This window comes from Haliotis asinina, chromosome 3 (genome assembly GCF_037392515.1).
Source record: "Haliotis asinina isolate JCU_RB_2024 chromosome 3, JCU_Hal_asi_v2, whole genome shotgun sequence".
Lineage (NCBI taxonomy): Eukaryota > Metazoa > Mollusca > Gastropoda > Lepetellida > Haliotidae > Haliotis > Haliotis asinina.
In genome coordinates this window covers 73,516,705-73,660,883 of record NC_090282.1, presented here as the reverse complement: position 1 = coordinate 73,660,883, position 144,179 = coordinate 73,516,705, and the positions used below count along the sequence as shown (strand labels likewise).

The 144,179-nt window shown below is 39.2% G+C and overlaps 2 protein-coding genes across 3 annotated transcripts; both read left to right on the top strand.

The window, feature by feature from the left end:
• The first annotated feature begins 18,317 nt into the window (after positions 1-18,317).
• Positions 18,318-55,546, top strand: LOC137278434 (acetylcholine receptor subunit alpha-like 1). Of its 2 annotated transcripts, none has more exons than XM_067810761.1 (5): positions 18,318-18,607; positions 37,585-37,629; positions 41,329-41,438; positions 43,748-44,765; positions 54,691-55,546. In XM_067810761.1, the coding sequence occupies exons 1-5, from the start codon at positions 18,404-18,406 to the stop codon at positions 54,856-54,858; spliced, it is 1,545 nt and encodes a 514-aa protein (XP_067666862.1). In that variant the 5' UTR covers positions 18,318-18,403; the 3' UTR covers positions 54,859-55,546. The 2 variants fall into 2 exon arrangements, with proteins under 2 accessions (XP_067666862.1, XP_067666861.1); XM_067810760.1 differs by lacking the exon at positions 41,329-41,438 and adding an exon at positions 40,525-40,634 and having other exon boundaries at positions 18,342-18,607.
• A 25,835-nt stretch (positions 55,547-81,381) lies between these two features.
• On the top strand, positions 81,382-142,019 carry LOC137278420 (acetylcholine receptor subunit alpha-like 1). Its single transcript, XM_067810735.1, has 5 exons — positions 81,382-82,579; positions 123,310-123,354; positions 128,958-129,067; positions 129,751-130,732; positions 141,093-142,019. Exons 1-5 carry the CDS (start codon positions 82,376-82,378, stop codon positions 141,261-141,263), a joined length of 1,512 nt encoding a protein of 503 aa, XP_067666836.1. The 5' UTR covers positions 81,382-82,375; the 3' UTR covers positions 141,264-142,019.
• Positions 142,020-144,179: the final 2,160 nt, after the last annotated feature.

Sequence of the window (144,179 nt, the reverse complement as noted above, 5' to 3'; positions counted from 1 at the left end):
TTTATTTGCCAATAAATTTCACGATAGGAACTTAATTCTTCCTCTTTTTTTAAAAAAGGATACTCTATCATGGACCTTCTCTTTGAACATTGTTTATGTGATGTGTCCTAGATAAATTGTGCATGTCTTTAGATAAGGTGCATATTTATTGCTTCTAGAGAAGTTGGGTCTGCAATCTTCAATTTCAATCAGACGCATCACTGTGGCTAGTAACAAAGCTTCTCAATTCTCATTTCCTACTTTATTTACATTAGTATCCAGTTTACACTAGAGACCCCCTGTGCCCCTCCTAACTTTACACTGCTAATTTCTGACAGCAACACGTCTCTCCCAAAACACGCATCACTCTCACATCTATTATGCTTGGACTACCCAAATAAATAGCTCCAGTTACCATCGCAGTCGGAAGCCAAATAACGGATGCTTCGTAATGAATGGAATTTAGACACAGCCCCTTTGAACGCGCAGCTGGTGGAGACTGTGTGTATTATTGTATAAATCATTTTACCTTTATCCTGCTGTTTTGTAATATTTGATATTGTTAGTAATTAACGCACTATGTATGCACAAACTGAGTTATTCATTTTATTATAAGATAGTGATGCTGAATACTTCTTGTTTTCGAGATGTGTCCATGGGTTCATATTATCATATCTTATAAGAATAAAGGATCCCCCTCCATAAACCGTTCGCACAGCTACGACATTCGTAAGTATATTATTAACTACAGATTTACGACAGGTCGTAATGTTACGAAAGATTTGTGGATTGTGGCCCAGTATTACAAATGAAGATAAGGGTTAACAGTTCAGTAACCAATTGTATGATCACCGGCGATCTAAGAGATCAAGGCCAAAATTAAAGCTGATAGGGATCGCTGATAAACAAACCTTGAGCAAATATACAACCCGATTTGCTGAGTAACTGTATACCTGACATTACCGAAAATAGCTAAACCACTCACTGACAAGACAATCGACAAGATGCAAAGACACCCTACACGGGGACGTCAGAGGAAGCAGCGAGCGCTGACTAACAAGGTCAATGCACAATGAATAACCTGGATTGTCTTGTTTTTCTAAATGTACGTTAAACAAGTGTGGAAAACAGACCATTAAACCAGCTGTAACGTAAAGAGTTCAGTATAAGCTACCTAAAATGTACCAATAAACACAAAGACATCTGTACAGCTCCTAATTTAAGGTGACTAAATAATAGTCCCGGCAATGTCATGAAAAATATCCACATGGTATTTTATAATCAGTCCGCAAGTCGAAGTTACTGAAACATCTTCAGTGCCCGGATACACATGTGAGATTATCGACGGCAATACGTGGTAAACGTATGCTATCACACAGTGAATGCTGGAAACGTCTGGACAACAATTCCTATTCCTATTAAGCATTAAGATCCCGATGAGTACGGAAGGCACTTCGGTCTCTGGTCCATTAGAAGCCTTGTTTCACGTCCCGGTGACACATATGCCAAACGGATATCGTCATGATGAATCTCATAAGTTTCGCCGTTCATGTGAAATATCACAGTTTGCACTGCTGGTATTTTACTATATTCCACTTGGATTAATCCGAAATTGACATCAAAGGTGACTAAAATTGAAACCTTCGATTGAATGCAAAAGATTCAATTGCTATCATTCCACTCAATATTTATTTATCCACTTACCAAATTCGTTTTATTATTTGTTTCGTAATTTGCAGCTATATTGATTTTGAAATTCTGCCAGGAACAAAATGAACAAAAACCAGGCTGAGGTCCCCAGTATTGTAGAGTTATCTCCCCTGAGACCCTTTCCCTTGCATGGTGAACTTAATCTTCACCACACTGACAGGCACGTCAAAGGTCTTTGACGCAATCGGAACAATATTGACTCTGAAAGTGCTCTTTTTCGCAACAGAAAACTAAGTAGCTTAGCAATTGATACTATCAGATAGAAACACTATTATACTTGTGGAATTTCGTGTAGAAAAGCAATTATTTCCATTTTACGATTACTTTGAGGTTGTGACAATCTGACGTAATCTGGCTCCACTGACAGATTAGGGAGCCACGACATCAGTCCCAGGGAGCCCAATACGCTAATGAATGTTTCTTTTCCTCTCTACACAATTAGGTAGGGGTAGCGTACCGTGAGCTAGATCAGTAGAAATCCAGGATTCAGTAGCATGCCAGTTGTTGTGGGAAGGCATACAGAGCAATGATCAAAGAACAAAACGATCGGAAGACAAAAGACAAATGTTATGGTTACAGCTTATATGTTAGGTCTTTGTCGGTGAATTGGACATGTGATTCCATTGCTTTGAACTGACCGAGGAGACCGCATCTGCTGGGATTGTCATGAGGGGGGTCTTTTTGTACTTTTTGTAAATGACAGCATGAGTGTTCGATGGAAAATGCTTCTACTTTCAGCACAGTGCAAAACTTCTAACGATGATTGTTGTCTTAGAGATTTTTTACACGAATCTTCAGTTATAATTTCAGTTGTGTGGACATAAATAACTACATGAGTATAATTTGTAAGTATGATTAGTGTGTACAGATTATAAAAAATATACAACAAAACGCCATTACACCGTGTATGTAAGTATGGAACCATTTAATCATTCAGCTATCATTCTGAGTGGGATGGCTAGCGGGCTTATTTAAACATGATCATAATTGTTGTCCAGTAAATAAACACGAATTGAAATATGTCTTAACGTTTTCAAAACAGACTGACATTGTAATGTCAAGTTTCATGGGACAGGAGATATATAGCTGGTTCTTACAACACATGCGACAGTAAAATGTAAAAAGAATAGCTTCGAAACCAAGGGGGAAATACGCTAAAATCAATTTAAGATGTGACTTCCTTCGTTCGCGGTGAAGGGACCTTGTAGTACAGCCACATTCTTCAATGGCATTAAGTCTGTGGTTTTCTCAGTAACAAGGTAGGTTCTGCTATTTTAGGATTACAGTGAATCATATTTGCTTGTTTCAAATTCTTCGTCATGTCAGGCTGACGTAGAGAAGTGGTGCCAGAGCCACAGAACGTCATTACCGTAGGTTTGAATCCCAATCCCAATCCGTTTGAATTCCTGGTTTTCATCACGTTACCTGTGTTCGGAATTTTCGTAACATCCGGGGCACACATCACGTCTGACTTTCATCACGATATTGGATATTGTGTGACCGAAGAGAGCATATGGTAATCTGATTGTATGGACTAATGGGAAGTGCATGACTACTGAAGTACTGTCGGAAAAAGAAAAACATACTGTAACACTAGAATGTACACATATGCAAATACAATATGTGAAATAACCCTCGGCCTAACTGGGCATTCAGTGGGATACGTAATAGGATATCTAGAAAAGTATGTTTACTCGTAAAATCGTGCAAATCGCGAAAAAAATGCGGACAGCAGCTGAAAACAATAGATAGACTATAGTTGGCAATAAGGCCGTTTAGCCAGGTTGACGACGGTATGGCATGCACGTGCTGCCCACGGGCGTACGGGCCCATCTCAAAGATATTATATGCCTTTCCTTGAATATGTCTCATCTTTTTTCATAAAGTTTATGTTAAGTTAGATACTTAAAAGTGTACAATACCAATAGTGAAGCTTAATTCAGCCATCTTATTAAATGTCTCAGCGCCATGACAAAACACTGGATATTACTTGTAAATTGTTATGAAATGCCGTTTGCTTCCCTAGTTTAATTCCCTAAAGGATCTTATCTCTGTTGCTATCTTTGTCTCCGAGACCCCTCCTACCTGTTTCCTTTCATGGTGAAAGCGAGACAGCTTGGTAGCTACATCCACAATAGTTTCAGTATAAAAGTTAATTATTTCTTGCGCCAGCTATCGTTTATAATGAACCTAAGTTTAATTTTAGAATGGGCATTTAAAAAGTGCCATTTGTCATACACACTAATTCGCATAAAGTCATGGTCTGTTCCAAATAATCCGCTTTGCCCATATTATGCACTAATCTCTCTCCTCAAACAAGTCCCTTTTCTATCTCTATTTCCTATCTCCCTACCACTCAGACTGTAGTTAGACCGAACTTTGTTTAACTGTTTTTTCACACTTTCACATATTAACTACTTAAATTCTAGATATAAATGCTAAACAGGACAAAATTGTGTCCAAGGACGCGGATGCCCCCGCTGCTGTTGGAAGCGTTCACTGCACTGAGTGTGCTCTGGTGATTAATTTCTTCTGAACAAGTTCAATAAACATCTATGCAACGATGCGATGCACACTTTTCGAGTCCCAGTGAAACACATGTATAATCTTAATCGATTCTGTTGAGCAGTTTTGTGGAGAAGTGGGTAGACTTAATCCCCTAACATCACTATCATCAGAGAGAAATTCCACAAAATGTCTATAAATATATAAAAAATGTCTGTAAATATATATAAAAAATCTATAAAATACAAAAACAAAGTATGAGATGCACACCTTTAGAGTTTCAATAAAAGACACGTGTAAGCTAACTGAGTTTTGTGCAGTGGTTTTTGAGAAGTGGATATTGTACACCCCCTGTTGTATGGGGCGAACAGAATGGACAGAACCAAATTCAACTAAGTTCAAACATCTGTAGAAGTGACAATATCAAGAAACTGGATTAACAAGGTATGAGGAGCACACCTTTGGAGTACCAATGAAACACAAGTAGAAGCTCAGTCAGTTCTGTTCTGCAGCTTTTGTGGAGAAGTGGATAGAATTCATTCCCTATAACACTGAAGTCAAAAAGAAATTCAACAAAATTTATGTAAGCTGAAACGCCATTAAAATTGGGAAAATACATAAAATACAAAATCAAAATATGAGAAAAAATCTAAGTAGGTTTCGATAAGTGGATGAGAGATGCACACCACTAGAGCCCCAAGAAAGCCCTTGTATAACTTCATTGAATTCCACAGAGCGGTTTTTATGGAGAAGTGGATAGAGTTACTGTACATTCCCTGTTTCGTATGGACGAGATTACGTGTGCTTGGTGTTATCTGTACCATCATTGGTCAGCATTCTCATGAGCATCGGCATTGTAAGTCCCCCATGGTGTCTAGTATGGTGATCTACCTTCAGTTGTAGGCGACCTATATCCTATTGTTTTGTATTCGTGAATGATATATTTTGACATTTAAAAACTAGTTTGAGATAACAGTTGTGATACTCTAAATAATTTACAGTCTTCGGTGACTGATTATTTAACAACTAATGTTTATGTAAAACTTTCCTCGTCAGAGTTTGGCTGAAATATTGCGGAGGTTATGTTGAATTTACACTCACCCAGAATTATCACCCTTTCCTCTGTCGATGGAGTCAGGTCGTTGGTGCAAAAACAGGTGTGGTCATTCACTGAGGATGGATCCGGCCGGAGGAACGTTTACAAACTCCACGAAGCATTGGAAAATATTCTTCCAGCAGTCAAACAAACTCATCAGTACCATAAACTAATAACATGGTAAGTGAATGTTATATTTAATATACTGTCCGACCAAGCAATGTGATCTTCATAAATATACTGACCTGCAAAAGAAACGCAAGTTTCGACAAAATGAAATCCCATAGAATTAAGCGTTCATGTGTTTGTCTTCTATTTAAAAACAGAGCAGAGTTGCTTTCCTTTTTTGCTGTTCAATATATATTGTACACATGAAGATGGGATTCCAGTGTTTCACGGAGATCAATCTCACGGGTGATAATAATATGATATCGAGGAAGGGTTACTTTGTATCATAACTGTTCGAGGGTCATGATGGTTATTGTGCAGGGTCGCTGATGGTTTGAAGAGATCGTATAAAGTTAGTTAAAGATTATGCATTTGCTGCTTGTAATTTTCTGTTGCCTGAACTCGAGTGATTTCAATATCTGTCTCAACAGCAAATGTTTACTTGATAAAAGCACCGAAAGTAATTCTGTAAGAAAATGAGCTTATCCAATGAAAGAGGAAGTAATTCCCATGGAAGATGACTGCGTTTATGTCAATAGATCTGTGGTCATGGACAAATTGAAAGAAGAACACTCTACTCTACTCTATTGATACTCTTCCCACTGTTGTAATGATTTGCTTCACTTGTTTTTCATCTTCAGTGAAGGTGGGCCACCTGAACAAAGATATTTTACATGACATGACCTATATTTACTGATCACGTTAACAGAAGTGGAAAGTGCCACTGCGCGTGCAAAAAGGAAGAAGGTGATGGGGTTTGATTTACTCCCGGCGGGGTCTCTTAATACCGCATCTTAAAATGTATCAATGTATACAATATGATATTGACATGAATGCATACAATGTGAAATTGACGTTAATGTATGGATTATGGTATTGACATAAACGTATACAATGTTGTATTGCCATCAATGTATACGATGTGGTATTGATATCAATGTATACCATGTGGTATTGACATCAGTGTATACAATATGATATTGACATGAAGGTGTACAGTGTGATATTGACATTAATATATGCAATTTGGTATTGACATCAACGTATACAATGTTGTATTGACATCAATGTATACAATGTGGTATTGACATCAATATATACTATGTGGTATCGATAACAAAGTATACAATGTGGTATTACATCAATGTATACAATGTGGTATTGATATCAATATATACAATATGATATTGACATGAAGGTGTCCAGTGTGGTATTGACATCAATGTATGCAATGTTGTATTGACATCAACGTATACAATGTTTTATTGACATCAGTGTATATTGTGTGGTATTGACATCAATGTATATTATGTGGTATCGTTAACAATGTATACAATGTAGTATTGACATCAATGGTACGTGACATTCTAATAAATCAATTTTCTTCAATTGTTCTTGTGTTGATCTATTGATGATGGGATATTTACTAATAACTTCAGAAAATCTCAACTCCCATGATCAACACAATCTAGATTAATTTCTGAGCCATTCAAGTTCCTATGTACACGTGCATTACACTTTTCTTTCATTGGATAGAAACTGGCGGCGAACATGTTTATACTAGTGCTCGAAAGCCCAAGTAAATTGAAATATGGCATTAGACTTTAAACTTGAATAAGCGAAAAATCTGTGATTGTACAATGAATCACGTTTAAAATGCATTTGCAGTTATAGTGACTAGCGATAGACATTGCACGTTGCTCGCGATGACACCAACTTCTTCATAGCCTATATGTGACGTTTCAAAGCTAATGCCTGCACCATGCCCACCAAGTGAATGGCCAAGCAGCATTTACCTGGTGAAGGAACAGGAATTAGCTTTTAAACATCATGTAAAGAATAAATAGAAGTTGTTATCCATATAGGAAGGAGCAATAATTCATCTAATGAAGGAGCAAGAATTAGATTTGAAACGCCATTGATGTTATCCATAAAACGTGTCATGTATTCGTGTTTGTCAACTTCTAAATGCCTTTCAAGAACTTAAATCAACCAGTTTGAGTGAAATTAACAGTTACTACTATTTGTGACAGTGGATCGTATTTATCACCATTGAAAAAGGTATAGGTGCTAAATTCTTTAAAGCAGGAGCCATATGTATGAGATTGATGTGTACTTTTCATGGAGTGTAACAGACACGACGATAGCAATTTAGGTGGTCTTTGTAAATCTCAGGCTTGAGGGTAAAATTCAAACACAGGTATCGCCACTTTATGCACGCACTCACGCACGCACGCGTAGAAACATACATACCCTGTGGATCGCTGGAAATTATGGTACTGCTCACGAAAGTCTGGTTTGCAACGGAAAATGTATTCTGCTCTAAAATATATGTATTTGAATAACAAAACAAGTGTTCGTTGTGGTGATGTCACCGATTTTTCCGACTGTCCCATGGGAGTTGGACAAGGGTGTATTTTAAGCCCTATATTGTTTTCTTTCTTCATAAACGAACTGTATTATGATATTTGTATTTCAGGTAAACATGGGGTGCAAATGTTTCCAGATGTGATTGAAATCTTTATCCTCCTTTTTGCCGGTGATGTAATTTTAGTGTCAGATACTATTGCTGGCCTACAAAACCAACTGAATATCTGGGAACGTTATACAAATGAATCGAAATTATTTGGTAATTTTGACAAAACAAACATAGTTATCTTTAGAAGAGGTGGGCTTGTCGCCTGTAAAGAAAAATGGCTTTTGAATGGCAAAAATGAGTCTATTGTTAATCAATATACTTATCTCGGACTTGTGTTTTCTTATACCATGAACTTTACAAAATGTGTTATAGATCTAAAATCTCACGCTAAGAATGCTGTTATTAATGTTATGTCAGTTTCCCAGAACTTTGGAATTTTAACCCCGAAAATATTCTCTAAATTGTTTGATGCACACATCCAACCGATTATGCTCAATGGCTCTGAAATTTGGGGATTCCAACGCTATGAATCTTGGGAAAAATTACACCTTTTAGCGTGTAAAAGATTTTAAAATGTAGCGCAAGCAACGCCAACTTGTATGGTCTATGGAGAATGTGGTAGGTATCCGATATATATAAATTCACAAATCAGATGTCTAAAATATTGGCTAAAGATCCTTGGAATGCACGAACAAAGAATCCCAAAACTAGCTTATAACATGCTTGTATTTTTAGGTGATAGGGGTAAGACAACATGGGCGTTTCATATTAGAAACCTTTTGTTTTCTCATGGGTTTGGATTTGTGTGGCTAAATCAAACAGTTGGTAATATTAATCTATTTCTTAAGCAATTTCAAGAACAATCTGTCAGCATGAATCACCAAGAATGGCATTCCTGTTTAGACAACAGTTCAGGATATCAGCTGTACAGATCGCATAAGAGCTTAATTCATCCTGAACTGTATCAATCTGTATTGACATCTAGAAATATCAGACGCATATTTGTCAATTTTCGATTGGGCTTATTAGACTTTTCAGTAAACAAGGGCAGACAACTTTCAATAGAGAGACGGTTAAGGTTATGTCCACTATGTAGCTCGGCCACAGAGGATGAAATTCACTTCGTTTTTGTATGCTCATATTATGTCGATTTAAGAAAAAAATAAATCCCAGTTAAATACCTATCAAAATATCCCTCAACTGCCTTTGTTTCCATTCTATGGTCCCAAAATGAAAATGTAATACGCAATCTTGCCCTCTATGTAAAACATGCTGTTATCCTTAGAAGCAATATCCTATCTGAACTGTAATTCCTTGCGCGAAATGTCTGTAACATGTGCTGATAATATACCTGTATTACTTGTATATGAGCCGGAGTGCAATAAATATCTTTGACTTTACTTCATACACACACACACAAACACACACACACACACACACACACACACACACACACACACACACACACACACACACACACAAAAACACACACACACACACGCACACGCACACATACATACATACATACATACATACATACATACATACATACATACATACATACATACATATACGCACGTGGTTGATTACAACAATAATAACGAGTGAAATTGCAATTGGATAACGCTGGATAACGCTGGATAACGCTGAATAACGTTTCTAGCAGCTCAAGTTCAAACATTTCGCACCGTAGTTTAAGCCTGAGTGTTACGACTCCAGCCAGAATACTCAACACCGATTGTCACAATCGCTGTAATGTTTATTGTTCTTGGCCTGCCGAGTCCGACCCTGCCCAAACATGCCAAAAGAGCAAACGTCGACAACCTCTACTACCTCAACTGGTTTACTGAACATACCTCAGGCTGAGATAGTGTTTGGTTGTTGCAGTATGCGACAGTGCTTCATCTATACCAGGCGGCAATTAATCAATAGTATTCGCCACATCATACAGTTCGACTTATATATGATGCAGTTTTCATTTACTCAAGTATCCACCTTAGCATTGTTTAACTTTAACATTGTTTAACACGACATTCGGTGCAGTTTCACGAACACCAGGTGTTATCTGTGTTCTAATTCCTTAGTATTTTCTTTTTAGCTTTCACAACGCATAAACAACTTCCATCCTTATATATCCCCGAGAAAAAATACTACACCTTCAAGGTGAAGGTGAAGAAAATAAATTGTGAAGTGTTCTGTAGAAAGAAATTGCAATTAGTTCCCTTGGCAGACCATACAGTCAACTGTAATGTTCTAAAAATACACACATACGTAAGGTCAACGCATGAACTCTAGCAAAATGTTTTTCAAACATTTGACTACTTTTTTTCCGGCTGTCAAGAATAAGCTTATAATTAGAACATATTTCAGGATTATTAGAATGTGTTTAGATCACTGGACAGGAAAATCAATAAACCGTTCCTTTCTGTATGCACTATAGACACCAAAAATGTCATCTTTAATCCGAGCTTTTAATTAAGGCAAGACTTGTCCCATACATTGGAGACCATCTGAAATAAGATGGAATCACTACAGTGTGTTTTTTGCACGGTGTGAGAACACGTTGTTCCTTGTTATGCACCAGAGCCCCACTTACTGCCCGTAATTTATTTGAGGAAGGACAGATAAGATTTTCGATTGCTAAAATGTCTTTCCCTGTTAGCTATTTAGTGTCGAGAGCTTCTTTGATAAAAATCGTTAAGGATTTCTTTGCGCTATCTGAAACGAACATCTAGGTGGTCTTTTATCAAATAGCACTGAGAAATTCAATAAACCCAAATTCAGTGTTCAAATTATTGTATCAATATCGGCTGAAATTCAATGAAAACTTCAAGCTTAACTAAGAACGTTTTTAAGGCTTTTATTTGCTATTTCTTTTACGAGTGTAGAGTCTGAAGGGAGATAACAAAGCCATGATCCACTCGCAAGTCGAAGGGTGGAGATAAAACTAACTCTCGATTGCATTACGGTGGAAAGTTTTCTAACAAACAGTTTCACAGAGGGAGCTGCAGCTATTTTGTGTTGGAAATCAGTGTACACATTCAGTGTTTTCAATTCAATCTTTTCAGCAAAATGACATTTTTAAGAGAGCCAGTTTTCATTAAGTCGTCGTAAATTGTAGATATGTCTGGCATAAAGTTAACTTTATCACAAAGTAATTTAATTGTATGTTGACTAAAGGCTTCCTTCGTTTCAATAAACCTCTACTAAGAATAGCCTACTTGTGGTAGGTATTATTGAATTATATAATTAGATGCAGTGTTTACGGGAGTCGATGATGATTAGGCGAAGGTAGCAATTGATTGTAAATTTATGGGGTAGACATTTTCTTTTCATGTTGATCTTTATTTCAAAAGCGCAACAGTTCTCTTCTTGTTTCGGTATCAGTCATTGATATGAATGTGGTCCATTTAGAACTACGAGAAGCATAAACCGTTTGTAGTATAACCCTCGTGTGTCCATTTTAAGATTATTTGCTTTGACGGCAATGCCATTTGTGCACATTCTATTCTGTTTATCAAAGAGGTAGAGCGATACGTCGTTTCGTATACGAGTTGGTCTGTGGACATGTATGTCACATATTTATACGTGGGGAAGTTTATAAGGATGACGAAATATTCTTTCAAACAATTACGACTGACAGAAACGCATTGCGGGCAAATGTGGACAATTTACCTGGTTTTCACTGATCATACATCTGAACTCACTCTTCGCTTGCCTTCATTTGCCGATCATTCTTTTCTAGTCTTTCCAAAAAGTCGTCCTTTGTGAGAACGAAACTCGTCATATCAAAAAGGAAAGTTGCACAATGCACCTAAAGGGAGCCAGTTTCATGTCAACATGCCTACTCCCAGATTTCATATGGATGTTACGTATCTATAAAGTCTAGAATTTTCCATCATACCATCTTTCAGTAAATGTCAGGCAGAATTTGCTTCGCATCTTCCGAAACTGTCATATATCTGCTGGAGAGGGTGTACATATATACACACAGTCGCCTGTTTTGGGACATATTCCCATGGATCACTGTGCTAAGATTTTTGTAGTGGCTCGTCTTGTCAGATAGTTGTATGCAAATTAAAAATGTTTGGCCTAATTTCCTGAAATTCTAAACTCTAAGCAGATTATTCTATACCTGTAGAATCAACGAAGCGATAATTCTTCTTGACTCAGTAGGTGTAAGTAAAGTCCTTCCTAGCTAATATCACGAAATGTTATTTATCTTTGGACAGTGACTTGGAGGTACGGTTGTTGGAGGAACCAACTGCAACATATTTCTCTTTCTTAGTAAAGTTATATAACATTGGAATCTATCACAACAGAAAAATGGTTTTCGTCAATCAGTGAAATAGATCTTATTAAATGTTTTTTCTTGAATGAACAAACGTCACTGGAACCAAGGATTTTTGTACAATGAATACAACATGGTAATGCTTACAGATAATTGTTATAGAATGCATATGTATTATTTGATACCTTGTCAGTGGAGAAACCAACAAACGTTTAAACTATGCCTCTCATACTTAAAATGACAGAATTTGTGTTTTCTAATTCTAAAGACAGAATTGGTGTTTTCTAATTCTGTTAACTCATTTTAGTTTATTCATTCTGACAACCGCATCAAATACTGACTTAACACACCCTGAAACACTGTCATCCGATTTCTTAGTAGCCCGTTTTATGCATAAAGTTTACCCTTACTTCAGTCTTATTACATATCGGTTGTACTGAATCCCTATTCCCTGCCTCACAGGTTATGAACCCTGGTTTGTCAGCATCATTTCCCCTGAAAGTTACATTTGTGTCGGACATTAGTTTTCCAGGCTTTTGTCACACAGGAGATTGGCTCCGCTGCGATCTAACTCTATGACGAAGCATGAATCGCCATTCGCTCCCTCTCAAAGAACGAGTAAAAATCTACGTACAATTTACGCTTGTACGAATGTGCTGAAACATCTTATAAATTTCTGTTGACATTTTGTTTCCATTAATGTTCAACAACACAATATGAAAATGCAAACTCAAAATAACAACGAAACATCTTCACAGATTAGCCAGTAAGATTGATTGTTTGAACACAGCGTGATTGATTATATTAATACAACGTGTTTCCATCACTGTATTTTTATACTCAGATGATTTTCATATTACGGAATACAGTCATATTTATATTCAGTTTCCAAGGCTACATCATCATCCCTTTGCGAACCGATGGCTTGATATCGAACAAACACGACCTTCAACCCGCGTATGCATCCTATAGGATTTCTATTTTACACGGATGATATCACAATATGGATTGGCTTTTTCATGTTGACCCAAATTCGTGTATCAATAAACCACTGATAATAAACAAATTATCAACTTCTTTTCAAATGAATGAACTCAATATTCATTTTGTCATATTTTCAAAAATACACCCATAAAGTAAGTAGTTTATACCTTTTATTGCGGTGCTGAGACGCGGGGCTCATTTATTTAGTATCTCCACAATGCTACCCGACGGCCTGTTATCATAATTGTATAATTCACGAGAACCAAAATATTCACTTTAGGGGGAGCTGGATACGTCTGTCGTATTAAACTTGATTTAGTACGTGTGAATACAAGCAAAGCAAATATAAACAGTCTCCTTAAACAGGAACAGACATCGGGAAGTCGTACATTTCGGTCTACATTACATTTCATTAACTTACAAGTAATAATAAAATTAAGTCGAGGGCTCCTGGCTGAATTATATTGATAGACACTGTGATCGATAGCAGTGTCCCTAGTTCAACTCTATTTATTCGTTAACAAGAGGACTGCCAAGCTACCCCCAGAGTCTTAATTGCAACTGTAGAAGAAGTGTTCGGATTAGGCTTTCACCTAATTTCACATACGTTGTTGAAAATGAGATTGTGCTTTTGCTAGGCTCTTTTCAATATACATGACAAATCGCATACATCAAACGAATGGAAGAATGCTAATTTCGTTTGCTCTTCGAACCAGTGCCAAAGCTATCCTTTCTTACGTTGTCCTAGAAGTACAGTCATATGTAAAGCAAGTCTAATTCTGTTAGAATCATTGCTTCGTGTTAACGTGTACGTCTCGTAAAACAAGTGCTTTTTGGGAGCATCTTGTGTCACGGATATCGATTGGCTTACATATTCAGCATATGATGTATATATGTAATATGTACATGAAATGGGGTTCAGAGCGGAGCGCACTGTTAACCCATTCCTCTCAGGTCATCCTGTACATTTCAGGCTTATACCTGACTGAATGTCATAATAATATTATGTTTATTTTGTTTATAGGAAGAACTTTTTTTATTTTGGTGAATCCACAAAGTCGCCGTTTTTTGAGACTGTACTTTTACGTTATCAAATATGCTGTTTCATTCATGCAAATAATAAATTAAATACAAATGGCGTTGCTCTTTCTACAGTCATACGTGCATGAAATATTGTTTCCATTTCATAACTGTAGCAGTGATTGAGTGAGGTTTAGCAATATTCCAGTAATAGTACGCGAGAGACAAAAGAATTGTGCTTCACACATAGACCCCATGTGGGGAGTCGAACTCAGGTCTGTGCTCCAGGACTGTAGGTACACTAACGTACGGTTTGGTAGAAAATACTGGATGTTTAATTCGATAGTGTCCTTTTTCTAAAAGTTAATCAAAGTGTTTTAAAATTGTCTTAATCTGCAGGGTCAAAGAATTAGATGAATTGTAATTGTGTTGGTCACATGTGTGTCACTATCGAAAACAGGGAACACATTTTTTTCTTACGTCGAAATATGGTCTGAATTTGCGAATCGATGAGACGTGTTTGTAAATACAGAAAGACAATACTCAAGTTTTAAAGTGGGATTATGTAAAACATTTTAAAACGCTTTGTTGCTTGATGTATGATTCTACTAAAGAACATAATCATCCCATTTGTGCATCTCTACCATAAAAGCAGTTCCTGCAAGCATACTAAAGCATACCGTTGTGTTTTACTACATATGGCACAGAGACGGAAAACAACCCATGTCGTCATTATAATATTTGATAAATTAGTAAATTATAATCATTGTTCTACATGTCTATAGAACTGTTACATTCTCTGTATTAGTAAGCCATTGGTATTACATGTATACACTTGACCAAAAAAGTTAAGAACCACCCCAAGTTTTAATATTAAAGTATTCAATACTTCGTATTATGATCTGTATAATACTTTAACATTGACTACTGGGGTGTTCCTTAACTTCTTGGATGGTGTATATGTAAATGTAATGCGTTCAGGTTGACCGTGAGTAAATATTGAAATATAAATGTGAATATCGCTAAACATATTTCAGTAAATGTATCAATATTTTATTTCAAATAAATATATTTCTCTTTTCATTCCCCTTTATAAATGTAATTGTTTTGTTTTGTTTTGTTTTTGTTTTTGGGGTTATTTTTTTGGGTTTTTTTTTTTTTTTTTTTTTTGGGGGGGGGGGGTTGCGTGATGTAACGGTTGCATTGAGATGTCAAAAACAAGATGTATGTCTCTATTTTAGAACTGTATTTGACCAGCAGTAAAATATCAACATGTTTTTTTATGTTTACTTAGTATTGTTTGCAAACACTTCTCCATCCTCCAAAGACACGTGTTAGCACACTAGACGAGACCCTGAGTCATATAAACAGTCGCCATGATGATGCTCAACGTAGGCGAGCAAACATATCTTTGTCCGCTCTCTTCAGAGCTCCTTTCCAACAATTGATCATACAACGACTGAAATCAAAATGATGAGAGGGATTGAGGAAACACAAATTCAGGGGGCTTATCAATGTAACGCACGTGTGTTGTAGTGCTATGTCTTATTCCCTGAACATATTGGAAACAAAGAACGGCATGGTTCGATATCGTTAGTGATCGATACTGCACAAAACCCTATGTATGGTAATTACCAGTAAGAGCCATATTAACGGTTGCTTAAAATTCCGGCCTCCTTGCAAGTTCTTTATTCCCCTTTGATGCATTTTAAAAGATACAAGAAAAGGGCAGTTTACTTGAAACATACAAGATAAAGGTATTATAAAGGTATCATTTGATTTCACAAGTAAATATTCCATTAAAGCATGAATGTTCCCAGGAGTCTATGCCTATCATAAGGTGGAACTGCATGGGAAAGCCTGGAGACATGGTTGATGGTATATCCTTCTATCACACACAGGAGTAGGTCGATAATTAGCATATCAGTCACTGGACTGGATGATTAAGGCACGAGTATGTCCGCTATACGACAGGACCATTGATTAATGTAATGTTGCGGCGCAAAACAACAAACCAAATATGGGTATAGTTTCTGTTCCGACGATACAAGCACGTGACCACGTTAGTGTAATCTAAGTGTTCATTCTTCAATTTGATTAAATATATTCTATTTTTTACATAACTTTCTACCAAATCCTATTTGCACATCTGCACAATTGTTTATTGTAACACAATGCATTTATTTATCCACTGTATGCAGATGGTTCATTCTGAATAATACAGAAGGTTAGTATTTTTATAATTAATTTTATAGAAAGAAAAACACGGAAACTGAAGCACGTGTCCACTTTACCCACAGCCACGTCGTTCCTGAACAACGTCGCACAACGTCAAACAACGTCAAACAACGTCGAACAACGTCTCATACAGATCTCTTTATCACAAGACCATGAACTTTGTGAAATATATATTGTAAACCTGCACGTCAATGTTATTACAAACTAATAATGTCCATTGTTCCGAACTTCAAAAAAACTAATTACATATAATTGAAAGGTTTTTCATAACACCAACTAAAAATACTTCAGAAATCAGTTTTATCTGACATCTCATAAACGCCATATTCGCATCATAAGATGAGAGTTTCATCACCTCTATTTTAGGATAAATTACTTCTAACACTTTGCCTCATGTTATTACTGATCCTGTTATATACTCTGTGGTAAGACCAATAAGAACCACGAGTATTGGAGAACAGCGTTCGCACAATTTCCCCACCTTGCATTCAGAACATCTAATGAAGCATTTTCAAACGCTTTATCGTCTAATCCGCCTTCAGGAACAAAGGTCCGATCAAAAAGAAGGATTTTGACATAACATGAAAAGCTGTAGTCTGTAATACCGAAAATCTTAGGGTTTATCTGGTCTGTGATCCGATCCGTGGTAATTATAGTTCAAAAAGACAGCTCTCCGGGGCTCATAAGGAAAACATCTTGAAATATAATAGCATATACTAGTACTCAATATCATTTAAATTAAAAGCTATTCAAATAGGCAAAGGAAGTATTTTTACGTGACATGTCAGTGGCATTTATTTATTGCTATTATGACTTCTTTTTAGATGTTACCATCAGGTTGTAATATTGTTGTGCGGATACAAAATGAGCAATGTGCATATAATGTACATGTGTTTTAGAAAAGGATATTTCACATCTAAAATTGATACAAATGTGTTCAGTGTTTTATAAGGAAGACAAAGCAAAAAGAGTTTTGTTTACAAAATATAAACACACAGTCATTGCGTATGAATGAACTATTGCAATACTGTATATACATGAAATTGTACAATCGATATCTTAATAGATACAAAGTGAAACGTGTTTATTCTTTAACTCGAGCGAAATAACGCTTATTTGCCGAATTGCGTTCAGTGCACCTAAACGTATTTTATTCACTAGGAAAAGGATTAGACAAATGTTTTGCTTTTTCATAACATACTTAGCCCAAAATGACACCAGAACACATGTATATGAAAAAAATATTTATCTCAAATAAAATGTGAATTTGAAAAACACATATATCAAATCACGAGACAGGCATTAAGTTTGACAGAAAAAACAAGTATCATCTGGGTCGCAAACTGTCTTTTTTGAAGTGCCCGATAACATAAACACATATGAAAGGTAGGGGCCTATGCCTCTTAAGATTCCGTGATTCTCAAAACACGTGAACGCACGTTGCCATTACATCTGTCGAGGATTCCTTGTGGAGTTATTCACTTAATTATCAACATAATTAAATTCATTTAATCAAATATACGGTTGGTTAGGGTGCTTCTCTATGTGAAAAACAGTCCCCAGGGATTTATGAGTCCCAAAAGTTTAACAACTGTTTCATTTCGTCAACGAATACCCCCCTACGTTGGGTTTGGGAATTGTCGTTGCGGTTTGCCTTGTCAAGGGTCATGAACAGCGGCAGTGCCCCATCAATCACCAAATGTCCAGTGAATTCACGGAAGCTGGTTCTTTATATCACCCATGCTTTAATTCGCTCCACAAAGACTAATCTAGAGGCGAGGAACTCTTAATTCAGGCATCCAACATGAAAACGAAGACGGCTCATTTCCGTCAGAAAGCGTTTGTTGGCCAGGAGGTGGCGCCATCTAACGTAGGGAAAGCAAGATATCGACTGGTATTGCCTAGCGAGTGATCGACTGGGAGCGCGAGCCTCCACGGTCAGAGCAACAACTGGCGAGTGTTATAGGCTACAGTATGCGATTGACAGTATAACATGGGACCCGCTACAGTCGTGGATATGTTAAAGTATATTTCCCTTATACTTCTGACAGTTTGCGATGCAAATGACAATGCTAAAAGACTGTTCGATGACTTGTTGAGAACAAGCGGTTATAACAAGCTTATCAGGCCGGTGGGGAATGAATCGGACAAGTTGTACGTGAAGCTGGGTATGAGGTTGTCCCAGCTCATAGATGTGGTGAGTATACAAGGTGATACACTTCTATGACACCTATTGTATTTCCCTGCCCTTTTAAGCTGTTCAAGTACAATCTATGTTTGTTGTTGAGACGAGAACTCTAGAAGCCCACTCACCTCTTCTGTGTGGCGTGTTTGCGAGAGTGCATATGCGGGCGAGGGTTATATATAGTAAGCATGTTCAGCCTCCCATCTTTCGTTTCTCACCTTACTCTGTCAGCGTTCTCGTTTCTAATTCGGGTGAAAATATCTAATTTTCATTTGTGCGTAATTTTCAGAAATATATTAATAGTTAGGTTAAACAATATTGATTGATTAATTGTAGCTGAAATATTTCATGACATGCGAACATCTGTGCATTCTTGATTTATGAACTTTATCCTATAGCCTATCGTTAATATTCTGTTCAGCAAGAGTGGTTTTTGCAGAATTATGCGAATATTTCAGGTAATTAATATATATATATTAATATATATCTTGATAAATATTAAGTTGTTTTATAAGTGTATGTTGATAAATAATACGAAAAACATCACACATTTTTACGTAAAATTAATTTTGATATGCCCCGTTTAATATCTGTTGGTTTTTTTACTCTCAGTGAATTACGGATGCGCACCTATGATAACGTCCAAAACAAGTTTCATGAACCGTTGAAAAAAGTGTCTGTGTGAGTTCTGTACATTTCGCGAAAAGTCGACGTTTTCACCAGCATGAATGAAATTTGAAGTATATGCAGAAGAATAAAAATGTTTTACTTGTTGTTTACCCTCTCGCGAAGATTTATGACCGCTGCAACACAGCACGTGAATGGGGCTTGTGTACTATGTGTACCAAAGTTTGTTTACATATCCTCGATAAGGGCCCGTGCTCTTTAAGTGTAACGGTATCGTTATTGGACGGTCACGTGACACGCCCCGCACATGTTACAACTTTAAACATTGACACGGTCTTAAGTTATTCGTCCGTTTCCCGCGATCGATCAGCAGATGAGATGCGACTGGGGAACAACGTGTATTCATAACAATAATGACAGTATTAATAATAATTTCCAATACCGTGCAGTAGTACTATATTTTGTGTTTTGTTTTCACACTAAATAGAAGTTGTGTATTTTTCCGATTTAATTTTCACTTGTTCTTCTTTTTGGTGTCTTTAATTTTGTTACATTCAGAGACTTTGTACGGTTTGGAAAGTTAATCCATTGTCACAAACACATACACCTCACTGTAACGAGATTATTGTACGAAGTCGTACTTCTTTCGTAAAATCTAATTTCAGACTACATACCAGGCAATACGATGCATGATGTAATGAACATCATGCCATGATTCCCCAAGTCTTATTACTGAAAGTTGAAAAACGTTTTAAAGAATAATTTTGTTATGTTTTAGAGTAAGTTAAATCTATATTCCCATACAGTCATTAAGGGGCGGGGGTAGCCTCGTGGTTAAAGCGTCGACCGTCGTCACGGGTTCTGTTCCGACATGGGTACAATATGTGAAATCCATTTATGGTGTCCCCCACCGTTGTATTACAGGAATATTGCTAAACTCGGCGTAAAACTAAACTCGCTCACTCACGTAGTCAAGAACTAACCTCTACTTCCAATCGATAATGTTATGATTTAAGGATCATTTGGAAATGTCTAACCCTTTCCAGGAAGTATTGCATTCGTTGGGGTCAAGGTCGTAAAGCCACATGCACCGCATAGAAATACAGCTTTAGTGCTGGCAGTGAAACGTTCCACCCAACGTACAATACCTCACACTTTGAACACGCTGGCCACGGTAATATTTTCTTTGTTATTTCCAACAAATAATCACTCTTGTGACGACGTTGCCTTTAACCTCCACAGCAAGGGCGATTGACCCCTTTCAACTGCAAGGGCATTCAGTAAACAGATCGCTCTCGTTGGTCATAGCCGAACATCACCATCAATCATACCAGAACAAACTCTACCCTGATTCAACGCTAGATTGTCTGCTCGGCTTTCAAGAAAGCATTAACAGGATGAACTTCAGTTTATGAGAATCTCTGGCGCTGAGTTCAGCCAGCAGATATTGTTGGTTTCTTAAAGACCCAAATAATCCGTTTGAAGTATTTGCTAGACGGAAGGCCTTGTAATACACTGTGACCAATGACTGGTTTGCACGCTAACATGAAGACGTTACAGAGAGCATTGTTGGTAAATGTTTGTTTTAGATCCAGAACATATGGCTAGAAACTAGTTCAGATTAGGTTAGGGGTTAGGGTATCTGCGTGTTGGACTGTGGTGTGTGGATGGGCATGGCACAGTAACTGTTTATTGTTAGAAAAAGGGTTCATCAGAATGTAATGTTCAGTGCCAGCAATAAACACTGTAGAAGTATGTGTACGGAGGATCCTCTCTTTTTTTCAATACCGAAAATCCGCTTCAAAACGGAAGTTAATGGCAGTGCCAAGGACCTTTATGGTTTTGCTTTGCAACAAAATGTTTTTGAGCATCATATCGTATTTAATGGCAGGCTACGCTCACCTAAGCGAACACCTGGTGTCATCATTTGATAGTAATTCATAAGAACATGTACATGACATTGTCGAAGTCGTGCAAACTACCTATGCCTTTTCTCGTAGCTATAGAAAGGACTACGGAATAACCGGATGGTTAAAGCGTTCGCATCGAAGACCCGGATGCGATTCCCCTTATGGGTACAATGTGTAGAGCGTACTCTAGTGTCCCATGCGGTTGCTGGAATATTTCTAAAGGCGCCATGAAACCATACTCACTCGTGCACTCAACAACGCCCGCCACTGAGGTCCTTTCAGCAATGTACATAACTATGACTATTTTGGTGTCACTTCATATTTTATCCGTAAAGTGCCATAACAAAATCTGATTAATAACGGAAATCACCTACTTATATCTCTCCTCACCTCTCATCCTGCAGCCGCTATCCCCCATCCCTTAACACGTGGATCAGCTATGTACAAAAATGGATCAGAATTTTTTCCGAAATGTCGCATTATAATAAAGATTGTTTAATTCTTATATAATATTGCCTTCACAAGTTGTAGTCTATACATACAAATTGTACGTTTTCGAGTGCATAGTATAAGTTGTTCACTGGTCGCGAGGGGGCCATGGGCTCATGTGCAATCGAGGTGTGTTTATGTTAAACACAAACATAAACAAACCTCGAGGGTACATGAGCCCATGGACCCCGAAGGACCATTGAACAACGTATTTATCTTACCGAACACCTGAATTGTAATTTTGAACTGTTTGAAGCACTTCTGTTGAATGCGAGGCGAATCGCCATTTTGCAGACGACACAAGGTAAACAGATTTAGAGTTATCTCCCTTCCATCGATTTTCAATCGCAAAACATCGGTAATTTCCGTGCTTGATTCGCGATTCAATGTTATTCGAGATAATATAAAAAAGTACTGCCATGAGGCACCAGAATAGGTCGGAATTCCCAGCGGTGTACATTGAAAATAATGCATCGCCTGTAAGCAGGGTACATTGAAAATAATAGAATAACGCTTAGCCGATCAGAAAACGACATTCATGTGTGAGGTAAGGTAACGAATATACAACTGAAAACCGGATCGTACACACGTGCCTAACCTTAAAACAGTCATCGCAAATCTGCAAAGGTCTCAAACACATCTATGCATATGGCATCCGTGTTAAGTTCGCCATCATCGATTAACCATTTATAGTGTTGGATTAATTTTAAGGCCGCATCGAACATGGCTACTCCCGTTAACAAGGATGACAAAAAGTCAACAAAATAGTTTCCGCATCCGTAAGAAATCTCCTCCAGACGCAGATAAGGATTATTTCATGAGCAGGTGTTTACCAATCACTATCAAATAATGATGATAGCAGGTGGTGGCGATACCTGAGCGTATCCGGCATTAACAATGACATAATGCATAGTCTACTGCATTGTTCACCTGAAAAACACACGGGAACATGTGGTGCAAGCCAGGCTGGGGAATTACACTTGACATGAGACCTGTCACAAATGTGATTTGAAAATGTATCCCTCGTGTCTTCCTGAAGCCTTTTGAAAGCATTACTGAAACCTTGAATGCTGTAACCGCAATGAAACAACCGAAGATGAGTCCTATAACGCTTGTGAATTATTGGTAAGTAGAGCGTGCTCGAATGCACCTCAATAGCAGGAATAATGCTCGACACAAAGGGGAAAGTGTCTGACTTCTTAAATTAAACATTGTCTCTTTCGCTAATTATCAAATGGTCCAAGGACTGTTATTTCCCTTTTGTCTTACACCTTCCTTTCAGTGGAGGACCTTTCCTAAGGATAGATATCATTGGCAATAATGGTGCACACTGCAGGTAGACATGCAATAACTCGCTGACTGGTAGAGACTTGCGACACCGGTAGACTAACAAGTAGTCAAGTACAATGAAATGGAGCCCTGAGACGTTCTTCATTTCCTGAAGCTAAGGGAATCTAGACTTGCCACATTTTTTAGATTTCCGTGGTCTTTCTTATATATATATATATACTTGAGGGTCTGTACGACAGACCAAGACACTGGTTGTGTTCAACATTACCAATATTTTGGTTCTTGTCCTTGCTCCATATCTAGGAATGTAGATCAGAACACAGAATATTTTGTGATCACGACAAGTACACCCTTTGTGGTTGATGTGTATTGTGACGGTATTAATATCGCCCAATTGAATATTAGGATGTAAAGAACTTCACGAACACCGTCCAAATCAGTTGTTATAATATCTTGATGGCTTAAATCTAGTTCCATGCTGTAAGGTTTGTGCGTCATGTCATCAAAATTATTGCATTATTTCAATTTACAGAGAGATATATGGGCATCCAAACAGTCCTTGTGGTCTGGATTCCTGGGTTGGGTTGCTTGTTTGTTGTGTTTATTGTGTAACGCCGCACTCAGCAATATTCCAGGTGTTTAACGGCAGTCTAGACCAGACAATCCCATGATTGAATCAGGAGCTTGATATAAACACTTGGATCATGACGCCTATTACCAGGTAAGTCAGTTAACCTGGCCAATCGACCCCGTTGGTTGACAATTATTAGATGCTAAGGGCCAGTACTGACCCTGACATGAAATGGTCCTTTTGCAGAGTAGGTCCTAAGCATCGTTGTTAGAACCGACTGGAACAATTGCGTCAGTGTGCTCATACTGTCGACCACCATGTCCTGGTTTGCCTGGTTCATACCCAAACAAGTTATAGTGACACAGGTGGATGCCTGCTAACAACGTCGGCAAACACCATTCACTCTTTCACGGGTTTCCCAGAAACTCGCAGATCCCTTCGAGCGCATAAGAGCTAAAACAGCCACCCGATCCCCAGTCGATAACTGTTGGTGATGTTCCCAACAATAATGGGACTGTTAAAGTAAGACAAATGGCGGTGTCATTTATACACAAGTGCCACGAATCAAACTCGGCGAGTCCTGTTAACAAGCATCAGTCATGTTCCTGTAAGGATATGTGTTCTACTGAAAAACGCGCCATGCTGGCAATCACAATAGACCCCCATGACCCGTGCATGGCAGTGAAATTAGTGAACTTTTAAATTCTGTCCACATAGAGCAATTTGTTAGCACCCTCTCGTTTTCTTCGCCCCTGGTGTAAACACGTGCGTCCTTGCTTGTCATAGGTTGTCAATTGCATCGATTAGAGACCAGCTGCTCCCGTGTCACTCAAACCAACCAAAGGGGAACTCACCTGTCAATCACGAGCAAAACGAAAACTACAATGTCTAAATAGGCCATGGATGCTTCGTTCTCCGGGAAACCTCGTTTATAGATTGCCTGTTTGTAGGTGTACTTGAATTACGGGTAAACACGTTACGTGAGCATCAATTTAGTCAGGTGATTAGAAGGTTTTGTACCGGCTGATTGCGTGTGTCGGAATTGCGTCTCGTTACAATGTCACGGGGGTTTCGATCTTATTTTGTTATCAGCTTGGAACAATTGACTTGCCTTCACGTGTATGTATGTGGGGGTGCCAACGGTAAGGTAGGGGACGATCACTGTTTTGCGAATTTCTTTGGTAACCCTTTTTTTAATATTTAACCCGCTATGAAGGTTTCAAGGACATTGCGCGTTTATTTAAACAGGATTCCAACAATAAACACGGGTTAAGTGATTCATTCATAATCGCCTTTTCATATGAAGTATTTTGAAATTGGCATGCAAGTCATTCCTAAGAAATTTCGGGCCCAGCTCTTTGATCCTAATTTCCATAACTGACTGAACGCGATCATATGATCATTAAGTAATGCAAGGGCGTAACTCACGGATAATCACGTACTCTTGCTACATCAAGCAGTAGTCTACTTGTTCTATTCTCCAATGCGGTATGTATGTGATAGTCATTAAACGTATCATAAAAAACGCGTTGGCCTTCACCCTTATGCCCGTTCACTAAATCCCATCCGTCCCCGTTGATATTGCATGCTATGTAATCGTTTTCGCATGACGTCGTCACAGTGCACTTTAATTATGAATCGATCATCATGCAAGAAATATAAAACACCTGAAAAGAAAAGTGCTATTGGAAGTGTAATTTCTGTAGTGAACTAATGGTATCTGAAAAAAAACACACATCGCACATGCATGCACAGCGGAAACTGGGGATCCGAATATGCCCAGATGTTATTTTAAATTGCGTTAATACGCAGTCCTAATTATTAGCTTGATGATACTATTTCCTCAACATCTCCACCTGTGTACGAGAAAGCGTTCACTGGAGACTACATGTAAATAAAGATAAACATGCATGTTTCATTTACGAGACGTACGGTTGGTTAATAACTGTGCGCGCAGTGCGTAAGTCGGTGAGTTATCCCACTTGTAACGGGAGTTCAAACTCGCCAATGTTCATTTAAAGCCCAACCAAGTAAAAGAACTGTTAATCAACCCAGTGCATGTCTACACCCCAGTCATGTTCCGCCAATTTCCATTAATTAACATGAAACATGCACATCACACTTTGATCAGTAAACCCTCATCTAATGACGGATAAAATGAGATTTTCACTAGAATATCGCTACTTCCGTGGAAAAGACGGCATGGCTGAAAATAAGCTTAGGAATCTTGAAAGTGTTATTATGTCATTTTTTCTTTGATGCATCGCACGTGCTCATTTCTCGTAGAAATTCCTGCCGCCTCTAATTTGTATCTTGTGAATGTAAAATCATTTCAGGAAAGTAACATAATTGCATGTAAGCTAGCTAGGAGGCTTGGTTTGAACAACTTAACCAGGATTACTGGGCACGTTGGTACTGTTGAGTCGGACAACTGAATCAGTACGGCTGTTAACGTCAGTCCTCTGGATCGGGCAAACAGTCTGTCTGTGTACGTCAGTCCCATGGATCGGGCGATTACTCTCTGCACGTCAAATCAGTTAAAATATATCAAGGCAATGTTATATATTTTGTTTCGTTCTCAAAACGCATTACACCATTAAATTGCGGTTTCAGAGTAATGAGCGATAAGTGTAGCTCGACGAGATTTTCCCTCCGGTCGAAATAAGATCGTTGGTAAGTTTATGTAGGCGTTATATTCGGTGCCCTTTGCAATGGCTACTTTATGTCCAGACCAGGTTGGGCTCCAGAAATAACATCTTTGTGCATCAGAATGAGTTCGTATGGGAAGCTTTTAGCCACAGAACATTGACTATTATCACAGCAAATATGCAAGAAGGTTTTTGCGTCAGGAGCGCCTGGATATTACCAAAGGAATGTTCGATGCCAAGTTTTTAGAAATGCAATGAATCACTGATAACCTTCTGGAACTCCTATCCTCATTTAGACAGCAGGAAATCGGAAAAGTAAAAACCCATCGCTATCACCATTCTGTCATGACAATCAGCGATGGGATCGCTACCCATAAATTATTCCCGTGCTACAGGCCGTAGCTTCTCTATTAACCCCTGGTGCAGACCCGCTGCCCAACATATCGGTCGAGCAGGCTGGTTCATGGCGCTGCTTAATTCCAATTATCAATTCACAAAAATGTGCTCCAAGAAGAGGATATTTTAATGAATCGTGGGAAATAAACCTTGTACTTATAAATTTAATGATCTCATCAGATATGCCGGTACTTAAACCCCACAGCTGATTAAGAGTGTTTGGGGAATTGAATGTACTGTTGCTCACCTACTAGAATACTACACAAGTATTTCAGTATTGACGTCTTCATGATACTAGTTATTTTCCGGTGACTTGGCCGACACGGGTTGTTTGACCACTTTTCTGGTTGACATGCTCTACGGAAATCAAAAAGAGATATAACTCTCACTTGTAATGTTTAGTTGTAATGCACAATCTAAATACGAGACTGCTGGTATTTTGTATAGTGTTAGGACATTATTTCAACATTTCAACATTAGATTCCGTTCAAATATACTTCCTGGATTGAAGTATTCCGAGGAACCCCAGGAGCGCAACTCGGAACTCGTTTAGCGTTTGTTCAGCGCAGTGTGTTTAATAACGGATGCTAAACATCTCTATATTCAAACATCTGCGGTATGTCTTATGAACATACACCAATGGTCTGTACTGTCACCACATTTCAATAGTCTGTACAGTTACCATATTTCAATAGTCTGTACTGTCACCATATTTCAATAGTCTGTACTGTCAAAATATTTGTATAGTCTGTACTTTCAACTGTAATTTCAATAGTGTGTGTCATGATCAAGTTCCGTAAATCAGTTTTAAAAGCTAAAATAATTCATTTCAGTATGCAATATCAGCATATTTATAGATTTTGGTGGTATCTACCTATTTCAGTTGCCTCTGATAAGAACATATTCACATGTCTCTGGTTCCAACATATCACAGTATCGAAACATGTTAATAGCCTGTTGCTCAGACGGTTTTCATTAGTAAGTTTTATCAACATATATCAGTTGTCCGTGGTGTCTACATGTGTCAACAGTCTTCAGTATCAGCCTATTCTAATAGTCTGCAGTTTCTAAACATTTCAAAAGCCTGCAATATCGACATTGTTCAGATTTTTATGCTGAGACCGAGTACTCCAGCTGGCTAAGCTGTTACGTCATTATTTATCAAATGTAATGGCAGTTTGTAAACTTTCTCCCATTCTTCTGTCAAGACTAGATTTGGTCATGTTCCGGGGATGTCATTGACCTTGAGAACATACGGTAACTCTGGTCGACAGAAATCCGCTAGATCTCAACCAATCAATACTAAGATGTGCTCAAACGGACCAATCAGAAAGTTCAATACCTTGAGTCAGTTTGAAAAGCCAAGATCCAGTTTCAAAGCAAGATGAAGCGGATGTTCTCAATTCAAATGCCTTCGATTTAAGAACTTCCTGCAACTTCTCGTGACATGGAGAAGCTTTTTCTACCACACATTTTTGGAGTATTGGAACATCAAATGAAACCCGAGCCGTGGTTTTCAGCTCCGACACTGACGTGTCCGCCACATTGGCCATGCATTAGCAATGGAGGGCCGTGTGTTCTGTGATACCTTTCATCTGTATGTCCTCACAGTCGGGTAGTTTAATATCACATGTTCAATTGCTATCCACTCCATGCACAAAATCCAAGACCATGGTGTTTGATAGAAATCTTATTCCATTCAGAGTCCTTGAAAAAACAGTCTGAATGTTTGTTCTTTTCCTTTTTCACGAACAGCTTTGATTTAACGAAGATTATGATATTTGAATATCCCCGAGCCGCCCTTTGGGGTTCCAATTGTGTTTAACGAGATTTCCCTAATATTATTCATGTATTCCTTTTTCATGACAGGTCCTTTTAAAATGATTTGATGATTGTCATTATCAAGATGTAGAATTGATTAATTTGCAAGAGCTATTGAGCTCTTCATTTTCGATATGACCACACCGTCAGAAAAAAACGTTAACACGAGCATAAGGTTCAGTCTGAAGCGGCGTGTTTCATTACTGGAATTTGATGGAAGAAATATAGTTTCACCGTTTCCTTCTATGATTCGATAACGGATTTATTCCATCAATTCTTGTGCATCCTCGTCTGGAAACAAATCGTTTGTTTCACCTGATGTCATTAAATCTGTATGACTTTATCGCAGGATCTGTATGTATCACAAAACCGTTAGATCTTGTACTCGCCAACTATGTATTTCCTAAATTAAATAATATATATTGATAAACTTTCATATCGTTCTCGAAATATTGCATTTCAAATGCAAGCATATGTATTTACTATGAATTAAGCACTGATGTACTGATCAGTGCCTCCTTTCACAAAGCATTAAGGTTACAGTAAGTCATTAAGGTAACCTTGGTAGAGTGTTTACGAATGGAAGTTCAGGTTAACCTTAGTAAAGGTTGCTTCTTTAAAGGAGCCACTGGTGTCCTTGCCTGAAATACTGTATTATCACAGTATGGTACTTGATGAATCTGTGTCTGTCAGCATATGCGATCTGCTAGAAATTTAACCGTTCGTACGAGACTAACTTGGTATGTTTCACTGTACGACGTATTTGAAATTGCTGGACCTAAGCATGTTCTTTCTGTTAAAATTAAGTAAATTTCTTATTTGCCGGCACTTTACCTGTCGCAGCAAATTTGGTGCCTCAGAAGAAATGGTATTCATAAAAGCAATTTTTTTCAACGAGATAATCAACAGTTTATCCGTGATGCATTTCGTACAGTTAAAATTACTAAAATGAATTTATTGTGGAAAAATGATAATGGTTGCATATACATTGTATGGAAAAATGATAATGTTATAATAGAAATAATACCCATTGACCTCTGAATCAGTGTATACTCTATTTGGAGATAATCTCACTTAGGCCGGCTAGGGATATACAACGTTAAGAGTTGCCAAAAGTTTTAAGTCTGATCTCATCCTTCAGGGTACCCATGAACTGCCTTCATTGACGTCTGTCCAGCATTGTCTACAGAATAGCTCATTTTTTCGTACAAGTAATGCATGTTCAATATTCTTGTCTACGATAATTCCATTTCGACGGAAACACGCCTAACAATATTGCAAGTGTCATTTACTTGAATGAATTCTATAAACAATGAAAAAATCATATACCACGAATCGTGCCAACTCGGATACATAAAAGCGCTTCATCGCTTTAACTCATCACAAGATGGGAAGCCTCAACTGATCAATTCTTTTTAAGGTTTCCCGAGAGCAATCAATCCCTGATGTTAATTAGATTAAGAGGTTTTAAAAGTAGCACTTGGCATTAGGAGAAGCGGTCTTGCAGTGTGAAATCAATGCTTGTATAAGACAGGAATAATAAGACGTGATGCCAAGCATTGATTAACTACATCAAATCTCGCAATCTGCGATACATCAATCAATTTCTCTACACGATCTGTCCACAAGTGTTAGTCAAATGTTAATATCAGTTCTTGTGTCTATATTGGTTGTTGTCCAGGTACTGTGAGTTGATCAAAGTATTACAATAACGGACAATTCCATGAATACACAGTCCAGTGGGAATATTGAATGTACAAATCGCGAAATGAATACGTGTACATTTGATAACGATGTTATTGATGTTATAAGCAAACATCTATGATGTTAATGTAATGTGTTGAGGTTCTTTTTTTTAATTATGCACATAAGGTCTGTGTTATCCTAGTTCTTTTAATCTCTTTTAATCGCCAATCTCTTTATGATGTGCATCGTTTTATCGTACTTATCATTTGAAGATATGTTATCATAAAGTTGAAATGAAATGTCATAAATGAGTATGTAACTAACTTGCCAAAATACTTAGAAACAAAAATGAGAATCGGTTTTCGTAATGACTCGAATGAATGATATTTATGTACTGTGTTTTCGAGAGGTTTCAAAGTTGTATTTGATAACCATCTCTACTAAGAATAAGGTTTTCCTTTGAGAACATTTATTTCTGTTAACATTTGGATGGGGAACCAACTGTTCACTTATGAAAGAGATGGGTTGTGCAGTCGCCATGTTGTTCCTGTCACGTGATTTCGAGTCTCTGCATTATGTCAAGTTAAAAATAGCATGATAAGTCATGTGACATTACAGGTAGGAACTTTAACAATAATCGTTACATTACCGGTGATTATGATACATTGTTCAGAGTCACTCACTTTACAGTGCCATTGATCAAACCCTTGCCAAGTTCAGTGAACAAACTGCCAACCGTTTTGTCTACTGAATGATTCCCATCCTAGCATGAGGATGTGGTTATGATTCCTGTACCTCAGATAGCACCAACCACAAGACAGTTTCATTTGCATCATCCGTAATCATCTTTAACACGAGGTCCGTATTTACACTTCCCAACTGGCACTGTTAGGAACGTCAGAATATGCAATGTCGAGAGGAGGGCGAAATATACCAAACATTTACTATAACATTGGGGCGATGAAGTACCCTGGTGGTTGTAACGGTGTGTCGTCACGCCCTAATTCTATTCCACATATGCTACAGATGCGAGAAAACCATCTTTGGTATCCCCAGCTGTGATATTCTTAGAATGTTGGTATGACTGTTTTTCACCCACTCGTTGTGAAATATTGAAAACGTTGACCCCAGCACCTTTTATGTCCCTAGGGTAAAAGCTTATTAAGCAGATTTTCTTGCATTTAATAACTTACAATGTGTCGATGTTTTCTTTTGGAACTCACGATTTAAAGACAACGCAAAGTTAATATTAACTTTGATTCAAGTTGGACTGTTTCCGACTGGAAGATTTGCATGTCAAGGAAAGTCGAGTAGTTTGTAATCCGCTATGCAAATATGTACAGCTGATTTGGACCTAATCTTCTTCAATTCATCACCTTTTTTAATGCTGTTGACTCACGCCGACCCTATACGGTGTGATCCCATGTACATCAATGTGGAGTGGGGGAATGGCGTCAAAGGGTTTGCTTTTTGAACCATGCCTTTTTGCCATTTAATATCGCTTGCTTCTCTGACCTAAGCCAATTGAGCAAAAAGTTTGGATTAAATTGAACAGTCGATGGAGGTACAAGTGAAGTAGCCTTGTAATTGAAATGAATGGAGAAGTAGCAGGCTAGATTCCATGACAAATGCAGGCGACAAACAAGGTTTCCCACTTAATCAGTCGGGACAGATTCACCAACACGAACAGCGGACATGACAAGAGAGCAACCAGAAAACACAAGACAGATGCAAGTTCTGGGACGCCTGTCTGTGTAAAGAACACGACCTTAGCGTTGACTTTGTCCAAATATCACCCATAGCATATGTTGCCCTTACCACTAAACCGCAGTTGTATTTAGGATTCTCCAATAACCGTTTTGTGTTGATGATTCAACACATTAGGTTTGCCCGTTGCGCAGTCGTACGACAAAACCTGTCACATATTTGCATTATGGATCATCCTTTTTTATATCTTAGAAAACACCATTGAAATGTTCGTGGTTTTCTGTTGCTCATGTTTTGCAGGTTTTAATCAAACGCTGATACGACGGATTTACGGTCATGTCAACGTGAATGTCTTCTATTGTGGGTTGTTTGCTCTTTGAAAAGCTGAATGTAATCTGCACGCATACACACACACTCAACCTCCTTACACACGTACCTCAAACTCTGCGTAGAAGCACACCACTCACACACCTCAACCTCCACATACAAACACACACGCACCATTCTAACACCTCAGTTTCCACACATAATTATATCTCAAACATCACACATAAATACACCACGCACACACATCAAACTCCACCACAACATACACACACACAAAGCACTCACACATCACACATCACACTCCACCCCCAAACACCACTCCAAACTCCCCACACACAACACACGCGCCTCAGCCTCAACACACAATACTCACACGCCTCAAATTCTACACACTACTCAAACACCTCTCACACACCTTAAACTTCACCCCCATACTACACTCACCTTTCAAACTACACACACACCACTCACCCGTCAAATTCCGCACACACAAGACTCACCCGTCAAGCTCCACACACGCACACGCACACGCACACGCACACGCTACACTCAACACTCACATGCCTCAAACCCTACACCCACACATCATAAACTCCACACACTGGCCACTCTCACCCCTTAACCAACACACACACACACACACACACACACGTCTCACACACTTCCAATTCCACACACGCCATAGACAGTCTTCACACCCAAGTTACACGCCTCAAATACCCCTCACACACACCTGTCACACACCGCAAACTCCACACGAGCACGCACGCACACACTTAGGTTTGCGCGCAGGTATAAAACCCGCCTCAGTCACTGGTTTCCGGCGGCAGTGTATGAAGATATCAACGGCGTGTAATGCGTTAAGTTGACCCATGATATCTGCTCAAATTTATTTCCAATCATGTCAATTGCAGAACGTCAATATGGTGATTTGATTAGTGACTATTTTGACAAACGAAGTCCCGTAATATCCCTCCAGAAAAGGAAAGTATCTCATTTCAATGAACTGTTGTCGCTTTGAGCAGTTCCCTTCTTCAGCTGATTAGCTTGACGAGAGACCGCCATGATCTTGCCTGTTAGCGCTGGAATAACGATGCAGAACTTATGCAAATTACTGGGTTTTGTTCATCCGTTTTGTTCATTGTGTTGACAGACCTGTTGCTTCTGTCACATACACTCAAGCTGCCTCTGTTAAGATCAATAAGCAAGGATTTCGGTCTCCCGTAACTACCCAACACACGGATCTCCTGACATCAAAAGTTGCCGCGTCAATGGATTGATATCGTGTCGAAGTGAGGTGACTTCTACTTGGAATTAATCGTGTAGATTCATTCGATTAAATGTCAGCCTATTTTTTGCCGTATTTGAAGAAGCAACATGGTAATCTGAGAGTCCCCTGTCGGTTCTGTGACTACAGTCTCTTTGATCAAGCACTTGTGGTAATTTGAATACGTAATTTAACACGGGAATTCTTCATCTGAGGCGCCGTTCTTGAACTTCGCACAAGACGTCTCTTGCCGAGATTACTGGATTCGGTGTCTCCAGGAGAAATGCAAAGCATTCCTCTTTGTGGCATACACCACTAATGAAGTCATACCCAAGTTCAAACAAACTTTAAACCGAATTTAAAATTCAGACTTTTCTAACTCTATATAAACGCTTATGAATGTAGAATAAGATACATTAAAGGGTCAAAACCCTTTCCACTTCTCAACAGAGTCTTTTCCGCTACTTTAGCTATTTCAAAAGCATGTGTTAACGAATCTCAATGAAACAATGATACCAGGTGTCCACAAACAACTTACCCTATCCTGCCCCAGCGGTGGTAACCATCACGAACATATATGAGGGCTTGTCAAGTGTACACATGAAAACGAGAAAGTTAATAGGGAACACTGTGAGATAACCATTCGTTGACTTCCTATATTTAATTATATTCAGAACAGTAATAACGGTGGTGGTGTGGACGGTAGCAGCAGCCGAGTTCTTGTAGTAGTAGGAGGAGGAGGAGTAGCAACAGTAGTAGCACTAACAGAAGCAGTAGGCTGCAGGTGAATCATTCTTTTCCTATTACATCTCATGTTTTAAACATTATTCAGAGGGTTAGCCAATGGAGAGTCTGTTGGATGTATTACGTTTTTGTTCAGGCTATGTAAGGGCCATTTGGTGTAGTGATAGCGCATTCACAAGTACACTTTCTGTCGTGATTTTCTAGTAGTGAGAACACATTAAGAAATGAAGTAATTACCTCGTCTTTTCCACACAATCTAATGCTTGTCTAAGGTATATTTATCATTCCATTAAGTCAGTTTGAAGAGACTACTTACGTCTATCGTTGGTAGAAATGTTGGACCATTGTTACAGGAGAGGTCAGCCTTTCGACGCCTGCATGAACAACTCGAATGACCATCAACGTTACCCTTTAAAGCAGATAATTGTCGTTTATTAGGGTCATCACCATCAATTCGAGCTTCATATTAGATTAACCTTCGGACGACCAGCCATTGCATTCATGTACAGACATTAGGCTAATTGAAAGGAGAGGCTACAGGAAGATTCATGTTTAATATGACGTGTTCTATTTCCACACACACTCCAATACTAATTTGTCTTAACGAGAAGCATTTCATGACATATAATTGTCAAGTACCTTGGACGGAAGGTCACTGTCCTAAGTGTGAGGAGTGTGGTCCAGTTATAAATCGCTGATTACGTTAGTGGGCAGTGACCAACATGAGGCCCATCATTTGATTGTCTGGTTTGCTTATAAACTGCCTTCGATGTTATTGAGGAAATGATCCAGGCAACAATAATATGCATTTTATGCAAACTGCATTTTATGCAGGTTAGGCGGAACCTGTTTACGCGTTTAGCGAAAACTTGGTGTAAATGTCGATTTGCAATGAATCTCTAACGATATTTTTACCAGTATTCTACCCCTGGAATTTGAAACAATGAAGCAGGTGTTCCTTAATATACATGTCCCCTATCTCCCATGATTCCAGACAAGAAACACGTAGAACACAAGCAGTAGGTTTCACATATCACACCCAGTCTAGGGATCGAACATAAATGACGTTATTACTGTATATTTTGGGGTACGTGATATCCTTTTGTTCAAGCTGACAAAGCAAGTCTTTTATGAAGCGGCACTGTGTGTAAATGTGTTGACTCAGTGACCCAGGTATAATACGCAACATGTAAAAGTACGCGAAAATATGTTTTATTCTTTATAAGCGTTCTGTATAGGTAAGTAAACAGAAAATTTCTTGAGCACGTATTGTGACTGACAATCGATGTTATTTGTTGTCCTTAGTACTTTACATATCTCCATATTAGATAAAGGATGACATTTTAAGAACAAAACACAAGGAATACAAAATATAAATGGAATTCATTGTCGATATCCGTTTTATTAGAGATAAAGATGGGATGAAGCTGACATTATGTAAATATGTACAGACAAAGTCAACTCTAGAAAATAAAAGTTATCAATTTTCTGCCGTAGCAGAAGAAAAATGAACTTGTTAATTTTAACGATGTATGCAGTGGAAGAACCTACTATAAATAATCAGCAGGTATGTCATATTGACTCTTAGGTTTCCCCAAAACCATTTTTGTTGCAAACGAAATTATTCAAATATTTGAAACAAAAGAGAAACTGTCCCCAACTTTTGCAAATTTGCGTCATCGATATATTGATTATATTCATACCAATATCGAAATTCCGATATGACGGTGTGACGTGAACGGTGACAAGACGATGCATCGCCATGTCGATTTCAGTACCTTTGACTCACAGCAACTTCAGCCCATTATCGTATAGGTTCAAGATGTCGATCCACCGTGTAAAGTTAACAGTATTTATAGCAGACTGTCTGACTTATTCATGCAGTTTGTGTCCTCATAGATTGAGTATTGAACGCCCAGGCCAACAGTCGTGTCACACACTGTCTCTACCACGGTCAATCGCCTCCGGTCAATCTCCTTTACTCTGCCTTGCATACATTTGATTAAGCGTCCATCTCGCAGAGAAATCAGGTGATCAGAACTCATTGAAACTTCCATTCTGTACACTTCACTTGCTGCAGCTTTCTACCAAGTGTCGCGGAATTACATTGATTCTGTAGTAGACAGTTCGGTACTGGTATTCCAAGGCCTTGCTCCACAGCTTGACGTCACAGTTCTCGATATTTAATTAAAGCTTTACCATCTTCAATGTGACCCCATAGTGCGATGTATCACAATCTTTCAATTTTGGAAGAAGTATTGTCTTTGACGACGTACTTTTTAACCTTCAACTAAACTAAAACCTGGGATGACCCATCTTGATCATGGGACTCACCCGAACCATTGTTTAGCACAGTGCAGATTGTTGACCCTGTGCACTCCGTCAAGTTGCGGGTACTGCTTCAACTCTCTCGCATTGTTCACAGTGGTGTGTGTACACTGTCCCATTGTTCACAGTGGTGTGTGTACTCTCTTGCATTGTTGGCAGTGGTGTGTGTACTCTCTCGCATTGTTGACAGTGGTGTGTGTACTCTCTCGTATTGTTCACAGTGGTGTGTGTACACTGTCCCATTGTTGACAGTGGTGTGTGTACTCTCTCGCATTGTTGGCAGTGGTGTGTGTACTCTCTCGCATTGTTGACAGTGGTGTGTGTACTCTCTCGCATTGTTCACAGTGGTGTGTGTACACTGTCCCATTGTTCACAGTGGTGTGTGTACTCTCTCGCATTGTTGGCAGTGGTGTGTGTACTCTCTCGCATTGTTGACAGTGGTGTGTGTACTCTCTCGCATTGTTCACAGTGGTGTGTGTACACTGTCCCATTGTTCACAGTGGTGTGTGTACTCTCTCGCATTGTTGGCAGTGGTGTGTGTACTCTCTCGCATTGTTGACAGTGGTGTGTGTACTCTCTCGCATTGTTGACAGTGGTGTGTGTACTCTCTCGTATTGTTCACAGTGGTGTGTGTACACTGTCCCATTGTTCACAGTGGTGTGTGTACTCTCTCGCATTGTTGGCAGTGGTGTGTGTACTCTCTCGCATTGTTCACAGTGGTGTGTGTACTCTCTCGCATTGTTCACAGTGGTGTGTGTACTCTCTCGCATTGTTGGCAGTGGTGTGTGTACTCTCTCGCATTGTTCACAGTGGTGTGTGTACACTGTCGCATTGATGACAGTGGTGTGTGTACTTTCTCGCATTGTTGACAGTGGTGTGTGTACTCTCTCGCATTGTCGACAGTGGTGTGTGTACTCTTTCGCACTGTTGACAATAGTATGTGTACTCTTTCACTCTGTTAACAATGCGTGATGCGTCACATCCGTCATGTTCTTGACAACGTATTTTTCTGTCCCGACTGTTAGCAGTGATTTGACGTCGCCAAAGCAAACTCTCTAACCATTAGGCTGCCCACCCGCACATGTTGAATAGAAAGTGTCACTGTGACACAATGGTCAAAACTGTTGCTCATATTCCCTTACGCTCATATCATGCTCTTGGCTGTTCCTCTGTTTCAGGATGAGAAGAACCAGGTGATGACGACGAACGTCTGGCTGAGACAGGTGACACCACCTTGTATTTACTCTAAGTAATAGCACAAATACAGCTATGAAGGTTTAACTGATTTTCCTAATTTTCAGAACCTAAATTCACGAGTAAATTTCTCATAATCTTTATCAGTATCTTTATGGACTAATATCATACTGCTTATTTCTTTCATTTAATTATGTGTAGATAGATGTACGATATGACATAAAGTAAATGGAAACAGTGACATAAACACTTATTACATACTTTGAACGAGTACTGATTGTTGCAATATTTCTAGCATGAAACTGCTCTCCTATGTAGTTTGTGATAGTGGGGATCTTCCCGGATAGTGTCTCTCTTGTCTACTGCCTAGCACTGTTCTCTTTGTATCTTTTCATGCACTCAGTCTTCCTTTCAGAACTAGAACAGACGTTCTGGAACTTGACATTTTTCTGTCATCCGTGATGTACTTAAATATACTTGATTTATCTCTAAAACGGAGTAGAAATTACGTTGCAAACCTCCTATCCAATTTCTGTGAAATGTGCCTAATTTTCGTCTTTGTTCCGCTCAACAGCCAGATTAAATAACAACCGCAGCATAAATCCTCATCATCTGACCTAGATGGAGATTTTGCGTTCCACACCTCTTAAATTGATGAGGTCTTTACATAGCATTTGGTCATATACAGCCTCTGAAAATGTCCACTGATCACGATCCAAGCTGATACCCATGTTTCCAGGCTTATCACCACATGTAGTGTTCCTCGGGGTCTTGCAATGCACACACTTTAATACCAGGTATTGACAGGTTGGGGAATTTAACGTGATTGATTTCATCTCAATATTAGTGTTTCCAGATGCCATCCATCTCTTGTTTGAGGTTTGCTCTGAGCACGCTTCCATCGATGTCTTTAGGTTTGGAGCATTACGTGAGAACCATGTTAATACTGTGCTCTTTAGTTCGGTAATATTCAAGGAAGATTAGCACACTAGCACACCATTGCTTCAAGTCAAAACTTGTTGAATGTCAAGATGAATTTGATAAACACACCAATAAGATCGACACATTTAACATTTTCCTATATGGATAGATTTTGAGGTCATGTTCATATTCAAAGACGGAAGTGAATTTCAAGCTTCTTTTGATAAGTCAAGTAATAGTGTCTGTATAACTGTGTGATTATGAATATTAATATACATTTCTGCACAACCCTGCATAATCCCTGCTTCTGCTCACAAACTGCTTTTAATTCTATTCTTGTGTCACAAAGAATTTGCTTACTTTTGCATGGGAATTGTTATTGCCGCATCTCCAAACAGCACAGTAAGAACATCCAGAGATATCACGATTTGTATTACCCTTTCGTCTTGCATTTGCTTGCGACGACTGTTATCAATATTTGCTTAATCTATGAAATATACGTTCAAAATCCCACGTAACATTGGTAGATCCGCGGTGAGCAGCGTCACAGATGACAGTTGACAACCAATATTAACAACTATTATCGTGACGAATTGTGTCGCTTTACTGTTGACATATTTAGTTCACGTTTCTATGGTTATTGTGCATAACACGACATTACTGAACAATACCAGCATGATTATATACACGCTAAACGTATGACTGAATGCGTTGGGACCCATGAAGGTCCCAGGCTAGAATAGGCCTTCAGCAACCCATGCTTGCCATAAAAGGCGACTATGCTTGTCGTAAGAGGCGACTAACGGGATCGGGTAGCCAGACTCGCTGACTTGGTTGACACATGTCATCGGTTCCCAATTGCGCAGATCGATGCTCATGTTGTTGATCACTGGATTGTCTGGTTCAGGCTCTATTATTTACAGACCGCCGCCATATAACTGGAATATTACTGAGTGCGGCGTAAAACTAAACTCACTCACTCACTCACTGAATGCGTTGTTTGAAGTATTTTGTTGCGAGTATATTGTTGTCTGAGGTATCTACACTATTGCAGTGATATGCTTTTGGGAGTGTTCTGTACAATTATTTTCAATTAATTAAGTTTATAGAAAAGGAAATTTCCACTTTACTTTATGCAAATACACGTCCGTTATTCAGATTGTTTATTCAAACTATAGTGCTCAGTATATGTTGGCATAAATGCCGTGTGTATTTGATCAAAGTATGTCTTGATGATAAATATTTCATAAAGTGTTTTATTATTAAAGTCGTATGTTTATGATTACCACAGACACTGAAACAGTACATTCCTAATGTAGCTGTACCCTTTGAATAGTTCTCGTCATCTGTCAAGCCAAAGAGTAGGAAAACACTATAAGAGTGCTGTGACTATAAATTCTTTTAAAGGTTTGTTATCGGACATTTACTAGGGTGTGTGAGACTGTTTATTCCACATAATAAAGCTTTATCACCTGATGTAATGTCGACAGTGCTCGTGGAAGAGAGATAAGGCGAAAGGATGCTTGTTAAAGTACGCGACAGTTCCAAGTCATTCTACTAAAGAACGTTGATGGTGGCTTGATCGAATCTGCCCTGCGTGCATGACCCGCACATTGAAATATATGTCCGCATTAGTACTTCTTTCCCACTCTATACCAACATCACTTGGTGCACTCCTGCTAATGAATGTTGTACTGCCTTATGCCAACAATGAAATTTATGTTTTACTTGTATAACAATTGTTATGATGCATCTTTTCCAGCCAATTTATTTTAAAAAACTGTCTATTGTCTTTTTAATATATGTATTAATATGTCACTATCATTTCCATTGTGATAAATAAAAAGAGTCTCGTGCCATTACTCTGTGCATACAACTTCAGCATGTTTGACGATAGGTTCTTTGATAAGATTTATATACTGTATTGTGTAACGTCATTCGTGCCGTCTTACTGTGCTGTGAGGAGTCTTACATCTGCTTTATTTCCACCTAACGCATACCAGGAATGGGTCGACAGAAAGCTTACATGGGTCCCCTCGGAATACGGGGGCGTGGACAGGCTCTATGTCCCGTCAAAGGACATATGGCTTCCTGATATTGTTCTCTATAATAAGTAAGTGACTCTGGATGGACGTCTGTTGTCACAGAGCTGTTGTCATGTGATGTCTCCGTATGTGGTATATTGCACATTGCTTAGTATTGTGGCCCACTTGACAGGAGGAAGGTAAGTGTTGAGCTTTTGGGTCCATTCCGTTGACTTGTTGCTCATTGTATTACTCATCTTCTGTTCATACATAAAGTACAAAACAGACGTGAAAGTAAATGTTATTCCAGTGGCTCTGTAGTTAAAGGATTTTGCAAATTCGGGGGAATAAGAAACAAATGTAGAATGTTCCTCAACTGTTGTCCAGTTACTTCAGTAAGTGACCTCGTAACCGCCATGGACTAACAAATAGTCTTTTGTACTCTCTAGCGCCTAACCTAACTCTCTAGCGTGAAACTGACTTCTTTACTAATGGCATGAACTGGGCGTTTGGATTTACTCAGCCTCGTTCTGTCCTATCGGAGCTCCGCTCTCTCCTTTCTGAGATCCTTCTCCTAACCTTGACTGCAAAGTGACAATTCCACTGTCTTGAACCTGGGTGACCTCATCTTTACCTTGACCCTCAAGCAGCATCCTCACCATAACCATGGCCTCTGACATGTTCCTGCCTGGTACGAATATCTCGACATAGTTTCGACATGTTTTAGTTCGAGTAGACACGCGACTGTATAAAGTTAACACGCCCGACTGTTGTATATGAAAGGTTTGGGAAGACTTCAACCTAGCATGGGATCCCTTGGAATATGGCGGTCTCGACAGACTGGAGGTTCCTGTTTCAGCCCTTTGGACCCCTGACATTGTGCTTTTCAATAAGTGAGTAACGTGAGCAGGCCAACTCCTAACGTCAAAACGGGCAAATTGAAATCTTAAATAAACATGTCTATGTTTATAATCATGATTTTTAATGACCATTTTATGAGATGTGATATGAATATTCAAGAATCTGTTGTTGCTGTATTTTCTGTGTTTGTTGGAGGCGCTGTGCATGAAGACGCCATTTTGTTCAATGTCGGCACTTACGTTACCGCATATGGTACATAACCAAATTTGACACAAAATTGTATGTGTTATATTATTTGTTGATTCGAAATAATAAGCTGCAGTTGAACACGATTCTGCATTTTAGTTTCACTTCTAGTATACGTTTGACTTCTAGTTATCTAGAGATAGCATTAGCACTAGATACATACTAGATATTTACATATTTTGTGCACACATGTAGATACATTGCTCGATAGATGCACTAGTCGATATTTTTCTCTTCAGTGCTCTTCAACTTATACCGAAATAATTTCTCTTTCTCAGATCAGTGAACCCTCTGTGTCATGCACGCCCCACATTCCGGACAATCGTGTTCGGACGTGTATATATATATGAAAGTACAACACTCCGTTCCAAGTTTCCTTTTATCCTGATTCACGGGGTGTTTCTGTGAATGACTACTTGTTTGAAATAATCGTTTTATCTTATTTTGACAGTTCATAAAAAAGAGTATTTGCGCTCGTACTTCCTCCCAATTTCACAGCGTGTTGGTACCAGAAGCTATGAACTATGCGTCACACATATAGAACAAGTGATTACCTTCGCAGTTAATGTCAGCTACCTGCAGTTAATGAACTCCACCCACGTTCTCTCTTCTATCTCAGGTGACAGAATCCTCCTAGAAACTTGCCAACTTTTCGTGGAGTGTTTATTTTGGGGATTGACAATTTCGATCCTTTGCAGACCTACCCACAATAGAGACTGAGTCTAGACAAAAACATTACTTCAGACAGCTAGTATTAAGACCGATTAGCTGGAGAGGAATAGCTTCGCGATCGTGTTCATTATTATGTCTGTGGATAACAGATATTAAACAGATAGACATGTCCACTTGAGGGAGATAGCGTTGACAGGCCCTTTTGGCAGACTATGTTCTAGTATAAGGCAACCTAGAGGACATCTGTGTGTGTCACAGCAGCTAGGATAAACGCAGACTCAGAATGTGAAATAATACATTTTCATAATGGCAAATGGTTATTATTCGTCCAGAATTTATAACGTTCGCTTGTCATGAATATAAAATTTAATTATTAATATATTTCTCTTGCGTCCAAAAACATGTTCGTATTATAATGACTTTGTATAATTCTTGTCATTTCTTTTCATTTTAGCTTTCAGTTTTTCACCACAACTGTTATGCAACAGTACTTTCAGCTTATCCAGAGCACTGTATGCATTGTTTATCGTGTGAAGCAAATGCTGATGTTTTCGTTCACGAACACGACATTGTGCCATAACTGTGATTGTGTTGCCTTTTCTCTGTCCATGTTATGTACAATACGTATATGTGTCTGGAATTGTATTGGAAACAAATTAATTGTTTGTGCTCTGAAAGTAAGATCTCTTCAATAAACAATGTCTATGCAAGGATCCTTTTAAGTCGAAATCGAAATAATGAATATATTGATAGAAATAAGAATAAGACATGACACTGTGTAATGGATATCACTGCGCGGATGAAGAAACTGATTGTTACTATTGAACTAATTTTCACAATGAAGGAAGAAACATTGTTATGAATAACTGCTTCACAGAATATCAACGCACTTACAGGGATCCACGAGCGTGTGTTATAGAGTCTTCTCATGTTCTGATGTTCTACTAACACTCTATTGTAGTGTGGTCTCTTCTTCCAGAGCTCTATACAATATAATGCACATAACTATATTAAAAAGCAAAGAGTCAGAAATATTGAACAAACGTTGACTTAACCTTATGGCCCCTGAGATTTTGTCAATGCCGGCTTTGAATGGCAGTTCAGATCCTCTGAAGGCACTGTCAGTTGTAATTTCTTCAGAACTGAGAACATTTCAGAATAACTTCAGAATAATCTGAAGTTTAAAACCGATATTAGATCTTTTCGACACTTTTTGTTTGTATTGTATGGCGTTCGTCATGGTACTAATACTTAGAGATAATTATAGTTGTATTCTTGTAGTGTCTCTTCCTAGCCAACTGCTTTGTATCTATTTGACTTTCAAAGTAGCAAGTAGAACTTTCGTAGACATTAGCAATGGGTGCAGGCCGGAGTTATTGAGGGTAACCTTTTCTCGTGAAATGATGTCGTCTATTATTTCCAGTGCCGACGGCAACTACGAGGTGACGTTGATGACGAAGGCAACCCTCCATCCCGATGGTCTTGTGGTGTGGGAACCTCCAGCTATCTATAAGAGCTCCTGCATTATCAATGTCAAGTTCTTCCCATTTGACGTTCAAAATTGTTCAATGAAGTTTGGGTCCTGGACATATGACGGCGACCAAGTAGATCTTGTCCACATGTGTTCCAACACACAAGGTCCCAGTGCCACTATCCCCCAGGGCGTGGATTTGCGGGACTTTTATCCTAGTGTGGAATGGGACATTTTGGACGTATCTGCCAGGAAGAACACAAGAACATACCCTTGTTGTAATGAACCTTATCCAGATATCACCTTCGAAGTAACGATCCGAAGAAAAACTTTATTCCATACCGTCAATCTAATTATTCCCTGCGTTGCCATTTCGTTCTTGACTGTTCTTGTGTTCTACTTGCCATCAGACTCGGGGGAGAAGGTTACCCTTTGTATCTCTATCCTGCTTTCATTGACCGTGTTCTTCCTGCTGCTGGCCGAGATTATTCCTCCAACATCCATTGATGTCCCACTCATTGGGAAATATCTGCTTTTTACAATGATTCTTGTTACTTTGTCTATTATTGTGACTGTTATTGTTCTAAATGTACACTTTAGATCACCCTCTACCCATACAATGGCTCCATGGGTAAGGCGAGTGTTCTTAAACATTCTGCCTAAACTTCTTGTTATGCGTAGACCGCAGCAAGAACCCGAACGCATGCAACAAAAAGTTGTTGTAAGGACATGTAACGGGATTGAAGTTCGGGACACGTCTGGCGAAAACAGACATTTGAACTTAGGTCCTGGCTTCGAACCCCCTAGGCCAACGGACTTTGGTCGACCGATCCACGAAGAGTTGGTTCCCACCATTGACCAGCATACAGTGCCGCGACTGAGGAAAAGATGGCCGAAGGACGTTCAAGAGGCCATCGAGTCAGTAACCTTCATTGCAGAACACATGAAGAACGAGGACAGTGCAGCATCGGTGAGAGGAGCAAACAAGGCTCTTGGCCTTTTACATCTTTCTTTACAATTGCAGCATCAAAATTTATTTTTCAAGCGTTTTGATGTCATGTCTATTTAACACAATTCTTTAATTTCAGTTTTTACGCCACGAGGAAGAAAAACATTTTCTGATCATCAGGCTCACGACTTTTTCTAAGCTTAATCATCTTGACGAGATCAAGTGGGTCATGAGATGTTCAGTTAATCTGTGCATTCACGACAGCCACGTTTTAACTCGTTTGATCTCTGATCAATAAGCATACGATGTAAACCTGCAATCAATCGTGAAGTATTCAGTGGTTCACAGAGAGATCTATGTAATTATGTGCTATCCTCTTTCACATGTGTATGTTCCCATCACCCTTTTGAAGACAATATCGAACTATAAAGAATTTGAAGGCCATTCAATATAAGTGTTTAAAAAGTGTTAAAAAAGGAATCGGGTTGGTTTTTTCAAGGTCTGTTTTGTTTTAGGTGTGTTTTAACCATTTTTCCTAACAGTTGATATCTGAAGAGACAGCTGTCAAATAAGCGAGTGTTCAGAAGTAAAGTGACTAATCCTCTTTGGCTTTACGGCATTTCAAATTAATATTACCATTATTCCCAGTTTAACGAGCAGGTTTACGAAACAGACAGTAAAGGTAGACTGTACATTTCTGTGACAAACTATATTAAGTCTTAGCTTCATTACTTCTGTTGGGTTCCATTCCTGGACGATCAGGCAAAGATGTTTCTTCTATATCGCATGTGTATGGTCGATGGTGTGTGAAGGAAGATAATAGGGTCAGCACAATGTGTCCAAACGGATGTAACACAGTATGAAACTGTTATTCATGCAGAAACTACACCCCACATCCCAGTGCACCATAGACGATGATAACCATATGACATAGGCTGTAAGGTTACATCTAAGTAATGTATCCATCTGTTTTAAGGTGATACATATATCAGTTATATCGTCACATTTGTTGAGTACGTCTGTGTAGTCGTTGCCTATTGACTATTTGGCGGCGATAATATTTCAACCCTCATGAACAGGTTTATCCTTCTGTCATGAACATGTTCAGTGTTTTAGGTGGAGACTGGCAGTGTATCGGTTCCTAATTCGGTCCCTACTTACAGACCTAAGCAAAACATAGCCTCCCTACTTATATCGTGAGGCCTACTTATTTTTCTAAACCAATCAAAATCGTATTCCATTTGACATGTATGAAATTATCGGAAACTTAATATCGTTTGAAAGAGCTAGTGTGAAATCTGTGTTTGAAACAATAAATGGTCTACTTCGTACAACTTTCCCCTTTGAAAATATCCATAAATATCATGTGGATTGAGCACTTTCCATACTTTTATGTTTTCAGGGTGATATTTATGCATCAGTCACTCTGTAAGTGTTATTTCGCTAGTTCCCCATCTACGAAGTACTCTTCAGATTAGACTTTATAGGGAGATGCGTACCTTTAGGTTTAATCCTGCTAAAGCGTTTGAAAATATTTACCTTTCATCAGGTGGGCCATTTGTCAATGATTATTAATTATTTATATAAACATCAGATAGTATTGGTTTGCCTTTTCGATAATATTTAAATATTGCAACATTAATGCATTCAAAGAGGAATACTCGATCAACTACGACCTATATTCACCAAACGAATTGATGTTTGGCTTTATGCTGTTAGGTACAGTGATGCTTCCATTTGTTGACTATAGCACCTTCTGGAATGCAGCGTTGCAACTGTTAAATCAGTTTAGCTAGGGGTGATTGTTTGAATAAGACTGATATGATTTCTGTGATAAATAATTTTATGTTTATTCTTGAATTGGTTTAACTATACCTGTGTAACCGATCATTACTCATCTCTAGTCGCCCGCTGAAGGTGTTGTCAATAGTAACCTGCACAATCTCGTCTCAGAAACCATTAGCTGTGATACTGTTGTGACGTTTGTTGCAACCGTCACAGAAAATACAACAGCTTACTATTTCGTTTAGGAAAAAATACATACGAAGAAAACAAATTATCCAAGAATCAATTTAGCTTGTTTCAGTATGTCTTTCTGGTAAATATTTTATGTTAATTATCCTACATTGAAAACTGGAATGAAAAATAGTTTCAAAGCAATAGTGCTTTTACCTGAAAATACTTGATTTCCCACCTTTTACAGCGTTTGACAGTCTCATAGATAAATCTTTATTAGTCTATTTCAAAATATACCGGGTGTTAATGTTCTCGCAATATCGCAATACCTTTAAATATTTGTGCTGTAGAGTACACATGTAATTTAAACGTCCTTGCCATGACAATCCTCTTCCTCACCTCGAATACACTTGAATTCCCTTTTCCCTTCCAGCATGCTCTCAACTAATTGTGGAAACGCCAGTGTTTTCTTATGTCGGCTTATATCATTCTGATCACGTCTTAAATATGTCCTCATGGAATCTGCATTTCAGAACACGATATAGTGCGGTTCTTGTACATGTATCCCTCACCCAAAAGAACACTGAGATCATTCTATAGTTTACGTTTCCAAATCAAACGAAAGTTTTCGGACCATAACTCATACACCATGAAATCCTCAGCGCTTTCAGAGGCGGGTGGGTTTGGTGGCATGGACTATCGTGTGACTTACTTACCATGGAATATAGCACTGGGTTTTTCTTTTGTCCTGGAATTACAATTTTGAATGTCATGCATATGTGTACCATTATTTTCAAGTAGTAGTAGTACTAGTTGCTTTACTACTTCATGGCATTGGAAGTATCGAGGGAAGTATTTCTCATCTGTCATAATGAGTCGATAATCTTGCTGACCATTTAATGACTAATGATCACGAAGCATACAGCCGATCGGAATCTATGTACAAGTCCCACAATTCGCTCACTTAACCCTGCACGCTAAAACCCAATCCGATTTCAACATGGCCGTGATCTCTGTGTAAACCTGTTACTCGTGTATAGATTACAGTTTTGAGTAATATGGCAGGTATTCAACCAGTGTTTTGGTCGTGGATCCTTGACAGAGACTTAATGGCGACAGGATTATGAATAATTGCGATAAAATCCATTCCTATAACTATAACAATCAAACTAAAATAATGAACAATCAGAAAAATATTCATTATCATAGGAAATCTCTGCTTACAACAGAGGCTATCGTAAGACTGTGATGTAAGCTTGTGTTTATGTATCAATGATTGAAGATCCATTTCTCGAAAACAAAGATTGTCAGTCAATCATTCACAGTTTGAAAGTTGAAAAGTCATATAAACGAAAGCCGAATCGGCAGATCTTGATTTAGTTTTCCTATGTTATGACGAGTATATTAACGATTATAAAATACGTTACATTCCGGTTAGTTTATTTGTCCAGTGCAGCAGGTAAGGGATCATATTAAGGAATTTTTCATGAATGCTTCGATAATTAAACCCGAACTTCAGTAGATATACCAGTCTGTCCAGATTCATTATGACCAAATGGTACACACTTTAGTGACAAACACATCGTTTTCAATATCCATTATTCACCGATAGATGCAGGACTTCCAAACAAAGTCTATTTCAGGGAATAAAAAAATCTGGGTGATGGTTTTTGTTTGTTACCTGGAAGAACTGGTCTTTATGTGACACGTAGAACAAGTTATGGTCTTTGTGTCCGACGTGGACGAATTAATGAAGTGTACATGTTACCTTGAAGAATTAATGGTTGTTATCGATTACCGGAAGGATTAATGGTCTGCATTTGTTATCTGCAAGAATTAGTGGTTGTTATTTGTTACTTAGAATAATTAATGATCTTTACTCGCTACCTTGAAGAACTAATGGTTGTTATTGATTACCGGAAGTATATATGGTCTACATTTGTTACCTGGAAGAATTAATGGTTTTTATTTGTTACTTGGAATAATTAATGATCTTTACATGTTACCTTGAAGAATTATTGGTCTACATTACGTACCTTTAAGAATTAGTGGTCTGTTTTTGTTACATGGAATAATGAATGGTTGTTATTGATTACCGGAAGGATTAATGGTCTATATTTTTAATGGAAATATTTAATGGTATTTACTTGTTACTTGGAAGAATTGAATTGTTACCTAAAATAATTAAAGGTCTTCAAATGATGAATGGGAAAATTAATCGTCTTGGTTTGTTACGGAGAAGAATTAATGGTCTTTATTGGTTCCCAGAAGTAATAGTCTTATTTGTTATATGTTGTGGATAAAACAGTTCCAAATGAAATAAAAATGTCCAAACAAGTGAGCATTTCAGTTTTAAAGGGGCAAAAATCTTTTGCAAGGGTCTCACGACGCACATCAACCTTTTAGGTTCTCTGGTACTATTTTATTTTAGTTACTCGGTCAAAAACATTGTTAGAGTAACATGTTTATATGATGATTGTTACCCAGGTTCAGGGCAAATGTAGAATTAATGGTCTCTATTTGTTACCTGGGGGAATATATTTGTTTTTGTTACCTGGAATATTTAATAGGGCTGGATTTTTTACCTGGAAGAATTCATGATCTTTGTTTGTTACCTGGAAGAATTAATGGTCTTTTATGTTACTTGAAATAATTAATAATTCTTATTAGTTACCGGAAGAATTAATGGCCTTATTTGTTACATGTTATGGATAAAGCAGTTATAAATGAAATCAAGATGTCCACATAACTGCGCATTTCCGGGGTCATGTGTCTTCTGTAAGGGTCTCATGATCCACTGTAATCGTGTAGTCCCTCTTTAAGTGAGTGAGTGAGTGATTTTAGTTTTACGCTGCACTCAGCAATATTCCAGTTATATGGCGGCGGTCTGTAAATAATAGAGCCTGAACCAGACAATCCAGTGATCAATAACATGATCATCGATCTGCGTAATTGGGAACCGATGACATGTGTCAACCAAGTCAGCGAGCCTGACCACCCGATCCCGTTAGTCGCCTCTTACTACAAGCATAGTCGCCATTTATGGCGAGCATGGGTTGCTGATGGCCTATTTTACCCCGGGACCTTCACGGGTCTCCCTCTTTAAAGTAACAGAGCATATAGTTTAGACGTTTAGAAAACAAGGTCAGTTTTGGGGTTATGGGGTGTTATCTTGGGCATTTGTGTCCTTCTGTAAATGTTCAGAAATCGGGATTGGTGTGTCGAATGAAATTTAAACATTGTTTCAACCAAATTAGAGAGACCAGTATATAGCGTGATATAAGACACATATATGCTATACGATTGGACGATCGGACGTTGCAAGACAATATTATTCATGTCTTGAAACATAGGAACTGAACATTTGCTCAAGTCCTGTCTCATTCGGTGTGAGGGGGATTTTGTATTGAGACAGTCAGGTCCTTCTGCCTTGCGTATATCTTGCATAAACCAAACCAGGTGCTCTTAAACAAGTGTCCTTAAGGAAACTATGTTCTGCGAGAGGAAGGTGGTTGGTAAAGGAATTTGATTTTTAGCACCATCTTTAGATAACGGTAGTATAAAATAATATGTTCAAAATTTCATCTTCTGAAATATTTTGCTTCCTTAATTAAGAACGCTGCTTTTCGGGAATTGCTTTTTCATTTTTATGTAAATTGATGTTATTATATTAATATTATTGATCCAGGCTGTATTGTTTCGATCTGTTAAGAAAGCCTCACAGTAAGAAAAATCAAATTTTCAAGTCAAGACTTATAAAACATCACAAGATGTGCTCCTGCATATTCGTCTTTAGACAGAGCTAGTTTCCGCACATCGTCAAATCCATTACCGTACCATTCAAAGTCCTTTTGATGATCAGAATAAATCGCGATGGAAATCACTGAGGGACATGCTGCAGCTGTATCATTTCCAACCTAAAATGTCTAGAAATCAAGGATAAAGGACTCATATCTCTGAAGCCCCGATTATGATTATTTCATTAGAAAATGTTCGATCGGCTTTAGGAATTGTTCTAGAACGTACAATCAATCAAACTATTAGTTTCATGTTTCAGCTTTAAAGATAGGAAATTTCTACCCAAGATATGATGGACATTTACCTGAAGTTGAGTCACCTTTGAACTTACATTTCTCATCTTTGATACACTGGACGTGTGACCAGAAATTTCAAAGTATCCCCGATTTCATTACAGTAAATGGAATTTTATTTCTAATTCTTCAAAAATAGTTTTTATCAGTCGGTACATCACAAGGGTTATAAGAAATGGTTGCGGAAGTTATTCGGTTTTTTCCCATTAACTACGTTTAATTTTAACGGCAAGCAGCATTGCCTCATCTATCTGTAATAATTAAGTCTAGGCGATACGTCGGCCCATCTGTCTTGGATCTTGTGTTGATTATCAGGACATCGACATGTAGATTCAAATCCCAGAGTCGTACTTTTAATCCTTTTTTATCAGTGTAGCACCATACCCGCGCGTTCCATATCACATCACAATAGGAGTCTACAGTAGCACGTTTTGATTCCCAACGTGGCCAGCTTGTGTGAAACCTATTCTCGATGTCTGTCTTTATTTTTTGTATCGTGTAACGTCCTCGCTACCCCTTCGGCCGTTTGTGGAATTGTCCCCAAACCACACTTATTTGATCATTACATCTTCCCTTGCATGTTCCATAACTAATATGAAACAACGTTTAAGCAAGAGCATAGGACCGATGAGTCAAATTGTGTTCCTATCTCTACTGACCAGTTTTTATGCTTATAAATATCTTATATCGTTCAATAATTTTAAATATTCAAACCATTCTATTGTTTTAACATGTTTCTTTCACAAATGAAATGGATTTGGCACAAGTTATCCAACTAAGGAACACCCTATCCTAAATCATTCTATTGATCTATCGACCTGAAGGAAACCCGTAAAGCTGTCTGATCTTCATTCAGGCCTGTACATATATACTACGAGTAGCTAGAACCTACCCACGGGACTATATGACTTCGTAAAGTTTTTAGTAACATGAGTAAACATGCTGATGACATCGTCAAATGTGACCCAACACAAAATGCAGTTTTCTGCTGTTAAATAACATCACGTAAGTGTAGATATTTGACATAAAATGGACTTTAACGAATACGAGAACGAGGTTGTGATGTTTATCTTGTTATCAGACCTAATGATATACATTCGTGTTTCCTTTATGTAGATGGTAAAACAACCTTGTACCAACAACAGATGAACAATCTAGATGATTTTTCATATTTGTAAAACGCTTATTCAGACTTTAAGTAGTACTTACATGAAAGTCCTGCCAGTTTGATCATATCGTTCTGAGTAATAGGTACAACCTTATTTTGTCTTTCGGTTTGGCGCAGCACCAAACGTGTGAGCAGAAGCTAGAATAATCTTCAATAATAAACGAGACTTTCTTTTCGCGAGCACATGGTATCATCCCCAGTTCTTAGTGATTTATACCATGAACCATAATCGCACAATCTCGCAGAGATTTCTTATGGATACGGCAAAGGTTTTGCTGCTTTTATTGTAAGACTTTAATGAGATAACTTTGATAGTGCTGTTGTGAAGAAAACCGAAAATATTTAAACATAATCAACATAGCGTTCAAATGTCCCTTAAGTCGCCCTGTAATAACCCAGGATGCAGTTATCAATAAGAAATTACAAATATGTGACCTTTTTGGCATATCTCATGTTTCACACTGCGAATGCCTCCCACCTCCGCATCTACCAATTTCCCGAGCTGGAGATTCAGCATAATATTCCTGAATTAATATATTGTGTGTGTAAATTATGATTTTCAAAATAGCAGCAATATTAAATATTCCCTTTTAGCACTGAGTATAGCATCATGGAATATGTATGCTGTTCTGAAAACCTCCTACTTCAATATAATCTTTATGCGAGCAATTGTTTATGTTGCCAATTTTCCAAAAACAATGAAAATATCTATCCAGATTACTTTATCTCCCGTTTTGCTTTATGTAATCGCTAGTATGTAATTAACCCAGAGCACATTTCATAGTGTTACATCGGGGTTTCTGCACAGCAGTGAGCTTTCTCAGTTGATTGTTGGACTCCTAGCTGCACGCTGGGTTGTTCATCTTTGAATATTGGTCTGAATTCCCAATACAGCATAATAACATTTGACTGCAAATCTAATTACTTTATTTCAAACATGAGTGCAGGTTATTACCATTGAGAAAATTCTGATTGTAGAACTGACGTGGGGATTTCATCCAAATTCATCAACATTCAAACAAGGCGTTTGAATTAGAAAATAGATTGCAGATAAAAACAAAATCTGCCTTTTCATCTAAAACACACATTCTTCTGATTCCACTGCGATATGAAAACAACAAAGAATCATCAAAGGAGTTCAAAATGTTGATTTGTTTTGATAACACTGTCAATATATATAAACACAAAGAAATAGATGTGTGCCGTGTCTGCTAAACTTAATTGTAAACCCCTATTAAAATCTTGTGCGCCAACTTCATTCTGAGAAGAACGGTATCCTATAATTGGCTGACATATAGCTCCGTTATAAAATGGTTCTTGATAATTCCGAAACAACAGAAACAGCTATAGACACAATACCTGATTGAGGATCAGGTCAGGGTTGTTTCACCTCAGTGATATTTAAGGTTTTTAATGAAAACCAAAACGAGCATAAAAAGATTGGTACACATTTTTTTACATAATGGAGAGTTTAATTGTAGGTCATGTTATGTTGCAAGAGAAGCAGTTATATTGATGATAAAAATAATCGTCGCTGATTGCATGTAGGGTGACTGTGTTTAGTTTTTACGCCGCTCTTAGCAATATCACAGAAACCAGAAATGGGATTGACACATTGTACCTATGTGGAAAATCGACCCCGGGTCTTAGGCATGAAGAGCGAATACGTTAACCATTAGCCCACCCAGTGGACCCATAATTAAAGTAGACAAGTAAAGAGGTAAGTGTTAATAAGGGTACGGGTGAAGTGCATCGTGGCCATTGTTTGAACATACTACTGTTTGTCGAATTAGGAACACACGCTTTACCTGTGCATTGTAAATGCATCTTTGTGATTGTTGGATCAAAACTGCTGGGCATAAGATAAAATTCGCATTCCATAATCCACCAAACGGGAACTTTATAGACGTTTTCAGAACCTTTTCTTTTCACATACTGCTGCTTCTGGCTATTAGAGCCATGGTAGAGTAGCCTAGTTGTTAGAGCATTTGCTAGTCACACCGAAAACCTGGGTTCGATTTCCCTCATGGGTAGAATGCGCGAAGCCCATTCCTGGTGTTCCCCGCCGTGATAGTACTGGAACACTGTCATAAAACCATGTACTCACTCACTCACTCACTCACTCACTCTGGCTTTTAGCGTCCACTTACGGTGAGTCGATGTCCAAACAGGTTGGTAACAGGTTGGTAACGGATCAGCGGACTTTGTGTCAATCAATAACTCATTTTATGTACTGCATTCTCACGCGTCCTTGTTAACAAGAGCAGTTTTTCCGCTGTACATGACATGCAAACTGTCTCTATATGATATTAGGATATTAATCAGGATTGATATGAATCTTGATATTTATCATACTTAACATAACCCTATGATAAATACAACCTGATGAATATATGATAGAAAACCATTCTCATTAACACAAATGACATACTACATATTCTAATAACAAATAAGATGCATATAACTTCTTTTCCTAATGTTTTCTTTTCAGGAAGTTAATGATCATTTCAATTTTATCAATAGCTGTTAAGCTTCTGAAACTAAATGGTTTTTATCTGAAACTTTACATAGATATACGACTTCATGAGGAACATATATATATATATGAGTATTTATAATATGAGTAATTATCTATCGGTATTTACACCTGGTTCATCTTTTTCCTAACTGTATTCAGATCAATGAATATTAAATGTTTCCAAGATGAAAAGCATAAGTTTTATATCAACAGATTATAGAAGATTGGAAGTACGTGGCCATGGTGCTAGATCGCCTGTTTCTGTGGATCTTCACAATTGCCTGCGTAGTTGGAACATTCGGCATCATTCTGCAGGCACCGACAATTTACGACAACAGGGAGCCGCTAACAGATCACCCGAGACCTGAGGACGATTGTTAGGAAGCAATGGAAAGCCAGGCGACATCCACACCGGATTCTAGATCGTGAGACGATACCAGGTGATATCCAGCTGAATACGTTGGTTACCTGAAGGTAGTGTAGGCACCGCTATGGTCGTCCGTACTGCCAATAGGGAACAATTCTAGATTTCAACCATAGGAAAGATCACAGGCGTTCAACTCTTTATTGAACTCTTTTAACTACATGATGAACCGCCCATGTTCCTTAGCAATGGACATTGTATTACCTTGTCTGTTTATTGAGATATATTAGCACAAAGTACCCTTTGTGTAAAGATTGTTGCATACTATTGAATGTTTTTCAATCGGTCCTTGTGATAGCAAAGATTTTAAGTTCTTGGAATCATGTTGTCTGAATGTAGGTCCGGTTATCCTCACAGGATTGTCATATAGGTTCTGTTTCTTCTGACACTAACACTGCCTCATACCATCAGAACTAAGGTGATATATTGTAAATGTGTGATTGTATGTTTCCTGCCATGAGCATAATTCCACGATCTCTACAAGAATGAATGAGTGATGTTGTCCTGCATGAATGATGATTGATTTTGTACATTACAGAGGTGATTGTTATCAGAGTAGCATGTTGTTATCATTTTCCTCTTGCATATTGTCTACGGAAGGTGACATGCAGAAATCATTATTGCTTTAAATAAATTCCAATGAAGTGCGCGTCTTATGTTATTTGTATTCTAAACTAGGTCAGGTGTTGAGGTTTGTACAAATTGTATTTACTATTTGATTGTTTAAGACAAATTTGGCGTAACGTAAACATAGTGAGAATCTTAACCTTCAAATGTTTGTTGCTTGTTTTGCTCTGACAAGCACAAATTTAGCATGAGGGTATGGAAATGCCTAGTGAAATATTATATACAAGCGTATAATCTTTAGGAAACAAAATGTGTAGTGATCTTGTGTAACCGGTGAATTTCTGATTTATTTTGTTTGTTTCGCATGGTTTATTGTTCAACATATATAGGATAGTGGGTAGCCTAGTAGTTAAAGCGTTTACTCGTCACGCCGAAGACCCGGGTTTGATTTCCAACATGGGTAATATTTAAGGAGCTCATTTCTGGGGTGATCATTCGTGATATTGCTGGAACATTGCTAAACACGACTTAAAACTAAACTCACTTGTAAATTGAATTGGTAACATCGGATCTGCCTCTCAGTCTTTGATATATTTGCGGACACAGATTCCTCCTCATCAAGGAGCGTCTATACGTCCGTTTACGCTTCATTAATGATAGATTTCTCGAAGAAAATCAAATGTCAGGAGTTTGGTGAATCTGCTTCATTAAGCCAGGTCCGCCCTGCAATATTTGTGGGTAGCAATCATGATCTGATAAGCAGACATGTTTGTCATTTAGGCTTCTGACTTCATTTGTAAATTTGGTAAACGTAGATCGGTGTTGGGTACACTATATGGGGCGGTTTAGACCTTATATGATATATGGGAAAGGATTATACATGAGACTAATTTTACCTCTACCCATTGCCGCCGTCCAGAAAGGGTCTCGCAAAGCTCAGATTGGAGGCAATATATGATGATGTCAGATTTATTGTATCTGTTACTCGCACTGAGAAACGAAAAGGGATTGTCTCGTCAAACCTTTGATTGGAAAAGTTATCTCTCAAATTCGGTGTAGACTAACTTATCATGTTACGACCATGGAAACACCCTGTTAATGCAATGGAAACTAAGATGACAGTTTATTACTTCTTTGTACCGTTCGCGAAAATGAAACGTGACTATGTATATGTTGTTTGAATTAACTTTCTTCAATTTTCTCTTAAGGTGATAAGCTGTGGGGAAAATAGCATTGGTAGGAACACTTTACATTGTTTGGAACACTTATTCTATCATTTTATTGGAGACACTTACTTGTATGTCATCACTTATTTTTTACGGGGTATGGAAGACGTAATGCCAAGATAACATGAACTGACGAGCCATGAACCTATCAAATAGTCGGAATTAGTCGTGTTCCAGACTATCAAACAGTATTTATACCTGTGGCTATGTGAATATAATGACTGTGACTAAGACGTGTTACATTTGGGCCAGCATGACGGCTGTCAAGATTATAGAGGATGTTATGGCGCGCCAGACTGGACATCAAACAGCATTATCCAAGTGTTGCCAGCAGCAATGTATGGAAACTTGGTGAATAAAGCTGCATTTAATAATGTGGCACCGTCTTTCTATTCCCTTCGCTCAATATCTGATCACTATTCACCCAAAATGGCCCATGGCAGGAGATTTCGACATGGACCTAAGCCTTTCACAGACGTGTTTGCTCTAGAGAGTCGATCTAGAATTAATATCGACTCGTATTTGGTCTTAATTGTTTGGACTAGAGATTCCACGATGCGGTCCCGCGACGATTGGATTGCCGGACAGACTAAAGCGATAAAGCAAGTCTTGCTCGTGCAAAACGTGTTTGACAACAGTTCTGTTTGTACGAACTCTTAGTTCATCTACCTCGACGCTTTATCTCTTACGTGTCCAAACTCATGGCGTTGGTGTGTTTAGTGAACTGCAGGATGTCATTCCCCGACCGCTGCTCTTCAGTTCCCCCAGTACGAGATGGTGCAGTAGTTCATACCAAAAGTCTCCACGATCGAAGACTCTCCCATGTTCGTCAAAGAGAATAGGCATTCCCCGCTCCCCTTCATGCTCAAATTGCCACCCACTGATAAATTCCTGTTGACAGTGAGAGAAAATAAGATTTCCGAACTCCAATGAGAGTGACAGGAGTTTAATTCAAATATTTTTTAGGGAATTCTTCTTCAGAAATTTGCGAGAAAGTTCATTGAAATCTCCACGGGCATTCCTAAAGTATGGGCACTCGACGCTGACAGCTGCTTTGGCGATGGTTTCAAGAAGGGCCTAGCTCCCTCAAGTGTTCCCTGTCCTCACTGGTTGCCACAATTTCACGTCATTGTGAAGACAGTTGCGATGTTGGTAAACGGTCTGATTTTGCTGAAGTGGATCTCTTCTCCTTGCTTCAAAAGCAAGATACTTGTAGTGACGTCACAATGGTCGCATGCGTGCACTTTCAATCCAATTCTAATGACGAATCTATTTATGACTGAAACACTTCCAAGTCAGTGTATATTGATGCATACGTGAAACCAGTTAGTCACTACTCTCACAATGTTATATGAATAACGTGAAGAGGCAGAAAGAAAACCCCTTGGCATCATGCTTAGGTTTAAATGGTGATTTCTTTGGTGTTATGGACAGCAATGTGTTGCTATAGTGACGATACAAGGTTTAGTGGGACATAGATACCGACAACCACTTGCACTACAGCTATAATAACAGATGCATCTGTTAGGGAAGGGATGGGTGGGTTTTGTGAGGAATTTAGCAATTCAACACGGATGCACCAGATCATTTATGAGGTTGAAAAAACGGGTTCAAATTTGAGATGTACATTTTAAATTACTGTTTTGTTGTTTTGCATATACTCAGCATAAACCCAGTGTGGGGTGTATGCTGTTATGGGGTAAGACTAACATAGGAATCCATGACAAGGTCTCGATACGTCATAATAGCATTGTGTAACCTACCAGGTAACAAACAATCTTAATCTTAACCACAATAAACATCATCATTATAGAAAACAAGGATGTACAGATATATTTTGAACCATGCTGTATATCTAGAGTGATTTGCTGTCACCTCCATGAGAAGGTGCCTGCCACGAAGGAAACCTAATTGATCAAACTGGAATAAAAGTGAATACGTGTAGAGTAAAAGAAAATTGATGACATGTGAATGAATGAATTTAATTTCTACATTAAAAACAATCCACATCGAAGGGAAATCGATGCAGCCCGGTCCTGGAACCGTACCACGGGAGATTACTCCAGTTCAGTCCTCGTCTCAAACTCAAGAACACCATGCCTATCCATAGCATTTAGGAACGATGAGGAAGCAAGCACAGCCACATCTACCACCGTCATGAATACAACATCGCATCGTCTTACCAATCACCTAACACCCTTGCATAAGCAGTATTTTTTATTATTTCTCATTTCCTTTCACCACCATTAAGTACAGGCTTATTCATAAGGCTTATCATGAAATCGGCCTGCTCTTGGAGAAGTTGTAATGAATTTGCAGGTTTTAGAATTATCACTCCACCATATGGGAATTCTGTTTTTCAGACGTGTCTAATTCCAGCACATGTTGATGTGGCTTTCAAGGCTATCCCATAACACCTACACGTGAAGCTTCTGCAGGTGGTGCATCTTGCTGGTCTGCTGCATAAGTGCAATGAAGGTATACATGCCACATACCTTTCTGACAAGCAATATTTACTATTTCCCCTTGGATGTAAATAGATAATGTACTGAAATCTGTAACTGATAAACAACTTAGGACAAAATTCTGCTTCATATCTGTACGAACATTAACAATAACCAAATTATTGAATCTGCACGAACACCAATAGATGTAGTACTTAAGTTACGTCATGAAAACATAATGATAATTATATCATATAACGTCTTCATGCATTAAGGTACTACTACTAACATTTCCATAATGTATCCAAGATGCTATGTGATGGATACAAGACGTTAGAAAGAACTAATAACAAGCATGACATCAACATTACGGCCGAGAGTGTATCCTGAATGAAGTTATAGATGAATGAATCCTAGCTTTCGTCAACTCGAAAAGAAGGGTTCGAATCCTCACATGGTAAACTATCATAATGCTGAAATATTGCAACGCGTTGGATTCACAGTGTAGTTAATTAATAATAGTCACAAAAATTCATGAAATATTCTTTACACAATTACATTTCACACACATTTTACACATTCTGATGATTATCTCTGGTACTGGAGGGTAGTGTTTGTATAAGTGTTCCCATGTCTGTAATTATCACAAGGGACGGACAACCGAGATCTGTAAACGTATCGATCCGAATGTCTTCACAGATGAAACAGTGCAAGGAATCTGCGACACTCAGGTCGCAGCGAATCTGTGATTGTCGGGGATACTCATCCTGTTCTCGACACCTGATGCTATGGGTATTAATGCTGAGTCTTCTCCGGTGTCGTGATAATTCACAACTACGTGTAAGACAGTATCATAATAACATGTATTACAGTGTCTGACACTGACATGAAGGAGTCAAGACATTAGGCGATTTTCCGAGACAGGAGTTCAAGTACAAGCCAGTATAATATTGATGTATTTGTTTGACCATTTATCAATATGTTAGGCAGGAGACGGTTTACTGTATAATTGTTCAATGCAGTAAGTGAGTTCTGCAGACACTACAAGCCGACTGCGAGTGGAACTCAGGAAACAGACAGGGTATGTTTACCTCGTCTGAACAGAAATGTTTCAGACAGTCTCAAGAAGACATGTTTCTTAGTCGAGGGGTCCCACTGACAGCGAAAATCGAAGTATCAGTCCACGATGGTACCTCGCAGGAAGGAATTGGCAGCACTCTGTTCCTTGCAAAATGTGTAATGAATGGTGAGTAAGTGAGTATATGGTTTTACGGGCGTCAACCATTGTACATTGAGTTGTGGGGAATCGAGTCCCGGGTTTGGGGGCGTGACGAGCAAATACTTTGACCATTAGGCTAATCACACCGCTACTTAAATTACAAGAAATGTTGAATTTGAAATACATAAAACACATTACATGCAAATACGACTGGGTTGTGAACATATATTATGTCAATTAGCCATGTGTATAGCTGGTATTGAAACGATATCTCAATTAACTAGAGAGCATTAGAAAGGTGGGGGGGGGGGTAATTTAAGTGGCTGAAGGGTTGATTCCCCACTTTGCAGCCGATTCCTTAATGGTAACATCTTCACACAAGTGGTGTTCAACCTCCCTATCTTTGTGATAATTCCACAAACTGTGAAGAAGACCAATAACACCTTAGCTCAGTCATACACGTGCCACAGTTACAGAACCTAAACAATCAATGTTACACCCACAAAATATAACCATGTTTATCAACGCAATCAAGTCCGACCTTTAAATGACACACGTTATCTCCACTAAGAGAGCAACGTGCGTCACATCTAGGAACATTAGACCCTCATTTCATGGACCTATGAGCATAGATTGAGCTTATACATCAAAAGTTGAAGCTTAAAACATCAACAAATATAAATCATTCTATCATAAATAGTTAATAGTTAAGTCCCTTTAACTATTCTGTATTGAAAACAAATCAGCAGCAGAGTCATTATATTTCAAAAAGGTCCTATGTTTGTAGAGAGCATACAATAATAATGCTGATTAAATGCACAGTAAGGAAATAACATATTTAGAAGTACATCATAGAAACAAATATTATATTAGATCACACAGAGAACCAGAACAAGACAGACTCTGGGGCACCACGCCCTCACCATCGTTCGTCTGTTTGTAAGCCTCCCAATCCTTGATGACTAGATCAAGAGTATATTTCACCACTTAATGAACATTTCATCTGTCCCGTTTCACACGTTAAGCATTACGAGATACACATCAGTACAGGCCTTACAGACTAGTGGAGGCACTGTATCATCTCTCATATATGTATCATTTCAAAATGCCTGAGGTTAACATGTGAGCGCAGGTGTCTAATTCATTCACTCGACGTATCTATGCAGCACTCTGTAAGCAGCCCCACACCTGTACAAGGGGGTAGAGTATGATTGCATCATTTTAATTTCAGGTAAAGTGGATACAGAATTTGACTCAAATACAGTCGACATTTCCCTAACATCTGTAAGATTATCTGAAGTATGGCGATTAACGAAAATGATTGAACATTGATTTTACTTCTTAGAATGATGCTTTATGATTAGAAAACCATTTACATGAAGATCAATGTCCATCAAATGGAAAGCACATGTTTTGCTTTACTGCACCCGTGCACAGCCCCTTCGAGACATTGATGATGGACCAAAGGAACATCATTAGAAGTGCCCTCTGGTTGCAGCAGGCACTGAGAGTTGCAGCCTACAATTATTGTCATGAGTAAAACAGAGTAAACGAACATCAGGAACATCACAGAGATTTTTTCCTGTTCTTCTGTCGGTGTGTAGACAGATCGATGTTGCTCCCTCCACACAGCTGTTTTCCTGCCCCGAAAATCTATAACACAACTGTCAATCAAACCTCAAACGAAATAGCACAAGGGGTAGCACCATGTTGTCGCTATGACAACGGTGGGGATTCCCAGAATACCACAATTCCACCAGTTTGTCCTGACAACTGAGATACGACCCAGCTGGTCCGGCAACAGCCTGTAGTGCTCTTTTCTGCATGAGCACTACACGTCTGTCGTCCAAGTGATATTCCACAACCAACCCCGCAAAAGGAATGTTGTGGCGAGGTGAACGTGCCCGCTGTTCAAAACTCATCAAAACCCATTTACAGGATATATGATTACTGCAGCAGAAAGTGCACTTTGTGCACTGTGAATTTTTTTATTGTAAACAAGAATGTCCAAAACCTAAAGGCAAGTCTGTCAGTTATAGCAAGAAGACAACAATACAACAACAACACCCTCAGATTACAATACTCTCACAGAGCAATGTGTTTGTATTTATCGCTTTTGATCACCAAATGAACAATACTAGACGGTTAATTTCCCATCTCAGATGAAACGTTATACTTTTATTTTATCAATACTTTACTTTATTCCAAAATGGATTCTTGTAGTGAAACCCCGATATTCCGGACGGTGATGTTACAAGATAGTCTGGAGTCATATTTCCGAATGACAGCTGGAAAACAGTTATATTCCCTTTTAACCTTAATCCTTTTTTTTCAATTTTCGAATTATCGAGATCCAGATGCACGAGAATTTACTTTTCATTCAACTGTAGGAAATTCAAATTCGTTTCACGGCTGTTATCGCAGAATCACAAGAGTACATGTACAGCGGGCGTGAATGTCCCAACTCATAGTTCTGTACCCAACCCAAGCTGTTGTCACTTGTCACGTTGTGCGTGACGAACTGTCCCTGCTATGAATAACCAGAATATCTCAGAGTACATGCACGTTCACTAATTCACAACGACAACTAACATCTGTTGTGCTTAATATACACGTAAGACAGCCGTACATACAATGCTAGACTGACTCTTAGTCTGTAAGGGAGGAAATCTAGACTTGCTTCACTTCGGGCTTTAGCATTATAGAGAGGGCATGGGGGTAGTGGAGGCAAAAATGCGGTTCAGGAACAGATTGCCATCATATGCAGATCAGCCATGTGTATTGCAACAATATGCAATTCTCTCCCTCTCTCTCTCTCTCTCTCTCTCTCTCTCTCTCTCTCTCTCTCTCTCTCTCTCTCTCTGTGCGTGTGTATTACTGATTGATTTCACCAGGCGCATAAACATTAATTAGATAAAAAACATTAAAGTTTCTTTAACACGCCACTTACACGCAATGAATGTGTTTAATCGTATTAATGTTGTTCCTGTTTTTTTAAAGATTAATTTAATTAATTAATTATGATGATATATTTCAAGATTTATTATGACTACTTAATACCAGTATTAATTATCAAAGACCCCGTTTCGTGGATGCTCATGCTGTTGGTCACTGGATAGTCCAGACCGTATAGCTAGAAAGTTGCTGAGTGCGGCGTTAAACGATAAACACGTGATATAATACAATCACAACATTTATGTCCTTACAAAGCTAGTTATGTCGATGCCATCATAACGTTCATTCATTACTGTTCATATCATTCGCTTGCTAGTCTAAGCAGCTGGACAAGACATATACGCAGTGTGTGTTTCGCATGCCCTCATGTAGAATTCTATGGAGTAATAACCAGCTAAATATCACTCTCTGACCGAAGAGTGTTTTGCGGGTACGGGAATGTGCACTTTCAAAGGTATGCGGATCTTATCATCTATGTTGCTCATTACATGGCACTAGAGCAGTGTGATAAGGTGCATCCCTCCCCCTCCCGGCCCTGATGCCGTGGTGTCCCTGCCCCAGCGGCTGTAAACTGTCCTGACACGTGATTACCGCCTGTACTTGTCACAACAACTGACAATTATCCTGACAAACCGCCCGCTTAACTAACGCACGCCAAATTATCCCAGTAAGGTCTGCAGTCAGACTCGTAGCCTGTCACAAACTTTGCTAATTTATCTGGATTTTAGCAACGTATCATTTTCAGACATTATCGTTGCGTGTCTGTTTCTTTCATGTACCTGTCACACCTGGATAAGTCGCGGACTCTGTTAGCTTAAGTACCTAGAAAAAGACGAGGTTTTATATATTTATAGGTCTTTTTAAGGCCTTTAAACATTACACAGAGAGAGAGAGAGAGAGAGAGAGAGACATACATTCATACATACATACATACATACATACATACATACATACATACATACATACACACATATACCTACATACCTACCTACATGCCTACCTATCTACCTACATGCATGCACGCACGCACGCATACATAAATAAAGTATGTATGTATATGTCTGTTTGTCTGTGTGTCTGATTGTCTGCCTGTCTGTCTGTCTGTCTATGCCTCTGTGTGTGTAAGTATCCACCAGCTGTTAGATGGTTTGTGTTCACATGTATGTACGTGCAAACAGCATAATGCTCCTGCAAGAGACACGTTCGGCCATACTGTTTACTGTGTGATTTTGTAGCAGGGATACAAGGAACAGTATTTCAGTCTGTTCTGAAATGCCCCTGCTTTAAAACTATAAACATGTCATTTTTTACAAATATTCACGATCACGATGCTGAGAAATCAGGACTTAAATATTGGGGCTCGAATTCACGATCCCCAGATTAACGGCTCCACGATTCGCGCAGTGTGATGAAAACGTTAAAGGCTCTATAGGCATATCGAAGTTACATGTCAACTTTTAAATATGCAGGAATACCAAACAAGAACTGTGTTATTTCGTTTATATGAGTCATCCATGGAATAAGGGTTTTCAGACCTTTCCGGAAGAAAAACAACGTGAAATGCAATCGCCATGATATAACAAGAATGGGAGTTGCTTCATGCTTTATGAATGCTATAATATACTGCAACTGACGTTATTTCTCAATAAGCGCCCCAGGGGAATTATGAGGAACGAATGATAGACTTAGGAACCATTTAGGAAACTCGTCATGATAACTGAGGTGTAATGTACTATTATGCCACGTAAAGAGCTATATCACATCAGACAGAAGGGCAGTTGTTTTGGTATACAAATTCAGCTGTAGGGCGGTGCCAGAGCGAGATGGTTTGAACGTCTCAGAAAGTCGTGAAGTCAGGCGAGAAATACTGATAGATAAATGAAAGACAAAGGATGACGGTGTTACCTAGTGAATAAAGCATTTGCTGGTCACACCGAAGACATGTGTGTTTCTTTGAACCATATTATTTTCCCTGACGTTTTGCGTTCTTTGCAATGCTATAAAGTCTAAATGAAGCAAGCCTAGATTTCCCCGGGTTCTGAATCTCTGCTCTCACTGGAGATCTTTCTCAAATGAAATGGGTTCACTTGGTTTAGTCACACGCACGCACGCACATATGCACACACGCACACACACACACACACACACACACACACACACACACACACACACACACACACACACACACACACACACACACACGCACACACACACACGCACACAGGCATACACACATATATATGCAGTCGAACCTTGTTTACCCGGACGTTTTGGTTTCTCTCGAAAATCGTCCGGATGGCGAGATGTCCGGTTAACTGGATCAGACACCCAAAACGTGAAAATTAAGTGAAAGCAAAAAATATTCACGTACGTATATCAATAAATCAACAGTCAGTAGTAATAACAGTGAATCATCATAACATAAAAGTGTACCGATAATACATGGAAGGCGGAACGTAGGTTACCATTTGTCAAGTTGTATTATATATACATATATATATATAATACATTCAGAAACTAGCATTAGTTTAGGGTACAGCGTTAGAACTGAATTACAGCCAGCCCCTCATGTTGGTAAGGCTTCATGGGGAGATTAACGTTTGGTCTCTAAATATACATAATTTAGTTAGTATCAACAAAACCCATTTAAATTGAAAAGTAGTCCCAGGCAGAGCATAGACTAAGAAGGAAATCTATACTCGCTTCATTTAGGGCTTTAGCATTGCAAAGAGCGCTAGACATTAAGGGAATAGTGTGGTTCAGCAGGGAGATTATCCCTAGGATCAGGGACTGTTAGACACACTAGTTCACAAGCAGCGGCACACTTCTAACTTTGGGAGGGACACAACCTGTTTTGGCACTGTTTCGATTGTACATGTGTGTAGAGGCCATACAATTTCCCGAATCCGAGGGATTCGAACACGGACGGACCTTCTGATCCTTGTCCACGTGACCAAAGAGGTGAATTCCTGTTGTAGCCATCTGGTCACCTCATAAGTAGAATCTGTGTAGTCCATTGATTCCCTTACCTGTCATTCCCACATGGGTACAACTTGTGAGCCCCTTTCTGGTGTTCCCTGCTCTTTTCACACCTCTCTGCATGTAACTGTACCGATATGGCACGATAAATGCAGTATAAAGGACCATTCACTCATCAACATCCGCCGCAATTTAGCTGGAATATTGTCGGGTGCGGCGTGCTACTAAACTCACTCACTCACCAACTCAATACAATCCCAACCAGGTACACGTTGCATGTAACATATAGCATCCGCCGACAAAAAATCCCTTAATTTTTCACTTGATAATGAAGGTGTAATTTAGATCTGTTAATCGATCTATCAAGAAATCAATCAATTAATCAGTCGATAATTACAAATCATGTCACTCATCTAACACAACCGTAGAATACATTTGTCTGAATGTGTTAAATTGTAAATTACATCATGTCGTTGTTGTTTTAGGAGTGGTTGAAAATTAAATGTGATTTACTCAACCAGTACTTGAATTGGTAATTACATCTTAAATTGTTTTTCAAACTCTTAAATCTATGGGGAAATAAATCTATAAATCCCCCCTGTCTATTAAGTGGGCGTTGGCGTGACTATTGACAGTGTAACTTGAATTTAATGGACAATAAAACAATTCCGAGTTAGGTTAACTGTTCCTCTGAATTTCCTCGTCTCCGAGAGAAGTGAGGGGATTTTGGACTTTGAGCAATTTCTTTAAATTCTGCAATTTATATGCAGAGATTCTGCTCGATTTGGTCCTGATTCGAGGTTAGTCAGTTAAGGTCGGTGGTTGAATTGAACAGAATGATGCTTCAAACGAATACAGAAAAAGTACTTTTGTTTGAGCGCAGACCAAGTACTCATGATGTGATTTGTTGTCTTGCTTTCTGTTTAGATATGGATTGAACATCATGATTGACATTTTACAATGAAAATACGGGCTTTATTGATGAAAAGGATTGATGTGACTGTGATGTTTCATAGAACATGCGTGTTCTTATCCAATATTGAAGATGCTCAGAAAGAAATGTAGTTCATTAGCCCGAGGGTTCACAGCGACATTTGTAACAGTCTCCACAGTATAACAACATCCAATACGGTTCTCTCGATTCACATTGCGGTACAAAATTTCATTCATTATACCCACCTTTCATAAAAACCCGGGAGGCGAGAAATTGGGCGAGATTCCACGAGACTTTAGGGCTCATAGTATTTAGAAGATTTGACTGGTAACAATAAAGTGCATCGCAAGACGCATAAATCTGTAAGAATGAGGGTGCGATTGACCCCAGCCTATTGAAATTTATTGAACCTTAAAATATGATATTGAGAGCCTGTGTCCTCGAATTCGTCCTGTGGGATACGGGGTAATCGAATCCCAGCGGCGAGCTAGTCCTGGTTTTCTGTTTAACTTTGTGTGCTGAGCCAGCAGAGAATCAATATGGACGTGGCGAACCAATACTCGGACAGGCACCTTGCAATGCCTCCAACGTGTAATTTGAGGAAATTAAATACTTTTGGTGGAAAACGTGCAATTTAAGTTTTTAATCTTTTCCTGGAGGAAGAAAGGACATGACTATTTGATTCAGTTGCGAGGGTATTTAGTGTCGAGGAGCGGCTGACCACACTAGCAGAAGATGAAGCTCACATCAAATTGTAACACCTCAAATAATCTTCTCCTTTCTTGCTTGTTCAAATTTACGGGCCGCCTCTCTTACATTCCTGCACACAATGGCGGGAGGCTGAATGATACAGAAGGAGCGGGGATCTTGTCACGATTGGGTAACGCCATGTCCAGCCTGATGAAGTTCCCAATATGGAAAATACATCTGTAAGAAGGACGAACCGTCAGTACTGTTACATTGGAAGAAATGTTTCAAGATGGTGCCCTCTACACATTATTTTGGTCGTAAAAAATGTCGATGTGTCTCATTTGACATCATCTTTGGTCATGAAGTTGTCGATGTGTACTCTCATACATGGTAGTTTTGTAGAGGACTGCGCACATTTGATGTCAGTGAATATGTTACATCCTCGATGTCTGTTTGATGTCTCCAGTATCTGTCGTCATGAAATTCTTTCGGTCCTTTCTGTTGTTTTGAAGATTTCAAATCCAATAATGAAAAAAAATAATTGATAAAAAAAATCTTTAAATTTTAATCTTCGCTTTGTTGAAACATCAAACATTCTGGTCAGCTATTCATGTTTTTCATTATCTAGGTTGTACGTTAATTAGTTAATACTGATTCCATTTCGGGTAATTCATCGTGAAAATTCTTTTGAATAGTATGGGATAAAAATACATAGTCAACAAAAACGCTAATGCAGTTATGCATTGTCATCATACAATCTTAGATCATGCCAAGCAAAAGGTTATTAAGTGAAGGCAGATTTAGGGGATTTATATTAGGACCTGCTGTAAGGAATTCTACCCCATGGAGTGTCTGTGGGATAAGTCTGTGTGGCTTTCAGTAACAATATATTGTATACCTCTCTTGATTGATTACACATGAAACACGTGTACTAGTCGCCCGCGGAGAGAGGAAGCCTTGCGAGTCATTTCCACACTATACTGCTTCTTGCAGGTCTTTGGGATTTGACTTGGATCAAACGCCCGTCTCCACCGATATCAGATAACAAACATCAGAATGTAAAAGTGCTGTTTTTTTCCAGTTGTATTACATATATATAGGCATGTATCGTTAACTATAAGTAGAAAATATTCAAATATCATATAGTAAGGGGAACGCAGATTTAGCAATATTCCACCAATATCACGGATGGAGACACCAAAAGTGGGCTCCTCACATTGTATCCATGTGGGGAATAGAACACGGGTCTTCGGCGTAATGGGAGAACGCTTTAAGCACTAGGCTACCCCACCACCCCGAGTTCGAACTCAGCGTTATTCCTGCATTCTGGTCCCTGAAGGTATGTGCATTAAAATGTTCCAAATGTTTGGGGGGGTTTAAACCTCGAAATTCATTAGTCCTGGATTCATGTGTACATTTCAATTCATGATATGACACGGAAGAAGGACATTCAGGACGTACATAAATATGTCACAAGTATGGATGTGCTACTTTCACTTGAAGTTGGACATTACTAAAAGATAACAAATATATACCTCTAAATGTCACGCAATGATAAAGATTTGAAATAATCTTTCAATATAACTATACCCATTGTGAATGTTTTAACATTTCAAAAGCTCAGTGAAAAGCAAAAAAAAACAGAATTCACATTTTCAGATTTTTTCGATTTGGTTACGGCTATTTTGGGTGTTCTATTACAGACAGCAATTTATAATGGAGTACCGCTTAGCATAATGTAAACTGTTTTCCTGGACACTAGTTCACCATAAAGGATAAAAGCAACGTCCGTTGTGCTGTCAAGAACTGGGAAACGTGCATTAAGAATTTATAGTTCCGCGTAACGTCACTGTCTTGTGAGTTTGCACAGCACCTCACGGCGCACCGTCACTTCATTGAGGAGTCTACAGTCATGGGAGTGGATTGAGGGGGGAGGTTGTATCTTCAAAATGTGTGGATCTATCAGAGTTATTGATTGGATAAAAGCTCTCAGACAGATGTAAGAGAAATATTGATTGGTTCTGTGATATCTTTTAGTCTACACCTCCACGCTGGTCCGCTCTCTAAGCGCTTGTGTATCCTCTCTGCAATCAGAGGAGAAATCGGTGAAGGCTGGAAGAAGTTTCAAACTCAAATATTCTCCTTTGAGAAACACCTGTAAATATATTAAAACAAAAACAGACCTTGTTGTTTGGAGTCGGTTACAAAACATGCAGCTAAATTTACATACTAAGATACATATATACTTGTGTGGGGGAATTTGTCGAGTTTTTCATCTAAAGTTATCATTGGTGTATCAAGTCAATCAACTGCAGTGGCTGTAAATAACATTAAACACGTCATTCATTCTTAAATACATAATTTGAAACTACTAAAGAACAACACCGAACATCTCAACAGATATATTCATTCTCCGGCTCTTAATTACCCAAATATCTGCAGTAAACTTATCTTGTGAAGCCTGGTGTACGATTGTTGAGCATATGCCAAAGAATAATGGTTTTACTATAACTATTACCTTCGTCGCTTCTTGCACCAGCTCTGGTGGTTTTCACCTCGAGTCTCATATTGACTTGAAATGATTGATTCATATATTCATGAAAAGAAGCTTCACATTAACGTAAGACTTGTTGTTAGGGAGCAGCTCCTCGATTCAGCAATGGATGCATGTCATATGGAAAACATTATCCTTGAAGGCTGCTTAAAAAGTCGGCCCGGCACGCGAATGAAAGCAACTTGATCCGTTTGTAGGCGATGTAAGCGGAATATTTACATGAGGTGGTGCCTCGTGTCTGCAATCCAAGATTCATCAATGTTTGCCCTGGTTAAACCCACAACACAATGAGGTTACTGTGTTATACAATATGCCACGGCTGTGCTTATTACTACCATATGAGCTGGTCTAAAGATAACAGATATGCTCAGAAAAATATTGTTCTTTAAGACCTTTAGAAGAACCGGAAGACAAGATTAGAATTTTAGATATTCCGAATATGAATACTGAAAAGAAACGATAAATGTATTTTTTCATATATGGTACGCATTTTTCAAAAATCACTGAAAGTTATATGCAGCATTATTGCATGTATTATATTATATTATTGAAACATGCACACATTTCACATCAGTTGCACATATACAATTGTTCGGAATATCTGTCAAATATGTTTGTAGTTTAACATTCGGGTAATCAACCCGCATCGTATTTCAAGACCGCGGCAGCAATCCTTCAGAACCAAGAAGGAAGACCAGTCAATCAGCAACTCGTAGAAAGGTCATAAACTGGGCTTATCACACTTAAATGTCCTCCTAATCTCTGATTTAGCCCGAATCAGTCTTTAAGTAAAATACCACTAGGGTTTTATCTCCAGGTAATCCGCGCCTGGACCAAGGAAGGTTTGGAGCCGAGCGTTAGGCACGAGGTTCACGTGCAAGCGCTTCTTGTCAGCGTGGTACCCGTGATTGCTGTGAGAGATCACATCGTGTCCGGCCGGTTCATACCTCCACTTAGGAGTTTAATTGAACGAGAGGAATGGCCGGTCGCATGAGCAGGCTAATATCACAGCTCACACTAGGCCAAGGGGGCCCTATAGCCCCTGCCCGATCAGAGTTGAAATGGGGGGATCAAAAAGATTAACACTTGAAGAGATAGCGTATTTCTATGGACAATTAAAGATAATATCGATTTGCAATCACGTGGTACTGATTTATTATTATTGATTGACGTGAACGTGAATGGAGGCATTAGCTGGAGAAATTCCACCTCACTGTATTACAGTCAAGATTTCGCGTTTTTATCGTTTAAGTTAATAAGTCTTATTCCAAAGTAAATTGTAAATACGATATGAGTATTGAAAAGGGTTTAATATAGTTACAACCCTTTGATGGCTAGCCGGCAGAGCTGGTATTATTATTTGTTTGAGTTTTTGCTATGTTTTTTTATTATTTTGTGTTTCAGCAAATCTATTCCTTTGATCGCGTTATCTTTTTTGTATTAGCAATACTAAATTAGACATCGAGGTTGACATTGATTTCCCACATTGCCTTTTTAGCTCCATACAAAACGCAAAATGATCTCTACAAAACAAATTAATACAACGTGAGTCCAGTAATTCTTGTGAATTAAAATGAAATGCAATAATCGAAAACAACATGTGAGCGACTGATGTTATCACTTTACGTGTCGTTGTCTGGAACTCGGGACACCGCTATATCCAATGAACCATTCAACAATCGGTTCAGTCCAGCTACCCATTCCGTTTTCATGTCACTGCCAAGAAATCATATCCACAGTGAACAATTGCGAAATGGCGATAAGGTAATAAACTACGTGGAGCCAACTTTTTCTATACTCGTACCACAGAGAGAGCATGACCAATGATCATCGTCAATATGTTTATCTGTTTCACAGTTCCCATATCCGTTGCAATAGATAGAAAAAAATGAGGTTGTCGCTTTTGCTCAGACCCGTTTGCGGCATTAACGACATGCGGAAAACGAGTCTGAATTGACATGCTGTAAAACGACTCGACATTTGGTTTGATGAAAATCTTTAATTAGAGCTTTCCCGGTGTCCCTTGATAGTATGGATCGCTGTTCCTGCCACAAGTTTTTTTCAGCTGATTCTAAATACTTCACGCACGTTCTGTCAGGTCCAATTGTGCTTTTTATTCAACGACTCTGATATATTGGCTTCGTTTAAGAAGGTATCTTACGATTTAATTAACCACTCAAATCGCATAGTCTCTTTTAATTTAGGAGCGTTACATTTGAGGTCAATGTAATTTTCACTCATTTTTATCAGTAACATCTTAAAATTCATTTAATTCATTGTAAGCCATCACTTTAATATCATGATTTGGACTTTCGACGACAACTGTAATTATTGAGTTATATTTATGTCAATCTGCAAAAACATTAATGCTAAATAATATGTAAGCTAGATCAGACGATCAAAGTGCAGGTAAGTCCCTTTTACTTGGAGATGCGACTAGCTAAAAGATTGCTGACGTTAAAGCAATGGTTACATCGATTTCGGATAACTCAATGTTAAAGTACGATCACTACTAGTTTGACAACCATAGTCGGATGTTGTATGCATTACACTTTTAAACGAAATCGTTTGAATCAGTTCGGTTAAAATACATTTAGATATGGCGAGCTTGTAAACAAAACTGTTTACTGGCTGTTGGTTTGAAGTGAATTCTGCAGAAGCTGGTTCCGGTGATCTTGAAGACGAATACCATTCACTCTCCGATTACCGAGGCTTCTATTTTTCAACCCACAGTTCATAGCGTGCTCTGTTTATAACTTATCCCGTATGATTACGTCTCTGTAAATCGCCAGGTAAAACGTACACAGTTGTGCTAATAATTCATTTTTGACGGAAACAGGTTTCCATAGGAATGTTCACGCGGTTCAAGTAGCCAGTATTCAAGATGGTGTCTTCGGTGTGCGTTTGCTTGCGGATCGAGGGAGATCTTCCAGCTACAATGCCTGTTTCATGCATATGCAAGAGGGAGCCACGGCATACAATCCGGCAGCTTCGTCCGAACATCACAAGATGGCCTGATATTCCGGATATTTCTAGTCCAGTTTGATTAATGGCGGATTAATGAACCTTGTGATGGCTGAAGGAATCCCATAATGCTTGCCGTAATTGCAAGCATTGCGGAACATGGCAAGCTATTGTTTTAGACGAGACAAGTCATGAGAGGTCAATTACATTGTTGTCGACCAATCAGTTTACTGCAGTGCCAAAGCTAGTGGAGATGTACTATAAGCGCAAAGACAATATTAGCTAGTTCATCGTCTTCAAAAGACGTTTGTTTGATCTGGGAGTATATAGTCATGCGTTTTCTTGTCATTTGGATTGATAGCCCCATTTGAGTCAATACCCTCCTCATTGAAACATCATCTATACATTCATTAAGGCAGATTTTATAACCCATGCGGTTTAGCAACAGTTTTGGCATTTCCAGTTAGGTTTTAATTATAATACCTAATATTCATCAAAGAACATCCATTTATATAATACATTGTACCTACATGTGATTTCCGGTAAGGCACTTCCTGAATACATTATTCCTGTGTTAACGGTCATTACTGGTGTGCTTATTACGAAAAACCATATGAACATTGTATGACATATTATGTGAACTGCATGATCACCACAACACCTCTGTATGACCAGAGTATGACTTTGATAGGGCCACTGAATGATTATCTTAAGACCGCTGTATGACAGCAGTGTTGGCACGTAATGACTAAGATATACCTGATCCAATATATCACTGCGGTGTGATTCTCTTGGTGCAGTTTGCAGTGTGGTGGCAGTTAACTTGGTGGCCTTTTGCAAAATAATTGCAACTGCATTATATCATTTCGATCTATGATGACATGACAGTGGCATCAACATGGCATCATGATATAATTATGGTATCACACAGGAATAAATCAATTGTATCATTAGAATACATAATTAAAGCTTTCCTAAAATAATATCTCATACAATTCCGACATGGCCATTGTATTGTCATTAAAACGTAAGCACCGCTATGGTCTAACCTTTCTGTCAGCATTATGTAACTCGGGACTGACCACGGTATAACTACGACCAAACTATTGTATAACTGTGGCACCATCAAAGTATAACTACGGCATCGACGTGATGTAACTACAGATTCACCGTGGTATAAATATGACATCAACATGGTTTTATCATTACACAAACAATATGTGTCTAACACAACCATAGTTTAACTAAAGCATTCACACCGTTAGATCCACTCTGTAACTCCGGCACAACAATGGTATAACTGTAGCAACAACATTGTACGCCAACCCACCTCACGGGGGTATTCTGATGAATGAATGAATGAATGAATGAATGGATGGATGGATGAATGAATGAACTTATTTTCTCCAAACTATGTTAGAAGACTAAGTAATTATAACATCAATCAGTTACATATACAACAACATTTTTTAAGCACGGATATTTACTCAGTACGGATATTTACATCAATGGTAGTTCAGAAAGTATACATAAACAAATCTATTAAAGAATATACACACTTAAAAAATGTAGTATGTTGGTTTGCCTCATGGTTTCATCAAGGCGAGGGATGTTAGTAAGTTTTGCCCGACAAAAGAGTACAGGGACATCTTCATCGATCATTTCAATTAGCACATATACTTCTACATCCAGTAGCGGCGTAAAACTATACTCACTCACTCTACATCCAGTAGGTTAAGTGGTGTTATATAAAAATTATTTCTTTGGCTTATAACAGATTCACAATGTACTATGAGGTGAGCATCGTGGGCATAACGGTGCTTGTTACAAAGCATACATTCCTTTGAGAATTTGGACTCAAAACCGATTAATAATATTTGCACCAATCTCTGATTTTCATTGGTCCATTAACCGCCCTTTCAAATCACTTCACCATTTTACTCTTTACGTACCAAGGGTTTTATTCGACAGATTGTGTAGACTGGTTATTCTTTGACACTAAGTTCCTAAGTCAGTTGCCTTTTGTCTTTTTTAAAAGATATCTCAACTAAGCATTCCTTTGGTCTCGTCTGTTGGATATCATTGGATATCATTGGTCAGAAGAACACAGACCCTGATGTATTTGCAGCGAGAGTAAACTGGCTTTAATGAGCTGGACTATAGGGCGTAATGTCTTACCTTGATGTAGAGTTGGTGGTGTGGGATCACAGGATAAATTATACAACCGTAGCTTCAAAAGATACCTGTATTTCTGATTGCCCTGTTTGTGTATAGGTACTACAAACACTCACGCAAAGGTCAAACTTGGAGGCCAGTCCTTGACCGAGAGCACATGTATTTCTTCCAGTTGGATTACCAGGTGTGCCAGATATCTTAATCAATATTATTTAATTAGCATTAAATAAATAGTTCGATCAAATAACATTATACATATTTCACATAGGTTTACTGATGAAGATTACTGCCCAAAACATGCATCAGTACCATCAACTAAAGACATGACCTTAATACCTGAAAACATGTCAACCTCTTTTTACTGGATTACAAAGCGGGCAAGAATGTTGAATAAGGGCACTACATTCAAGGCCTCAGTAATGCATTGTAAGTGCATGATAAGTATGTGGATAACATTTCAGAAGGTGACTCATCAGTGACAAACATTATGTTCGATCAAACTCGCTATTTTGGTACAGCATGTTCCTGTTGGGTTTTTTTTCAGGTGAACAACAGGCTTGCCGTTGTATATGTTTGTGTCGAGTGCTCGCTCACCTTTACCGAACCCCGTGTGCTATCACCATAGTAATTAATAATCACATGCTCAAATTATTTACCCAGTTTTGTAAAATCGACGGAACTGAATATGGAAAGGGTTATGTTTCAATTCATTGTATGGTGTGATTTATGCTGTTCGTGCATATTTGTTAAATATTTGGTTCCTTCAGATTAGTGTTGTTGACAGCTCGTGGTGTTACATGATTGGGGAAGTGGTTCCAATTGCAAATGTACGGCTCGCGGGTTAAAGTGACAAGAGCTTTAGAGTGAGTGAGTGAGTATAACGAGAAGCAGAGTGACCTTTTATGGCAAGCATGGGTTGCTGAATGAAATCCATTTGGGCAGATCTTCAGGACTGGTTGGCGCTGGAAATGTGTTCATTATACAGATAGTATTACTGATATTTTGTCTTAATGTACAACAGCAACGCCAGCTGCGAGTATATGCCTCAACGGAGGATTGAGTGAAAAATACAAAACACATGAGATGAGAAAACGCATTCACTTTTTTTTCAATATTATAACCAATTAATACAAACAAGGATGTAAACACAAACGTAAGAAAATACTTTGTATTCAAAATTCAGCTTTCCATCAGCACCGTAGGATACTGAGCTTTTCAGCAATATACCAGCAATATCACCAGAAATGGGCCTCACGCATTATGCCCATATGGAGAATCGAACCCGGGCCTTCGGTGTGACAAGCATACGGTTTAACTACTTTAACTTGGAAAGGAGCCCCGGTGATGTGGCATATTTAGACAGAACCTGATATAAATCTAGACTTGCTTCAGTTAAAGTGTTTACATCACATAATAGCTGAGTGAAAAGGAAAATATGAAATCTTTGTGTTGAATTTAGATGCGATATGCATAAAGAGTATAAATCTATGGATGTCAAATTCTGAAATATATGGGGCGCGACGTTTTGGGGTATAGTGTTACTCCCGCATCAGAATTTCCTCCGAGACATCGTGTCCCTCACGTAACAGAAGTTGATATCTATAAATGATCACCCTTTATGAATCCGTGATAACGAATCCGGGTCTTTAGTAACACATGCTTGTGAGTGAGTGAGTTTAGTTTTACGCCACACTCAGCAATATTCCCGCTATATGGTGGCGGTCTGTAAATAATCGAGTTTTGACAAGACAATCCAGTGATCAACAGCATGGGCATCCATCTGCGGAACTAGGAACCGATGACATGTGTCAACCAAGTCAGCGAGTCTGACCTTTTATGGCAAGCATGGGTTGCTGAAGGCCTATTCTACTCCGAACCTTCGCGGGTTAGGCTTGCTGACTTGGTTGACACATGTCATCGTATCTCAGTTGCGTAAATTGATGATGGTGTTGATCACTGGACTGTCTGGTCCAGACTCGAATATTTACAAACCAACGCTATATAGCTTTATTTAGCTGAGTGCGGCGTTTAACAACAAGCCAACCAATCACCCTCTATGAAAATATGATGAAAATCACCCTCTATGAAAATATGATGAAAAGTGTGATATTGATGTAAGATTCCTAGAAGCGCCGTAAAACTACACTCACAACTGTATGAAAGACTTTTGCGGGCATGAGCGACTGTGTTGTGGTGTTAGTAAGTTATAATGTCACTTTAAGCAAGTGACCAGACATCAAACAGAAGACAACGAGAATATTCGTTATACACTGCACGTCCGAGCATTAGGCTTGACGAACCAGCCTTTACTAAGCCTCTACACTGCATTGATACCGCTTGTTTATTCATCTTAATAATATTTCCATTGACTGCATACCGTAGTATCCTTTACATATTGATTGTATTGTATGCACCACAACGAATACATGCGACACCGCTTCTTCCCTAAACTAATGAAATCTAACACAGCGGTGCGAAACTTCATACCTGAAGTATCAGCCAACTTTGTATCTGCAGTAAACATCTTATTCCTTGTAGACACATCAAAAGCGACCTCGCTGGTGTCCGACATTGTAGACACAGTATGTTAACTGAACCGATTTCAATACAACAAGACCCCTCTCGTTTTGAATCATGTCTGCCAGCCAAACCAGCTGACTGGAACCAACATACAACTAATTACAGCCTTTCATGAAGATGTTTTGTGGTGGAGCGAGGCATTAAGAATATCCTTAGTTCTGCCGGATGAAATGCCAATCCTGGACCAGGAAATCATGGACTTCTCCTATGGACCACGTCGGGTTTACGATCAATTTCTGCTGATTCGGAACACGGTGCAGAATTTGACTATTTACGACCGGTTCCCTAGATTTCACCCGAGTAAATTCTTACCGGTTGATTGTTTTCTTTACTAAGACAACAGTTAAGCGTGTTTCTCTTTTTTTAATTTGATAGTTTATGGCAGAGTCTAGATCACATTCATTTCCAATCATTTTTATTGAATTATATCCATTACACATTTTTAGGCGCAGAGTTGGCACAACATGAAGACAATCCCAAACGAATGGCGAAGGTCAAACAACAAATAAGCTGTTATCTGTATATATTCATCTCTTCCCTTATATATTATAATAATGGAACTCCTTTTCCTGTTTCATTTCTCATCAAAGCTATATTTATATTTCGTGCCAGTATATCTATCTTGTTAGATAGCACACATCCGTCCTCATGTATGTGTTTTGATATATGGAAGGTAAAGTGTATGTATATGTGTCTGATAAGAAGTCGTTAATAGAAGTAGGATGCTCATAACTTTAAATGTTTCTAAAAACATAAAAATATAACGTAAGAAATAAGAATGATATACCTCAGGGTGTAACAGGGATTACATAACACAAGACGTTTGTCCGTGTGGAATATGCCCGAACTAGTTGTATCAATCCGATAAACTTCCAAATTACAACCATTGTCGTAATGAGCAAGAGCTCATTTATTAGAGCTATTTTTAGAGTTCTTAGTACAATAGTGACACATTATCACCCACCTAGCGCCATGTCATGCCGTTCGTTAACAATTACATGTTATGTAATACATCTAGAACGAACACAGTCAATTTAACTATGACACAGCACGTTTACGACATGGTCCATTTTGAGAAAGGTGAACCCAGATTCAGTTTCTTTCGATTTTTAGCAATCACAAATATTGTGAATATTTTATTAAATTGACATCTGTGTTAGTCAGCTGGTGGTATTGATTTCATCCTACATAACAAGGCGGACACAACTAAACTGGGCTGTATAATGAACTCATTGTTTGTCCGATTCATCAGACGGTCACATACATCAGGCTATTTACAACTGAATGTAATGAATGCATTACGTATATACCAATATACTTATACCAATATGCGGGGAGGGTGAGTAGCCTAGTGGTTAAAGCGTTTGTTCATTACGCTAAAGACCTGTGTTCGAGTCCCCATATAGGGATGTGTAATGTGTAAACCAATTTCTAACGTCCCTTGCCGTGATGCTTCAGGAATATTGCTCAAAGCGGCGTAAAACCGAATTCAGGCACTCACCAGTATTCTGATTCAACAGTAATTGTATTCAGGTGAATATTGGCGGTTTTTGACGTAAAAGAGTCGAATGTTTATATTTTACAGACTTATAATTACTAATAGCACAAGACCCTGTCAAATCAAGTAAAGGTTTGTTTGTCTTTCACAATATCTATAGTATTACGTGCGCGGGGGAGGGGTGTTGGCTGGTTTGTGTTGCTTTGTGTTGCAAGTTGGAGGAATGTGTGATAGCATGTTGGTTCAGCCTTGAATATTTGGATTGAGGAAAATGTTCTTTCACATATTGTAATGTAAACTTAAGCCTTATTGTAGTCACAGACCAACAAACGGTTCAATCAAAATAAGCGATGACACCGGGTGTTGCCAGCAATGACATCTCATACGCTGCCGGTAGTGGGCGCTGTAATTCAGGTTAACAGGAATGTGAATTATAATGCTTCTCAGTTCACCTGATGAAGTGAAAAGAAACATGCATTGGTTTCCATTTTGTTAAAAAGGTGCTCAAAATATTTTTTTTATTTGTTGTTATTGTTTTTATGTTTGTTAATGTGTTTTGAAGGTTGTAATATGTATGTATTACATAATTTGATATCCACATAATTTTTGCGAGTTATGGAACGGTTTTTGTTTGTTCTATTTACAAAAGGAAACAACAAACATTATTGACAAAAGGAAAACCTTGAAACTTTGAGCAAAACTTTGAGCATATACAATGAAGTTGTTTTCCATAACGTTCCTTATCATCTAGCTTTTAAGAGCACATAACGTTCCTTATCATCTAGCTTTTAAGAGCACATAACGTTCCTTATCATCTAGCTTTTAAGAGCACATAACGTTCCTGTCCATATGATGGCATTTGTTTTGTTTTGTTTTGAATTTTGTTGAGCTTTTATTTTGATTATTTTTTCTGGTTTTGTTTTATTGGGGTTTGGAGCTGTCACTGTCAGCTTTGCTCAAGCCACCTACATTACAAGTGTAGTACAGACCTGAATATATTTGGGTTGTTCTATAAATAACGAATATTTACTAGTTTGTCGGATTTCGGGTTTTAATGTTCAGGACATGTGGCACTCAATCCAGCTGTTATATCTGATTTAGATTTTCTCTATTCTAACACAACGGTTTGGCAAACACGTGTTGTCCTCACGATGTGTAGCTCACGTGATTTATTGAATTCTGCGATGATCAAATAACGAATGGAGGATTGAAAGTGTCTGGTTTCTCTAAAAACTTGGAATCAACTAGGGCTTGTTTCACATAGATCGTAGTGTTTGTATTTTCTTTCTTTCATAATCAATACTGAAAATCAATTCAGTCGACACAACTATGACTGTTCTTGGATAAATTTACATAATGTTATTAAAACGTAACACATGTAAACATTTGACTTGATTCAGCTTTAATTCTGGTAAAGTTTGAAAACAATACATCCTTGTAATGTAAAATGAAGTACTAAACAATATAGTTCGATCATTTTACAAATATTTAAATTACGGACATGGAAGGTATACTTTTAGATCCAGTGTGTGTGTTCGCCATCCTTGATATTCGCGTTAATTTACCCTTCACTCAGGGAAGATGTTCCCGTCTTAAAAAACTGATTATAAACCTCGGCACTGGTGCATGGAACCTGAGCTTTATGTATGTATATAAGTCTTCATTCGTTATGCAAAACATCACAAATTTCTGATGTTTATCTGAGATGAAAAGTATTCTACTGTAAGTTGAAGTAACAAACTGGCTCAGCACGTGAGTCTAAATATAGACTACTCAGCTGTCGCGCATGCAGATAACGTGGACGGCTTGCTAGTAGTGAGTATGGGCGCTACCTCCCTCAACATTCTAGTCGTCTCCAAAAGCTCCACTTTCTCGCAAATCGATCGCGCGGAGGCCGAAACGTGAAGTATTATTTCGGCTCTTCTTGAATCTAATCTGCGTTGTGTGTAAGGGGAAACGGCGACGTCAGTCACAACGCTGGTAGCTCAAGTGTGACGCCCTCCTCCTTCTTCTCTCGCACCTACCTAACGCGCACTTAATATATCCACAACGGGAACCATATTTCTCGAGGAGGGCAATTTTCTCTACCTGTGTAGAAATACCTACAACTCATTCATCAACTTTTTGTGTGTGTTGAGACCTGTGAGCTGACGCTGTGCGCGTTGCGAAGGGAGCTTGGTCTATATCCGTGCTAATCCTGACGCCTCGAAATAATCTGCTGTGACAAGGCGCGTGTCGATCTGTTGCTGGAGAAACAGCGGTGCTTGGACCAAGCTGTGCGCCCTCAGATAATTGGAGTATTAAGTTTGTTTGTGTGATAACCTCTTTCTGCAGCTCAGAGCTGATACCACGCTTCAATTCGACAAAGTGCCCCTACCCTTGTATGCATTCCTATTGGAGAAAACTCATTTCGTTAATTCGACCAGGAGGTGCTTTCCGGAAAAATCGAAATTATACTTTTGGATACTGCCTGTTCCCGGCTTGTAATTGTGGCTTTGCAAACTGAGTGAGAAGTGATTAAAATGCGTTTAGCTTATTGTTATTTTCATCAAACAGGATTGTTGTGATCACCAAGTGTCGGTCGTGCTCTATCCGCAGTGGTAGCATCTGGGGCGAGCACAATACTTCCGCTTGCCTGACTCGCGTCTGATCAGGAATCGAATGTTGTTGAGAAGTGGACACCTTCACCATGAAACTACAGAATATAGCGCTGTTGGCGCTTTCCACGGTCGCGTGTGTCGTCTGCGAGCCGCGAATAGAGCCACAAGCCAAAAAATTATATTTTGATTTGATGACTTACAAAAATTACAACCCTCTGATCAAACCCTCTGGCGATGCTGATGGAAAGCTCACCGTGAAGCTAGGAATGCGACTGTCCCAGTTACTTGACGTGGTGAGTAAAATTCAGTCATATAGATACATGTGTAGTCTAATTATGCAACTGCATGATAATTTAATGTATTTATACCATACAACAATGTTATACCAATAATAACATTCATTATGTTATATACACACGTTATTGTTTATAACTGACGTAACAATTTTCCACTACGGATTACGCTAGTGGTAGTAATACTTTTGTCAATGTAGTGTATTTGGTAATATGCTTATTGTTATTGTTTTGTTTCACCATTATTTAAAAGTCACAATATTTTCAAAAGCTTTGAATTATGTATCATAATGTAAACAGCATACATTCATTTTAAACTTCGCCAGGAAGATGCTGTTGGGGTAAACTGATATCCAAATGTCTTGTGACATCACTTTTTGTTACGAATGAAACGTCTGCAAAGTTTGAAGCGTGTGAGATCTATGTAGCCGTGATTGATGCTTGTTCCTTTTGCACTTAAAATCGGTGATCTCTCATCCTTGTTATCCGCCATCCAAATGTCACCGGAGCTCACCTCCAACTGCAGTCACGTGTCTATTACTGACCTGTTATTATTCTGAAATACATACGCATATGAATACTAATGACATTCATGTCATTTTATGCGTTTGAAAATTGTACGATTGTTTTGAAATAGCTAGGATACTGTTTGTCAAATCACAATTTGACAACACATTTTTTTCTGAACCAGTTGTCATATTTAATAATGTTACAGCACATACCTTTATCAGACCTAACGAAGACGTTATGCTATGAAGTTATCAACGTTTCCAATAATTACCCTGGCACCGTTGCTTCCTAATTTAATGAGAAATGTCAGTGCAATGTCCTGATGAGGCTAATGTTGTTAGGCTGGTTTATACTGCTTCCGCAACACATCAATACTGTCATAAAAATACATGGTTACAGAAAGCACCGAACACATTTGAAGTGAATAATACTGAAATTGTTTTAAATCCTAGCCAGAATCGTGCATCCATAATTCTTGCACCCTTGGAGATTTTATTTGTATTTTAAACTCTTCACTTGACGAGGTTTAAAGGGAGGCCAGTTATAAACAATGAACGATCTCCCCTGAACAAATAAACTTGAGGTTTATGGGACCAGGTGCGCATGCGTTTGGAGGTATTTTGAAAACACGCTGGAGATAACACTCAACCTTGCTATTAACCTCCCAACTTTTATTGAGTTTAACAGGGAATTGAAACGAGATTGTACGAGACTTTTACAAGAAGAGGAGAGTTTGCATGTTCCATGCTGACGTGCATGGTAATTCACATTAATGAGCTCCAGGAGATGTATTTGCAGTTTGAAACTTTGATGCACAAATTATCAAATCACAGGAATGATGATTAACAAGGTAAAGGATGCAATAGGCTGCACATTGTTCCAGATACAACATAATAGATGTGAAACTGTTTACATTCAAACCCGCGTTGATGATGTTAACGGAATGGCATTTTTTATATATACCAAAGATACCATAATTATGTTATGTCAAGTAGATAAGCAATAACAGAAATCTGTCTCTCTCTCATACACACACACACACACACACACACACACACATATATATATATATATATATATATATATATATATATATATGTGTGTGTGTGTGTGTGTGTATAACATTTTATATATATATATATATATATATATATATATATATATATATATAACATTATTGCGTTATAATCTATAATTGTGATTAAAAGTGGTCTTGTGTTCCCTTTACATCGATCACTAGATAGATAGACTAGACAGACTACTCAGATATAAAGTGTATATTTCTTAAGCATACGTGCGAGTCTGTCAGTGTGTGTATGTCTGTGCAATAATTTCAACATTTGTGTTATGGTTTTTTGCTTCCCACACATGTTATCCTTCTGCAAATAGCTTCCTCTGCTGGTAGGGAGGCAGTTACCCCATCCATTAGTATGAGCCCGCACATCACATTCCATGGTAATATACCATCATGGTGCCGGTCTCCCATTGTTCCTTAATAAATACCGTTAACCCCAAAACCCAAGGTACACATGCGAAAGCAGTTGTCAATAGAAATCCATTTCAGAGCATTAAGAGTGATATTTGTATTTGTTTTGGACATCTTGGGTATACAACAAGAGCTGTGACAGCTGTTTTAACACATGCACTGTTGCAGTACGTTAAAGAGCACAGGTAGAGCTGTTGACTGTTGCCCATCCATTTCTCTTTCTTCTTGCTCTCTGAAGGTCTGCTGCCACAGATGGTGTTTTTCTTGAACTGTAACTATAAATAGTTCAACCGGGCGCGTTATGTAGGCAACACACTGTCTGCTCTTTAATTACTCATCACATAAAATACATCATGTGTAATATAACGTCACTGACAGAAGCCGTGACATTTAACGTAATTGCCAGTGTTCAAGGATAAAACAACATATCCCACTCGGTTGTAATAATTACTTCCATTTAACCTTATACTTTGACTGCATAAGTCAAGACGTAGAAACATCTTGTATAAAAAGGTTTGAGATGCTAACTGTAGTGCATGCAGAGGGAACTTTGGTCGCTGTAATTCCATGCAATTATTACGCTTTATTGAGACGTCTATGCTTGATTACCTGTTTCGGTCTTTTCTTTGTTCTGTGATGATATTGATTACAAGGAAGTGACATATGTCTCATCTTGTTTTCTGAATTCTGCCGTACAGTTGTGTAGAGTTCCCTGCCTTAGGCGTAACCGAAACCTCTAGTGGGTTCAAATCTAGTGTAACCACGAAGGACTCCCAGGCCCACCATAACTGGGTGTGTATTTGAATGAATTTTTTCGAATATTTTACGCGTACATGAAATTTCAGGTGTATGATTATACTGAGATTAAAATAACATGTTTAACCCTATCAGTGTTTTCCCCTGTGTAACACAGGACCTATTTGTCTATGTGATATTAAATCCAGCAGTAAGATATTTAAACGTGATGAATAAACGAAGAATCATGGTTTACCACATCGTGATCACCGCAGTATCTCAAAGGACGACATCGACCATTATCACACCATGGTTTCGAACCCCCGTCTCCAACATCGTTTTTCGAAATTACACTTTGGGGTAGCAAATTTGCTATTCAAATCTTATTTTGCTACCCGAAGAAAACACACAGTAGCAACAACTTGCTAATAGGTATTTGTTTGTGAACCTGCATACGGTATTCAGTTTTCAAAAGATAGATCCCCACTTGTGCACTTTCACTCGTAAATTTACCCAGACTGGTATTTTATTTTTGCCCCCAAATGCTCATCAGAGCTTGTGTTGGTCAGAAATATTGTGACAGACAACCAGTCAACTCAGTGTGCATGCGCGTAAGTATAACATTACTGCTATCGATGTTTGATATTGGACATTTGTCATTTCCTGCCTAAGGACAATAAAACATTGCCTGCTAGTACAAGGAGACCTGATACAGTTCCATATGGCCAAACACAGTATTGGGACTGGGAGGGAGGATTTAGCAGCAATACGAAAGAATGCTGCCACCTGGTAAGAGAGTTTGCAACCCATTTTGATCCAGGTAGCAAGTACCTGCTAAAGTAGTTAATTTCGAACACTGAACATGAAGACTTCAACCACAAGGCAACCCATCACCCTCTACGTAATACAGTTAATGCTGACATTGAACACTTCATGAACACCTTTATCTCAAGCCACGTTCAAGAGAAGGGTTCCTGAGTGATCTCTACCTAAGTCTTTCCGTTTCTATTGCTTATATGATGGCGCCGAGCTGTACGACACTTGCACATGCAGCATGACATGGGATGTCTAGTCTTTACAGTAACCCAGACTGACTTTAATAACCTGCCAGTATCAACCTTTATCGGTGTATGTACTAAAGGGCAGGAACTAAGAAGGTACAGGCTTAAAAATGAACTGTTCACTGTATACTGTCAATTTCTACCTCTCCATTTCTTGACGCCATGTTTGCGTCAGCTGTTGTATTCTCGTTGATATGATGTATACAATATCGCAACATGAAATCAAACTGATAATTATTCAATAGTTACAATAATGAGTTCTTTTTTGCCTTATATCTTTTCTCCATAAAACGTGGGCATACTCATTCTTTAGCTCACGGACAGTGTAAATATGGCTTTAAAGTTGCGCACATATTTACTTTTCAGGGTCACGTATTTCCCTCATAACAGTTATAAATAACGTACACCTTGTAAAACATGTCAATTCAATAAATGTCGACCTCACCGTAGATTCAATTAACGGGTAGAGCGTGTTCAACAACAACCAGCTGTTACCGTGACGGATATCACAGCCTGAAGACTGTCTTGTATCTTATTACTCTTGCTTGGTGACACAATGGAAAATATTGACTTGAAATTAAAATATATGTCCACGCAAGATAAAAGTGGTGATAGGTTATTATTAGCCTGTGATCCTAGATGACCGTGACATATATGGATTGCATGTACAATGGGATTAGCATCACAGCAATTTAAGGGTATTTTGTATTTTTGATTTACCCGATATTCAGCGGATCATTTGCTCTATTTACACAGTAGCAGCTGTTAGCAGTATATATACACTCCCAGACAAAACAAAATACACAATGCAAACTGAATTTGATCAACGCATAAAATATTATCGAAACATTTCCAGGCTTAAAACATGTTCAGCGCTAACCTTAGTTCAAAATACAGACCTGATAACCGCATCAGATACATCATTAACTAATGACTTTTGTATCCTTTTCAGGCATCAGCAAACATGATGGTAAACTTTCGTTTGTTAGTCAATTTACTGTAAGAAATTCACTTCAATATATAACTGGAATATAATGTTTCACTAATTGAATATAATATGTCAATGTAGATTCCTTTACTTGCAAAGAGCAAATGATCATGTTTGTCATGTTTGTAGTACTGAAAATGAATAAAGAAATTCAAATGTATATCTAAAATATTAAACACATCATGCTGTTACAGTATTTTAGTATCACAAATAACTGTATAATACAAACACATTTGTTCCCAGACAGGGAAACAATACCAAACGTTATAGATTGTAACTAACCACAGTCTGTGAGGCCCATTTCTGGTGTACCCGCTGTGGTATTGCTGCAATATTGCTAGAAGCGACGTAAAACCATGCCCACTCTCTATTAATTGTAACAAAAACGTTCCCACCCAGACATATGAACACTAACAGTCGTTATATGTTTTGACCATTGTTCTGTCAGGGGAATATAAAGTTTTGAACCAGCCTTGGTCTCTGATTATGTGTGATCCCTCAATACACTAGTGTGTCACCATACGGGGATTAGCGGTTAACATACAGTATTGACCTGGGTACAGTAATACGTCTGTTCTAAAAGACCAGCACCAGTGTGCGATTCAGTTCACACTGATAGGACAAGAGAGCTTTCTCAAATGTTGTGGTCCATATAGAGGCCCACAGAGTGACTCAGGTCTGTTAATCTTTTGTCAGACATATTAACAACAATGTCTCTCTATGTGTGCAAGTATATGTGTGTAAGAATCTATGTATTCAATGTGCCGAATTTGATGTCAGCAACGGGACCATGGTAACCGTGATTGCAGGAGACTTACCAAACATAGATGTTATCCTTCACCGCCGTTTGTATTCTGCTATGAATCTGTAGATGCCATGGTTAAGGCTTTCGGAAATATATAGAAGATTACTTTACTTGAATTGTCATCAAATTGACTGATACCACCTCTTCTTTGCCTCCCAGTGCCTCTGACAAAATGTTAGTTGGGGGATCCATCGTCTTGTATCTCAGGAGTGACAAAATCAAAGTTTAAGAACAAATTTCATTTCGCTATGTGTTTAAATACTCCCTTAGACTGGTCTTGCGGTTTTCCCATTTTGGGCTTTTTTTATATGTTGGAATAAAAATTGTGAATATAATGCTTCTGCATTTTTATGTGTTTCTCTCAGACGGGTATAGGAAATCCTGTTTTTCAATCTGAAGTTGTAGATTAAAACTATTCATAAACGTTTTGCTGACGTCCCGTTGCCGTTTTCATGGCATATATACATAGTGTTCTTTATCACTGATTCTAACACATGGAGGCAGGAATAGGCGTCCTGTTGAACTGTGACTTTTATGTTATGGTTATCAGATACTATATGCATATCAGCATGGCCATCTAGAAGTTACTTGTATTACCCGACTGAAAGTCGATATCCCAGAGCCAGTAACGCTATGCGACCTGTTGAATCGACAGCTATCAATATGTGCTCCTCACTCGCTCCGACTGCTTAATTCTATCGATCGCCGGTCTACCAACAAAAGGACCGCCCAGAAGATTGGAGTCCTGTCTTGTTGTCATAGAGCATGCTCCTGCAGGAGACTGTATATTGAATTGATAAGTTCGTAAGCCCATTAGCCCATGTGTTATATTTTAATTCAGATCATCCATAAGCCTGTGGAAATTCTACGGGTGTCGCACACAGACGTTCAAGTCACTCATGTGTTGTACGCTTTGTTTGATAAACCGGTTATTGCTGTTTAATCGGCTTAGGTTATTATATTTGGAGCGTATGAAGACATGTTTCCACTTTAAGTGTCAGTTTGGAATGTTTTTAGTCTGTTACCATATGACTAAGAGGGATAATGTGTAACAAAAACGTGCATGTTCCTCTATATTGATTCAGCTTTGGGCTGCAGATTGGCAGATGGAGAAGTATTACAACACCTATGGCCTTACCTCCACTGGAAACTCTGCTAGCAATACAAAGTAGTTAAAAGCGACATCACAGATCCCGACTTGATGTATTAGATAACGTGCTGCTGAGTAACATGGGTTCCAGTTCATTATGCTGACCCAGAGCCGACCGGTCCATGCTTTAACCGTTAATGCCTTGCTGTGGGCAAGATAATAACTAGTACCGTCTTTTGGTGTAAGGCTACCAGGGTGATCAAACAATCTACCTTCCTCTCACTGGACAGATCCTGTGGCTAGACCTCGGAAAACGTATGTACATCATAAAAGAAAAGACTTTAACCCAAGGGCATATTGCTCAGGGCCTCCTTCCACAAAGCAAGCACTAAAGTGATCGTAAGTCACTAAGGTAATCCTAGTGCAGTTTTAGAGGATGGGACTTAAGGTTAACCTTAGTATAGGTTGCTTCGTGAAAGGAACTAGGAACATGGACAAATAAGAGAATAATATAACAACAAATAAAGAATGTGACGACCGTTGGACATTATAACAGTGACAACAACGAATGGTCATTTCCTGACAAATGATGTACTTTGTATCAGCCAAAACTACTGCCATATTTAGACAAATATGTAAAGGCAGGACTTGTTGACCCTTTTCGCGAACACCCGGTGTTACCACTGATTTTATGCGATCTGTTCAGATACGTTATTTCCCCCTTTACACCATACGAAATCGAAATGTGTTAGCACTCTCTCACACACAAACGCGCGCGCGCACACACACACACACATATATATATATGTATATATATATATAGAGAGAGAGAGAGATGGTATATTTGTTAACTAACTCCCAACAATTTCCTTGACAATGCTGGCACTTTGACTCTATCAAAAATAAAAGGTATGTATGTAAGACGTTTATCCACCATTGAAACATTTGATGATTCAGGTGTGTGCAACGAATGCCGAAGGTGGGACATGATATGGCTATTTTTCGCGAACACCTGGTACAATGTACCACCATTAATTGATACACTCATTGCCGTAACAGCTAACGTACTTGTAGTTGCACAACGGACTCTGATTCCAGCAGAGAGATGACAATGAATTTGTTACTTTCACTTACAATGTTTCATGCATTGCTCTTTCCAGAGAATGACTAAACAAATCAGAGGATCCTTAAATTAATTTTCATGACAAAGTGTTTAGCTTGAGGCAAAGCTATTACAGAGAGAGCATTCTATGACATGAAAGAGTTCATTGACGCAGTCTGTCATCTGCGTAGTGTAACTGGCATGGAACTTCAAAGTCTGGACATTGCTGCAGGAAAATGCCTGTCGTGCCCCTACAATGGTGTCGCATACCAATTTGGATCTTCTCATTAAGGAAGACACAAAACATGTTTCAGCTTTTCATATCTTTGGGTACTTTTCATAAGGACGATAAGTCTTAGTGAGTGAATTTGGCTCCAAAGTTGCTTTGAATTCAATTTCAGTGAAATATCATCTTCATATAGGGAGCAATCTTGAAATAATACAGATCTTAGAGATTTGCCATGATTAGTAAATAGTGCTAAGAAACGTGAAAGTTTCAGCAGAACGAATCATGGATTAGAAGCCACATGTATAGTTTGGGGGCTACAAGTATTTTGTAAATACAATTTCTGTGCATAGACACAGATAAAATCTGCAGTACACGCTTATCTATTACGCATAGGTGCCGTGAGTATGACCACTTGGCATTATTCAAAATTATTCTAAACACACCAATTTGAATTTGTTTTTCAACTTATGGTTTTGATTGCACGAATGCATTTACCTTCTTTGTACAAAGGATTTACATATATATAAAATGGTTTTCACTTTTCAGAATATACAGGAAAAGAAACCCAGACATATGCAGCGATTATGTTTGGAACTTTCACATAGTTTTTTGTTGGCAGCCCTCTCGATTAGAGGTCCTTTGATTGCCTGGCCCATAGCAAAAGACGTTAAAAGATAAAACTTGTTGTTACCTTGCCTGGTGTTTGGTATGCAGGATTTTAACACAAGGTTAAACCGTCGAAGGTATGTCAGTGGGCTGGGGCTTGTAAACCCTCATAATTTCGTACCAGAACAAGCACCTCTACGTTCACGTTCATTCACGTCAAACTATAAGTGCAGTCATTTTAAAACCTTGATATCTCATCTCACCATATGTATTACAAACATCAACGTTCCTTTGCATTATCGTGGAAAGATACTTACATGGGCGTTAAGGACAAAATGGTGATGGAATTTATTGTCTAACGTTCCAGAGCAAGTAAAACCTATCAGTCATATTTATAAAGCTATATTCTTGTATCCATATTATCGCTTTCATTACAAGAGCGGAAACCTGACTTAGGTTTTTGTACAAATGTTCACGTAAATAGTTTTGTGAGAGATCCGGTTGTGCAAATATTTGCGTATATAGTTTACTGAAGATGGATATACAGCGTCAGTCTTCCACCAACACAGATGAACACTGTAATCTACTGTGAATACGTCTTTGCGTGACTACACGCGTATCTACCCGGGTGTGAAACGCAATCACTGCCTCATTAAATAAACAAGGCTGTCTTTACAAAAAACGCACAGGAATATTCCTCATATTAATAACGCTATCAAATTATGTACTTATAAACTATCCAAGCAAAGCGGCCCTCGCTAATAGTCTTTCCTTACACTGATCTAGGACTTCCGATTTTACCGGAACGCTGTGTGTTTCCTTTCTGTTTGGATCGACTTTTATGAGGGCAACATCTGCATCAGAATTGATTTGGACGAGTTAATATGAAATTGATCCGTGTATTTATGCACGACTTCACTGCTGTTGTCAATTATGTCGTATGACTTGTTGCACAGCCGTACATACCTCATTATAAGGGTGGGTTTTTTTCACATAGTGAGATTGTATTTTAAAGATGCTGTCCACATCGTATATATTACTTCATAATGAATTGTGTTACCAGTCATTCTGTGTTGCAGATCGCTGTTATAGCTGCAATCATAATTGTGTCAAAGAATGTACCTTATTTTGTTTGTGATCAAGGTGTGTCCGGTTAATTGTAAGTTTTCAAACGTAAGTATTCATCCTTGTTTGAAAATGAACAAACAAGGACTTGTCATGTAGTGATGGTGCATGCTATAGTTGTTACAGTTGTGTTTTGAGTTTTATGTTTACTGTGTTTCGGCGAATGTTTTCTGCCCAATACGGTTTTCCTAACGTTTGCCTCCTTTCAATGCCGTCTAGTTTGCAATGGCTACATTCTATTGTCCGTCTGATTACAAGCCCGTTTGTATCAAACACAACTGCTACTGGCGGGGACTAATTTGGATCAAATGGACAGGATCTGTGACGCAGATGTCGTATTGCACGTTGTTCATGTTTTCAGTCATGTTTACATTTTCCAGACTCGTTTATTTACAGACCGATGTTTTACATCAGGAATATTGTTGGAGGCGACATTAAACAATTGTACTTCATTCACTCTTAGCACTTGCCATACCTTCTCAAGGTCAAGAACAAAGTTTCAGCTACACATAGGCGAGATAGAACGTCTATTAGCCTCTTACACATATGAACATAATACTGTATAGAAAGGAATGATGCACTTTGTATCGAAGCAAATTTACCTTCAACTTAACCATATAAGAGCCACCATGCTATCAGCTTCTGAGACCAGACACAGGGGGTTGTATGTAATGACAGCAAGGATATGCGATGCAAATAGGTCGATAAAATCTGACTTATTGTCAGCTCGCACGGGAGGAAACCATTCCCTTCGCTTCTACCTGATCAGGTTTCGCCAGTTTCGATACTGAATGCTCATAGTTCACTTCATGGTTGTCGCCCAAGCATTAAACGTCCGCAAATCAGAATTGAAATGACAAAAGTTTAAGTTTAATAAAAGTAATTGTTCATTCCTCCATGTTGATTTGAAGTGATTATGTCCATATCGCTCAAGTTGAAGGTCGCTCTTGGATTGAGACGGACGTTGTACATCAAACAGGGGTAACATCAATATTGATGTCATTTTACAAGCATCAAGAATTCAGTTCTATTATACAACAGGCCAAGGTCGATAATTTTAATTTCATCTGTTTCGCGAATACGTGGTGAGGTATTGTCATTTCGTCACTTGTGTGGCAAAGCATTACATAGGCTCTAGTCTTAAATGCCGCATTTAAATAATTTATGTCAACACATATGTGGCTTCCTTGTATATACTGAGGTATGTTTGATGTATGTGAGTTTAGAAATATGTCGAACGATGGTTTGCTGTTCAGTTGTACGATCAAATCGGCTTCCCAAACGTAGATAGGACAAACATTTTTCCAAGACCCATGGCATCGGAAGTCGACCGATGTTTGCCAACTGACGCCGCGCAAGTAGCTCAACATTTAAAGTCAAAACGAAGGAAATGTTCGATCGTGAAATAATCGTTCCCTTCTTACGCAAATGTCGCTGTTTTATTAGCATAACAGAGGGCAAAAGTAACGCTCTCCCATTATGTTTGTGTAAACAAAGTGGAACCTTTGTACTGGCCTCGTAACAAGTTGGGTCTTGGATCTGAAAGTTTGCTTTGATGGAAATGGATGAGGTGGGGAACATCTGAGGCTCGTCATTGTAAGGTCCGTGAGTTTTATTGATAGGAAATTCTGACACTGCATTTCACTTTTCGTTTCTCGATGAGCACAATTTAGCCGTGGACATAATGGCCAGCCATATAACATTACATTTCGTTCTTTGCTGTCTGATCTTAAATGTTCTACCTTCCTATGGTCGCTGATAGTAATGGCCGGAAATGCTAATGTCAATATCCCAGGACCGGAAGTTGAAATGTCACATGATGTCCTGCGTGACTTTCCGAGACAGAGTTGAAAGAACATAGATCTCCTGCACCATTAGCATGTTCCTGCGTTGACGTGAAATTCGTGCTAACTTTTGACGACGTCGACTTAATCGTTTCATTTGTAAGGTTAAGTCAAACGTGGCCTCCTAGAAACGAGCCATCTGTCTCCTTTGTTTGCCGCCACACAATGGATTGTACGTAGAATATTGATGCTCGAGGACTTATGATTATGATATAAACATGTAGCAGAACCGGATTCCTTTGATCAAAAACCTTTTGTGTTTGAAGTCATATTCAAGCTATGTTGAGCTAGTATACAATACACGTTTAAAATATTCACATAACAATTAGACCCGAGTCGTCTCTTGAAATAGATGATCTCAACAGATAAAGCATGAGCAATCGCAAAACCTTCTTGACACGTATTCCACTCATGAAATCATGATACTCATGAAAAGATAATTCCTGTGAACGTTGAGATTTTTCGAAGAATCCCATCACATGATTTAGGAATTCCACACTATTAGCAATTTTCCAGATGCATTTCATCACACGATCTTTATCACAGCTAGACATTTTATGGGTACATTATACGATAAAACGCAGCAAGATGGGCATACACGTTTGTAACACATTGTTTTCCTGAAATAGAATAAAACTCAACGTTTCGTTGATGACCCTCATACTATCGTATACACCAATCTGTCCATGGCGCTGTTACCTGCTAAGTCATTTTCAAGGAAAAGTATCCGTAATCTGAGATGGAGATGCGTGTGAGTTCGCTTCCCCATGAACATCAGACTGATTCGTTGGAGTATTAGCTCAAACTACCTGCATGTACACGAATTCCAAGCCCAGGTGTTTGTTCACTTGCTCTAAAAACGCAAATATCTATCTGCTGCTCTTGCCAGTCTGGAATGCCCATTATTGGTTATTTTGGGGGCGGGTGTCATACCAGCGTCTCGAGCGGAAGTTCACTTCATTTGGAGAGGGCAAGAAGAGGAAGCTTACTAATTGCACTCTCTGTACTATGTGGAATGCAAACTCCTTTATCAGTAATCGTATAATCACAAAACACTGGCATGAGCCCACGCTACATTATACAAGTTATGAGACCTCTTAGGCTGGTCTCTACCTCTTGTCCAGGTCTCCAACATCCAACATAATTCTGGTAATATGTTGGATTTAGCAGAGCAATAATGAACAGAATGGGAATAGTGCCGTGCCAAATCAGGATTTTTTTATAATCAGCTAGCATGCAATCACCCTGATCTGAATGATGGCTGGCATGAAAGCAACTGGTTTGAATTACCAATTCCTATTTGAACAGACGGATAATCAAAACTAATTATATGTCAAAAGATTTACTTTCAGCCGGCGTCGTCCCTCTGTCGCCGTTCTAATGTTTTCGAACAGGATTACTGAGACTGCATTGACTGAGGGTTTGGTATGTACAGTGCATAAGGATGTCATTGTTTCCTCAGACTTATCACTGATTATCACGGATTCACTTTTATTCACTGCCGTTTGCCTGTTGCTCCCTATTAAGTCCGTTTTATCGTATGTTCAAAGCGTCTTTTGTCATTCTACACGTAATATACTTTTTTTCTTATTGAACATTGAATATTTCCTTGTTTCATATGTGCTATATATTATTTACATTTTTACTTTGTAGTGATAAAAATGTTTTTTTACGTGTAACCAAGCGTAGTAATATTGTTATGTTGTGTCTTTATAAAATTGCGTAATACATATCGCAATATGTGCTTTCGCATCGCAGTATATCACAATGTGAAAATTCTCTGCAATACTCATCCCTTCTGGTAAATTGCTAATTGTGTGTGTGTGTGTGTGTGTGTGTGTGTGTGTGTGTGTGTGTGTGTGTGTGTGTGGCTACGATACTTGATTTCTTCTTAACTGGAAACTTTTTATCAGAGTGAACGTAAAGGTTGTACGAAGATGAATACATAATTTCATTTGTCGACGTTCAATTGTTCACTAGTTTACTGATTGGTTTAAATAATGACGTACTTGAATACAATGTTCTATAATTCTTGCGTGTGCTTACTGTGAAAAGTCAAAGATGAATAGCATTACTGGTTTCTGTTTGCGTTTTGGAGAATCTTTGACCGAGATTCGAATGTTACCTCGTACCATGACGTTATCAGTGTGACAAGATCAGGTATAAAAAATATGCGATCAGTAAATTTTAAAATGACAAAAAAAGTGGATTTGTAACATTTCTTCTGACGCGAACACTTTTGTACGCAATACTAGTTTATGGAAGCGTCTCATCTGAAAAGGATGCTGGATTTTGACAAGTAATTTGTACATGTGAAACAAACTTTGGACATAGTCTTGAATTGTGTCAATCCAGTTGTAGTCTTGACTCTCCAGATAAATTCAAGATGTCTCTGTTCGGTTTGACAGTTGCCGCTACAAGAAATATGTTTGAACTAACCGATGGCTTTTGTACATTAACAACTGAAATCGTTAGCCATCCTCTGCAGGAACGGTAAAATCGCAGCGTTCCATTCCCAGTTGAAACTGAGGTACAAAGGCTAGATTTTCATCAATACCTAGAATGTCCAGCTTATTAATGCCTAATCTAATTGTGGCTCTCTGCACACACTGGAACAAAACGCAAACACGGCCAGGAGCCAGAGAGAAGCATATTCCATCTTTGTGTCAACATGGCCAACGTCCTCTGCAGCATGCCAATCAATGGCACCAACTTATGCAGGCACAGTTAGGACATCTCAGCCTCCATGGTCACAATTCGAAGTTAGCAACTAATGCATCCAACATCACGGACATGTGATCTTCGTGTCCTTATGATCGCCTATCTACCTAGCTACAAAAATGACACAATAACGTTCCAGCGCAATGCTTCAACTTAATATGCTATCATTGCTGAGGGCAAAATCATGAATGAGTAATTTTTCATTCATTGAAACTACTAGAGCCGAGTGCCCATGAAAACGTATATATTTATGTCCATAATTATCGCCTTAGAAATGAGCCCTGATTAAGCTACTCGCACCCGTTTAACGTTTAAGGAGCATCTAACACGCATGTAACAGGAAACTGTGTTATTTAAGCAGTTCTACATTCCTTCGTTCTTCATCAGTAGTTTGACGTCACAAATGTATTTTAATCAAATTTCTTTTGTAAAAGGCAGTATTTCAGGAGAAACAGTCTTACTTTAATATGTTGATCAAATATCGTTTGCATTTTGAAAACCTTGCAGGCTTGTCTTCAGGGTAATTTACGGCGATAGCAAACAACAGAGTCCTGAAAATGAGTCGAAAACGTCATGGATTATCCTTTCCTATTGTCATAAAGATTTAACAGTACTGAATGTACTACACAGTTAGAATTTCTGTTTCGTGCCTTTCTCACAACCCTACCTGGCTTCGATATATCGTATAAAGACCGTGACATGAGACTGCAGTAAACAGACAGTCTGCTTTAAGTTAGACAAAATATGAAGTTCGTCGTGCACAAGTTACTGTAGGACATGAACCGTTTAAACTCCTGAATAATTGACATTTTTTTCACGTATGCACTTATCACGACAAGAATAAGATAATTTCTTTGAGAGGCATTTTAGAACTTCTTTACTTCAAGTAAAGATGATGGGAAACCTAGTTCTGTGGATAGCGAGCGTTCTTTAGAAGGTGGTTTACATACGAGAATGTAAGAACTGGAGAAACTCTGTGAATGCCAATGAAATACGCGGAGAGTGTATCTGTCTCAAAAAGGACTGTGATAACCAACTGCTGCAATGTCCCTCAGACGAAAATCAATACATTAGATTGATCTTCTTCTTGTCGTATCCTCTCAGTATTGCATAAGGTCAAAGTATCTCTGATGTTTCAAGGATGGTATCTGCTAGGTTTCAGAAACATATTCCATAATATTTCATAATGTCCTGGATGTCTCGACGATGATGCCTACCACTACTGCGTATGAGACATATCTTCCATGAATAGGATATGTAACAAGAAACACGAAGACTCCAACCCATCCCTGTCATAATCGTTTTGATTCTAGTCACCTTCTGAAAGAGTGGAATGTTTTGAAAAACCGATTGTTATGTACGTATAAACTATGCACATAAAAGGGATATGAGATGCGAATGTTATATTATTTAAGGAGTCTTTTTAGAATCATGTAATGATTCTATCAATTTAAACTATGCAATGTGTGAAATCTGCAGAAAATGTGCCCAGATTTCATGGATTGTTTTGAAGGCTTAATTCTGAGCAATCGATTTCATTTGAGGTCCTCAGTAACATGATGGCTACACTCTTGAGTCGCTAGATTTATTCATTACAGTAGTGCCAGCATTCCTGTGGCAACCGTGAATGCTAACATGTAACACTTTGAAAGACAAAGCAATTCCATGGGTTGCGTGTTTTTCTCTGAAAGCAGCAGTTTGTTAAATTCACCATACGCCATCAAGACCTGACCTGTCGTTCCTAATATTCCTGTGACACCGGATCGATGTCAAAGCTAACATTTACAACTGAAAGGACCCTACACGCCAGTCGCTGTTGTAGGAGCAGTTGTCAGGCCTCGATCTGGCTGGAATGACGATGTCTCGGACAGATTGTGTCCGTCATGGATATGGTGTCCAAGCCAGATTAGAATGCAAAGTGGTCATTGGCTGAAGGAGATGTTACAAGTACCCTTGAGGAAAACAATAACGTATGACCGTACTGCTGAGAATGCACATGTGTCCAGACAAGACGCCAACACTACATGCAATAGCTTCGGGTCTCAACAGTAGTGTTACACAATGACATTTCAAGAATACCAGACTATATATTGTGTTTTAGCACGACTTGTCTAAGGAGATATTCTTGAGTTTCCGACAATTCTGAAACCCCCGATGACTAGTTTGTTCTTCGTGTTAGATTACAAAACACATTGGTCAGTCTGTGACGTATATGTCTTCACTTGGCACAGATGAAAAGGTTCTGTCCATAAACTTGAGTTACTCTGTGGAGAAGTACCTCAGGACTCTTTCAGTCTTGACAAGGCGAGTTACACTGGCTATAGAACATGAGAAACGTTTAAACCCATGACTGCCGCCTTAATGCATCGTGAGAAGTTCGCAACTGAAACAGGCAGGGGAAACATTGGAATTCGGTCGTCGTTGTCGCCGAATATAATAGCCACTCAGAGAATTTCCCAACCATATTAGTGGTCCTCTTCAAACATAGCACCAATTTTATCCAGTATTCATATTTCCAACACATGTGCGTTAAAATGCATACACTTGGAATTATTGTTTGGTACTTTGCGAGACTTTTTCTGCTTGATAAATCGATTTAAGTTAGTGAATGTGGCTTTTTTCCGCCGTCGGTTTTGTGCCAGTGGTATAAATGCGCTCAGGGCATTGTAGGGAATTGAACCATGGTCGTCGGTGTGACTTGGGAACCTTTTAGTGCTGACCTAGCACACCTCAGCTTATGGTATACAATTACCTGCTTACGATTTAAATAGTATTTTTGATCTCGTAATATTGATTTAAAAATTTATAGATTTTACAGTTTTGACAGATGTACTTGAGCGAGTTAAGTATGTTATACGAAAGGTTTTAAAACAGACGTATCTTTCACTTAAAACGTTGAAAACATGCTTGTAATTAACCAACAACAGTTGACATCACGTTTGCCATCATATTACAAGTTATGTGCAGAATATGCGATATGAATTAAGGAAACTACCTAATCCTCTGTTGGTTTTTACACTGGACATCGTTGTACTGTTTCAAAACACAATCATTGTGGCGGCAATGATTCATTGCCTTGTGACAACAAAGCTCTGGTTCCAGCGCGGTTCCAGTTGAAGGTGTTGGAGATAAATGGCTAAGAATGCGTTTGCTGATTAGATGATAAATATTTCATTCACAGATAAGCACGGTTATTTGTCAGTGTCATCGTTTCATAATGTCAAGTGGACTACCCCATGCCCTGTGTTTAGGTCTTGTCCTTGTATATTGTTTTACTGGCGTATCATGACCATGGTGGCTGTGGATGTCCAATACACAGGTTTTATTTCCACCAGCAGTAAGTGGAATGTTTAGGCAAGGTAGGATTCTATAGGTTTATTTGTGCTTTACAATGTCCTCATGCGAGTTCTGTTTACCTGTCTACACATGTCTGGTTGTGTAAGCAGAGGGCGGCATCTGAACCTCTTCGTCTTTGAGATTGGGACGGGACACAGCAGTCTTTCAATAACCCAGTGTAATGACTTCACTATATAACTCCAGTGTAGACAAATCGAGGTAATATTGTCGTAGACAAATAATGGTTCAGGAGAAAATTTATCTCGAAAAGCTTTCTTTTCATCCTGGAAATAACGCTGTGTTTGGACAGGTGTTGCTTCTGGCATATAGATATCCGTTGTTTTTAGGATTGATGTTTCAACGTTAACAAGGCCATGGAGCATTTGCGTAAACTAGGAACTGGACGTGTCCCAAATTCTAATGTATATGGGATGTTTGTTTGTTGTCATTTGTTTGATTATATGTGTCTGTATCTATGTGTATAGAGACAGGTATTTTCTTTTCCAACGACCTTCGCAGCAGAAGCGTGCAGAACGCTTTTTCTTACTTGTATATTTTCCGCTAGAGCCGACCAAAATGGTGAATTGGTAGTTACAGATTGTATTTTATTACTGGTATATCAGAATACGGCGATTCTCTTTTGAAACGATACTTTTTCTGAGAACCGTTAATTTGGGCAGAACATTCTGTGAAAGTAGTGATTATCTCTATGATTTAATTTTAAAATCTACACAGACCTTTATTCACAACTGATGTTTCCTTTCGAACGTGACAACGGCATACTTTCATAAAGATTTATAGACTGTTCTTAAAAGAAAAGGACTCACAATCCAACCTTTAGGGCCGAATGAAGAAAATGGGATTGGAATATACATTCAGTGTTATTCACTGTCGTATGCTTTAGCTTCCAGCAACCGGAATACGTATGGCATTACATGTACTTAAACCGTTCTAGGTTGAAATGCAGTTATGCTTGCCAATCAAAGCGTCCTGGTCCATTGTGCTCGTATATCCAAAAACGATTTCAGTATATGTACTACACTGTAGAAGAGGCGGTTCAAGATCAGCCGCGAGTTATTTTCCTAACAAGACAACAAACAAAACATTATTTTACCGTATTCCAGTGTCAGACCATATGAAGCACTTGCGTCATTGTGAGGTGTAATGTCTGCGATTCAGAAGCAAACATAGTTTGATGTTCCGTGTCTTACCTGAAACATAAACATGTCTTTCTTGTGCATGCCATCTAATAAAACCTTCCATATTCATCTAATGAACGTTATAGAATGACACGTGGTAATAACGTAGTAATAACATTCATGATTGACACGTGGTAATAACATAGTAATAACATTCGTGATTATGTATTTCGTCCCATCCCTCACATGAAAATACCGCGTGAAACCACGATATTGACCCAATTCAACGTTCAAACGAGATGGCGTGCGGAGATTTCAGCGTTTTGCTGCAATTTTCCACATAACATTAAAGATCAAAGCATTACGTTAGTTAGTATCCAAGTGCCTATTCTCATTTGTACAGCAGGGCGGGTGTGTTAATTCATTCGCCAGATGTAATTGTTGTCCAAATTACATTGCGTGTACGGTGGATTAGATCAGTAGCGATGTTCTTGCTGAATGTCAATGCGTCCAGATGGGCACCAGTGGGATAGTTTCCTTGCTTTATATCTTGCTGCCTTCTGTTGTGGTTAGGCACAATTTTTTCAAAAGTGACGAGGACTGTAGGACTTTTTTAAATTTTTGATAGAAAGAAAAGTGACGAGAGAAATACAGAAATACAGCTTGGGAAGTTTAGCACGTGTTCATGTGTTGTAGATTCAGTCTACGGACTCACATTCTCAGAGGACAAGTGGATGATCGGGACGCGGCAAAGTCAAAATATTGTTTTCTAAATAGCAATAAAAAATTGTTGCAAATAAAAGTGACGCGCCGATGCCCGAGAAACATTTTACTTTTTCATTTAGGCTTGCAGTGTGCTGTTGCTACATATGGTTAATTTCTAACGATGTACGGACGTGGTAAAAACCAACTCAACTCTTTCTGGAATTCCGGGTATCCCCAACCTGCATGCATCTTTTGGAAATATATCCTGTATCTAAAAAGTTGGTACAAGAAAGTTGTATGTTTCTAAAGCACTGCGCCGTAGAGTTTGTTTGTTGTTATTTATTGTTTTGCGCCGCATAGTGTTACGTAAATGCATAGTAGAAACAAATGGCAATGTCAAATATTTAATAGGTCATTGGATCGATTGTTCCTCACATAGGTGCAATTTGTGAAACACATTTGTGGTGTCCCGAGCTGTGATATTGCTAAAAGCGGCGTAAAACCATATTCAGTCATTATTTCTGTACGGCATCCTATGATTACGTCATTTTGAAAACTAATAAGTTTCTCTTTAAGATTTGCATATGGAAGTGCGATGCAAAAACCACTTTAACAGTTATTCAATTAAACTGTTTTTGAAGAAGACTGTAAAGGCCACATGCACTCTACAAAGATAACGCATATGACAATAGAATGATATTAGAGAACAAATGCCGTATTCACGTCGGTATTAAAAACCTGAAGTGATCTAATTATCAGCAGTCTCGGTTCCAGATCTACTTCCTGATAATACTCACAGCCGATATATCAAAAATTAATATTTGGGTTAAAGGCATGGCGCCAAACTTTCATTCATTATGACCGAGATTGGTTCTGTTGTCGGTGTGCCAGTTTTATGTGAAAGTGTGTGCGTTTGTGTGTGAAGGGGGTAGGATGGGTGGGTGTTGGGGATAGTGATATCGATCAAATAATCTTATTCGTTGCATATACTGAACGGCAGAAGAAACGCAACGTTCGAAAAATATGAAATCTTATAAAAGTAAACGTTCATGGTTATGTCTGCCGTTTAAAAAATTTACAAGAAAAGAGTTCTTTTTATCTACTGGCATACGATTTAACAGTTTAAACTTTCAATGAATCACAATTGTTAGCTTCCTAGATCTTTAGAGAAAAATGGCTGTGGAGTAGCCTAGTGGCAAATGCGCTTGCTCGCCGAAGACCCGTGTTCGATTCCCCACATGGGTGCAATGTGTCAAGCCCATTTCTGGTGGTCTCTGCTTAAAGCGGCGTAAAACCAAACTAACTCACTTTAGAGAAACAACATTGCTTGTTTGTTTCCATTAGATACACCCCTCTCGATTATAGGTTTCTTGTGTTGACTATCGTTCCTTTCACCCTCTCTTCTCTTTTGCTTACTAGCAAGAATAACTAATAAATCCTTGCAAAATGTGATTGTTATAACTTCGTGAAGTATGTTGATTTGGAAAGAATTATCTAACGCCAATAATATCACATGTAAGTAGCTGGAAATAATCATATTTTGCCCCTGTAATCAGTTACTAGCATCCCAATAACTCAGCAGGTACCTGGTTAATCATCGTAAACCAACGGCTTGACATCACTAAAAATTTATTTTATCAAACCAAGATTACACATGTACAGATCTCCCTTGCGGGGCAGACACGCGGTGCATCACGGGACAGGTTCTCGCGCCATGTTTACAGTCTGTTTATCTCATGTCATTAAAACTGCTTAAAAACCGGACCAGATATCGGGAAGTTATATCTCGATCCACGTGGATCTCGCATGTGTAGGGTATTGCCTTCTCGCACGTAGAATCTTATCCAACGCAGCACAAGAGAAATTAACTCTCGTATATGATTTGATAAGGAGGGTTTCACTTTCTCCATTAACGCTGTTGCTTGTTAAACATGTTTGTGTTGGAATGGAATGCCTCCTCCATGTCATAAATCATAGCACTGAGTCACGGCATGTGCTTTCGGATTTATAGATGGTATTGGCTCGTCTTCTTTATTTATTGAGAGCTGACTTACGTTAACTTCAAGCAAACGTCAATCTTAACCGCAAAGATATTCTCGAGTAAATAAAGAAAACGCCAGAAGTCGAAGCTTACTCTAAGCTCGTGATATCTCTTTCTTTACGACTCTTTTATCTTTGTCCCTTTCAACCACAAAATTGTTTTATATTCGTTTCGTCAGATTAACCACTGGTTTATAGATGCAGTCAGTGTTTCATGTATCAGAGAACGTCCTCATCCTTTGAGGCCGGTTTAATGTTATCCTGGATAAACGGTGTTATGAGATCATTCCTGTAAGTCCACCCTATGGGTCTTTCTTTTATGTGCACCTCGCGGTGATCCGGGTCCCAGTTCTAGTGTGACTGTTTTTAAAGGTTTCTAATGAGGATTGGGTGTTTCAATGTGACCTGCTTGTTTCTCTGTCATGATGACCTTGAACGACTTTGATCGTAGATGATGCTGGCTCCCGCTGTTATGCCTGACCCAGATTCTAGTATTGCCACTATGACAGGACTGGCACGGTTTGTGAAGGCAGAGTACTTACACTGTTGAAGTGTGTGTGTGTGTGTCCATGTGTGTTCCTACTATACGACGAAGGCATTTTAATGATCGAATCCAGACAATCCTAACCAGCACTAGACTGACCATCGCAGTGATGAAGTCACATCACTACTACCTGCCTAAGTCTCTCGTACAGACCTTGATGCAAATATAACCAAGAAAGCCCATGCAAGTCTAGAATATGTGGCAAGTCTAGATTTCCACAGCTTCTGAAAATGGAGAAACTCTCAGGGCTCCTTTTCATTTCAATTAAGTGTCTTTCACCAGAAACTGTTTTCAGTACAATATGTTCATTTCAAAGACTAGTTGTTGGTCTAGACCTGCCTGTGATGCCAGTGACCAATTTTAACCTGAATTCCCCACTAGAATGCCAAAGGAGACTAGAGATACACGACCAATAATAACCACTACAGCCAGCGAAAGTTTAGCATCTGATCCCAGTTGGTACCTACACGTTCTTGGTAAGCACCACCATGTTATAACGATGTTTCAGACTTTGTTGTTACTTCCCCCATACATATGGAATGGTCTGTGTATTTTCACACACATGTACATGTTTACCTTAAGCTGGTATAAGAAAGGCTGCATAGTGTATTCTGAAAATGTGCGAGTTCTACAAAAGATAACATTATTTTTTAAAAACCTAAATATACGCTTGTTCTGTTGTTTAGTTACTTATGTTGTGTGAAGTTTAGTTGCACGATGAACAAGGGATGGATTGCAACAGAACGGTAATTGATACAAAACTTTGTATTTTGAAAATATAAAAACGTAATTGATTAGTAACCCTTATATGATTTTTAACGTCCAACATATTCAGTCTAAAGAAAAGACTAATAGGATATTTCTTTTAAACATGAATGGGATCGTTTACGCATCGGGCGATCGATTCGTGTATTTGTTATACGAAATCTGGACAGAGTTATATGATCGTTCCAAAGCATGTTCCCAGACGCTATGAACACTACAACAGAATACACGATTCGCCCCCTGCAATTCCCAATCAATTATTCCCACTGGTGCAAGTGACATGGAATTCCAACTGTTTTAATTATACCGCCTGGGTCGAAAATCAATACCAACATAAGGAAGTGATTTCTTTTAACCTTTCAGTACACGTAGGAAAATACTTTCCAACAAACTTCATGGGGATGTTTAACATACGTTAACGCAGCACTAGGGTGCGGACGGAGTAGGCCCTCGATGGTTTGTCAACCGGGCTGTTGATTTCAAGCTGAAAGAATTTGAAGTTTGAACGGGTTGGTTGTCCCTGAGTCATCAGAGGTTACGTGTACTGTTCAATACCTTGGTGGTATGAACTTTACCGTTCTGATACTGTGATCTTTACTCGCCTGTATGACCTTTACTGTTTTGATGGGAGAATTTCATCTTTCTAAACACTACGATATTCAGTCAATGCTTATAATGCGCATGCGCTTCCCAAGTGTCCCATACCGATAGAATGATGTCATATATGTCGCATTATATTCTCCTTTATAGGTTATAGTTCATAGGCCGATTATAGTTTGTTTTTGACAAAGGATTATCTCCATTTCAAACGGTGTACGTTCTGTAAGTATTTTGATCTCAGTGTACTCAAGAATAGGCTAAAGGATACTCATGAATGTTAAACAAAGAAGTGTTGGAGAATAATCTATTTGACCTCTTAACCACTGACGTAACCCCTTAACCACTGATTTTAAGGTGTGTGTGTGTGTGTGGGGGGGGGGGGGGGGGGGGCTGTTTTGCGTGCTTGCTGTTAGGTATGTTTCGTTGGAGCTATTAACGGGGGGGGGGGGTGTATTGCTCTTGTGGGCGTCTCAACATGTGATTTTTATTTCCAACCAATCGAAACGAGGGACTGTTTTTCCTATTATTTTATTTCCGGGAACCTGTTTTCGGTAACAGTCCTTTAATATCCGGTGTCATCAGTTCAGTTAGACACCACACATCTGCCCAATACCTTACTACAGGGTATAGTAATGACACAACAATTACAGTCATTATGCCATGCATGGCCATGAAGCGTGTTTCAGTAATCAAAACAACCTGTTTTACCAAGATATTTTCCTTCCTTCCTTCCTTCCGTCCTGTTCAATTGTATCAGTTGATGCCATTCGGGATGCCAAGATTGAAATGCCAGAAAATGGCCAAATAGTCTCTTCACGCCAAAGATCATTGCCCTAGACGATAAAGGACGTCGATAGTGAGATTGGATCAGCAGACTAAATGTTTATGAGAAATGCCTTTCAGAGCCAATGTACACTGGAATAATTTACAGGTGAATAAATCCTGTAGTCAAAGACTGCAGACTGATCTATGAATCGTCTTTGTGCCTTGCTATTGGTTGTTGTTGGGTAAAGTAGCGAGACCACTTACGTGTTAGGGTAATAGTACTTGATATGAGATGAGACGTATTGGAAACTAGGGGAGTGTCACCTCGTTACAGGGCGCCACAACAGACCTAGATAATCAGTCAGATTTAGAAGGATTCAGTATTTACCAAACACATTTTAGCACAATCAAAACAGGGTGCGAAAACACAATCTCCATATGTGTCCATTGTGTGGCCATATCTTGAAGAAAGGTTCACAAATCATCTCAAAACACTATTGATACCACTTGTTCACGTGTCTAAGGAACCTGTGGCACCATTCACAAGCCATCTTAAACAAAAAAAATACAAGAAAATTGCATCCATTATCATTTGTGGTTCAAAAATAATCTGGAAACCTCTTCCACAGTTCTTCCACAGTTCTTCCACAAAAGAAATGCCATTTTCAAACAGTATCTCAGAATCACTTCTCGTATATAATGATTTTAAATATAGAAAACCTTTATAAAGTCAATGTCCATTACTTTTGGGGGGAAATATTTTTTGAAAAATGAATTATTATTTTCTTACTTTGCTATCTACTGTCTCCATGTAGAAATGAATGGATGTGAAGCTAATGGTGTACTGAGATAAGGTGTTTTTCCGTCATACTGACGTCTCTAAGGCAAATTGCTGGTACACATGTAGCACTGTGGCAGACCACGATAAACGTTTTTGTTTAAGTTTCATTCAAGCCCCAGTGCAAAGTAAATTCTATGTATGATTCCCATTATACGGACGTCAGAAACCTAAAACTAGCAGCACGTCCGCAGTCTGAGAATATATTACGGTACCGGGTGTTGATTTGATACCATATCACAAACGTATAACTTTTTTTAAAAAAAAAATTACTTTTAGGAAACTGATTAAGTCAAGTGGATTTTAAGACGTTCTCGATCAATGAGGATTCCGTCTCAGGATTGGTCTGATGACTTAATCCATGAGATCTCAGAACAAGTGTGTATGTCCAGAACAGGCACCGGAGAACTGGTCTTCAGCACCCGTGCTTGTAAAACTTGAATAACGGGATCGGGTGGTCAAGTCGACTTGGTTGAATGCAAACCATCGCATCCCAATTGTGAGGATAGATTCTCGTAGTGTTAATAACTGAATTGTATTATCCCACAAAACTAGAGCTGCACTATTGTTAAGTGCGGCTTTGAAAAACGGCAAAAAAGTGAAGTGGGTGATGCTATTAGTGAAGTGGGTGAATATTATAGGTTAAGTAGGTGATGCTATTAGTGAAGTGGGTGAATATTATAGGTTAAGTAGGTGATGCTATTAGTGAAGTGGGTGAATATTATAGGTTAAGTAGGTGATGCTATTAGTGAAGTGGGTGATGCTATTAGTGAAGTGGGTGATGCTATTAGTGAAGTGGGTGAATATTATAGGTTAAGTAGGTGATGCTATTAGTGAAGTGGGTGAATATTATAGGTTAAGTAGGTGATGCTATTAGTGAAGTGGGTGATGCTATTAGTGAAGTGGGTGATGCTATTAGTGAAGTGGGTGAATATTATAGGTTAAGTAGGTGATGCTATTAGTGAAGTGGGTGATGCTATTAGTGAAGTGGGTGAATATTATAGGTTAAGTAGGTGATGCTATTAGTGAAGTGGGTGAATATTATAGGTTAAGTAGGTGATGCTATTAGTGAAGTGGGTGATGCTATTAGTGAAGTGGGTGATGCTATTAGTGAAGTGGGTGAATATTATAGGTTAAGTAGGTGATGCTATTAGTGAAGTGGGTGATGCTATTAGTGAAGTGGGTGAATATTATAGGTTAAGTAGGTGATGCTATTAGTGAAGTGGGTGAATATTATAGGTTAAGTAGGTGATGCTATTAGTGAAGTGGGTGATGCTATTAGTGAAGTGGGTGAATATTATAGGTTAAGTAGGTGATGCTATTAGTGAAGTGGGTGAATATTATAGGTTAAGTAGGTGATGCTATTAGTGAAGTGGGTGATGCTATTAGTGAAGTGGGTGAGTGTTATTTTAAACAACAGTCAGCAACGTTTCAACATTTCACGATACTTTACCGACACAGGTAAACATGTAAAAGTGGCCGAAAGCGAGTTCAACTATACACAGATCGGGGTACAGTTATCTTCGGTACGACTTCCTGGGGGGAGGGGGGAACTATGCACAGCCGGATTATCGCAGGACATGTAACTTGATGAAAAAAAGCCTCATATAAAAATTCAGCTGAAAAATTCTTTGTCACAATCAGAAATGGTGTTTGCGAGCATTCAAAGGAGTCGCTTCAGACACAAGACGATTTTTCTCTTTACATATTTTTGACTAATATATTTTTCCTGTAATTTTAATATGTAACTACATGTGTGTTTGGAGTGTTAAAAATGTCTTTAAACGTCATGCTGCTAATCCTTGTAACCAATTTTCGTAATGGCCAAAATAATGCCCACTTTGATTGGAAGATTACTGTCATTTTAAGTTGGATGGATTCTTAACCTTCCTTTATCTTGGAGGGTTTCTCATCATCTTAACAGCAGATGCATCTTCCACAACGTTTACCTTTCAACAAAATTTCATCTATTTAAATCGATGAATAGTCGGATTATAGTCGTTCTTCTCAAATGAAAATTACATGTTTCAACTAATGTTTGCAGCTGATTGTATTTCGAATAGCTCCCCAGAAGGAAAAAATGAACTTCTGCACATCTTCTGTCATTGGCCTGCCATGTGTTTGTCACGCTCAGTGGCCGACCGATGATTGTGTACCGATATCTTTAAAAGCGTGTTCCACATCGAAATGTCGATTGACTCAAATCACTTGATGATGAACGTCAACGCCAGTTCCTCTCTCCTATTTACCACCGAGAATTACTACATTTGCCACCGAGAATTACTACATTTGCCACCGAGAATTACTACATTTGCCACTGAGAATTACTACATTTAATACCGAGAATTACTACATTTGCCACTGAGAATTACTACATTTAATACCGAGAATTACTACATTTACCACCGAGAATTACTACATTTACCACCGAGAATTACTACATTTACCGCTGAGAATGTGATGTCTGTTTCTGGGTATTTATTGATGTCACCAGTCTCGCAAAAAGTCATTCAAAATGTAATGTCAAGGAAGTAAGGTACTGCTTAAAACAATATGCAACTCGGCGTCTGTTTCCCCGTCTTCCCATCTTACTACAGTTCCACGGAGCGTAATTTTGGTCAGTGACATCTGGATTGACATATTCCATTTTTCAATGTCAACCTAATGCAATATTTGACATAGGATTCATGTCGTTAGAGAACAAAAGATTTAAAGATTCTCAGATTATCCAAGGAACGTCAATGCTTGCCAAGAGCCATTTATCTAAGATAGCACCACTAAAAGCCGTCATTATGTACAATCTTCGCATGTGCTTCATCTTTTATTCAAAAGCCCCTGTTATCCCATTAGGTAATTAAATGTCGTATTTGCGAGGACTCTTCTAAGAAATGTGAAAGCACAAATGCTAAGCAATGACATTAAAAATCGACATGTGTATGACGCGCGAATTATAAAGATCGAATGGGGGTTATACCAATGATTGAAGGTTTATTTTATGCGCATTTTGAAGTAAAATGCTGGTCTCAGGAAACGAAGGCTCTGCAAATAGGCGTTTTATCGGGTGGTTGATCAAGAGGCATGTGTAAGGATCAACACCGATTTACCAATCACGTACTGGGGAAATTATTTTCGCTTGAACAATCTCAACGATGTTATTAGAACATAGCATGGATCATCTATTGGTGAAGACACAGTAATTGAAATGCAGGTGTTTGTTTATTGCAGTCTTGATTGCATAAAGGTATTTCCATCTTCATCAGAATTCGTGATGTCATATTGACTCTGTTGATTTTCTCAAAACAGTTTTGAGAGGATTGCTGGTGTTACGACATTCATTCAGAACTCGTTCCCTGACGGTCAAGGTTCCAAGTCATCTGCTGCAACTCGTAAGGGGCGATTGGCAGGATCGGGTGGACACTCGTGTCGTCGTATCCATATTGGGCACAGACCGATGGTCCAGACCGCTGTGATGCAGTTCGAATATAGCTGAGTGCGATGTTAAACAACAAATAAACAACCAAATACAAAACATTCAGAGTTCATATACTGTTCGAAAGGTCATGAAAAAATTAGAAAATCTCTATTCACGCTCGAGCACACGCGCACACACGCACACACGCACACACGCACATATAATGAGGGGAGACCTAGTAACGGAAGGCGTCTAATTCCTAAGACCTGCATTTCTTTGGCCATTCTCCCCCACATTAAGATGTCACTCCTTGAAATACCAGGAATACAGCCCTCAGGTACTCACCCTCATGTACGTATATCTCAATATGACCAATCCCCAACGACTGAAAGTAAAAATAATAGTCTCATTATTCGATCGCTGTTCACTTTAAAGAACCTTATCAACATTACGCTGAAATAATATTAACAACTTCTTCAAGTTTGTTTTTATAATTATTTTTATCATTAATTATTATTGGGGTGAGGAGGGAGGTGTGGCCAGTATCCTCAAAGGTCACGGTGTATGTTTTCTGCAATGAATATCAGTCCCTAATAAACAGCGGATTTCTACGTTTTATATTATTTCAAGTAGTAGACTTTTTAAAGCTGAATGATAAAATATGGGCCCTAAAAGTGATTTATGATGACATACAGTAGACACATAAAGTATGTTTGCTCATTGACGTTAATGTCAAGTTAATTTCCATGATATTAAGATCGTAGACATATAGAAACGTGACTGTGTAGTTACTTCTCCAACGTAAATATTGCCTTGGCTGGGATTAAGTGTGACGGTGTACTGTGTTTTAGATACAAGCGTCTGGTTATGTCAGATATCCTTTTCACGTTTCTTATGACGTTAACAGTATTTGGCCTGTCTACATGATGAAGACCAATAGTGGAAATTGTTGGGGGGGGGGGGGGGGGGGTGTAATAATAAAGTGATAAAAAGTAAAACGTGAGCAAAGTTTAATCTGAATTTTGCGTTTGTTATTGGTGCCAGGGGCAGGATAAAATGACCCATTCGGGAACACCATGCTCCAGATTAAGTCTAGATCAGATAGTTGACTCTGCTTTCAGTAGAACAATATTCTTAGGAGTAAGGAACAGTCCTTTGTTTGAAAGATTTACATACATATACATTTACATACCAAACTAACGTCGACATCCAGAAGCAAAGCAAGTGTGATAATCGATGTATAGACTCTCTGTATATTAAAACTAAAAGAAGGACAGGCAATAGCTTAACGAAGGTTTATTTTACACTAACCTTTCTGGACGTGCATTATTCAACTAACAAACCAAACATCTCATCTTGGAATCTGGGATTAGAACCAGCTATAGTGGTGTCTGTGTGTTGAACTAAGGGACACTACTGCTTGTAACGTGAATGCTTCATGGGACTGTGGAAGCATTTGGAATGGACGTTGACCCTGTGACCGAGGGAGTGTGGAGTCCTGCTGTAGATGAGTGGCCAGTAATTATCATACCACTTGGACGCCTAGGATAATGGTATCAAGGAATAACTTTCAGGACTAACTAGCACAGAATGATCACAGCGCCACTACTATTGATAGTCTACGTTAGGATATGGGTGTTTCGATAGACGCACTGCTTTGATCGCTGTGTGCAAATGGGCCCGGGGGTGTAGCCTTGCCATATTCCTTACATCAATAGCTGTATTCACACCCACCTTCTACATGATAAACGGGAAGACAGCGTACAAAGGAAATACCACTTTTAGATGGCTAAACGAAATGCACTTTGGACTCTTGGGTCCGCTCATCCTGTTCGACGAAGTCATCAACGACGTCTTAATTCTTGTACCTTAACACACACTTGGGATGGTGGGGTAACTTGCCTAAGTGTAACGGAACGTGGTCATTAAACCAGACATAATGAGATAGTTACATGTTCCATATAGAAGAGGCTGCTCCGTTACGAATGAAAACCAACATCCTCAAGACGTATCAACTGTCATTACGGTATCATATGCTCACATGCGCCGTGTAATTGAGAGCAATTTTAATCCTTATTTTTGTAATCCAAAGCTATTATTACCGTCTCATACACAAGCAAGAAAATGCATTGACTGTTTTACGGCATACTTAAAGCCATTACTGTTCCTTTGCTTCCTATTAGTGCTGTCCGTTTTACAGACTGCCTCCAACACACAACTCAGTAAGACAGTCCCACAGCAGCCTAACTGTGCTGTGTACATCAAAGCACATATGATACACGCCAATTGACCCTGCCAATCCTCCCTGGACTAACAACGATGTTACGTTAGCGTAAACTCCTTCGGTGTCGGCCACGTCGTCATTAGGACCTACTTCAGACACGGTATGTCCCATCTGACTGGCTCCCGCCTCTGTCCCTCTCGGGGAGCAGGTAATTACTGGAAGGAATCTGATCTTGATTGCATGGATGAAGTTGACACCTCCATCTGTAATAGACGTGCCTGGACGCTACAGCTATTCTTGTGGTTTTAATATGCAGAGATTTTGTATCAGATACACTCTTGCTTTGTGCCTTGAGGACGACCTAAGTCCCTTAGGGAAGTCAGTATTTGTTTGGCACATGTATGTTGTCGGGGTATTAAACAAATACCACTCAGGTTCGGAGTATCACATAGTACCAATACACAAATCAGTGTATCAAGAAAGGAATTCCACATTTCCGGTCCAGGATCGATGTTCGACCTAACCTGTGTTCGAATCCTCCTTACATTTGACTATTTTCTTATCCACAAGAAAACGATTTCTTTAAAAGCCATTGTACGATCTCGGCGCAATCAGGAGTGTGGCTGTTTAACCAAAAATGATTATACCAGGTGCTCCAAGAAAAGGTTATTGTATCTTGCCTGTAGCACCCACTTGCAGAGCCAAATTTCAAGTTAATTTTAATCACGAGGACTAAAAGACACTCTGAGAGTGAACAAAAAACAAGCCAACTGTTAATGTATGAAACGTCAAAAGGAAATCGGACATAACTGTTAACATCCAGACGCTTGTATACAGTATCTTATTTGTCACACTTAATCCCAGACAAGGCAATATTTACGTCAGTGGTATAATTACACAATCAAGTTTCTATTTGCCTACGTTCTTAATAACATGACAATTTTCTTGCTTCCGTAACAAATATTCTGCTATGACGTTGAGGGAACCGATCCGATTCGGCCTTGGCAAGGAAGGCCGTTGCCCTTGTTGCTGGTTCGATGAAATCTCAATGTTGTGCCTTTAGGGCCCTCTAATGTTCCGTAAATAATTCCTCAACACATTTCCTTATTTGATTCGCAATTCTTGCTGTGAGAGGAGATGCCTTGACTTGAACATTAATCGATCAGTTCGTACCCTGGGGGTAGTTCGGGGTGACTGTATGTTCACATGTTGTAATTCGAACAGGAGTCCATTTAATATGCACGTTTATACATTCTTATATTTACTTATCGGTTATCAGTGGTGTTGGTCAGCTTGTCAAGATTTATTCAATATTAGAGAGCATTGTTGGATCGAGCAAGCTTTGGTGCCGAAAGTAAAGTAAATAATATTTTGTCGGAACTATGATTGCATTTCTGGGAGTTAATCCAGTACGATAATATAGGAAACACACCACCTTATCCATGTGACAGTGACAGAAATATGTCCTTGTTTTATCTCATTATGTTTCCACATTATGGCAAATAGGCTTGAGTGTGTCATTCTAAAGACGAATTTACATGCTGTAGTTAGGAAGTTTCTAGATGAAAAGATCTGCCGATCCATATACAACGTTCTCCTTGAGAATTGTCACATGAGGTTACACATAACTTTATTTACTTCACACCAAAAAATAGTTTCCCAAGTAACTCAGCTTTATTTATCCTCTCTCAAAAGAGTTCTTAGACACCTCCGAGCCCTCTCCACAGATACTATCGTCCTAACTACATTCTATCGTTACATAAATCGATGGCCGCTAACTGTCTACCGATACTCTGGGGTAGTGTTTGATTTTATCAGCACGATAATACTAACCTTGTGGAAAATGTAATCGCTGCTTCGCACTGCTAGAATGATTCGTCACTGCGTGAATATATTTCTCTGCCGACTGAAAGATTTTCATGTGATATTTTACCAGATGAAATCAAAACAGAGTCTGAATTGGACAGCCTGCCACAACAGTGACTATGGTGAGGCAGTCATGGGATAAATAGACCGTCCCTTTTGAACTAGCTCTGGACGTTTAATTGTTCCTCTCAAGAAAATAACATTGCGTTTGGCGGTATTGACCATCATGGCCTCGCCGAAAAGTCAAGTTCTTTGAGATTAAACTGTTATTTCTTGATGGGTTTTCATATAAAAGAGGTTTTCCCGACGGGAAATTAGTAGTGTGACCTGAGAACCCCGCTGTGTGATGCGTCAGATTATTAGACTAGCACCCATTGAAATCTCCAGGATGGTTTATTTGAGCAGATAAATGATGTTGATTACTAGGCGTATGTTGCCGAGACTGAATCGAACCTCTAAGCACAAAAGAGTTCCAATTTTGAGGATGAACGATCAGTGGCCATGTTTACTTGGGCCTTCCCTAGTGCCTCTTCATCAATGGAGGCACATCATCCACTTCAGGTAGCGGGAGCTGTCCCAATGAAGAAAATGGCATTATTTTATTTTAAATAAACTCTTGATAGTATTAAATAACATAGTATCATGGTGTAAGGAGGTGCTCTGATACACTGGTTTGTGATGAGAATGTGAGTACATGTCCTCCACCACCAGACGCAAGTCCTTCTGGAATATCTTTACTTTGTTTATGCTTGTATTCCTTCTCCTACTCTTAATACTTCAGAGATGAGGTTCGGAGTACATCACATTTCATCACGAACACCAGTTCTGTGTTGATCCTGTCTGACAAATGCCTCAAGGAGCTGGCCCTCCTGCGCAAACACACTTCTTGTCTGCAACTTTGTTCGGATCTGATCGTGGAGGTATTCAAACGAATGCTCAAGTCTGGTAGAGATAAGTTACCGTTTCAAACAAACTCTTTTTGCGATATGGCAGATCTTTTTTATTCTTTTGGGCGTTTGATTATCGTGCTGCTCTGTGACAGGTGTTGGCATATCCTCGCACCTGGCATCGTGTTCTTAAATCTTGATCCAGACGAAACCAGTTCACCTCTCACTGAGACTTTTTTTTAATACCCAATGAAATAATATGCTGATCTTGAAATATGAAATATGCACATATCAAAAAGTATCGCAACAGTCCATATTTTTCATGGTTTTCATATGTTATCAGTAAGCACAGCAGAGGAATATATGCAAACGAACGAACGTACTGTCTGGATCAACTGATGCTCGAAGAATAAGAACATTGCAAACTAAGAGAAAAAAGTGTAGTTTATTCATAGAAGCAAACGCTGCAAAAATTTACTCATTTTTTTGTGTGATAACCATGGCCGCATCATATTAACAAGAGCATTTTTTCCAAGATTCTGGCACACGAGCGTCACTAAATCCTCAAGTGAAAATATACGAGCGCAATGACACTATCTGGTGTAACCTGTGCCAACTGCAATAACATCCCTGGGTCTAATCCTATCTGTATCAGACGTTAAATTTGACATTGGGATATTATGTTCCAGTTTGGATGGAGGGCTTGTTCAAATTTGTGTACTGGACTATCTCTCTGGTGTATCATACGATGCATAATGTCCCAAACACACTTTATGACATCTGGACTCATGGCAAGTCAAGGTAGAGTTTCCTTCTCTTGGTGTATGAAATCGCCAACGGCACGGCACCTACATAACTCAATGATTGACTCAATGCTGATCGTGCCGTTTAGTGCGCTGAGGATAACGATGAGCGTGTGATTGTGGCACTGCTTCTATACCCAGCTGATTTGAGGCAGTTTCGGACCCTTCAAACTTACAGTAAACATGATCGTAGTAGCGCACAAATTTTTTCACAGTTACCATTACACTTATGGTTATAGTATAATTGAAGTTTGAAAAAACGTTTGAAAATTCTGAAATTCTGCAGCCATCCACGTTGTTAAAAATGCAAATGTTTAGATAAAACACGTTACAGTCATATTACAAGTTTCATGATTATACTGAACAGCAAAAGAAACGCAAATTTCGAAAAAATGAAATCTCAAAGGTAGGCTTCCTTGTTTAGGTCATCTATTTAAAAAAATGACAAAAAAAACCAAAATCTTGTTTCTTTTGCTGTTCAGCACATGACGCCAGCTAGCAGTTTAAGGAGGTATAGCTGTATTAAAGAAGAAGCCGTTATGGCTGATCAGGGGAACCATGGACAAGCAGATCTCTTCATAGCATCTCGCCTAGTCGTAGACATTGCCATCAGCATTAATCAGAGGAACAGACTCATATTCCAGCGATATAATTGACTAAACAAATACGCCCATAAAGGCCGGGGAGCTAAGTGCCAAGTAATAACCGGCTAAGCGAGTATCCCTGTGACAAATGGCTCATAACTTTGACTCTGCTCATAACGGGTACCAGGAGATAGAAATCCGAACATGGCCTTCCCAACCTTGTCTTTGTGGGGTTGCAGTACCGTAGATTACCGGTTTATTTGTAACTTGCCAATATTTGGTTTCCGGAAATGTAATTTGGTTTCATCAGCGAGTGTTAAATGTTGTAGAAATGTTTACATAGTGATTGATTTGCATCGTCAGGGTAATTGAAATGTTGAATAAATGATATCAGTTTGATATGATGGTATTTATATGAGCATTTTTCGTTTGTGTTAGACAAATAGTCACGGAACAAAGATTTATGTGCTCGAATGGTCCACAGTTCAAATATGTGAACATTTGCGTTCTTGTAATGATTTTACACAGCATGGCCACGAGCTCTCTGAAGCTTTGAAGTGATGGTTGCATTGCTTCGTGTAATGACGACACACAACACTCATAGTGTAAATGCAACTTGTTGTTACTTCTTGTAGTTGTTACGCACACCAAGACAACAAAGAGTGAAAATGACGATGAGTTAGTGAGTGATTGGGTTTTAAGCCGCTTTTAGCAATATTCCAGCAATATAACAACTGGAGTCACCAGAAATGGACTTCACACACTGTAGCCATGTGGGAAATTTAACCCTGGCTTTCGGTGAGTGAGTGATAGCAATATCACGGCAGGGGACGCCTGGAATGGGCTTCATACATTGCACCTTTGGGGGAAATCAAACCCGGGCCTACGGCGTGAGGAGCCACTAGGCTACCCCACCACAACGCACGTGGATATGAAATATATGGTCCTAGTGATAACACACATCATTTATAGAACGTACAACTGGAAAACAGGTTCGGTTTACGTCTTGTATTGTACTCGTGTGAAAGAGGGTTGTGTTACTTTTTTAAGGGATTTTGCGTACCATTTATACCTTGCATACCTGTAAGTGAGGCATATCTTGCTTGTAGTGGTGACAGGCACCATTCACACATTTCAGGTATGTGGCTTGATTTCATCCTTGTAATGATTTCACACCGAAAATAATAAAGTCAGTGTTACACCTAATTTATGTTTGCGAAAGTAATATAATGGACAGCATCCTTAACGGGGTGGCGGGTTGGGTTGGGGATTCCTGGTATAGTGTTAAACTGTTATACTAGAGTCAAATATGATTTTATTCAGTTTGACATTATGATGGAGCCATTCAAGGAACTGCATATAAATCGATAACAATTAGCTGCACCATTACCTCCAGGGTCATTTCAGGGCACAAATCATTTGCATGTTATGACTATCATTGATAATTAATTCTTTTGATACTTGATACACATATCTGAACATAAAAGTTTCCTAGATTGCATCGAATACATCGTCTGATTAGTCAGTAAGGTATGTTATCCTCGTTAGCTCACACGCATCGTCGCCGAGCAATACATGAATGAAAAACACTACGGTTCTTCCACATCCATGCCAAAAGTCAACCAACAGTCAAACTCCTGCTGTAGTAGCCAATGTGTACACAGAGGTTATTCGGTATAGGTACATTCGACATTGAGACCACTGTTAGAATATGTGTAAATACATCAACATCAAGCTACAGCATTTTGTCACACGTTTGTTTTGGGGAATCAAATTTCATTTCTTCGTCCAATGGTACATAGTTTTCGTATTATGACTAGAACTCTCAGACCATTAAGCCTTAGTTCGGCGCTCGCTTCATCGCAGTAGTTGTCAGATAAGGGCCTTATTTGTTTACAGATGTTTGTAGGTTGGGACGAACGGCTGTTGGCAAGGATAATAGTTCTGACGCCAACATGGCTGCACAGCTTTTGCAGATCCTAGAAGACGTGGATGGATGTCATCAGACATTTCCAGTTTCAAACCACATGGATTGCTTTAGCATCAGAGGTTTATGATGGTCTAGGTGTCAGTAGAGGGTGTCAGGCTACGTGGCCATGACGAACCATAAGGTGCCGTTACCGAGGACCAAAGTTAACGTTTGCCAAACTGAGAAAATTGGGGAACCTTGGGGAACGATACTCCATGTAACTGTGTGTCCTTCCTTGTCCCTCTTAGTTTCTGTACATTAGTCAGAATGTCTGCTCGCTTCAGTAAAATAAGGTTATCAGATAAAATCAGGAATTTGTTATCAGCTTCCGATATATAAGTGGTATCGTTCAGTGATGGTCAAATAACCAATTTCTTTGCATTGAATTGCTGAGTGAGAATTAGAAGACACCAGTGAAATTGTGTCATGTTTCGTCTTGATATTTATTATCATTATGGAAAGGTTGATCGCAAAAGCATGTTTCTGATGGGAACCAGTTGGTGGGTTGATCACAAAAGCATGTTTCTCATGGGGACCACTTGGTGGGTTGATCACAAAAGCATCTTTCTGATCGGAGCCAGTTTGTGGGTTGATCACAAAAGCATGGTTCTGATGGGGACCAGTTGGTGACCAGTTATTTTTGTGCCTGCATGGTTGTATCGTGGTCATCAAGGTAAAGAAGCTTCTAAGACACAGTGATGCCGACCGTAAATAACAAAATTCAACGATAATTTCAAGAAAATGTCTAATCGTTTCGAAAGCACAATACTAGTTTCTAAGTACAATACTAGGTGTTTAGGACAGACTCTACTTTCAAGTCAAGGAAACAGCTAGGTTTTAGGAAAACTTTGACCGTCACGCTTAAAGGTGATGAGATTAAGGGATTCGTTGATGAACCCGTCACCTAGACGACAAATTAATCAGTGCTTGGCCTCAGAATGACTGTGGAATTCGAAGACAATAATGGATAGTTTAACACTATTGGATACATTCTTTTTCCCAGAAAGGCATCAGGGTCGTTAACAATTTTATTAAAGATTAGGGGTAAATCACAAAACAATTCTATTCCTTAAAATGAAATTGTGCAACTGCATGGATAGGAAGAATCGGTTTATATGACGTATGTCATATAATACAAGATCTAGACTTGTCTGCAATATCTGGGGACGTACATTGACCTCAACTCCCATAATGACCCTGCTCTAACCCACACCTTGTGTTTGTCCTCGAGGAAGAACATTAAGAACTGATAGATTTCCTTCCGCATTGTTGGAAAGATGAGACAGTAGGAATACTGCCATGAACAGCCGTGTCCTTATCTGTTGGCTGCCGCTTCCTTCACTGTTTTATTCTGAACCATCTCAATCTTCTCTGACTAGTGATCTATATCTCCAGTTCTTCCTGCAGCCGGGAGAAACTTAAACCCACGGTATTTCTCTCTCTAGACCTCAAAGCCTATAAAGTACCAAATTTGTATGTGAAGGATTCAAATGAAGCATAAACCTTCATGCAACAGACAGTCTTAAGCCTTATAAGAACATGTACATCGCTGTCCGTGTTGGGTCGATGAGAACTGGCATGACGGTCACTGCGTCCAGCAAGGGAGCCAAAAGGTCTGGCTTTAGGTCCACCTTGTAATCAGGGGTTCTTGTCCCGCCTTGAATGCTGACGAGGATAACGAGCATCGTGCCGGTGTTGCGCCGGCTTCTATTTCCTTCCCAACGTCTTGACAGGGAGGGGAAATTAACGGGCGAAATATTCCACAAGTTATTGGCACATGCAATGTTCTCACAAGGAACTCCGTATTAAACCAATAACATAAATTAGAGAGAGTGTTCGCCGGTGTCGGGCGTGAGGCATGTACACAAAAACTAATTAATTACAACACTTGCCCCGGTGTAATTCCGTCTTACCCCTTCAACCAGACTCAGCCGTTACGGATTCGGCAGCCCACTAAATCAAACGCCAACTTCCAATCCCCCGTAGAACAGCTAACCAAATTGTGGCTGTCAGTTGCGTATGGGATCTCTCGAGGGAGGCTTGAAGGCTGCACGTGCAAGAAGTGCACTTATGTAGCAAAAAGTGACTGGCAAACATATTTTGATTTTTATATAATCACACTGTGTTGATAAAAACGAGTTTGCGTCGTTTGGTGTCGTTAAATAAGGACAGAGATGTAAATTGAATTATGGCACTTGAAATGAGCTCGGATTGAATTAGGTGCTGAGTTGAGGGCCAATTAATCCCGCACAGACAGCTAGCCCGAGGTTAATTGTTTCTGGTCTCTGATTCGCAGAAAATCAAAGGATACATTTCCTTAATCAATATAGATTTTGGTGTAAAACGATATTGGCGTTATTTATTACTCTTTACTGGATTCTTGTCCACCTGTGTCTTTGGTGGGAATGTTTATAGTACCACATCATGCATGTGATTGTCATCTGCCTGGTATGGGAACAAGGACCCGAGGAACAATATACATCAGGGCTATACTCATATGGTTCTTCTAAACGACATTAACTGAGGGAACAATCGGGCGTGTCTCTAAAACGATTGGCCATTCCTACCCTTCCAGACTAGAAATATTTATGTAAATTTACGTGTATCTGAAGACTCTGACAATATGGTTTGACACTGGCCTGCTGCAAATTAAATAAACTGTTTGGCAAAAGAAAGATTAACATGGATTTTAACCAAATTTTGAAGTTTTGAAAACGGGTTGCACACACATTAGGACATATGGGCACCGTATGAAATACACGTATCAAATACGTCAGTGTGGACAGTGTGTATTGTAATAAGTTATTCTACATCAATAATGGCTTCATACTATCTTTACAGCATCAGTTTAGTCTGAACAAGGCCTTGAACATTATCAAGTCGGATATACCATGAATATACAACACCACATACGTGACCCTTTCGAGATAGGTAGATGCTTCGAGATACCAAAGGTCGATAAATGATTAGATCAAAGGTAAATAGGCACGTCCAAGACATGACGTCATGGCTGGAAGTTACACAACGTGCTTAGAGTGCTTGCTTATCTTGAACCAGGTATGGGAAAGCCAATATATGAACTGATACAGCGAAATTGAAAGCCCGCAGAATTTGCTCAGCTGGAAATGTCACAAAGTCCCCTGCAAGCACAGTTACCCTTTTGCCTGACTTACGTGGGCAATACATGCATGTTCAGAGCAATCAAATAGCAACCTGACGCCATGTACGCCTGAATGGCGTCAAATATAGATAACCCTTAAATACAGTGTGCGACTGCGGGTACCTTTCAATCGTAGACGTTTGTGTTGCCGCATATAGACAACCACATATGTTCCGTGGTACTTCGTCTATAATTAACGTATGTTATTTGAAGATACAATTTGAAGACAACTTTAGCCTGAATCTCATGTGACGCAATTTCCTTTTTGGTACGACTGGTGATATTTAATGTAATCAATATGGTGATTGGGTTTTTAGTGCGTATTAATATTTTGCGAGTGGATGACATGTTCAGCTAATGTGCACCTCACTTAAACATCTTCCTGTTACCGGGATTTCGACATGAGATCAGAGAGTAGGAACTGGCGGTTTGAACCTGGTCACCGAGTGTCAAAAATGTTTCAGTACAGTTGTACTCTGGGACTGGTACTTGATGGAGATCACAAGAACTATTAATGAGAGTTAGGTCGAGAAAGAGATATGTTTGAAGCAATTTGATCTTCAGGTGAAATTATGTATCTGTGTGCGTCTGTGTGTGTCTCTCTGTAAGAGTGCGTCTCTGTCTCTTTGTGTGTATGTGTGTGTATTAAAATATTTCAGGTAAAAGTGCAATCTATTTTTCGATTCTTTTGGTGTTATGTGCAGTGGGTTTGAACGATATTTTCGCAAAGTAATGTAGAAATAATTATGACTGATTCACTCGATTATAAAACGTTTCTTTTTTTCTTTCAGGATGAGAAGAAACAAGTGATATCACTCAGCGTCTGGCTCCACCACGTAAGTCTTGTACTATGCCAGGCAGTGAGAGCAGTTGTCAGACTAACAGTACCTATAAAAGGCATATCCATGTATTTAATGTTTTAAAGTGCCAGTGATACGGAAGTCGAAGACACGGATTAGATTCCCCACGTTTACAATGTATGTAGCCAGTTTCTTGTGTCCCTGATGTGATTGTTAAGAGCGGTGTAAAACAATACTCACTCACTCTAAATATGATATGATCGGGATGGGGATGCAGGGGCGGTCTCATGACTCGATATTTAAATAGTTAATTAAACTAAACCTCCATTACTGAAATTACTGATTACAGCAATGTGCTTTAAAACCAGCTCTGAAAACAGAACCCTGAGAATGTGTCACATTTGTATCCATCAAATATAGCTCTTTGAACGATCATGTGTGTACTCCAGAACACAGATATAATTAACTTTGACGTGCGCCAAGCCGACCTCAGCAAAACTGACGACAATCGCTTACTCTGTGGAAATGCATGTGATCAGCCAATCATTGTCATTTAGTTGCATAAATTACAAGACTCGTTGGTAGATGACCAGATGGTGGCCACATGAACACGTGCATACACCTAGTTGCGGGTACAGCAACGTGCAGTAAACTTGGACAAAGTGTTGTGACTGTGTGTCCCAGTCCACCCAGCTGTGAATTGGGTACCTCGTTAGAATGAGAGAGCCACAATAAACTCGGTGCGCCTAGTGGCAGCAAGAGTTGTGTACTCCCCAGGGAGTTGAGATTGAAATACGATGTGTTGTTGAGATTGACATCCAGTGATCGAGGGGAAAACACCAGCGCCTTGAGCATGCACTAGTGCGTGGATATGTGCGCTATATAAATATCCTATAGCTATCTATCTAAGACACATATGTATTCAGGTTGGCATTGTTTCTGAGCTTGTTAGCACGATGTCCGTGAGTAAGTTTCGACGACTTGCGTCATTATATGGCTGAAATAATTCAAACTCACTCACTCAACACCTTGCATCACTTCAAGATTTTTGAGTCAAATAATTTGTACTATAACGGGATTTACAACAAATTGACGTACAATGTTTAAACGCGTATTACGTACAACAGAGAGCCATTACGTTTAAAAGTTAGATTTTCTGCCAATAGATTGTAGCGTATTCCAGTCTATAAATCTTAAGATAAAACTTGAATTCGTTTCATTTTGAAAGCCTCTTTTGAAGAAAACGAATCTATTTTCATTATATATCCTGGATGTGAAACTCGCCATTGTGTTAATAAGCAATGTTGGTGCTTAAGAACAGATTGCAACAGTGTTGAGATGACAGAAAAGCTTTGCTGGAAGCTCTAAAGACTAGTCACACACACAAACACGTGCCGCACATGCCGAACCCCCTGATTAAGAGTAATCAGGACCGGGAACAGACAATACTCTGTGATCAGTTTTGTGTTGTTCGCTTTAACAATATGACATTCGAGTAAGGGTGGAAATAATGTCAAATAATAACACATCATTTGACAGTGTTTAAAATACCAACGGTCTCAAATTGCCACTTTCTAACCCGAAAGCAAATTTAGAGGGTGATGTTAAGATTTGGATCTATTTGGCACGCAATTGTTCATAAATTCTTGCCGACATACAAAATGATAAAATTGACATGCTTGTGTTGCTGTATCGGCTGCCTTTCGTTGTTTCAGCTACTGTTAGCTTCTAATTCCAGTAATATTTGCTTGGCATTGTGTAATTTTGCCAAAAATCTATACACTAATTCGTTTCTCTGTGAATTAATAGTCGTGTTTCCTGAGGGGAAACGGCAATTGGGCACTATAGAACTAAGTGACCGGCCTTTTTAAGTACATGCATGAAGTACAAGTGCGGAAAGGGGTGCCTCTGGACAATATTGACGAGAGGATGTCGATGCATGAGTGTGACTGATGACTCCCGCCTAAACGTTTATCGTGCTTCTTAAAACTCATTTTTGAAACTTTCGTATCTGTATCAGTACTCATAAAGAGAAGAGATGAGAGGTTGAAATACATTAACGTGGGGACGACAGACATGAAGACTAACAACATCCTTCCACACAGTGTTTGCACTACTTAAATTTGCCAGCTGGCCATCAGGGCCACCTGCAGGCTTTAAATTCTACAGGCCCTGAATGAAATCTGCAGGTCCATTTTGTTATAATGGAACAAAAATAGACTACTCTGTACGAATTTTCACACGGTTTCAACAAAATCAGCTAAAGAGTCGTTTGTATTTGTTAAAAATTGGTGTTGACATTCATATGCATAAAGCAATGAAATACCAGGAAATGAAACTCTAATTTAAGTTGTCGTAACACGGTGGATCATGGATGATTCCCATTCGTTAGTAATGGAAAAAGGAGGTAAGGTTCCAGTTGAAAGAAGACAGATGATTTACTGAAGGCCTCAAGGGCCTGCAGATATTTGCAACTGCCAGCCTGATACAGTAACAACCGACGCCAGGCCTCCATTCCGGTGATTATTTCGAAAGTTGCTTCCACAGACAATGTACATCCTCGTGAAAGACGCAGTGGGTATTGGATGGTTACAATGGCCTGTGTCATTGTATCCTTACGATCTGGATGCCGCCTACTGGCCCAACCCTGTGCAGATTACTTTAAAGGCTGTATCGAGCTATAATTGCTGAGAGGTACACTGCATTAGCTGTGAAATGGCTAATGGTTATACCTTCCGTTTTTGTTGAAGACAGTAAGGTAGCCTTGAGGTTAAAACGGTCGTTCATCATACCGGAGACCTGGTTCTATTCCAAACATGGATACAAAGTGTGAGCCACATTTTTGGTATCGCTGCCATGGTATTGTCTAAATATAAGCGGCGTAAAACTCGTACATTCAAATCTTTATCCAATATTTTTATTCATGTATTTCCAAGTGAGGTTTCTTCACGATATGCATACTAAATCTGTCACGGAGGCATTTAGAGTAAAATACCCGAATGAAGACCATCCAACCTGAAACTGTATGTACAAGGAGTATTATGGCAAACTGAAGTCCACACAGAAGGCGTTGGGTATACTAAGGCAAGTGTATACAGCTGTAAACGCGGTGTACAACCACCTAGACCAGTCCCAGACCAAGCTCACCGAATTTTGTTCGTCTGCAATCGGACTTCCTCTCCTTTCGTAACGCTAGGTTCATGTGGCAATGTGACAATCAGTCTCCTTGATTGCAGTGCTGGGGTCAACTTCCCGATGGAATTAGGAAAATTGGTGTCATTGGAAACTCTTGATCGCAGGCAGGAATTGGGAGAATAGCAGTATTTGATTGAGCCCAGGGAACAGGGTTTGTCTTCAAGACATTTCTATTCATTAAATGAACTCATTTTGGCAATTTTGCGCCACACGTCGCCTGTCGACCCCAGTCAATCAGTGGTCGCCATATCAATGTCCGCCATCTTTGTTCTGCAATGGAGGGTAAACACCGACTTCCTTTTGTTCTCCAAGAACGCAGGGAACAGACGCAGAGTGTGTATCCCCATGTCAGAAAGATGTCCACGGTGTTTGGAATTCACACAAAGGATAAAATGTACAGGAAATAACTGCACAGGATTACCCATTCACAGCTTTCACGTTTTGAATGTTTCTGACCGTGATCATTTGAGGTTGAACTAACTACATATTGCCTCTTGTTTAGCTTGCTCAGCAAGATGTCCCAACCTTTAAAATCAACACTTAACCTGTCATATTAAACTTCATTGTTATCGTGGTATCAAGAATGTTTCAAAATTGCGAAAAGAAGTAATACATCTGACAGATTATTCGGATTCTGAGTGTGCTGTGTTTTCGTGTGTGCGGATGCATTGCACATTCTCTAATTATCCGCACCCGGGCTTAGAGGTACAAGTTTCGGGGTCATATTTAGGTTTTAAATGCTTCAATGGCATAAAGGCTGTACTGGCGGGCTAGCTGTTTTGAGACTGCAGTTCTTTGTGCAGAGTTGTGTCCTTTGGTGTATCGGAAACATATTTTCGTGGGTTCGAATCTAATTTGGTATTTGATTTTTTTGGTTTGTTGGTACCATACCTGAGGTTTACTTGCGACTCGCGTTATTTCAGGTTTTAAGCCAACAATCCGTGATATAAGGGGATATGCAGATACAAGCAGACCAGACCGATCTTACTGTATAACCGGCTGTATGTTTGTACTGGGTGAGTGAGTGGTTTTACCCCGCTCTTAGCAATATTCCAGCAATATCACGACAGGAGACACCACAAATGGACGTCACACATATTGCCGTCTAGGAATTGAACGAGTGTTTTCAGCTTGACAATCGAACGATTTAACCACTAGGCTACCCCACCTCCTCTTTTTGTTATTTAAACTATAAAATTACGTCCAGGCGTATATAAAATGTTCTGTTCAAATGCGAGAAGGCAAACTGAAGGACAGTATTTTAAACGTGTATTAAATACAGTCATCCCGCATTCGTCAAGCCATTCATGGATAACAATCATCTTTCTTAACATGGTTTTGTTTTTTGTTTATTTTTTTAAAATAAAATCTGAGCCAATTAAATAGACAGCCATGCTGCAAGAACAGGAAATAAAATACACAAATTGGTTTATTATTTCTAAGTCATGACATTAATTAGGTCTCTATGGGCCAGTTGATATAACGATAATGCTTTCATTAATCCAGTGGGATTGGTTTTATATGATCGCGCCGAGCCGAGTTAGAGAGACAGACGGCCTTTGTTCTATTACCTGAACTGTCACCGCTGTCACCGTCGAGCTGTCGTTGTCTGAGTAAACGATGCTGTCTGTCAGGTCTCTGTCGTTTTGACCACATGGACCGTAGGGAGAATACAACAACGCTGTCGGTAATCTGTTTCTCATAGTTTATGCGTGACATCAGGGGCAGTGATTTAACAGCGATGTGGCATGGCACTCTGTTCTTGTCTTCTGTTCGAACCTCTGTTGTTTATGTTTCTGCGTTTGTCGGTTTGTTTCACCCAAATGGTAGAAACGTCTAGACACAACGTTTCGGTGTGGAGTCTAAGAATGACTACGGTCTAAGAATCTATACCAAAACGTCGCATTATATGGAATAGATTAGTTGTTATGCATAAAATATCTTACTTTCCTATATGTCTACTTGTTTCGAACAAGATCAAACAAATTTTGTGGTGGGCATGTTCTTAAAGTGTTCCTATAAAAAGCATCTTCGAGTGGACGGTCAGCTCAGTTGGTAGAATGGTAAATCGCAGACATTCAACGGCTGGAACGATTGGAACGTTAACTGAAATAAAGACATCACTTTCCTTTCACGTCAACCTCTGCAAGCGACGTTGTAAACAAACTTAATCTTTCACCCTGCGACAAGCAATGTTTCGTCCCAAATATTACATTACGACAATACTCAATATTCGCTCAAAAATATTATTTTTCCCCGGACACGGTGGACGTTCTATAATCAGAATCTACGAGTGTAGACTTAACGTATTTATCCTGAGAGCACATAGAAAAAAATCTCAATGTTCCTTGTGTTCAACTAGGTGTAGGCCCGGTCTTCTCATGAGTGCCCAGAGGGCCGAAGCACTTTTCCTTTCTGTAACCGTAATTTCTGTTACGTTGAAGGAATGGACGGATCTCCGACTCCAGTGGGACCCGGATGATTATGGTGGGGTGAAGAAACTGCATATCCCCTCCAACCAACTGTGGAGGCCCGATATCGTACTGTACAACAAGTAAGTGGTCATGTGGTCAATAAACAACGTGTGTTCATGTTCATTCTTTCCTGGTTAGTGAAGCTCACAAATGAGTGTCTCGAATACCTGACGTCATCACGTGGTTGTGAAGTGAGATATATGTCAGTTACTGTGAATATTGCTTTTCCTTGTTGTAAAATCCAGCACCCCCTGACACATCTGCCTAGTATGCTATTGTATACACACACAATTTACATACAATTTTCCCCCATTTAAGAGATTAAGATCTATATTGTTTCAAAACTGTGTTTATTAATGTGAAAAAGTTTAATGATGAATGGTTAAAAGGAAGTCTTACTTTTTACATGCAAGTTTGTGGAATGTGTAATTTAACTCTCATGTCGTACATTAATGCAAGTTGTCTGGTTTAGACGAATGTACTTACCTTAATATCCTGTCGCAAATGTTTATGTAACATCATGATCCTAAAAAACATTTTGAGCACATTAGTATGACCACTCACTCTAGGGATGACTCGATATGAATTTTTGAACCCTTCTACATCGAAGTAATTAATAGAGAAGGGCTAGTGGTTACAGCAGTCGCTCATCACACTTAAGACACCGGGTTCGAGTCCCCATTCGAGTTCTGACATTGTTGGAATATTCTTATAGAGACGTTTCCAGGTTCAGTGTGTAATTATGCATGTCTGTACATTGCAGCGCCGACGGAGAATTTGTGATAACATTGCAGACAAAAGCTACGGTTAACTACAATGGCAAGATAGTATGGGAGCCACCTTCAATCTACAAAAGCTACTGCCCCATCGACGTCGAGTTCTTTCCATTTGATATGCAACACTGCTTCCTTAAGTTCGGTTCCTGGACCTACAACGGTGACGAGGTAGATCTACAGCATATGTGCGATGGAGTGGAGACCCCAAACGAAGGTCTCGTCATCACCCGCGGCATCGACATCAGAGACTACTATCACAACGTCGAGTGGGACATCATCAACGTGACGGCACGACGCAAGGAGAAGTTCTACGCCTGCTGCCCGGAACCGTTCCCTGATATTACGTTTAACATCACTCTGCGGAGACGTACCCTCTTCTACACGCTCAATTTGATCATGCCCTGTATTTCCATCTCATGCCTCACAGTCCTCGTATTTTATCTTCCCTCGGATTCCGGAGAAAAGATCACGTTGTCTATATCCATATTGCTGGCGTTGACTGTGTTCTTCCTGTTGTTATCTGATATAAACCCTCCTACATCGCTTGTGATTCCATTGATAGGGAAATATTTACTGTTCATCATGATAGTTGTGACAATGTCTATATTTCTGACGGTCTACACGTTGCATATCAATTTTAAAACGCCGACAACGCATAAAATGTCTCCATGGGTTAGGAGAGTGTTCACGGAGATATTGCCTAAAATATTGTTAATTAAACGACCATCTTTCGATAAGGCGCCTAAGGTGGCCGTGAGAACTTGCAACGGGATAGAAATGAGAGAAACTGCGGCGGCGGCGGCGGCCGCAGCAAGGTCACGTGACTGGCACATGTATGAGAATGTCCGACATGGGTGCCGGTCTGAGGAAATGGAAGGAGAAAGCAACTTTACCCCGGATGTGAAAGAGGCGCTTAAAGGGGTCAAGTTTATAGCTGACCATATGAAAACCGAAGACGAAGAAATGGCAGTAAGTATAAATGTCAATCTCTCAATCTCTCTCTCTCTCTCTCTCTCTCTCTCTCTCTCTCTCTCTCTCTCTCTCTATTTTAAACTGCACTGCTTCTCAACACACGGTAGTAACATTGCCAGACTTTCCCCCATATTCCGTTCGCCTAAATAAATAAATTAATAAATTCATGCAGTTCACATTTATCTTATTTTCTTTAGCAGAATATTTGTCTGGAACTCGCTGTCCTCTGCTTTCAGGACCCTGAATTCCGAATAAATCAAACATCTTTATTTGACAGAAATGGCTTTCGATTTTTAGTTGTAGATCAAAATTGCCTTGCCATGTCTGGATTAAACTGTTCATGCAGCACCGGGTTTCAATACTGTTTTAATGTTAACATAGGCTGATTGTGTCACTAAGGACGTATTTTTGATCAAACATTCATTTGTATTCCTTATTTTTGGTACCTCTTAAGCAGAGAATTATCCCACGGCCGAAAGAAAAAAAATGTTAATTAAAGAAGATATCTTTTCACATGTCAAAATGATGTATGAAGATGTATTGGACAAAAAGATCTGTATTGTGTTCATTCAGTCAATGAAAAACTTAGATACATGTTCTGACCGATGTTGAAAGAAGATGACAGGGGAAGAAATCATTGAATAAACTGGTCTAGTTTCATTCTGGCCCTCGTTAAGCAAATCCGAACAAAATGTGACAAATGATCAATTAAGCCGGGCCAACAAATTAGGTTCAAACAGTGTGTTTCGGATTTCATCCACAAAAAAATCGAATGCCGATCTCGTTTCCCCGTTCCCTTAATTTTCCTTTTGGCCTTTTTAGCCAGGCGCGTTCCCGGTCTATAGCAGGAGTAATCTGGGAGTTAGGCCTCGATTCATCAATGCCAGCCTCTCAGAAGCCCCTTTCCTCCTCCTGTGCAGGGCTGCTCGGTCGATAAGAGTCCGGAACATGGCGCATTAAAACACATTCGATTTGCCGTAGACGAGTTTTATTCTGACGAAAGTTTTCACTCTAGTTCCGAGACATTCTGCTCATACAAGCACTTGAGACAGTTTCGGTAAACCCACAGATTCATGTTTCGATGTTACTGTATTCTCTTTTCATCGTACATGGGGACCTCCTCACCAACAGGAAGCTGTTTCTCTGACGTCCGCGCTTTTCATTTGGCAAACCCGACAAGACTATCAATATCCTAATCATTGGATAATTTAGTGAGGACATAACCTTGTTGACTTCTTTTACGCCTTACTGTTTAAAAAGCAAGGTATTTCTGTGCATGTTTAACGTAAAGTGCCCCCAAATACATTTAATCGTAAAGACAACGGGCAAATGTCCCCATGTCCCTGCTGATGAAACACACGATTGTTTCAAGAAGTAGATTGACTATAATCGTCTCCGTTCATCACATATTAGAAATATCATTAGTAAGGATGTTTTTACAAAGTATTTTTGTGGAAATATTACCTGAGAAGACCTGCCGATAATCTTCGGGCAGCATATGCTGCTCTGTACGCGTTCACTGATTCATCTATTTTTCCTTGCAATTTCATTTCAATGTCCACTCAATATAACAGGTCTCCAGTGGGGAAAAAGACACACGAACTCTAGTGAATGTGAGATTTGGCACTTTTCGAACTTAAAATTGAAAGTTGAAATTGAAAACGTCGAAGCTTCGCCTCGCCTTGATCCAAGTCCTGTCACTTAGCGACGCAGAACATCTTCGGATGGCACCGATATGTCAGGGAGACACGACCAAGTCCAATTTACGTTTGTCGTGCTCAGAAAAATCAGCGAAGCGCGTGATAGGCTGCCAATCAGGCAGATTGCTCCATTGACATTTGCTAACATTGGTTAAGTCTCGTGCCAGGACCCCGTGACTAATGATGAGTGAACCCCACACTGCGTACCGGAAGTTGGACTGATGTGAATAGTGACTGCTGTTCAGATGGTATTGGTATTCAATTAAAGCAACAGGCAGGCTAAATCAGGCCATTTCTTTCCACTCCTCTGGCGCCCTTCATTCTATATGCGTGTGATTTAGTCCTGCGATTGATGAAGTCTGGTGAATGTAGTTGTTATTCAAAGATTCCTCCGTTTTATACTCCTCGAATGGCGTAATTAAGATCTGATGTGAGGTGTAGACGCACGCGACGGAGAGCGTCAAAAGGGGAGATCACTCAGACTGCATAAATGTCATGACCTCATTATGATGACGCTGGCGCTGAGCATGCTGTCGTTGATCCTGATGCTCCGAGGTTAATGCGCAACGTTCAGCAGTTGTAGAGACTGCATGTAAGATGCAAGAGGATCTCATGTCCGGAATACGTATCTGTTGTTTAGGAGTCGAGTTTTCCAGTTTCCATTTCGATTAATGCACATACTCTACTTTTGTCTCTGAACATTCAGACCGCTTCTGTGCTCCAGTGGATCGAGTGTCAGCCCAGAGAGCGGGATGTTAGTAGTTTGAACCCAGGCCTCGCATTTTGCTTATGACACAAGGACCTGTTGGCTTGTTGGATGTAACTTTTATACTGACATTGTATCTCACTAGGTAAGAACTGTAAAGTCGGCGTTAGTTCGTACCACTTCGAATACACAAACACGCACGCACGTGCTTACATCGCTTTGTTAAAGAACAATGATCTTGATCGCTACGTTAAACTCACCGCGCCGCCAGACAGAAGAACAATGTCTAATTAGCCCAAGAGGCCGGGTGCTGTACATTTGGTACAATGTAAAACTCTGTGAGAACAGAACAGCACGAGGCATGTCAACTTTTCGGTTTGAAGAATCTCATTCCTCAGGCAAGCGAGAAACCAGTGATTCTAGGTTCGAATCTCTTTCTATCCTTGTCGGCACCATACCCATGGTCATGGGTTTCACAGAAGACGTAAAATATTTATCACCCAGTTCTTCCATCCCTCATTACGATGATATGGCGTAACAATGGTAAAATAGGCATTGAAACAACACACTTTCATCCATGGGTCGATGTGCGAACCTCGTGAATTCACTCCCTGAGATATTGATGGTAATACAAGTGAAAGATGATCATCGGATATGTATTCAAATATTATGCTTTTTATGCTAAACAACGGTAGTACTGGTTTAATTCCCCCACCCTAAAGGGTTGTAAAAAGTGCCCGTCGACAACATCAAAAGGTTGCACATCTATATGTGGAGCCCCATCTCAGTTTTATTAAGACTGAGATTCCTGTGATTTGATACGAAATAGCTGATCGTGTATATTGGTTTATCGTGTTGCCGCTGCCATGGAGGTGATTGGTTTTGTTTACGTGGCGGGGGAGACTTTTGTTCCCACCTCGAGGCGGACCTCCGGCGCCGAGCTGGAATCAGATTTATAGAATATGGTTCTAAGTGGCACCACCCATGGTAGCAAATACTGATGTTATTGCGTTGCTGGAAACGCGTTTCTGATATTTTTAGTCAAGTTCTTCGAAGCGTTTTAATGATTTCCTTTTTCAAGAAAAAAAGTGTTGGCGTTTCAAAGTGATAACTGGGTTTTAGTTTAGTTTAGATTCCATTCAGTTGATCTTTAAAGAAGATCCTTTGTCCAGTGTGCATCTGAAGTAGTCGTGGTAGCTGATGGACATTACATCTCATATCGTACCACTATGCTAGATCTGTATGTCTCGTTTTTGCCTAGTGTGCGTGCAATATATATATGTCAATGCCTGACTTCATCAAACTGTGAATGTACCAGATCTGTATGTCTCATACTGGCAATGTGTGACTACACCAGATACACGTGTTCAGTGTGTGAACCAGACACGTGGGACTCGCATTGTCTATGTGTGACTGCACTTGATACGTATATCTCACATTGTCTATGTGTCACTGTACTCGATACGTATGCCTCACATTGTATGTGTATGACTGTACTCGACACGTATATCTCACATTGTCTGTGTATGACTGTACTCGATACGTATGTTTCACATTGTCTGTGTATGACTGTACTCGATACGTATGTCTCACATTGTCTGTGTATGACTGTACTCGATACGTATGTCTCACATTGTCAGTGTGTCACTGTACTCGATACGTATGTCTCACATTGTCAGTGTGTCACTGTACTCGATACGTATGTCTCACATTGTCAGTGTGTCACTGTACTCGATACGCATGTCTCACATTGTCACTGTACTCGATACGTATGTCTCACATTGTCTGTGTATGACTGTACTCGATACGTATGTCTTACATTGTCTCTGTATGACTGTACTCGATACATATGTCTCAGATTGTCTGTGTATGACTGTACTCGATACGCATGTCTCACATTGTCTATGTGTCACTGTACTCGATACGTATGTCTCACATTGTCTGTGTATGACTGTACTCGATACGTATGTCTCACATTGTCTGTGTATGACTGTACTCGATACGTATGTCTCACATTGTCTGTGTATGACTGTACTCGATACGTATGTCTCACATTGCCTATGTGTCACTGTACTCGATACGTATGTCTCACATTGTCAGTGTCACTGTACTCGATACGTATGTCTCACATTGTCTGTGTATGACTGTACTCGATACGTATGTCTTACATTGTCTGTGTATGACTGTACTCGATACATATGTCTCAGATTGTCTGTGTATGACTGTACTCGATACGCATGTCTCACATTGTCTATGTGTCACTGTACTCGATACGTATGTCTCACATTGTCTGTGTATGACTGTACTCGATACGTATGTCTGAACTAGACACGCTTAGGTCTTCTTGTCTATGAGTGACTGTACTAGATACGCGCATATCATTTTGTCTATGAGTGACCGTACTAAATACGCATATATCATCTTGTCTATGAGTGACTGGACTAGATACGCATGTATCATCTTTTCTTTGTGTGACTGTACTAGATATGCGTGTCTCAGGACGTGTAACTCTGAATGTACCAAGTATGTGAGAGAGAAACCTACAGTGTGAAGTATACTGGCGGTAAACTCATTAGCTCAGCATGCGATAGCCACGTGTTGAATTCCCCGCGTAGTTTCTATAGTCACATACCAAGCCGGAAACTGTGCAATACCGCGTGAGTTCAAGATGTGCTGAAGATTGTTGGCCGATATGCTGTTGATATATCAAAGTCAAATGCCCGACAGGTATTCTGGGAGAGGGTGTCTCTTCGAAATGCCCGACGGGTATTCTTGGAGAGGGTGTCTCTTCGAAATGCCCGACAGGTATACTGGGAGAGGGTGTCTCTTCGCGTCAGAGGATGACGGCGGGGGATGGGGAGCTAAGAGTATATGCGTAAATGCGGGGGAGGGAATAGGTTGCATTGCTCTTCATTCCATGTTCCCTTAGAAAAAAAACTGGAATGAAACACGATACCACGAAAACATTATAAAACTGAAAGTAAGTGTGTCTAATTGAATAAAAAAAACGCAAGAAACCTGTCTTCACATTTTAAATCCACAATGTTCTGTTCCTTTCAGTTTCCGTTACCTGATAAAACTTTGTGTTTTATAGTTTAACCACAATGATATTTCAATATTGTTTAGAGATAAATCCTAAACCAATTAAACTTCGCTTAAACGAAGTCGCCTTTACGAAGTGTCGAATATCACTAACTTTTTCGGAGCCCCTTCAAGTTCATTAAATGATCACTGACATTCTCGTGAAAAAACGGGTTAAGAAATGAAGAACTATGCAGACGCATTTTTCAAAAAGCTGTATCCGCCCCAGTACGGTAACATATGACAGACAACTATTATGTTTAAATTCTCAATAATTGGAAGTAATTAATTACCCGTGTATAAATAAATAAATCAGACCCGTGGTGTAGCAAGCACACCGTACATGTTAATAGCCGTACATGCAGGTATATCGCTTACTAACGTGCGATTCCTACAGTCGGGAAAGACATCACGTGATGGCGGCCATATTGAATGTCAGGGTTTTTTCTACCTGATAGTATCACAATCGCTGAACATCTCCCAATAGCCAGCACGCTGGATACACTCATGATAATAAACCTTTGAACGAAGGAAAAGAGGTGCTTTTTATCCACATATCCATATGTTATCGCCATAATCTTGCGGTTGCTATGGTAACTAAGACCTGTACCACGTGGTCGAGGGTAATAACGAGAAGAAAGTCCGACTGTATAAATCCCCCAGTTACGAGGACCCGGGCCGTGTACATGAACTCTGTGGAATATATTCCACTCCTCGTATGCTATTACCATGCATGTGTAGACAATCCGTTTCTCAAAACCCTGGTCTCAACAGAAGCATGAATGGCGAGTCTGAAATAGCAAGAACAATGCAGACAGTTCTTTTGTACTTGAATAACTATCAGTGTCTGCATAATTTTAAATATAACATCAAGATTACCGTTTAAGTGAATGTTAATATATCTTTATATTGAGGAAAACAAAGTTGAGTAAATCTGTTTAATGTGAACTTGAACCGGTATTTATTGTCAAAGGGGTCCATTGTTTCATTAGGGGTTTATTAAAAGAATTCCTTGTGCCACATGCGCGAGTGAGTGAGTTTAGTTTTACGCTGCACTCCAGCTATATTCCAGCTATATAGCTCCTCTCATTCAAAAACAAACAAATTTGTATTAGTAGGGCATAATCCAAGTACAATTTATGAACAAACTGTCTTGTACTAGTGGATCCCATACAAGCGCCCTACATATTTAGTTGTCATTGTTGTTTGCGTCGCACATCAATATCCCAGCTATGGCGGCGGTCTGTAAATAATTGAGTCTGGACCTGATAACCCAGTGATCATCAGCATGAGCATCGATCTGCGCATTTGGGAACCGATGACATGTGTCAACCAAGTCAGCGAGTCCGACAACCCGATCCCGTTAGTTGCCCTTACGGAAGCATTGTCTTATGTGGCAAGCATAGGTTGCTGAGGGCCTATTCTTAGAAAGTATCCAAAAGATAAGAAGAGAATTAAATGTTGGTGCCCAAAAGCGCCTAAAATGGAAGAATCGTTGCTCTTAGCGAACAGTTGTGTGTTCTTTGAAGTACATACACCACTGTTGAAGTCATGTTATAAATAAACTGTTTACCAAAGAAAATCACTGCCGTCAATTCAAGGTCAGCTAGCATGTGCTGTTTGAAAATGTATTGTAATGAAACAGCGATGCTTCAATCAGATTCAATTGAATGTTTTGCAGACTTTCATGTCGCTTGGAAACAATCTATGGCTTTTTTCCTATATTTCTTGTAAACGTAACCTTTTTACACCAAGTACTCTCCTGATTAGTGTTTCGTGCCCGTGTTTATAGGAGAACTGTTGACGTTAAGTTCACCATTTGAGCGCTGACAGCAGTTTCACGATCTCATCACTACCCAATAAAGAAAGCCGTGGAATGTGGGATATTTTCTTGTAGTCGAGATGGTTGGAGATATCTTCGACGTTGATGCCCAAAAAATCACCTTATGCATTAAAACCTGAGTGGTTGATGTGGACTAGTTTCATTAACTTTAAACAAGGGTTATATGTTAGTTGACGTTAATTCAACCTAGCGTTGTTCTTTTATTGCTGTTCATGAGCCAGTTTCGGCTTTCGGTGTATCTTGACAGGTTGCTTTTATGCACACCTTACCTGTGGTGAGAGGCTCTTGAATGAGATGTGTTTCCTTATAAGTTATACTTGAATGAGGTACAGTGGAAACAAAGCCTTTGTTTATAAACTGTAGGCAAGCTACCCGCCCTAGTCGGAAGAGGCAACTAACGAAATCGGTAATCAGACTCGCTGACTGGTTGACACATGTCATCGGTTGCAAACTGCGCATATCGATGCTCATGTTGTTGATCACTGGATTGTCTTGTCCAGACTCGATTATTTACAGACCGCCGCCATAGCTGGGATATTGATGTGCGACGCAAACAACAATGACAACTAAATATGTAGGGCGCTTGTATGGGATCCACTAGTACAAGACAGTTTGTTTAGAAACTGTACTTGGATTATGCCCTACGAACACAAATTTGTTTGTTTATGAATGAGAGGAGCATGACCTAATTGTGATTCAGTGGTCATATTGTTTTGTTATGAATGCATTTCCCACCGTTTGCCCGGAAGTAGCGAATGCGTGCTGCCGTGTAAAGTATTTTAATAACCGACTTCTAAATACATGTTTAGTGTTAGACTTTTACAGACATACAACCTGCAAGCACGAATATGATGCAGGGTGGGGTAGTCCAGTGGTTTAAGCGTTCGCTCGTCACGCCGAAAACCCGGTTTCGATTCCCTACGGGTCAAGTGCATGAAGTCCATTTCTAGTACGTCGCCATGGTATTTGCTGGAATATTGCTTAAAGCGGTGCATAGTCATTCTCACTCACTGATGTAGGGTGTTCTTGTATTTGACAGTCCCGTTGCCCCGCAACAGTTTAATATAACCCGTTTTCGGTATAAAACACCATTCACTCATGTAGTGATTGTAAACATCATAAGTTCTTAAATCCAATATTTTTGTACCGTTGGTGTTATTCAGCCCTGTGCAAACGTAAACCCGAGGCGATTATATCTGCGTGATGTATGAATATGAAAGAAACTCTGATATGACAAAGAAAACGTTTCTCCGTAGATAGTGCGGATGCGTTAAATCCTCGTATTGTACTCATGGATGAGTGTCGTGACGAGTATACAACCCACGAGTATATTTACAACGAGTGCACCATGTGTGATGTGATACTGATAACACGCTAGGAAATATCCCGTCTTCTCTGACCCATCATACCTGGCACATCACGTCTCCACGTAAACGTACTTAGTTGCGATGAGATGTATTCAGCGTGTCTCATCCTTTCCCTACTCTAAACATACGCCCACAATTTTCCTGCACTTACATGAGTTGCTCGAACGCCAACACACTGGGATCAGATTTATCTTCCACACTTCGGATACCTTACATTCGTCCATCAATTCTACTCTGCAACATACTGACTAATCCACGATCTCACTACCCGTGTTGCATTGACATTTTTTAAATCTGATTTGACGTTAGACTATGTGACTTCACCGACGGCTACAAAAACCTCTTCCCACATATTCTATCCCAATTTTACTTTAAGTGTCCTCCCATTTGCCGTCCAACTAAACAAGGTGTTCTGAGTCTCCCATCACCCAAAGTGCTCTCAGTATCCTATCATACAAGGGGTCCTGAGAAATCCATCAAACGAAGTGAGTTCAAACTCCGTCTCCTCTATCACATGGTGCCCAATCGCGGCACTTCGCTAGATCTTGGCACTTCCAGTGACAAACAACGTTTCATACCTTTTCGATGGTTTCATGGTTGTCAGTTGCCAGCAGGAATCCAATAATCCTTTCAGGAATGACATATATTCGATCTAACCATCCCCAAATTAGCCAGCTGTTACGTCTCTCAACAGCTGTGACAGCCAAACATGGAGGTACGCTTGGTCAGGTCTAGTATTTGGCGATCGCGCAGTTTGGAACCAGAACTGGGTCTTAAATACGACGGAAATATGGAACCGGAAGTAAGCTGGGCCCCGTTTCGCATATCGCGCAAAGGGATCCGGGATCGCATCGTAGTACCGGAAGTAGCGCCTCACGAGACTTTTTACACAATATATCTCTCTGTCTCCCCTCACACTCAGTATCCTAATGTATGAGGTATATCTAACCCCTCATTTCAGCAATCTTCAACTAAAGAAGCCCCTCCATTACCAAACCTGCCTTGATAACACGCGATCTTGTACGAGGTGGCTCCAATGTTCCATCACGCAAGATGTCTCAAACTTCAAACATTTTTTTTCCAAATTCCAGTTTTCCCAAGTCTTCCGCCGAACAACATGCTGCCAATCCCCCGATCACTCCCATTAGTTCGTCACATTGTTCACATGCAATCTCAGTATGATGGAGACTTCTGGTGCAAGGACTTTCTTTGTCTTGTGAATGATTACTGTAACTGATTAACACTGTAGTCAACATGCACACAATACGCAACAAAATGTCTGTGAGATATCCACGCTACATTTCCTGCAATTAGAGTGCACATCATAGCTATAGAACTGTGAAAGTCAGTTGCATGCTCTTAGCTGAAAACACTAATTGGATTCAATTAGGAATGGTTTACAATCTTAACATTACATTGGGAAAATCGTTGACCCTCGGTTGTATTACATGCTATGATCAAATTCATTCTTTGACGTGATTGCTTTGAGACAGGGACCAGTTCATGCAGTAAATCACAATAATTCATTTGCCTGCGCAATTTCTATAAGATTTAAATATTCAATTTGGTAGCATTGTACTACTGGTAAATTTATTATTGCTATATTTTTCTCGATAAATGTACATAATGATCTAAGGAGTTTTTTGTTTTGTTTTTTCAGGAAATCAGAGATTGGAAGTACATCGCCATGGTAATGGACCGCTTCTTTTTGTATATATTCACTACTGCAACGTTCAGCGGCACTCTCAGCATCTTCCTGTATGCCCCATCGCTGTATGATGGACGGGAACAAATGGAAAGAGAAGACCCCAACGCAACTTGCGTATATTAGTTGTCTCCCTTGTGCATAACTCTTTTTGTCAGTGTGGGTCAAATCGTGATTGGTGTTGAAGCTTAATTATGCACATGCAAATCCGAGGATCATTCTGCGTGACCGGTTCCAAACCAGTACAGAGACGCTTTGCATTCATTTAATGTTTCCAATATTTTTCTACATAAAAACCATCGTAGTTTCATACAAATATACCGGCAGCATCCAAGAATTGGATTAGACAGCATTTCAACAAACAACAAAGGGAGATTACTCTTGTGAAAGGAAGATGTCTCTTGTGCAAGGGAGATAAGTGTTCACACTGCCAGGAATAAGTCTTCTGTCTGTATTATCCTGGGTTAATTTGAAAAATATTTAATTAGTTCATGTTTTTCTTTTAGTGCATATCATAAAAGCATTTAAGTTTATTGCAACGTGATTTATGTATTTATCTTAGTAACTACTACTTTTATTCATCAATTTTGGTTTTTGTTTCATGTGTACAGATTTGAAATATTATTGCACCGTTTGAATTCATATGTTGAATTGTCCATAGTTTATCATTGACTGTCATTCCTTTTGTACAAAGACGTATGATAAATTATTTGAGTGTCCCATTATAATACATGTTTCTTCTGCTTCATTCATCGTGTGAACTGCTGGTGTTAACTGAATTCAGTGTTTCATTGTATATATACGCGCCGAACTACTTTTTGGTATTGGGTATTCAGTAAGGCAACAGCCTCACTTTCATAATAAAGTCATAGATAAGAAAGATAGCCTTTGTTGAAATTATTTATCTTAAATGTACTTACATTTGCCGGACAAGAATATACATGTTACGTTATGTCATTTTCAAAACGAACAACAAAATTCTGATATGATGTAAACCATTTCATGTACTTCGGGCCAGTGGGCGACGGGGTAGTCTGGTGGTTATTGCTTTCGTTCTTCATACTGCAGTCTCGGGTTCGGTTCCCCGAATGGGTACAATGTGTAGGTTCACCTTATGCTGTTCCCCTTTGTGAAGTTATTTTTGAAAGGGGCGGAGTAAAACCATGCTCACTCACTCACTCACTCACTCACTCACACACATAACAGAACAGATTTCCTCGTGTAAAACATATATAGGTGTTGAATGCAACAGACAGCTGTGTTCTTTTTAAGGGAGTAAAATGAGACAGCAGAAACGCGCGTGGTGTTATGAACTGACACGTCATATGTTACTCCACGATGACCCACGGTGAGATCAAGGTCATAATGTCCATGTCACATCAACAATAATTATATATACCGAACAGCAAAAGAAGCGCAACTCTGATGTTGTCAAACGTTTAAATAGGAGACATAAACATGAAGGCTTACTTTTGTGAGATTTCATTTTTTTAACTTGCGTTTCTTTCGCTGTCAGTAAAATGTCATGTATTTACACACCACCTGGTAACGTCATTTCATAATGAATCATAAACATAAGCCTAAGCCAATGATATATATACTGAGAGAAACAAGTAATGGAACTCCATGCGTTCTTTGAATATTTTCCCGTTTTCTTCACCAGCTTTGAATAACGCCGTGGGGGAATATTGAGAAATAAATAAAGGAACGGTGCCATAAAGCTGTGTTCCGTTTCCGTTTCCCTCGGTATATAATCAGATTCATACGAGGGGATCAGCTTTTAGCGGTGAAGTCTTGTTATAATGTGAATGGATTGGTGTCATCTGGTCACATTCGTCGACACTTGCATCCGACGGGTGTCGGTACTATTCAACTGAACGATTCAAAGAGTTCAATCACCTGGATACCACTCCAGGCACGGTTTGGAATATGAAGTTGATACCTATGCCATATGTGAAGTTCTTGACAATCCTGTGATTGATGAAATTAGCAACAGAATCTGGCCACCCAATCCTTTCAGTCGCCACTTGAAACCGCAAGCGATTGCTGGAAACATAATCCAAAACTTGCAAAAGACTATGGCGCTTCTGAATGTACTGATCTACAATCATTCATGCCTACATTCTTAATTCGGTTTAAACGTTCATACAGATTTTCTAACGTTTATTTCATGTTCATTCGAATCTATTATGGTGGGCGAGCGGGCTCTGACGTCGGTCTGGTGATCCTGCGAGCTTTAGATCACGGGATCGAGTGTAAACACCTTGGCGTCAACTTTGTGTGTAGACTCTTTCAGTGTTGTCACAACTCCTAGTGAACAGTACACAACCATTTTCACTAAAAAAACCACACGAATCTGTTGGTTTATGACCAGATGTTGGCCACATGAATACACCTAGTTGCGGGTATAGTAACGTGCAGTAAACTTGGGCAAAGTACTGTGACGATGCCACCAGGCCCACCCAGGTTTGAATCGGTACCTCATAAGCATACGAAATCCGCAATAAGTCGATCCGCCTAGTGGCTATAAAAATGCTCCCCGGGGATCATAATACGATGTGCCGTTGAGATGGACATCCAATGATCGAGGGGGAAAATAACAGCGCCTGGAGCATAAACTAGCTGCAGCGATGTGTGCGCTATTCAAATATCTAATAATACATTACAAAATGCGTTCATGTGATATAAAACATTCGCACAACGAGACCAGAGCGGAGTGCATTAATTTTCTATTGTTTTATCAGCTCCGTGGGAGTTATACAACACAATTTGCAAGGCTCTGCAGCTCTAAGTTTGGCATTCTAATTGTCATGACAACCAACAGGGTACACAATCTCGTTGGATCAGCAGGCACAACCGTACAAAGAGGCAGACAGATAGTTGCTGACATATGCTCTATAACATCAGACCTTACACGAGTCTACAGCGGTTAGCCATCCTCCTAGCTCCGGAGCCAACATGGCATCGCTTACTTTTCTTTGATTTGTAAACTTCGACTGATTTGTAACCTTTAACTTATGGACAGTACCTCACGTCTAAGTC

What these genes read in the sequence shown, in the direction of transcription:
- LOC137278434 (XM_067810761.1), top strand. Translation starts at nt 18,404, where the DNA reads ATGGGACCCGCTACAGTCGTGGATATGTTAAAGTATATTTCCCTTATA. An exon ending in TGTCCCAGCTCATAGATGTG is followed by an intron (nt 18,608 to 37,584) that starts GTGAGTATACAA and finishes CCTCTGTTTCAG; the next exon opens with GATGAGAAGAACCAGGTGAT. An exon ending in CGAACGTCTGGCTGAGACAG is followed by an intron (nt 37,630 to 41,328) that starts GTGACACCACCT and finishes TGTATATGAAAG; the next exon opens with GTTTGGGAAGACTTCAACCT.
- LOC137278420 (XM_067810735.1), top strand. Translation starts at nt 82,376, where the DNA reads ATGAAACTACAGAATATAGCGCTGTTGGCGCTTTCCACGGTCGCGTGT. An exon ending in GATATCGTACTGTACAACAA is followed by an intron (nt 129,068 to 129,750) that starts GTAAGTGGTCAT and finishes TGTACATTGCAG; the next exon opens with CGCCGACGGAGAATTTGTGA. An exon ending in CCGAAGACGAAGAAATGGCA is followed by an intron (nt 130,733 to 141,092) that starts GTAAGTATAAAT and finishes TTGTTTTTTCAG; the next exon opens with GAAATCAGAGATTGGAAGTA.